Raw genomic sequence first — 143,361 nt, forward strand, 5'->3', positions numbered from 1 at the left:
GATTTATAATGAATTGAAAAAAATGTTGAAATATACATTTATAAAGAAACCAGAGGCCTTTCTTCTTGGAATAATAGGTTTGGAATTGCCCAAGAAAGGTGTTAAATTATTTTTGTATGCCACAACTGCTGCTCGAATTTTACTAGCTAAGAACTGGAAGACCCAGGAAATACCAACAGTGGAAGAATGGCAGGTGGAAATGATGGATTTTTCGGAGCTAGCCGACCTGACCGGAAGAGTCTGTGACCAGAAGGAGGAGGAGTTCCAGGAGGAATGGATGAAATTTAATGACTATTTAGTTAAACATGTTAAGTTAAATTAGTTGGAAAAACCTTGCAAATACCGGACAGGCTTAGGACTACAATATGTATTATGTGATGGATTAATACGGAATTGGGAAGAAAGAAAGATGTCAAGAGATAAAGTTAATTTTATAAGAACACTGATTTGGAAAACCGTTAAAATGATATATATTGAAATCCAACAAGGGGGATACGAGGAAGTCACTAAACTATGTTAATTAAATCGAGGTTTATAAAGACTATGATCTATGTTTGTTTGTTTGTTTATATGTGTGTATTTGTTTGCTTAAATTTTTGTGAAAAACCCCAAAAAAATTTTTTAAAAAAATATTGCCTTCTCGGCTTGATATGAGCAACGAATTTTATGGACTGTATGCAATCACTCTTAAATTACTAAGTGCTTAAACTGGTGGTAATTAATTCCTGGTGCCTCCCAGCAGAACCCTAGGCATATATTTTCCAAGGGTCCTGCTCTCCAAAGGACAATCCCTGTTTCCTGGTTTCTCCCCCTGGCAAATCAATCTTATCGGACTCTCTTTTGTCTTTTAAATTTCCAAGCTCAAATGTATACATTGGGAGATTAGCTGGTGCCCATTCATTGCAGATTGAATTTCTGCCTCCCCAGGGCATTGTGAAAGGCGCCATTCTCCAATAAAAGGTCTTCAAAAGGAGGTCCGTGGCGAAATTACTGAATGAGAATTAATTAGCAAATATGTTTAGGATTCAGTGGAGATCAAGTGCTTTTTCCCTCTCTTTCCCCCCACTGCAGGCTGCAAATGGGAGCACGGCAACAGCTAAGATTTTTATCACCAATATTTTGTTACCAGTTCCGTGTTTATCTTTTGTATATTTGAACTTTGCAGAAATTGTCTCAGAGGGCCCAACTCTTGTACTTCACGACTTTGAGGCCATGCATTATTTTAATAGACTGATTGATAAAATTTATATAGCATTATATGGTTTACAGAAAGAATCATCCAGTCAATGTATCAGTAACAACAACAAAAAGTTAAAAGCAACTATCTAAAACATTAAGAAAATAATTAAAATTAGCTATAAGCTAAGACCAGATTAAAACACCTGCCATCATTCTACATGTCTGGAGAGGCTTACCTAAACAAAAAATGTTGACAAGCATACAGTGAAGAAGAAGTTTGCCTGGTGTCAAGAGGCAGGGAGTTCCACAGGATGGGTGCTGCCAAGCTAAAAATTTGAATTCTTACAAATACAAACAAGAATTGTGTGGCACCCATTAGAGTGTTAGTTCCACCAATCAAAGCAGCTGATTGGGTGCGTATGGCGTGATAAACAGGTCCCAAGTCGTTGAAGGTTTTCGTGTACTAGTAGGGTAACACTGCTTTCTCCCTTCTTCATGTGAACATAAGAGAGCTAGTGTAGTGGTTAGGGTATCAGAGGGAGACCAGGGTTTGAATCCCCACTCAGCCAGGAAGCTCACCGGGTGACAAAAATCTGCCCCCCCCTTCCCTTATGGGGTATCCAAGAGCCCATATAGAGTCCTTACACAGGTTCCCTATTGGTAGGAGAAAATAACAGAGGCCGACCAGAGAATAATGAGAAGCAAAGCCGCTCGTAAGCCTGATCTTTATTGATCTGTTGCAACAGGGTCCTCACTCACCACAAGCAGGAGGGAGGAGGAACCCAGAACAATGGCGTGCAAGGCCTTATATAGACATTTTAAATTCTCTGCCCTGGAGCTCAAGACCACCTCCCCAGATACATCATATGTACATCACAGAAAGGGCGGTCTACAGCAGAAATCTGAGTGCTTTGTTTACCTCCTGTCTGGCAGGTTACCTGTTTAATTGTCACTTGATTGGATTGCCTGGGGAGCCTGGCCAGTCTTTTGTAGTGATAAATACTTGGTTCCTGAACCAGGTCACAGCCTCACACCCTATTCATATCTTAAATGTGCCCTTAAGACAGGATTTGTGAAGGAAAGAGACAATGGGGAGGCTTTTCCATTTTCCTTTGACCTTGCAGAGAAAACATTTGCTCAGTTTGGGAATCAAAATGGTTTCAGGTCAGTCTTCCTGTGCTGATCTATGTACGTACTTGGTTGGTACACTTATGAACATCTAACATATATCTAAGACCTCGAAATTCCTATCACACCGCCTGACCGACCTCGCAGTGTTGTTGCCCTGGGGATAAAATGTGAGCCTCCTTGAGCTACTTGAAGAGGTGGGATAAGAGGAGGAGGAGGAGGAAGAAGAAGAAGAAGAAGTCTTGAAGCAGAGGTTGGGTAGTCAAAGGGATGCGGGTGGCGCTGTGGCCTAACCACTAATCCTCTTGGGCTTGCCAATCAGAAGGTTGGCGGTTCGAATACTCGTGATGGGGTAAGCGCCCGTTGCTCTGTCCCAGCTTCTGCCAATCTGCCAGTTCAAAAGCACACCAGTGTGAGTAGATAAATAAGTACCACTGCAGCGGGAAGGTAAACAGCATTTCCGTGCGCTCTGTTTTTTGTCATGGTGTCCCGTTGCCCCAGAAGAAGTTTAATCCTGCTGGCCACATGACCTGGAAAGCTGTCTCTGGACAAACACTGGCTCCCTCAGTCTGAAAGCAAGATGAGCGCTGCAACCCCATAGTTGCCTTTGACTGGACTTAACCTGTCCAGGGGTCCTTTATCTTTACCTCAATGGTCACCTGTCAAGGATTTTTACCTGTGATTCCCTTGGGGGTCCCTTCCATCACCGCAATACTTTGTAATAAGGTGGAAACCTCAAAAAAACTATGAAAAATAAAAAGCAGGATGTTGCAAAGCTCACCTCCCCCTTTCTGAAAAACAGCAACAGTGAACTGAAAGAGCATTACAAAAGTAAAATAGATCACCTTGGGCAATATGTTGATATGCACCTCAACCTTGCATCTCAGGCTTGTAAAAACCATTATAGAATCATAGAATCCTAGAGTTGGAAGAGACCACAGGGGCCATCGAGTCCAACCCCCTGCCAAGCAGGAAACCCCATCAGAGCACTCCTGACATATGGTTGTCAAGCCTCTGCTTAAAGACCTCCAAAGCAGGAGACTCCACCACACTCCTTGGCAGCAAATTCCACTGTCAAACAGCTCTGACTGTCAGGAAGTTCTTCCTAATGTTTAGGTGGAATCTTCTTTCTTGTAGTTTGGTTTCATTGCTCCGTGTCCGCTTCTCTGGAGCAGCAGAAAACAACCTTTCTCCCTCCTCTATGTGACATCCTTTTATATATTTGAACATGGCTATCATATCACCCCTTAACCTCCTCTTCTCCAGGCTAAACATGCCCAGCTCCCTTAGCCGTTCCTCATAAGGCATCGTTTCCAGGCCTTTGACCATTTTGGTTGCCCTCCTCTGGACACATTCCAGTTTGTCAGTGTCCTTCTTGAACTGTGGTGCCCAGAACTGGACACAGTACTCCAGGTGAGGTCTGACCAGAGCAGAATTAGCATTATCTGAAGCTGCATTTAATCTTCCTTGAGAAGATGCATATTGTGGTCTTCACGCTCAGGAGAAAGGCTTTTCCAGATGTCCCAGGCCCCGGCCTCATCTGTATGCATGCCCTTCCTGCAAAAGGAATCTTTTTGTTCATCTATATCAGAGACTGGCTTTAGCATCTGGGAGGGAATCCTGTGGAATTTCCCATCATCCCCTCCCCCCCCCTTTATCCTGGGTGCAGCCCAGAATTCCTAATTAGTCTTGGAGAAATATCTTACTTTTGGGAACTGATTTATCCCAGGTCGGAGCAGAGATGGAGAAATAAAAGGGCGTTGGCCCATAATCAGAAAAGAACTGAGCTTTGTTCTACAGTTTCATCAGTCATATGGCTTCCCCCCAAAATATCCAACCCCCTTTTCAGTGTGGTTCTCCCCACCCTCCGCCTTGGCTTCACAACAACCCTAGGCTGAGAGGAAGGGGTTGGGGGGTCCAGGGTCACGAGTGGAGAATTTAAAAGAAAACTGCCGGCATCATAACGCCATTAGACAAATCTATGGTGCAGCCAGGGATGGAGAGCTTTAAAGCGTTAAGATCAGAATGTGGAAAATATGAAAGCAACAAGAAGTGGCAGGAATATTGGAGATATTCTTCAGAGGTCCAGACTATGGGGCGCCCAGAAAAATTGGTAATTAACAATTTGGACTGTAATTTGGTTGTTTTTTTTAAATTTTAGTTTATTGTTTTTAATTGGATTACGAAGTGGATATGTTGATGGGCTGTTTTTATTGGGAAATCAATAAAAATGATTTTTTAAATAAAAGACAAATCTATGGTACAACTGCAGTTTTGGGATATTGTGTGCCGTTCTGGCTGCCTCACCTGAAAAAAGGATATTGTAGATTTGGAAGACGTTCAGAAAAAGGCAACTCAAAAGAGCAAGGAGCAATGAAGAAGAGTTGGAGAGTTGGGGACTTTTTAGAGAAAAGGCAAGGGAGAGACGACACGATAGACGTTTAGAAAGTTATCCATGGCATAGAGAAAGAGGAGAGCAAAAAAAATTTCTCCCTCTCTCCTATACAGTGGTACCTCGGGTTACATTCGCTTCAGGTTACATACGCTTCAGGTTACAGACTCCGCTAACCCAGAAATAGTACCTTGGGTTAAGAACTTTGCTTCAGGATGAGAACAGAAATCGTGCTCTGGCGGCATGGCGGCAGCAGGAGGCCCCATTAGCTAAAGTGGTGCTTCAGGTTAAGAACAGTTTCAGGTTAAGAACGGACCTCCAGAATGAATTAAGTTCTTAACCCGAGGTACCACTGTAATGCTAGAACTAGTGAACATCCAATGAAAGGTTGGAAGGTTTAGGACAGATGAGAGAAAGTATAGGCAACTCCCCGTTCGCACGAGTCTTTTGTTTGGGGTCATTGCATGCATCAGTTGTTGCGCCTGAGCCCCATTCTGCCCTCTTGTGTGGCTGAAATCACCCCGGGCATTGGCAGTGCCACATCAATTGGCAGTTGCGCAACATGGTTGGCGCCTGCACTTCATGCAGCGCACAGTTAGACTGTGGAACTTCCTGCCACAGTGATGGCCACCAAGCTAGACGGCTTTTGAAGAGGATTAGACAAATTTGTGGAGGAGGAGAACGTTATCGATGGTTGCTAGGCAGGATGGCTCTGGCAGCGGCACTTCTGAATCGCAGTTGCTGGAAACCACAGGAGGGGAGGCCGGATCCTGCAACAGGCTCTTCTTCTGTCTGCATGAACGTGGGTCTCTCTCCGCTCGCCCCCTGCCCCATCCTGCTCTGACACTGTTGTAAACAAAAATCTGCCCTTTTCCCCTTATGGGATATCCAAGAGCCCTTATAGAGTCCTTACGTAGGTTCCCTACTGGCAGGAGAAGATAACAGAGGCCAACCAGAGAATATTGAGAAGCAAAGCAACTAGTAAGCCTGATCTTTATATGCTGCTTGTATGTAAAAACAAAACCATCGGCCTTGCAGGGATTTGCAAAAAGAATATAATGAATTAAAACCAGTTTAAAAACTATTCAAAACATAAAACGTGAAAATCAACAATGATGTAAAAACCAGTATAAAATACATTTAAACATTCTAAATGTATGCCTAAACAAAAATGTCTATAGCAGTGAAGGACTCTGCCTGGTGTCAATAGGCAGGGAGTGCTGCCACACTGAAATAATTATTTATTAGAACTCTGGAACACGTATTATTGTGGTTTAAATTGTGGAGGTTTAAGCTGTAATGTTGGGTCATTGGTTTTTATATTTTGTGAGCTGCTTAGAAGCCTTTCTGCATAAAACTCCCCCAGCGGTGCTGAACAGGGAGCAATACAAGAGAATACCACATTCTCAGCAAATATTCTAATGGCGTTTTTGACCCAAAAGATCATCATGTTTGATCATCCCTCTTGCCGAAGAGATCCCAGGTATGTTTTAATTAATTTTATCAAGCTGAATCTCCAGCGGTTTGACCCAGAGAAGCCAACTAAAATAATCCTCTTTCACAAAATGCCACCACCGTAACGCTTGCTTGGTTGCCACTAACCAGACTTCACGCCAGTGGCTCCCAAACTTTTCCGGGTCACCTCCTCCTTTGTTCCACATCCCTAGTGCCCCCTACCTGACCCTATTAAAAGCAGTATTCAGAAGAGCGGAAGATAAAATAAAATTCAAAACTGTAACCAGTAATTGCACATTGGTTCAAAACCCAGTTAAAACCATTTAGTCTCATCAGTTCACCAAAGCTGCTGGACTTGATCTAGGGAAACCAGATTTGTCTGGTAGTCATTGATCCCGCCCAACGCCCCCTTGCTTTTTAGCACCCCCCAGGTCATCCCTAGGGGGTGGCACCACAAACCTTGCAAACCACTTCTTTAGACTTTTAATATTTTTGCTGCAGCTCCGTGTGCCTCTGCCGCTTGCCATTTTGCAAACCATAGCTGTCAAGCGTCCCTTATTTGGCGGGAAACTCCCTTATCCCAGCGCCGTGTCCCACTGCTGTCCCTTATTGATGGATGTCTCTTAAATTTCCCGGGTATCAAAGGAAGCAGCTCCTCTCCCTCCCTCCCTGCCGGCCAGGGAGGAGGGAGGCTCCAGCTGTGTTGCTTGGCCGCCCGGCCTGCCCCCCTCCAGCCTCCTCTCACCAGCCTCTGCCCCTGGGAGCCCCTCCCCACTGGGACTGGCGGGAGGCTCAGGCCCTTCCACTGCCATCCTCCTCGCAGCCGCTGAACTGAGCGTCTCTGCCTGGGGCCTCCCCTCTGCCCGTCGCTGCTGCTCCCGCTCCCACTAGGCTGTACTGCAGCTGTGCCGCCGAAGGACCCGAATGAGATGGGCAGCCTGGCACGCCCTATGAATTGCTGGGGAGCCTTGAGAGGAGCGCGAGGGCAACCAGAGAAAGCAGTTCAGAGAGAGGAGGAAGAGGAGGAGGTGGAGGCGCAGGCAGGTGTTCCAAGGGCTACAAGGGAAGGACCGCAAGCGCTTCTCCCATAGATTTGTAGTGGTAGACTAGCATAGATGGTCTGATCTGCGGGTTTACTTCGGGCGCTCTTTCCCCCCCTCTTCCTCCCGCCCCGCCTGATGGAATTGAGAGCTGCAGATGGAGCACGAGAGAAAAGATACAGAACTGCAGCAGCATCTTCGTAGCGTGGACTTCGTTTTGCGCGAAAAGTGGTTGCTGCTTGTAGTTATTTAACTGCAGTGTTTCATCGGCTGGTGTCTTGAGCAGCAACCTCTGGAAATGAAGGGCTAAAAACTGGCACTGCTCTCCAAAATTATCTGGTCCCTTTTAACTGGTTGACTAAAATCCCTTATTCTGGCTGCTGGTCCCTTATTTTCAAATCTGTAAGTTGACAGCTATGCTGCAAATCATCCTCCACATTCCTCCTCATCTACGAGGGGCTGGGAGTGCTTGGACACCCCCCCCCCAGACCATCTCCTGAAGTAGCTGCATTCAGGACGCAGCTGTCATAAGCTCACAGAGCCTGGAAACCACTAGTACTCGTGGAAAGAATTTCTTAATAAGTGCAGGCCCTTTTATTTTTACTGCAATAGGAAATGATAACCACGATCTTTACTGCACCGCTGGGGCACCAAGTCTCCCGGTCAGCTCTCCTGCTCCCAGAGCCCCGAAAAGCAGCCCTGTCTGCAGATGTTGACAACGCCTCTCTTCCATCAGGAGAGCCCAGCGGATCAGGCCAGGTTCCCATCTAGCGCAGCACCCCCTTCTCACAGTGGAAAACCGGATGCCCATGGGGCACACGCAAAGCGACTGGCATTCCAAAGCGTTGTTGCATCTGTCTGGAGAGGAAGGGCAGAGCCATCAATAGCATTCTCCTCTGTGAATTTGCCTAATCCTGTTCTGAAGCCATCTAGGTTGGTGGCCATTGCATGTCATGTGGCAGTGAGTTCCATAGTTCAACAGTGCACCACGTAAAGAAGTGTTTTTTTTTTACCATTTGAAGTTTATTATCCTTTGTTGTTGTTGTTTAGTCATTTAGTCATGTCTGACTCTTCGTGACCCCCTGGACCAGAGCACACCAGGCACTCCTGTCTTCCGCTGCCTCCCGCAGTTTGGTCAAACTCACGCTGGTAGCTTTGTGAACACTGTCCAACCATCTCGTCCTCTGTCGTCCCCTTCTCCTTGTGCCCTCCATCTTTCCCAACATCAGGGTCTTTTCCAGGGAGTCTTCTCTTCTCATGAGGTGGCCAAAGTCTTGGAGCCTCAGCTTCAGGATCTGTCCTTCCAGTGAGCACTCAGGGCTGATTTCCTTCAGAATGGAGAAGTTGGATCTTCTTGCAGTCCACGGGACTCTCAAGAGTCTCCTCCAGCACCATAATAATTACCAAATACAGACGGCATTCAAAACACACCAGGAAAGAGTTATTTACAGCTATCAAGAAGTCTGGCGTTGTTTTGAAGGAGCCCAGATAGCCAGTTTAAAAGTTAAAGAATGACAACCTGCTTCCATATTTGGACGCCTGCAACTCGCCTTCAGTTGGTGGGTTTGGTTGTGATTTTTGCCTAGAATGATAGGGATTCTCATTCTCACTGGCCGGTCAGTCTTCACTTTAGTGACCTTTGACAGCTGTCCCAGATCAGGTCTCACCCAGCCCAACTTATCCAGGACCCACTCATCCAAGACCTGCTGCTGCTTGCGCCAGTGGCGAAGCTCTAGCAGGTTATTATAGTCAATGCAAGTCCAGTATTGGGTAATTGGCTCCTCACAGTGCAGTTTAAGCTGCCTGAAGAAGTCCATTGCACACTTGTTCACTTCCTTGCCTTCCTTTAAACATTCCTGTGGGATCTTCTCTTCCCAGCGGCAAAGCATGAACTCCTTGTTGGGCTTGTCACACTGTGAGCCATAATGATGAGCTGCTGCTTTCAGAACGGCTGAGGTTCCATTCACCTCTGTGATAGGAATTTTGAGGTCTTAGATATATGGTAATGTTCATAAGTGTACCAACCAAGCACCTACATAGATCAGCACAGGAAGACCGACCTGGAACCATTTTGATTCCTAAACTGAGCAAATGTTTTCTCTGCAAGGTCAAAGTGGGAAACCTCCCCATTGTCTCTTTCCTCACAAATCCTGTCTTAAGGGCACATTTAAGATACAAATAGGGTGTGAGCCTGTGACCTGGCCCAGGAACGAAGTATTTATCATCACAAAAGATTGGCCAGGCTACCCAGGCAATCCAGCCTGGAGAAGAGGAGGTTAAGGGGTGATATGATAGCCATGTTCAAATATATAAAAGGATGTCACATAGAGGAGGGAGAAAGGTTGTTTTCTGCTGCTCCAGAGAAGCGGACACGGAGCAATGGATCCAAACTACAAGAAAGAAGATTCCACCTAAACATTAGGAAGAACTTCCTGACATTAAGAGCTGTTCGACAGTGGAATTTGCTGCCAAGGAGTGTGGTGGAGTCTCCTACTTTGGAGGTCTTTAAGCAGAGGCTTGGCAACCATATGTCAGGAGTGCTCTGATGGTGTTTCCTGCTTGGCAGGGGGTTGGACTCGATGGCCCTTGTGGTCTATTCCAACTTTAGGATTCTATGATTCTATGATTCAATCAAGGTAACCTGGCAGACAGGAGATAAACAACGCACTCAAATTTCTGTTGTAGACCGCCTTTTCTGTGATGTAGCTATGATGTATCTGAGGGTGGTCTTGGGTTACACCCCTTCTGTGATGTATGTATGATGTTTCTGGGGGTGGTCTTGATCTACAGGGTCGCAATTTCAAAAGTCTTTATAAGGCCTTGCACGCCATTGTTCTGGGTCCTCCTCCTTTCCTGCGTGTGAGGGGAGCACCCTGTTGCAACAGATCAATAAAGATCAGGTTTACAAGCTGCTTTGCTTCTCAATATTCTCTGGCTGGCCTCTGTTATTCTCTCCTAACAATAGGGAACCTATGTAAGGACTCTATATGGGCTCTTGGATACCCCATAAGGGAAAAGGGCAATTTTTGTTTACAACAGGGGCCAACTCCAAGTTACCTGGAGCAAAGCAATCTGCTTCAAATGGACCTTGGGCCCTTCTCTGAAATTTCAGGGAAGGTAGAATTGATGCTTTTATTAAAAAATAAATAAATAGTAAAGATCCTCTGTGCTTCCCATTGGCCTCAAAAGCCAACTTTCAAGCCAGGTATGGCACATTCTGCCTGCTAAAGAAAGCAAGGCCTGCTGAGTTTTCACCTTTCACCTTCCTGTTAAAGGCACAGGACATGAGCCTTGCCCGAAAAAAGGTTGGCAGCTCAACTGCTTCCTAGTTTACCATGCACATTTTGAAACTAGGCATGCTTTGAAAGCAATAATCCAGAGTATCTGATTAAAATGACACCCAGCAGCCCCTAACATTCCTCACAGAATTAAGTATTAAGCAAAATGGATTTCTGGTTTGATAAGGATCGTTTCATTTCATGCTGTGCTTTTGTGTTAACTGAGGAGTTTCAGGTCAGTGTTTTCTGCAGAATTTAGGCAGCAGTCCTGCACCCACTTACCTGGGAGCGAGCGGGACTTACTTCTGAGTAACCAGCCATGCAAGCTAAGCCTGCGGAAGTGAAAATCATAAATTACGAACAAATCTGGTCAGCGGTCTAGAATTAAAATGTTGCCCAGTGTGAGAGATTACCCAGTCTAGATGCTTAAGATGCCAGGGCTACAGGAAGGGGTTAAGAGGATAGATACTTAAAAAAACAAATATATATAATGAAATAAAACAGTATGTCTGAGTCGGCTTTCTTTAACAGAAATATATTCAGTAGGTGCTGAGAACAATACAGTAAAAGCAGGGAGTTTGCATAGTACAGGCGCTGTCACACTAAAATACTGATTTTTATCCTGTGTGAAACAAACATTCTACGCATTTTACATTCCACTTGCAAAAGTGGCAGCTTTGCACTTTGCTAAATCTGGTCTCCTGCACAAAATTTGGAATAATCTGGTACTTTAAACAGATTTAATCACTTTGCAATTGCCCTCTGCATTTGTGTGGGGTGGGGATGCACTGGGAAAGAAAGGCACTCTGCACTCCAAGAGGAGCAGGAGGTCTCTCAGAATTATTTATCTGCATATACAAACCACAGAGCCTAGGGCTTGCCGGTCAGAAGGTCGGCGGTTCGAATCCCCGCGATGGGGTGAGCTTCCGTTGCTCAGTCCCTGCTCCTGCCAACCTAGCAGTTCAAAAGCAAGTAGATAAATAGGTACCACTCTGGCGGGAAGGTAAACGGCGTTTCCGGGTGCTGCTCTGGTTCACCAGAAGCGGCTTAGTCATTCTGGCCACATGACCCGGAAGCTGTACGCCAGCTCCCTTGGCCAATAAAGCGAGATGAGTGCCGCAACCCCAGAGTCGGTCACGACTGGATCTAATGGCCAGGGGTCCCTTTACCTTTACCTTTACTGTCTACCCTGGTCCTGAATTAGGCGAACTCTGTAGAACAGAGCTTTCCAAACTTTTCATGCTGGTGACACACTTTTTAGACGCGCATCATTTCACGACACAGTAATTTTGTTTTACTAGTAAGGAGGAGGTTAAACTAACCCTTTTCCGGCCCCGAGAGGAACTCGTGGAGTGTTCACACGACACAACCACACACTATAGCCGACACACTAATGTATTGCAACACACAGTTTGGGAAGCTCTGCTGTGGAAGTTCTATCAGCAATCGGACTGAGGTCTGAGGCTTTAAATACAGGAACCGTTCCAGGGAAAAAAAAACTGAGGTTAATTTATTACAAAAGTCCACAGATAAAGAAAGCTAAATCCCCACCCAAATTTCTGATTCCCAACATAATGTTTGCTCATTGCAAACATGGTCAATCACTAATCTTTAAGCAATGTTTCCTGGTTTGAGTAATAAGACCACAGTTAAAGCTAGATTGATCAGAGACCATTTTAAACAAACTGAGAGACTAGGTTTCTATGCTCTCTTGCTCTTGCTCTCTCATTAAGGATCTCATTAGAACTTTTCCACAGGATCCGGTAATGATCTGGCTGCATGTCAGTCTTTGCTTATTAATTTATATTTTCTTTCTGCCTTTCCACACTGGCCAAGATAGCTAACAAAACGGAAACACAAAACACATATATGCAACACACACACACACACACACACACACACACACACACACACACAATCATCGGCCTGTGAAAACGCAGATCTTTAAACAACAACAACAGGCAAATGAGCCCATCAGGCTAAAGGTCTGTTCAAACCAGTAGTTCCCAAACTTTTTCGTGCCTCTGACCCCATGGTTCCAAAAATTCATCCACAGAGCTCCCTGCCCAACCCTATAAAAAACATTATTCAGAATGGCGGTTTGCATGAAGGAAGATGATAACACCATAAAATTCAAAACAGAAAACAATTAATTGCACATTGATTTGAATTCCAATTGAAACTAGTTAGTTTAATCCAACAAAACGGATGAACTTGATCCAGGTATACCAGCTTCTCAAAGTCTGATGCTCATTTACATCTCCAGGAAATCTCACTGCCGCCCAGGGAGTTGTACCTCTCACTCTGGGAACCAGTGCTTTAAAAGTCCAAGGGCGATCCTAGTTTGGGTAAAATAACAAAGTTATTTTCAGTCATGTATAACTGCTGCATTTCAGTTTTGCCTGATACAGATTTCCGAGGATCAAAAAAATTGTGCACACCAAATTGGACTGGTCCTTTATACATGTATAATTTCAATTTCTGTGTATCCCTGGGACTAAGAAGGTGACGTTGACCTACTGAAGGGCTTGACATTGGCTCTTATCTCTTATCCATGAGACCAGAAAACCCCTGCAGATATCATCTTTATCAGAACGTCTGTTCCATACAATATAGGAATCAAGTCTTTAGTGTGGAACTCCCTTCCATATCTCTCTATTGTCTTTTATATGTGTCTGTTGAAGACCTTCCTTTTTTTCAACAACCCCTTTGAAGCTGGATATTTTATTTGTCCCAATCCATATTTGCATCAGACCAGACCTTGTTTTCACATATGAAATGGCTTCCAATATATGGAATTGTTTTAAGTTGTTTTTACTGTTGACGCTCCATGCAATGCGATTCATAACCAGAACCACTTTTAAAATAATAATAATAATATTTTGTATCTTCAGGAACTAAATTCTACGCAGAAAGTATTCATAGCTCATGCGGCCTCCAAGCTCAAGACTGGAATCCAATTTCTGGTTCCTGCATATTTTGACCTTGGAATATGGCCTTGTTACTGTCTCTCTGTAATTAAATCTATTATGAGGACTCTGGGTGGGAAGAGGGAAGTTTCAAATGCTAATGAGTCAAATGATTTGTTCACAATTCCAACTGTATATGCATATGCTGATTTGACAGCCCGTCAATCACCTCCAAGGAACAAGTCTATTTCTGACAGTACCTTTTAAAAACCGCCCTCTTTTTAGAACTTGCAAATTTTGGCATAATATTGCAGGAAATGCATCCCGTTCACCCAGAGCTTTCGGTGCTGCTCCTTGCTTTCATTAACCTGGAAGAACAGGTTGGGTCATCTGTAAAAATGTTTGCTTGGATACATTGCTGGCTGAATCAGCCCCATCTAGCGCAGCATTCTGTTCTCACAGTGGCCAGCTTTCCCACGCATTAACTATTTTTACACATACGTATTTATTTTAACTGTGAGAGCTGGACCATCAAAAAGGCTGATCGCCGAAGAATGGATGCTTTTGAATTCTGGTGCTGGAGGAGACTCTTGAGAGTCCCATGGACTGCAAGAAGATCCAACCTCTCCATTCTGAAGGAAATCAGCCCTGAGTGCTCACTGGAAGGACAGATCCTGAAGCTGAGGCTCCAAGACTTTGGCCACCTCATGAGAAGAGAAGACTCCCTGGAAAAGACCCTGGTGTTGGGAAAGATGGAGGGCACAAGGAGAAGGGGGCGACAGAGGACGAGATGGTGGGACAGTATTCTTGAAGCTACCAACATGAGGTTGACCAAACTGCGGGAGGCAGTGGAAGACAGGAGTGCCTGGCGTGCTCTGGTCCAGGGGTTCACGAAGAGTTGGACATGACTAAACGACTAAACAACAACAAAAATTTATTTTAACTGACTACAGCTGGCTTTTCCAACACGGAAAGTGGCATTAGATTAGGAAGAGAACCAGGGCTGATGTTCCTGGACTACAAATCCCATAATCCCTGACCACTGACCCCACTTGCTGGGGCTGATGGGAGCTGGAGTTCAACATCAAGCAGTTCTCACCTCCCAGCACCCCCTCCAACAAGACAAAATCTTAAAAGAGCAAGCAATATATGTGTATATTTTTAAAGACCTCCACCTCCTAACGCAGCCTTTGCCCATATATTTCGGAGTACAACTCCCATTGGCCCCAGAGACACACCTGGAGGGAACTGGGTTGCCCAAGTCTGCAGTAACTCAACCCATTTAGCCGTGATTCCTGCACTGCGGGGGCTTGGCCTAGACAACCTTTGGCTTCCATCCCCAATGGAATTCTATGATTGCTTTTTTGAACAACAACAAAAAAGTCTTTTTGCAATTGTAACCGATGGAACTACCCGCCACTGTACACTGACTCCCCTTCCCAGGTCTCACAGTGATGTAAATTCTTTTTTAAAAAATCAATTCCAAAAGCAGGTCATGATTGCCGGCCATGCAATTCTACTCTCTGCCGAAGAATGCTGTGTGAGCTGCAAGCTTGCAGCCTGGAAGCAGGGCCAGATTTAGGTTTGATGAGGCCCTAAGCTACTGAAGGTAACGGGGCCCTTTATATGTCCAGCTGTCCTTTGTCAACAACAAATTGTCGCTATTTTTTGTGTTGTAAAAGGACCCCTGACCTTTAGGACCAGTCGTTGCCGACTCTGGGGGTGTGGCGCTCATCTCACTTTATTGGCCGAGGGAGCCGGCGTACAGCTTCCGGGTCATGTGGCCAGCAGGACTAAGCCGCTTCTGGCAAACCAGAGCAGCGCACGGAAACGCCGTTTACCTTCCCATCTACTTGCACTTTGATGTGCTTTCAAATTCCTAGGTTGGCAGGAGCAGGGACCGAGCAACGGGAGCTCACCCTGTTGTGGGGATTTGAACCGCCGACCTTCTGATCAGCAAGTCCTAGGCTCTGTGGTTTAACCCACAGCACCACCCGCGTCCCGTTTTTTGTGTTGAATATATGCTATATGGCAATTGATGAACCTAATAGGGATCTAAAGCCATTTGCACATAACAAAACATGTATTTTATCAAAGTATCTGTTGAATTGAAATACAGTTAAGAAGAAGTATATTATAGTGAAGTAATTATTAACTTAAAATGATTTTTTATTCATAACAATCCTAATAATGCAAACACGGGTTTTATTTTATTTGTTTTTTGTTTTATCTTTTGGAAACGTACATCCAGTTTTTGTTTCCTTTAAATTTTGGGGGTGCCCCCAAGAGCGTGGGGCCCTAAACGAGAGCTTGTTCAGGGAAGTTTTTAATGTGTGACAATTTAATGTATTTTTTTTAAATAAATATATTTATTAACTTTTCAGAGATTATACAAAAAAAGCAAAATACAAAAATACAAAAATAAAAACACATATAATTTCATTCACTTATTTTCTCTTAACCTACTTCTCAGACCTCCTCATACCTCCCCTTTTTGTATTCCAATTCAAATTATTCATTCAGCAAATCCTCGTCCTTAATTTTCACTTAATTCTACACCTTTCTTTCTCTCTCTCCCCCCAATTATCTTAATCATTACAGCTGATAAATTCTATCCAACATCATTCTAACATTCACATTTTAATGTATTTTTATTCTTTGTTGGAAGCCGCCCAGAGTGCCTGGGGAAACCCAGCCAGATGGGCGGGGTACAAATAATAAAGTATTATTATTATTATTATTATTATTATTATTATTATTATTATTATTATTATTATTATCATCATCATTATCATTATTAATCATCATCATTATTAATCATTATTAATTATTATTATTATTATTATTATTATTATTATTATTATTATTATTATTATACTGTACGTCAATCCGGCACTGCCTGGAAGCTCCTTCCCTGAGATGCGCTCGCTCGCTCGCTCTAGCAGCTGCCGGGTGGGTGGGCGGGCGCGCGCGCGCACATGGAGCCCCGCAGCGGCGGAAGGGTTAAGCACCTGCGGGCGAGAGGCGCGCTCCTTGCTGGCTCCACCTTTCGGCCGAGCGAGAGGAGGGTCCGGCGGCGGCTGCGGCGGCGAGGCGCTTCTCCTCGGGCTCAGAAGCTGGTGCCATCCCCAGCCGCCGCCGCCGCCTGCGCTCCGCGTGGGGACCCCGAGACGCCTCTCTTTGTGCTCCTCCAAGCCAGAGAAACTTCTCCCGGCCCCGAGGCGCCCAGCATGTTCCAGTGGTGAGTGAAGCTCTTTCTCAAAAGAAACCCTTTTGATTTGCATCTTTCCCAGCTGTGCGTTGCTCCAACTCCGAGCGTCCTTTTTTTTGCTCTCCAAGACGCGCGTTTAAAGAATCGCCTCCTTCCTTCCCATCTTTCGCTGGCTAAACTGAGCATCCCAATTCAAGGCTCCATCCTTCTTCTTTTTCAGCGAGAGTTTTTCTCATCCTCCCTCCTTCCTTTGCCTTTCCTGCTAAAACACCATCCTAGGAGTTGTGATTAAAAGCGTGCAAGCAGAGTGGATTTCTTCAACTCCAGCTCTTGTTTTCAGAGTAACCCGCCCCAGTACAGTGGTACCTCGGGTTAAGTACTTAATTCGTTCCGGAGGTCCGTACTTAACCTGAAACTGTTCTTAACCTGAAGCACCACTTTAGCTAATGGGGCCTCCTGCTGCTGCTGTGCCGCCGGAGCACAATTTCTGTTCTCATCCTGAAGCACAGTTCTTAACCCGAGGTACTATTTCTGGGTTATCGGAGTCTGTAACCTGAAGCGTATGTAACCTGAAGCGTATGTAACCCGAGGTACCACTGTATTCATTTTTTCTGTGCTTTGCTTCACTCGCCCCCATCCCATTTCATTTTATTTTTTTATGCCCGGGATTCAGTGTTCTTGTAAAAAAAAAAAAAGGTGACAAGTTAAGTGGGCCTGGGGGTGGCTGGATGAAGATGTTGAAACTCTGCAGGGTGTAAAGTGCAAATTCCATACTAGGGGATTTGTTAAGAGGAGAGAGATCCGAATCAGAACTGGCGATATCTTAAGGCTGCCCTGGTGGCGAGACCCCGCTCGGAATGCTGTGTAAATTTCCGGTTCTTGGACCTCGAAAAGGCTATTGTGGAGTTGGAGAAATGTTCAGAAAAGGGCGACCCCCCCCCCCCGGAAAGGTTGCAGCGTTTGGGAATTCTCAGTTCAGAGAAAAAGTGAATTAAAGGGTTGGGGGGAACAAGGCTAGAGATGTCTGAGATGGTGTCTAGAAAATGGACAGTGAGACTTTTTTCTTCCTCTTTCATAATCCTAGGGCACAGGGTCATCCAGGGAAGATGAAGGATAGGAGATTCAGGACAGAAACAAAGGGAGTTTTCCAGTGGCTTGCTGGCCACAGTGGCTATGTTCTGCCTCCCCTGTCAGGCAGTGCACCTCTGAATGCCGGTTTTGGGAGCCACTTGCAGGTTCCCTGTGCTGTCTGTCTGCTTGGCCACTAGGAGCACAGGCTGCTGGACTCGATGGGCCCATTGCATTGTTCCTGCAAAGTTCATATTTTCTTTTGCTGGCTGACAGTATATCAATGGGTAGGACTTTTAATGCATTTAGGAAGTTAGGAAATGCAGATCTGAGAGTCATATGCATTGCATATGAGTTGCATTGCTCTGGCAAAGTTCTTCATATTAGCTGACAGTATATCTATCTGACAGTACAGTGGTACCTCGGGTTAAGAACTTAATTCCTTCTGGAGGTCTGTTCTTAACCTGAAGCACCACTTTAGCTAATGGGGCTTCCTGCTGCTGCCGCGCTGCTGTAGCACGATTTCTGTTCTCATCCTGAAGCAAAGTTCTTAACCCGAGGTACTATTTCTGGGTTAGTGGAGTCTGTAACCTGAAGCATATGTAAGCTGAAGCGTATGTAACCCGAGGTACCACTGTATATTAATGGGTAGGACTTTTAATGCAGTTAGGGAGTTAGGAAATGCAGATCTGAGAGTCATATGCATTGCATATGAGTTGCATTGCTCCGGCAAAGTTCTTTATATTTTCTCTTATTAGCTGACAGCATATCAATGGGTAGGACTTTTAATGCATTTAGGAAGTTAGGAAATGCAGATCTGCAGCTGAGAGAGAGAGAGAGAGAGAGAGAGAAGTTGGTGGCCAAAATGCTTGCCAACTGTAGTTTCCTGTAACGGATCCTTCTCAGAAACAACCCTATCTTTCCATCCCAGCCTTGCATTTTCTCGGTTTGAGGTTTTCATCCTGAAATCAAAAGATTACTGAGACCTACGGCTTATGGTGTGATCCTGTGTCTGATGATTACGCAGCAGTCTTCCTATATTTAGTGGGGCTTACTCCCAAGTAACTGGATCACAGGTGTAGACTGGGGGCGGGGGGCAGAAAGGCTTGTGTTCAAGCCTTTTTTTACCCATAGGGCTCCGTGGATGACTTGGTGCTGAGCGTCACACACTTTCAACCCAACCTACTTCGCAGAGTCGTCATAAGGCTAGCCCATCCCTTGAGCAACTTGCGAATCAAAATATGATGCTGATTGTTCCAGGGGTGGTTGGAGTGAAGAACAAGTGGCCAAACTCTTATTTATTCCTTCATTATTACTATTTTTTAAAAGAGAGACTAGGATATTAGTCCACTGCTGTGTTACACATCTGCAGAGCCAGGAGTGTGGATCCAGTTTAACAACTCAGCTGCCACTGATTTTCTGCTTGGCAATCCAGAATATGAGAGACTTGCTTCGAAGCATGAGCAATTGCTTGCTGGATCAAATCAAGGTCCATTTATGGGCTCTGCTAGAACACTGGCCAGTGGTCTGTTCATGAACTACAACAGACCTTCTGTTCATCCTGGCTAAAGATAGGAAGAGACCACTGGCACCAACCTTTTTGCAAGCTCCTTTGCACAGGATACGGTTTGGTCCATCAAGTTCAGTATTGTACGTTAGCAATATCAAAAGCAACACAATGGCCAGAAACAACTACAATGTTTTGAATTATTTCATAAAGTTTTTCACATTGCAATTGTTTCTGGCCATTGTGTTGCTTTTGATATTGCTGACTCGTATTTTGCAACACGGGGGTTGGTTTGTTTACTCAGTATTGTACGTTGACTGCTAACTCTCCAGGGTTTCAGTTACAGATAGGTAGCCGTGTTGGTCTGCCATAGTCAAAATAAAAAAAATTCCTTCCAGTAGCACCTTAAAGACCAACTAAGTTAGTTCTTGGTATGAGCTTTCGTGTGCATGCACACTTCTTCAGATACACTGAAACAGAAGTTGCCCGATCCTTCTATATAGTGAGAAGGTGGGGAGGGGTATTACTCAGAAGGGTGGTGGGAATGGGAGATTGGCAGATAGCTGAGATGAGCCTGTTGACAACTCTTAACGACTGCAATAGGTCTTACAGGAAAAGGCAAGGGGTGAGAAGGTGAAAAATGTCTTAGTCATGTATAATGAGATAAGAATCCAATGTCTCTGTTCAGACCAGGTCTCTCCATGGTTTTAAGTTTGGTAACGAACTACTTAGTTGGTTTTTAAGGTGCTACTGGAAGGAATTCTCCAGGGTTTATAGACAGGGGGCATCCCAAGTCCTACCAGGAAATGCCAGGGACTCACCATCTTGTGTTACCTGTTGGGAAATATGGAAGCTGCCCTAGATGTCAGCCTGCTGGTGTATCTTGGCTCCTGGGGGGGGTTAGCTCTAGGTGAATTTGCAGCAAAATCTGCATCTTCCTCATGTAACAAAGGGGTGAGTTGATTTGGGACATGTTCACACAACTTCCAGAAATCGGAAGGATTGAGAGTGGAGCAGAGGAGGATCTCCTTCTCTACACCATCTCTGTATGGCGCTCTGGAGAAGTTGGTGGCTGTTTTTGTGAGGGGTTCGGTCACAAGCCGCCCAGTCAGGTTCCATCACCATCATTACTTTTTATTGAATTTTACAAGAAAAGAAAAGGAAAAAGAAACAAAAAACAATACATAGCACTGTAAACACATTTATACATATTTTCCAAAATGCAAACTAAAAAAGAAAATACTTTTCATAACCAATAATATTACCAAATTCATGCTTCAAACATTACAATATATAAATCTTAGTTAAAATATTATAAAAGACTTCCACCGCATTCACCACACGTCTCTTAGTTATCTTACTCGCCTTTACATCTGTTCTTCAATCATTTCCCTCCCTTAGATTCTTTCTTAATCAGTCAAATATTTATGTTCTCTATATTCTTCACAAGGTTAGTCTAGGCACAACTTTCATATTTGAGCCCTGCTTGTATAAATATTCGTTTAAGCATTCCCATTATTTCAGAATTTTGATTTATGCCTTATTAAATCCGTCAGTTTTGCTAACTCCAGGTACTCACATACTGTAGTTTACTTAGCCATTCCCCTTTCGTTGGGAAATAATTTCCTTTCCAGTGACTGGCTACCAATGTTCTCTCTGCTGTTGCATCATTAAATAGCTGGTTGGGAGGGTCTTGTGCAACAAACCGGCTTCCCCGGAAGATCAGACTTTTTGCGATAAGGAAAGTGAAGATGTGAAAAGGATAAGGGAAAGGGCAGTGTGGAGGGAACGCTTGCCTTTGACACACCATCCCTCTAACCTCCCCGCAAACATGCAAGAATTATTGTTGTTTAGTCATTTAGTCGTGTCCGACTCTTCATGACCCCATGAACCAGAGTACGCCAGGCACTCCTGTCTTCCACTGCCTCCCGCAGTTTGATCAAACTCATGCTGGTAGCTTCGAGAACACTGTCCAACCATCTCGTCCTGTCGTCCCCTTCTCCTTGTGCCCTCCATCTTTCCCAACATCAGGGTATTTTCCAGGGAGTCTTCTCTTCTCATGAGGTGGCCAAAGTCTTGGAGCCTCAGCTTCACGATCTGTCCTTCCAGTGAGCACTCAGGGCTGATTTCCTTCAGAATGGAGAGGTTATATATCTATATCTTATATAGATATAAGAATTAAGGTAAAGGTAAAGGGACCCCTGACCATTAGGTTCAGTCGTGACCAACTCTGGGGTTGTGGTGCTCATCTCGCTTTACTGGCCAAGGGAGCCGGCGTAAAGCTTCCGGGTCATGTCGCCAGCATGACTCTTTGACGTGCTTTCGAACTGCTAGGTTGGGACCAAGCAATGGGAGCTCACACCGTTGCTGGGATTCAAACCGCCGACCTTCTGATCGGCAAGCCCTAGGCTCTGTGGTTTAACCTACAGTGCAGCCGCTCATCAAATAGAACACACAGTCCAATTTCCCTGCAACAAATGAAGATGGGCACTCAATAACTAGGTTGCGTGGATGTGTCTTTTGACACCTCCTGTTCAATTATTTTACTGCATTTTCATCCCACCTTTTCCTCCAAGGGGTTCAGGGTGGTGTAGATGGTTCCCTCCTCATTTAATTCCCACAATAACTCTGTGAGGAAGGTTAGGCTGAGAGGCAGTGACTGGCCCAAGGCGAGACCTTCATGGCCAAGTGGGGAGTTGAACCTTCATGTCCCAGGTCTTCGTCTGATGCTCTAACCACTACACCACACTGTCCCTCCTAAATTCCTCCTCTAAAGATCTGCTGTCACTTAATTCGGACCCCTGCTGCTTCCACGGATGAGAAACCACAGAGCCTGTTTTATAGCTGAAAGCTTCTGAGCGGGTGACTTACGGTTTTCTGTTTTCTTTTGTTCTTTTTGCATAGAGCAACAGGAAATGGCAGATCTGCCACAGGGGAGATTTTGTGCATTGGGATCTAAATTGCTGGCTGAAAGCAGAGGTTGGGTGGCCATCTGCCATGGATGCTTTAGCCGAGATTCCTGCATTTCAGGGGGTTGGACTAGATGACCCCTGGGGTACCCCCCAACTCTACAATTCTATGGTTATGCGAAGGGCTTCTCCTTTTTTATCATAATTTTTATTAAGTTTTCCATATTTCATTACATTTTCGTTACACAAATCCATGACTTAAAGCATTGCTCAAACAGAGCATCGACCTGCTTCCCTCCCTCTTTCTGACTTCCAACTCTTTTACCAATTCTTCGCATTTCCATAGCCACTTTTTTACCTTATATCTTCTTTTGACATTCACCTGCTTATATGTAAATCAGCTCCTTATTTTCACATTACCAAACATTTCAACTCAGACCTACAAACGTTTTCAAACGTTTACAGTTTTCTTTCATATAAGATATAAATTTGCTCCAGTCCTTTTGAAACAGTTCGTCTCGCCGATTCCGAATCTTCCCCGTCAGCTTTGCCAACTCCCCGTTTTCAACCATCTTTATTTGCCAATCTTCCAATGTAGGAAGTTCCTGCTGCTTCCATTTCTGGGCCAGAAGTATTCTTGCAGCCGTTGTGGCACACATGAACAAATTTACACAACGGCTGCAAGAATACTCTTTAAAAAATTTCCTCACCAATTAACCCCAACAGAAAAGCATCTGGATTTTTACTAAAATTATACTTAAATACCTTTTTCAATTCCTTATATATAATATCCCAGAAGGCTTTCACCTTAGCACAAGTCCACCACATATGGAGGAAATTCCCCTTATGAAGGGCTTCTCCTTATCTTCCCCTTGCACAAGATTTAGCCTTTTTAGGTTTCATTTCATCGTTCCAGGCTGAAGTTTCGTTTATTTCGTTCCAAGCACCAGCCGTAACGCATTAGGCCTGAGGGTCTCTATTTCACTTTTGATGGAAAGAAAGTGTTAATTTCACAACTGGGGAGAAAGCCACACACCTGCGGCTGGGTCAGGGCAGCAGCCAGGAACTGTATGAGTAAACTCTAGCTATTTAGCTGCCTGTTCCTCTCGTGTAATTTCCAGGATTGGCAGCATTCAGAAGAGTAATCTAGTAACGTGCTGGAAAGGTGGATTTCCCCACCGAAATAAAAATAAAAATATTTTTTTTTAAATTAATATTTTATTAAGTTTTATCAATAAAGTAATTCAGAAAAAAAGTATAAAAACAGAAAAATACAGAATCACAAAATACAAAAATACAAACATTAAACACAAAAGAAAAAGAAAAAAGAAACCACATAAAAAACAAAACTCCCTCTTTTTCTTTAAATTCTCATCTTTAGTTAACTTATTTTCCTGACTTCCTCACGCCTCCCTTTTTTGTATCCCTTTTTCAAAATTTGGTTCAGCAAATTCATATCCAAATTAACTTATCTATTATCAATCCCATCTTACATTTTACCTTGTTGCTAGAACCCCTTCAGTTCATTTCAACGTCATCAGCATACAAAAATTTTACAATGTTTCTGTAAATAAATTTTAAATTTCCTCCAATCTTCTTCCACGAGCTCTTCTCCCTGGTCTCAGATTCTGCCAGTCATTTCCGCCATTTCCATGTAGCCTATTAGTTGCATCTGCCATTCTTCCAGGGTGGCTAGATCTTGTGTCTTCCAGTGCTTTGCAATGAGAATTCTTGCTGCTGCTGTAAAAATAAAAATAATTTATCCTTTGTGTCATCAGAGCCTGCTTGGTGTTGTGGTTAGAGCATTGGACTAGGATCTGGGAGACCAGGGTTCAAATGACCACTCAGCCTGTGGGAATAGCTCAGTCGGCAGAGCATGAGACACTTAATCCCAGGGTTGTGGGTTCGAATCCTACATTGGGATTGCAGGAAGTTGGGAGCCTTGTTCCAACTGTGATTCTATGAAGCTGGGGTCACATGGGATGCCCTTGGGTTGCCTCTGTCAGCCTAAGTACCTCACAGGATTGTTGTGGGGATTAAATGAAGAGGGGGAGAACCTGGAAATGAAGGAGAGAGATAGACGCAGCATATAAAAGTACAGTATTTTTCGCTGTATAGGACGTACCAGACCATAAGACACACCTAATTTTTGGAGGAGGAAAACAAGAAAAAAAATATTCTGAACCTCAGAAGCCAGAACAACAAGAGGGATCGCTGCGCAGCGATCCCTCTTGCTGTTCTGGCTTCTGGGATAGCTGTGCAGCCTGCATTTGCTCCATAAGACGCACACACATTTCCCCTTACTTTTTAGAAGGGAAAAAGTGAGTCTTATAGAGCAAAAAATTTGGGACAGTCACTTTTGTTTAAGAAGGCGACCCCCGAAGGATGGCCCAGGGCGCTTCCAGACTGTCGCTATTCCCATATCGGCAAATCCAGGCTGCACAATTGCGGGTGACAGAGAGGTCTTGCGCAAGGAACCCGCTTCCCCGACAAGATAATACGTTTTTGCGATAAGGGAAGTGGTCGGGGAAATTGCCAGTGTGGGAAGAATCAGAGTGACACTTGACCTGACGCGACGCCCATCGAATCTCCCCAGAAGCAACTACCAGAAAAATTCACTGGAAAGTGTAATATAACATTTGCTTAACGCAACACTGTCTTATCTTCCCTTGAAGCAGAGCAGGATGAATGCCAAGCAAACAGGTCATCTGGTTACAGCCACAGACATTTTAAGTAATATTGTACAACTGTAGATACGGCTTTATTGCATTTCATTTCCTGAGTGCATCACCTTTTGCAGTTTATCTTATTTTTATTGTTTTGCACATCTTATTGTTTGCACATTATAAATCTTCAAAGTGTGTGTGGGGGGGTGTGTGAAACATTGGATAGTACCTCCCTTACGCTTTAGGGCAGATTTTCCTGGGCTTGTAGTTTTCCTTTCCCATTCCTTCTCATTTTGCCAGGCTGCAGCCTAACGTAACGCAGGGCGATGGCCTGATCCAGCCACAGTGAAGCCCCAAGTCTTGCTGAAAAACAACTGTGCTTGACTTTGGCTGCATCACAGACCGTGTCTCTGCAACCTCTGTAATTTTCTTCAGTGGATGAAACATAGTGGTATGTTGTTGTTTTTTTCAAAAAAATATTTTTTTTAAAAAAATGTTGGCACAAAGCTTGCTAGTCTAAAGTTGTGCCTTCCATATTCATCTTGTATTTGACGTGCTGCAGTGTACAAGAGTCCTTCTGTTTTAAACTCTTGCATCTAGCTCACAGAGTCTTCTCCCAAGCAGGGATTGCTCACTCAATGAGAAAAAGTTCAGATTGTGTGAATAGCCCTCCTGCTGAATCAAGGGCCCCTTCAGGCCAGTAGGGTGGGTTTTCCTTTTTTTACAAGCGCATTCTGCATTGCGTCATTGATGCAGTGGTTGTGCATTGTTGTTGCTGTTTAGTCGTGTCTGCCTCTTCGTGACCCCCTGGACCAGAGCACACCAGGCACTTCTGTCTTCCACTGCCTCCCACAGTTTGGTCAGACTCATGCTGGTAGCTTCGAGAACACTGTCCCACCATCTCGTCCTCTGTCGTCCCCTTCTCCTTGTGCCCTCCATCTTTCCCAACATCAGGGTCTTTCCCAGGGAGTCTTCTCTTCTCACGAGGTGGCCAAAGTATTGGAGCCTCAGCTTCAGGATCTGTCCTTCCAGTGAGCACTCAGGGCTGATTTCCTTCCGAATGGAGAGGTTTGATCTTCTTGCAGTCCATGGGACTCTCAAGAGTCTCCTCCAGCACCATAATTCAAAAGCATCAATTTTTCGGCGATCAGCAGCGGATTAGCGGTGGATTTATGCTGGACCGTCCACAAGTCAATCTGCTTTATCAGTTGTTCTGTGATGCTGCTGCAATGCTGTTGCACGATTGCCGTCTTGGGGGGGGGGAGCTCTCGCACGATAGAGCAACAGAAGCAGGACAAACATTAAGAATAATCCCAGAACGTTAGCTGTAAGGAAAGTTACAGGATTTCAGCAGGAAGTTGCTGTATGTCTGCCCTGAAACTTCTGCAAGTGTAAAAAAATTTGAAAACGGAGGCAGAATAAAATTGCAGAGCTTTGAAAAATTGAAAAACAAAGTGCGAGATTGGCTCCATTATTATCAAATAATGGAGGCATACAAATTGGACAAAAAGTTGGTTTCCAGGTGGAAAAATCAAAATTGGAAACAGAATTGTTAGATCCAAAAACCAAGAATTTGCCAAGAATGTATAACTTGCTGTTGAAATGGAACACTCAGGATGAAACGGTGAAATCAGCTATTATTAAATGGGCACAAGATGTTGGACATAACATAATGATGGCTGACTGGGAACAGTTATGGACCACAGGTATGAAATTTACGGCATGTAATGTCCTAAGAGAAAATTTAATGAAAATGATTTATAGGTGGTACATGACACCAGTTAAGCTTGAAAAAAAATACCATTTGCCCAATAATAAATGCTGGAAATGTAAGGAGACTGAAGGTACATTCTTTCACCTTTGGTGGACGTGCCCAAGGATTAAGACATTCTGGGAGATGATTTATAATGAAATGAAAAAGGTATTTAAATATACCTTCCTTAAGAAACCAGAGGCCTTTGTCCTGGGCATGGCCGGCCAATTGGTGCTAAAGAAGGATAGAACTTTTTTTATGTATGCAACAACAGCAGCAAGAATACTCATCGTGAAGTATTGGAAGACACAAAAATAATATTTATTGCTTTTACAACAATTTAAACACTACCAAAAAAAAAAACAAAGAAAAAACAATACATTACAATACAAAGACACTACCTTACACTAAAACATTATACTAACAAGACAAAACAAAAACAATTTAAAAACACATCAACAAAGAAAAGAAAAAATAAATAAATTTCAATATCTTATTTTTCTTTCACATATTTCCACGACCTCCTCACACCTCCCTTTTTGTATTCCACTTCTATTAATTATTTCAGCAATTCCTTTCCATCTTCCCCTGTTTCCTATCCTATAATTATCTTAACACATTTCAACCTTATTTTTCCTTTAATACTCTATTAATCTATTTGTACTTAATTCCTTATAACCTTTCTACTAAAGCCATTATCACTTCGTTCCAACATTCTTCTAGCATTCCTTAATTTTACAATATTTCTGTAAATATCTTTAAACTTTTTTCCAGTCTTCTTCCACCGACTCTTCTCCCTGGTCTCGGTTTCTGCCAGTCATTTCCGCCAATTCCATGTAGTCCATCAACTTCATCTGCCATTCTTCCCTGGTGATCTGGACACTTGACTTCTGTCGAAGCAGCCTAGAATAGTATTAGGTTTTTTTGCTGCTGCATCACACTGTGGACTCAATTTTTGTGGTCTGCTATGACCCCCTAGAAGATAAATGACTTATGCTCAGATGATTGCTGCTGCTATCCCTGACCTCTTCTTGTTTCTTCCTTTAGTCATCTAAATGGAACCTCCATGTTCAGACATGGTGTATCTCCAGATACCGATTTCTGAAGGACAAATCAGCGGGGAGGGTCATTGCTTTCCTGCTTTGCTTGTGGGCCTTTTTGGGAACACCTCGTTGGCCACTGTTGGAAACAGGATGCTAGAGTAGGTGTTCTCAGGCTCACATTCTAAAAAGCACAGCACAAGACGAAAAGAGGTTGGGAGGGAGGAGGAAAAAAGCAAACTCAGACATTAGTTTTTGGATTCAAGGTTCTTAGAAATAACCAGCTGGAATTGAAACAGACCAAGGAGAGGAGAAATCAGAAGCTGCTGATGGAGCGACTCTGCTTCTCTCCGTCTGCCGTGTCCAGTTTTATCTTTCTCATTCCAGCTGTGCCTCTTTTCTGATTGTTGAATTCTCAGTTTGCAGGAGCTCTTGAAAAGGGGAGCCTTGCTGGTTCAGAACAAGGGTCCAGTTAGCCCAGTGCAGACAAGCAGAAGACCTACCACAGCAATGGAGACCTGACACGCAGGCTGAAAATGTTCCGTTTTGAGTTTGCAAATGTTACCTTTAGGGGTGTGGGGAGAGTGGCGAGATAAAATGTCAAGCATGTCCCAAAATGAAGGGGTTGTGATAGCCCAGCGTAATTTTGATTTCCCCCTCCCTTTTTCTGCGATTCAAATATTGATGAGGAAAAGGACAGCAGTCGGGGAGCCACCACAGAAAAGGCCACCCTCAAAATCTCTCTGGGATGGGGGAAATAAGAGAAGGGTCTCAGATGGCAAGCACAGGGTCCAGGTCGGTTTATATGGGGAGACGCGGTCCTGAAGATATTGAGGTCCTGAGCCATATAAGCCTTTTTTTCCACATGTTTAGAGATATCTCTTCAACCCTGAAAAAACCTAGCTGTAGTCCTACATCTGGATTTTGGAATTTCAAAGGTAGAATTGATGGGGGGGGGTTCCCCAAAAGGTGGGGCTTTGTCCTAGATCTTAAAGAAGTCAACTGGATAATCACTTTTCTTGGGTGTTTTTGTAAAAAGTAAAAAAAAAAAAGCTCAACAAAAATAAACCTGGTCTATATTGCTCCAAGTTTGAGTAAGAGCCAAACCTGATCTTTGCATTTAGGTATTTGCAGTGCTTTTGTTCTAAAAAAAATATATGTTATGGGGTACTCTCATTTTCCTACTCATATTGAAATACTGCCTCTCAATGAGGTCAAACTGTGATTCACAAAATGTTTAGGGGTAGCTTCCCCCCCCCCAGAAAAAAGCACTGGGTACTGTATTTGAAACCTGCAGGTATTTGAGAAATGCAAATTGCACCAGCTGTGTGGGGAATCCTTGAATCAGAGCAGGTGATAAATTTAACCCTTTTCTCTCCTGCTGAAGTCCTGGGGAATTATCTCTTCCCTGAAGCTGCCAGTGGAGGAATCCCACACACCCCCAGCAAATACTCTACTAGCGCACCTAGCAGAGGAGAAAAGGGTTATATGTCCCTTGACTCTCCATCTACAGATCTGTGAGGCGGCTGGCCTTGTGAAGGTTTACAAAGTCTGATTAGGCCATCAGCTCTTGTTTCAGCCCCACATCATATCGAGGAGGAGAACGATAGGGACGCACCTTTATTTATTTCCTGCCCTACCTTCCAAAGGAGCCCAGGGTGGAAAAGGCTTCAGTAATCAAAAAATAAAATTGTTTAAATACAATTAAGCGCCATAAAATGTCTGAAGCATGTGGTTGTTTGCCAGGATTAGTAGCAGAATGCACGTCAAGTGCTGAATTACGTATTAAATTTGTTTGCTAAGACTAAACCTTCCCCTTGAACGCATGCTGTAGAAGTTTCACTGAGCGCAGTGGCCCAGGTCAAATGCAATGGTTTCTTGGCCTGATATGCTCTTCTTCTTCCTCCTTTTTCCCCCCCAGGTCTATCAAACCATAGTTTACTTCATATGGAGGTCACACTAAACTCTGGTTCCCTCAAACTGTGGAAGGAAGGAATCTGAAGAGGTTTGCACACAAGCCCAAAGCCCATTCACAATGCCCAACAGTTTTGTTACAGCACAGGTGGGGAATCTGTGGCTCTCCAGATGTTGCAGGATTGTACCCCCCCCCCACTCCTGACTATTATTGGCCATGTTCAATGGGGCTGTTGAGAGTCAGAGTCTAGCAATACCTGAAAATAGCAGAGCATATTCAGAAACATGTTAGAGAGGATGTAATTAGATAAGACGGAACCTTAACATGCAATTGTATGTAATTTGGGTTATAAACACCAGTGTTGGGTGAGCAGAAAGTCAATAGTTTTGTTGAATTGGAATAGAGTTGTTGAGTAACAAATGTAACTTTCTGTCTGGAAAAAAGAATAAAGCATTATTATAAAAAAGGTGACTCTTGGGAACGTGCAACTATTCTTGTAGTTCCCAGGCCCAAGGGATGGAAACTGCCCTTCTGAATTGCACCAGCCACTGGGCAGGAGTGATTTCAGTTCTTGATCAGATCTGACACAAGGCTGATGCCCTCTGGGCACTTGAAAAGATCAGCTTTTGAAACCTAGAAGAGAAATCCTTCGCCTTTGCTCTACCTGGGAATTTGAATCGAGCCAAACTGGTCTGTCCCGTCCCAACCAGGAGAGCCAGCCTGATAAAATGATCCCCCTTCTTCTACTGCAAACATTTGCACATTTAATGTGTTTCTGAGTGTGAACAGCTTTGCCTAAAGGATCCTGGGAAATGTGGCTTTCAGAGAGGCTGGCGGCTGCTATCCCACACGAACAATAAAAGAACAACGTTAGAGCAGCTTGCTGTATCTGTCCAGCATCCCAAACATCTTACCCAGGGGTCAGCAAACTTTTTCAGCAGGGGGCCGGTCCAGCAGGGGGGATACAAAAAATGGGGGCTTGAGGAGGGTCTGAGGAGTGTTGGAGGGTATCCTATTACGGTGGGAACTGACAGGTCACCCAAACACCAGCTATGGCTTATGTAACCTCAACAGTGTTTTTTGCTCTGGTAGGGATGGCCCCAGCTGTGATTTCCAGAGTATACAGGTCCAAAGAAATCCTGAATTCTTTGAAGTTCAGCATGAGCTATCTGGAAAGTGTTGTACACCAGCTACAGCTGGAGTCACCCCCATTGCTGACCAAGTTCCCAGCTGCGATCCCTGCATCACAGAGAGTTGGACTAGATGACACTTCGGGTCCCTTCTAATGCTAGAATTATATGATTCTATGAGAGGGAGAGATGGAGAAGGCATAAAACAGGGATCAGCAACCTTTTCCAGCTGTGAACCAGTCCACTTTCCCTCAGAACTTGTGGGGGGGCTGGACTATATTTTTTGGGGGGGAATGAACAAATTCCTGTGCCCCACAAATAACCCACAGATGCATTTTAAATAAAAGGACACATTCTACTCATGTAAAAACACACTGATTCCTGGACCATCCGCGGGTCAGATTGAGAAGGTGATTGGGCCACATGCAGCCCACGGGCCTTAGGTTGACTACCCATGGTCTCACCTTTCAAATGATGGACTGATTGTGATTGATCCTTAGTTAAACATTCGACTAATTCAGATGACAACCTTGAGCACGGTTAATAACTTTGAGAACTTTTGAGAACGTGTCCAGAGGAGGGCAACCAAAATGGTCAAAGGCCTGGAAACGATGCCTTATGAGGAACGGCTAAGGGAGCTGGGCATGTTTAGCCTGGAGAAGAGGAGGTTAAGGGGTGATATGATAGCCATGTTCAAATATATAAAAGGATGTCACATAGAGGAGGGAGAAAGGTTGTTTTCTGCTGCTCCAGAGAAGCGGACACGGAGCAATGGATCCAAATTACAAGAAAGAAGATTCCACCTAAACATTAGGAAGAACTTCCTGACAGTAAGAGCTGTTCGACAGTGGAATTTGCTGCCAAGGAGTGTGGTGGAGTCTCCTCCCTTGGAGGTCTTTAAGCAGAGGCTTGACAACCATATGTCAGGAGTGCTCTGATGGTGTTTCCTGCTTGACAGGGGGTTGGACTCGATGGCCCTTGTGGTCTATTCCAACTCTATGATTCTATGAACTAAAAGAAAAGTCCCTTGATCCAGGGACAGCCCATGTATTTACTGGATTATTCCTACCTCTTTTTCTTAAGGTACCATTCATAATGTAACAATATTCTTCATAACTGTGAGCAGGGCAGTGTGGGGGGGAGAAGTGGACACAAGCGATAACAACATTGTTCACTTCTCCTGCTGAGGTTGCACAGAAAAAGCATTTCGGTTCCTGAAATTGGTTCCGATCGTACTGATAAAATATAATGGATAGAATTCTACAGGATGTGGCATTAGTGTGCGAAAACAGTCCAGATCCAATGATCCCCAGATGGTGGAGATGTCAGGTGCTATCCTGACACCTGGGCATCTTCACTTGGTCGCAAGTGGCTGGAAGCCAGGGGCCAAATACAACTAGTAGTTGTTTAGTCGTCGCCCGCCTCTTCATGACCCCGTGGACCAGAGCACACCAGGCCCTCCTGTCTTCCACTGCCTCCTGCAGTTTGATCAAACTCATGTTTGTAGCTTCGAGAACACTCGTCCTCCGTCGTCCCCTTCTCCTTGTGCCCTCCATCTTTCCCAACATCAGGGTCTTTTCCAGGGAGTCTTCTCTTCTCATGAGGTGGCCAAAGTATTGGAGCCTCAGCTTCAGGATCTGTCCTTCCCGTGAGCACTCAGGGCTGATTTCCTTAAGAATGGAGAGGTTGGATCTTCTTGCAGTCCATGGGACTCTCAAGAGTCTCCTCCAGCACCAGAATTCAAAACCAAATGCAACTGGTGCCTGGCTAATTCCAAACACTGCTGGGATACCATTGCTCCAAGAAATTAGGGAGTCCTCCCCACTTCCCTTTGGCCCTGTGCTCCCCCCTTTTTTCTATTTGAACAATTTATTAGTTTGCCTGTTTTTACAAGTTTAGAAAAAGAATCCCAGGATTTTTCCTCCTGTGTGTTTTCGCCTAGCTTCCTCGTGGTTCGTGATGCCAGCTGAAGTTGTCAGCACAATGTACCCAAACTGGCGTGAAGGTAGCAGGTTGTTCTGCCACTTTTCCAATTCCTTCAGTTGGACATCAGATCTGGGGCTGATCACGCCACGCTTGTTGAGTCTGCCTGTGAGATTAACGACAATGTTCCCAGTTCTGTGATCATCAATGATCTCAAATTCACCTATGTAACCATGATTCATCATCAGTTAAGAACCGGATGATAACTTTGGAGCACGGTATGACGATAACTTGACGTTTTCCATGCTTCTCAACATTGTTGATGCTTTTAAGAGCATCTGCCAGAACGTTCATGCGCACCATGATGCCAGTGCAGCAATATGGAGGAAAAAGGCTTGAGCTGTGCTTTCTAAGGCACAGAGACCCATGCTGTCCCGGCCTAGGCTGGGCACTCCCCCTACCCCCTGCCCCTTTCCCCAGGAAAACCTGCTCTTTAATGCTGAATCGGAAAAAACAGCAATTCGGGTTTTCTGCAAATTGCCCTGTTCGGCGGGAAAGAGCGGGTTTTCACGTAGAAAGTGCCAGGCAGAACCGAAATAAGAAGAAAAGTGCTCTAACCCAGACCTGGAAAGCCTGGACCACTGTCTAGAAATGCAGAGCGAAGGTGGGTGTGCATGAGCCCCAGATTCGAATCTTCCCTTTCTTTGTGTGTGTTCTGCTAGCAATTGCAGGCGTTCCCGTTTAAGCCAGCTTTTGACTCTGTTGCTGCTTAGGGTGCTGTTATGGGTGCCGCCCTTCCTGGTGTTGTCGTTTTCTTGCTGGTGTTTTTAGTTTGGTATTTTTGTGTCCTCTTGGTTGTGTTTTTGTGTTGTCATTGACATCTGCGAGTTGCTTTGAGTGACGCATTGTGGAGGGAGGATATTGTGCAGGAGAGGAGCCGGGATGTCTGGCAGTGAATGAAGAATCATAATACAGTGGTACCTCGGGTTAAGAACTTAATTCGTTCCGGAGGTCCGTTCTTAATCTGAAACTGTTCTTAACCTAAAGCACCACTTTAGCTAATGGGGCCTCCTGCTGCTGCTGCAGAACGATTTCTGTTCTCATCCTGAAGCAGAGTTCTTAACCCGAGGTACCATTTCTGGGTTAGAGGAGTCTGTAACCTGAAGTGTATGTAACCTGAAGCGTATGTAACCCGAGGTACCACTGTACCGTTATACGGAGCTATGGTATGACCGCATTTGAAAGACCGTTGCGCAGTTCTGGTCACCACACCCAAAAAAGGATATTGCAGAGTCGGATAAGGTTCAGAAAAGGGCCACCAAAATTATTGAGGGGATGGAGTGACCCTCTGCATGAGGAAATATTTGCAGGGCTGGGGACTCTTAAGTTCAGAGAAAATGCAAGTGGTGATGTGATAGAAGAAGGATATGAAATAATCCATAGCATGGTAAAAGTGGAAAGAGAAAACATTTTCTCCCTTTATTATAACACTCGAATTGCTGGAACTGCCTGTTCTCGAGGTAGCCACTCAGATGACTGTGAGAAATCAGCAAGCAGGATTCGAACACAAGAGCAGGATTCGAACTCCCCTCCTGCAACACAGAAGCATTGCTGACTCCCGACTGTGGAGGCAGAGCAATAGCCATCCTGGGTAGTAGCCGTTGATAGCCCTCTCCTCCTCCATGAATTTGTCTAATCCTCTTTTCAAGCCACCCAAGTTGGTGATCATCCCTGCCTCATGTGGCAGGCAGTTCCGCAGTTTAAACTGTGCCCTGCAAGAACAACTCTCTTTTACAAGAAAGGAGGTTCTGACTAACCACCAGGAAGAACTTTCTGACAGCAAGAGCTGTTTGACAGTGGAATAGACTTCCTCAGAAGGTGGTGGACTCTTCTTCCATGCTTTAGTTGTGATTCCTGCATTGCGGGGGCTGGACTAGATGACCCTCTGGGTCCCAACTCTACAATTCTAGGATTGGATGTCCATGGGAGAGGCAGAAAAGCTTACACACACACACCCCGTATTTTTCCGTGTATAAGATGTCCCCATGTATAAGGCGCCCCCTATTTGGAAAATGAAGGGAGATGGCCCAAAGTTGTTGGGCTTTTTTTAAAGGGGGAATTGCACGCATGCCATCACCTCAGCAGGGCTGTTGCTGGGGGTTGGCAAAGTGGGCAGCCGCCCCCCCTCACCACTGCGGACTGGAAGCTCCCTAGACTGTGGGCAGCCAACCAGCTGGCTGGTGGCGCGCAGCTTCCCCCCCTCCATGCCACTATCCGTGTATACCCCAGTTTTTTGACATGATTTTTGAGTCAAAAAAACTTTGTCTAATACACAGAAAAATATGGGTGTGTGGGTTTGGGTGTGGGTGTGTGTATATTATAATACAGTGGTACCTCGGGTTAAGTACAGTGTGCCCCGCAAGACGAATGCCTCGCAAGACGGAAAACTCGCTAGACGAAAGAGTTTTCCGTTTTGGAGGTGCTTCGCAAAACGAATTTCCTATGGGCTTGCTTCGCAAGACGACAATGTCTTGCGAGTTCCTGCTGGTTCCCCCCCCCTTTTCTAAGCCGCTAAGCCGCTTATGAGCTGATCCGATCAGCAGATAAGCTGCTAAAAGCCGCTAATAGCGCTAATAGCGCTAATCCGTCAATGGGCTTGCTTTGCAAGACGGAAAAAACCACTAGACGAAGAGAATCACAGAACGGATTCTTTTCGTCTTGCGAGGCACCACTGTACTTAATTCGTTCCGGAGGTCTGTTCTTAACCTGAAACTGTTCTTAACCTGAAGCACCACTTTAGCTAATGGGGCCTCCCGCTGCCACCGTGCCGTCGGAGCACGATTTCTGTTCTCATCCTGAAGCAAAGTTCTTAACTCAAGGTACTATTTCTGGGTTATTGGAGTCTGTAACCTGAAGCGTATGTAACCTGAAGCGTATGTAACCCGAGGTACCACAGTATAGTGGTACCTTTAGTTGCGAACGGGATCCGTTCCAGAGACCCATTTGCAACATGAGCAGAACGCAACCCATGTCTGCGCATGCGTGCGACGTCATTTTGAGCGTCTGTGCGAGCGGCAAAACCTGGAAGTAACCCTTTTAAGTACTTCTGGGTCGCCACTGGACACAACCTGAAAAGACGTAACCTGAACCGAACGTAACAAGAGGTATGACTGTATATTAAAGATTTTTTGGTTTACAAAAGTATGTGCAATGTCTCTTTTTTCAAGTTACATTTTCTACAGATCACTTTCGTTTGTTGAGAGGTTAGTGTCACATTAGGAAGAAAAGGGGGAAAGAGGTGGAGGGGGAATGGTGAGTGGGGTGGGGTCAGGGGACAATGCTTCTATTTTCTATCAGTTTGACTCTTGTAATAAAAAATTTAAGGTTTTATATATACAGTGGTACCTCGGGTTAAGTACTTAATTCGTTCCGGAGGTCCGTTCTTAACCTGAAACTGTTCTTAACCTGAGGTACAACTCTAGCTAATGGGGCTCCTGCTGCCACCATGCCGCCAGAGCACGATTTCTGTTCTCATCCTGAAGCAAAGTTCTTAACCTGAAGCACTATTTCTGGGTTAGCAGAGTCTGTAACCTGAAGCGTATGTAACCTGAGGTACCACTGTATAACAAATGTTCATAAATGTACCAACCAAGCACATACATAGATGTGTGGACCACAGGTCTGGAGCAGCACAGGAAGACCGACCTGAAACCCTTTTGACTCCCAAACTGACCAAATGTTTTCTCGGCAAGGAGGGAGGGGGTGAGGGAACCTTCCCATTATCTCAGGAATTGGGAAATCACCATCTCAAAGGAATGGGCAGATTGCCAGGAAAGACAATCAGATAAGGCATTATCAGATAACCTGGCAGACAGGAAAAACAACAATGTTCAAATTTCTGTTGTAGACCACCTTTTCTGTGATGTAGGTATGATGTTTGTGGGGGGTGGTCTTGGGTTACACCCCTTCTGTGATGTATGTATGATGTATGGAGGGGTGAGCTCCAGGGAATTTAAAATGTCTATATAAGGGCGGACACACCTTGGTTCTGGGTCCTCCTCCTTTCCTGCGTGAGAGGGGAGCACCCTATTGCAGCAGTTCAATCAAAATCAGGCTTACTAGCTGCTTTGCTTCTCAATATTCTCTGGTTGGCCTCTGTTATTTTTGCCTACCAATAGGGAACCCACTTAAGGACTCTATACAAGCGTTTGTATAGGGCGCTTGTACAGTGGTGCCCCGCAAGACGAATGCCTCGCAAGACGGAAAACCCGCTAGACGAAAGAGCTTTCCGTTTTGGAGGTGCTTCGCAAAATGAATCTCCTATGGGCTTGCTTCGCAAGACGACAAATGTCTTGCGAGTTCCTGCGGTTTTTTTCCCCTTTCCCCCCTTTTTCTAAGCCGCTAAGCCGCTTATCAGCTGATCCGATCAGCAGATAAGCCGCTAAAAGCCGCTAATAGCGCTAATCCGTCAATGGGCTTGCTTCGCAAGACCAAAAAACCGCTAGACGAAGAGAATCACAGAACGGATTCTTTTCGTCTTGCGAGGCACCACTGTATAAGGAAAGAAGGGCAGATTTTGTTCACAACACTCTGCAGCAGCCAGCCTTCTCCTCCTTGGTTTAACCTTGGCAGGCGATGCTTTGATTGAGATAGTGGGCAGACGAGAGAGGAGCAGGGGAGCGTATGGCAGTTGCAGAGGGAAAACCTCCAGTTCCTGTCTGGCCAATGTGATGGGAGGCGTGTGCCTCTCTGAACATTGCACACTTATTCGATGCAACAAGCATCAAAGAACCCTAATGATGAACTCTGAGTTTCTCCCCAGCCCTTCCCCGCTTCGGTCTTGCTTTGAGGGCGAAGAATGTCCTCTGTAGACCCTGAGGCCGGCAAACAGACCTCCTTCTATTCAGGGAAGGCCCCATTCCGCAAACAGAAACTTGACTGCTGCCTTTCCCCCTCTCCCTTTGCCATAGCAAACTGAAGGAGAGAGCCCAGGTGACTGGAATGCGAGGGATTTGGAAACACAGGGAGGGGGGTGTGTGTGTAAGCCTGCGGAAATTGGACACTGCCCTGGGTAGAAGTTCAGTTTTTTGCTAATGGAATAAATTTTGGCTGCTGACGTCTCTGGTGGGATGTCTTAGGTCGGGTGGAAAGTACTGAAAACTTGCAACGATTCCCCAGCACTTTGGGACCGTTTTATTCCATCGGCAAAATCGCACTTAGGTTGTTGGTCCTTTCCTGTTATTTTCTCATGCTTGGTTTTCATAGCTAAACTTAAATTTCTTCAAGCCTGTGTGGAAATGACTGATCAAACCTATCTGTGGCTCCTCTTGGCTTTTCACTCCTGATCTCTGCAAGCCTTTTTGGCTAACTGTGGGTTAAACCACAGAGCCTTGAACTTGCCGATCAGATGGTCGGCAGTTTGAATCCCCGTGATGGGATGAGCTCCCATTGTTCGGTCCCTGCTCCTGCCAACCTAGCAGTTCGAAAGGACGTCAAAGTGCAAGTAGATAAATAGGTACTGCTCCGGCGGGAAGGTAAACAGCGTTTCTGTGTGCTGCTCTGGTTTGCCAGAAGTGGCTTAGTCATGCTGGCCACATGACCCGGAAGCTGTATGCCGGCTCCCTTGGCCAATAAAGCGAGATGAGCGCCGCAACCCCAGAGTCGGTCATGACTGGACCTAATGGTCAGAGGTCCCTTTACCTTTACCTAGGGTTTTGCCAGACATTACCGGGATTTCAAAGGCAGAATCGACGTCCGGGGGATTTCTGAAATGTGTTGCTTTGTCCTGGATCTCAATCGAAAATTCATGTTTTTGTAAAAAGAAGCTCAATAACTTTGGGGGTTGTCTAAGAAAAGCGCAACAATTTTGGGGTCTTCCTAAAAAACTTTGCAACATTTGGGATTTTTCCCCTCTCATTTTGAGCCGTGTTTCCCAAACTTGGGTCTTCAGTTGTTTTTGGACTACAACTCCCATCATCCCTAGCTAGCAGGACCAGTGGTCAGGGATGATGGGAAGTGTAGTGCAGAAAAAATAAAATCTGGAGACTCAACTTTGGGAAACACTGGTTTAGAGAAAAGGTAAGTGAGAAATGACATGACAGAAGTTTATGAGAAAAGCTTTCCTCCCTCTCTCATAACGCCTAGAACTCAGGCACATCCCCTGAAGCTGAATGTTGGAAGATTCAGAACAGATAAAATAAAAGTCCTATACTTGGGGCAGCAGGTTAGTTTAGGAGGTCCAGGATAAGCAAGGTGGCAAACAGAACTCTTGTCTTCTAGTTGAAGGGATTGGCTTGGGAGAAACAGCCAGGAGTGGGTGGGTGTTGTGTCTGCTCTCAGCACCTGCTGCCTGAAGCAAACTCCTCACTTTGCCCAACAGTAGGGCCGGCACATCCCTTCCTACTTAATGTAGCCCACACATGTCTGCCCAGAACACCTGGAGAAGGATCTCAATGTACATCAGTGTGAGCAGGGCTCGTAAATAATTAGACCGATACGACGTCACCATTTTCTTATTTCAAGGATTTTTATAGCCTGCTTCCCAGCCGTAAGCAACTTCACAAAGAGATTTAGGGTAAGATTAAATCAAAGCACTCATCAGGAGGTCACAGCATAAAGATCAGCAGTACAGAGTTGTGGAAACTCTTATAAGAGCAGATAAAACCATAGTTATAAGGAACAAATAGGATAATTTTGATGCAACACTAAACAAGTGATAGTTTTTGGAAACCTGTCTGGGCTATCTAATCTCCATTAATATCTTTTCTGAGTAAAGTTTTTAACTTGCCCCCCCCCCGTTTTTGAAAGCTGTCATTCAAATGGATGTACCTGTGAGATTGTTAAAAAGACAGAACAAATCTGACACCAACGCTATGTACAGAATAGCCAAAGTTTGCCATCTATATGTATTCAGCAGTCAGTTACAGTATTTTAATATTTTTTGGGAAGCCACCCAGAGTGGGCGGGGTATAAATAATAAACAATAAAATTATTATTATTATTATTATTATTATTATTATTATTATTTAATTATATCCTTTCTCCAAGAAGATGACTAGAGTGTGTTATTATTGTTAGTGCCAAGTGCCTTCTGGCAGCTCCCTCCCTGCGAGAAGTGAGGTTACAGGGAGCCAGGCAGAGGGCCTTCTCAGTGGTGGCACCCACCCTGTGGAATGCCCTCCCATCAGATGTCAAGGAAATTAACAACTATCTGACTTTTAGAAGACATCTGAAGGCAGCCCTGTTTGGGGAAGTTTTTAATGTTTGGTGTTTTTAATATTCTGTTGGGGGCCACCAAGAGTGACTGGGGAAACCCAGCCAGATGGGCGGGGTATAAATAATAAATTATTATTATTATTATTGTGTTGCCCCCAGCTTTGACCCCCTGCTTTGTTTTTACCATAGGAAGAAAACCCTCTACAGAAGCGTCTTCCTCTCCTTCCTGCTGGTGGTGACGGTGACGGTTTTGCAGCGGGGCATGGCACCCAGCCAGTTGCTCCAGGGCCAGCCGCAAAAAGAACTTGCGGCCCAGGAGTCCGTGAAAGCTCAGAAGCGGGACGGCGTGCTCCCCGTCGCCAGCGACTTCTGGAAGAAGCAGGGCCCGGCTCTCAAGGCCGCAGAAGCGACGGAGAAGGCGGTGCGGTCTTGGGACGTCACCTCTGTCAACTGCTCTGCCAACCAGAACTTCAGCAAGGAGGACTGGTTCAAAGGTCTGGAGCCCAACTTCCGGCAGTTCATGCTGTACCGCCACTGCCGCTATTTCCCCATGCTGATCAACCACGCAGAGAAGTGCCGCGGAGACATCCACCTGCTGATTGTGGTGAAGTCCATCATCACCCAGCACGACCGGCGAGAGGCCATCCGCAGGACGTGGGGCCAGGAGAGAGAGATGGAGGGCAGGAAGGTGCGAACCCTCTTCCTCCTGGGCGTGGCCTCCAAGGAAGAGGAGCGGGCCAATTACCAGAAGCTCCTTGACTACGAGGACCGCATCTATGGGGACATCTTGCAGTGGGACTTCCTGGACAGCTTCTTCAACCTCACCCTCAAGGAAGTCCACTTCCTCAAATGGTTTAGCATCTACTGTGACCACGTGCGGTACATCTTCAAGGGCGACGACGACGTCTACGTCAGCCCCAGCAACATCCTGGAGTTCCTGCAGGACCAGAAGGCGGACAACCTGTTCGTGGGGGATGTCCTCTTCAAGGCCCGGCCCATTCGCAAGAAGGAGAACAAATACTACATCCCCAACGCCTTGTACAACAAGAACACCTACCCGCCTTATGCAGGCGGTGGTGGTTTCGTCATGGATGGCCCCCTGGCGAAGAAGCTACACAGAGTCTCGGAGAGCCTGGAGCTCTACCCCATCGATGACGTCTTCTTGGGCATGTGCTTGGAGGTCCTCAAGGTGACGCCCGTGGCCCACGCCGGCTTCAAGACGTTTGGCATCGTGAAAAACAAGAACAGCAAGATGAACAAGGAGCCTTGCTTCTACCAGAGCATGCTGGTGGTCCATAAACTCCTCCCCTCAGAGCTGCTGGCCATGTGGGATCTGGTCCACAGTAACTTGACATGCTCCAGAAAGCTCCAGATCCTTTAGCTCTCCCTGCTATCTCTGTCTGAGGGGGAAACACTTAAGGGGAAGACATTTGTTGCTCAGAGCCGTGAGCCAACACCCAGCGCTGTCTTTTCCAATGGTGTTGAAGGAGGAACCATATATTTTTGGGAAGGGGGTGTTTGAAGGGGGACGAAGCTCTGAAATGTTGATTTTGGGGGGTATTTTATTCCCCTTTTGGTGGTTTTTTTTTTGGATGCTGCGAAAGAGTTTGACAAAGATGGGCTGCCCTGGAGGTTCTTCTACTAGCTTTCTTGCGGAGATACCGGAAGGTTATCCGTGGTGAGCAGACCAAAGTTCAGCAGAGATGCCCCTGTTGTTGCTGTTTGTTTTGCAGCATACATTTCAGCTGAGGGCTGGTCCCGAAGCTAAGACACAACTCTGTGTGTGCATTTGTGTATGTGCGAAAGAGCGGACCGTTCAAAAGAGAGCGGAACGAGTTTTCGAAACGACACTTGAAGTTTAAACGCTTCCTCTCCCTTCCTTGCTGTTTGCCGCGCGGAATTTCAGAGAAAGAACAGTTTGGCAATTGCTCAGCTTGGGGTGGGAGGTGATGTTGCTAACGGGCAAGCGTGCATCTCCTTCGGGCATGGCTGGCTACAGAAGTGCCTGTGCGTCTTTCTCACAGAAATTCCTTTCCGAGGGAAAGACCAGCCCTCTCTAAGCTGTATAACACTCGACTGCCATCTTTGCCAACCTGGTGCCCTGATGTGTTGGCACTACAACTCCCAGCGGCACTGGCTGCGGCTGACAGAAATTGTAGTCCAAAACACCAATCGAAACGACATCATCTATAAACCGAGGCCAGTTTTGGTTTTTTTTAAGGAAAAAAAAAGTGTCACCATGAGGGGAGAGGGATTTTTGTGTGTTTTTTTTCTCTCTGTGTGGTAACGTAAAACAAGAAACGCATCCAAAGTTGAAAGGAAGAAAACCCATCCAACAATTGTCTTCCAGTTGGGGGGGAAGCAAATCCCCCCCCCCGGCTGGCTGTATCACATGGGGGTATATTTAACTTTTAAAAGATAAGTTATGGTTGAAGAAGAATGCATTTCTTACCTAGAGTTTTCCCTGTAAAGCAGGGATCTGTCAGTGTGTTCCAGATGCCTTTTTATCCTTGTGACCTGTCTGGGCAGCAGCTGATCCCAGGACCTTGAGCCGGCTCTATTATTGGGCAGAACGTACATCGGGCACTATGTGCCTCTTTCATAGAAGTTACGAGGTGAGAAACTGCTTCCTCCCAACGCCCTGGTGTGAAACCAGGCAAGTTTTGCACATACAGGTACGTTTGTACGCTGTTCCAGCCCCTGGCCACGCACCCATCCTTTAGTCCTATCCCAATTCCATATTTTAAATCCATACTTAAAAAAGAAAAGGCAGAATCCAAAGTAATAAAATAAGATTGATCCAACGATAGGCAGGGGACAAACGCTTCTGACAAATTATAAGGAACTCCAAAATTCAACAAAGGAAGATTATTTGGATAAGGGAAAAGCCATGAGGTGTTTTTGATTGCCTGCCAATTGTAACTTATCCGTTGCCATTTCTCGCCCAGTATTGACTAGGCCCTAATCAGCCAACTTCTTGCTGTTGAAACTACAATCTCCAATTAAACGCTACCTCGGATTTTGCTGTAATTGACTCTCACCTACTTCACTCCCCTTGATGTCGGGCAGGGGAGGCCCATTCTGTTTTGCCACCTGAGGCGAAATGGGAATTGGCAGCTCCTGCCCTGCTCCCTTTTGCATCCCACCACTTCTGTTGCCACCGCCGCACCCTGGTTCTTGCCGAAATCAGTGGGAGCCCCAGCGCTGCTCAAACTGTCGCCACTTGGCTTCTCCCCCGGGGACAGAAAAGACGAGTGGCACTGCCATGCGCCAGAACAGCTCCCTCGCCGGCAGAGGGCCGCCTCTTGCACTTGTACCGCCTGAGGCAGCCGCTTCCTCCCGGCCCTGGTGTTGGGCGACCACCTCATCTTGCTTGGTCCCCTACAAGTGGTAAATTGGGCAAAAGATGCCTCCTCTCTCGTCCTGTCCCATCTCACCCCAGCTGTACCAGATGTTTTGTTCCTGCTGTGGCAGAGTTGGCTGTCTTCGTTTTAAGCATGTCCTTATCCAATAAGTAAATAATATACATTTGGCAAGCCGGTCCTTAAGACATCTTCAATTTCACTTGATTTTAATTAAAAGTGCCCCTCCAATGTTGCTGAAATTCAGGAATCTTTGTTTTATTTGGAAGGAGTGCAAAGAGATCCTTTGGGCGCGATTTGCTGCATTGCAAAGGGGGCTTGGATGAGTTGGGAGAGGCATGGGGCAATTCTGACCCACATTCCTTCCTGTTGATGGGAGAAGAATTTAGGATGTGGCCAGTTGCTTGAACAGGTGGAAGGCAGAATGTTTCAAAGAGGAGCTCGTACATGTGCCAACCAGCCCGCAGTGTGATTGGGGACTTAATATTGAGCAATGCCACAGCCAGGAACAAAACATCTGGCACAGCTGGGGTGAGATGAGCATTGCTCATTGGCTGTCCTCCGTAGCCACCTGAATGATGTTTCCCTCTTCCCTTAGTGTAGCAGTTGCATAGAAAAGTTGTTCACGCTCCCCAACGACAGAGCCGGCTCCAGGAAATGGCTTCTTGTGCTGTGGGTCGTTCCAACGGCAAAGACTCCGGTCAGACTTTTGAGTGACGTTTATTACTGTGAAACTTTTAATTTATGATGATTATTTTTTTCCCAAGGGGGAGGGGAGAAGGGATACCTGCCCCCCCCCAAGAAGCAACTGATTTTTTTATTCCTGCTCAGTTTCACTTCCAGTGGGAACGGCTGGCACGGTATCTCATCCCGGGCTGCGCCTGACGACCATCGCCTGCGGTGGAAATCCTTCTGCGATCTCTATTTATGAGAAGACACACGTGCTATAATTTATATGTGTCTGCAGTGTCTCTGAATGTCTATTATTTATAGCAGGTTCCGTTGCACACTCAGAAACAGTGTGGATGCTTGCAGATCTCTCTCTCTCTCTCTGTGTGTTGCTTCGACATAGTGGAGTTGTACATATGATTGCCATAAGATTTATGGATATTTTTGGGGTTTCTAAATAAAGGTTTGTGCTAAAAAGAAGAAAGGAGATTGGTTGCAAATGTGGGAGCGCCGGCGTGGAAATGCAAAGCAAGCATGATTCTGCTGGGTGTTTGGAAAGGGGGGTTGTTTATTCATACCCAAAAGTTCCCTGAAAGTTTTACACCACAATTCTGTGTTCGTGTAACAAGAAAACCCATTGGATCTCATAAGACGCATGTAGCAGGATGAGGCAAATAAAACCACACACAGCACTTAGGACTGCAGTCAGTCAGTCAGTAGACCTAGTTGAATGTTCCCCCAGTATCAAGTAAATGGACACCCCCCCTGTCCTTCCCCGCAAGTAGAAAACTAGTGCATCAGTGTGAGAGAGTCTATATAATTATGATCTGCCAGAACTTTCTGACGGTAAGAGCTGTTTGACTGTGGAACGGACCCCCTTCAGAAAGTGCTGGACTCCCCATTCTTGCAGGTTTTAAGCAGAGATTTTGTGGCCACCTGTCAGGGATTATTTAGTTGTGATTCCTGCATTGCAAGGAGTTGGGCTAGAGGAACTTTGGAGTTATTTCTAACTTTGCAATTCTATTATAATTATTATTATTATTATTATTATTATTATTATTATTATTATTATTAACTAAAATTGTATACTGGATCTCAGTGTGGTTCGCAACACGAAACCACAACATAAAAAACACAAAATATATAATCAAAATAAAAACAACCCAATAATTCCTTGTTCCGCAACACAAAGGGCATTGGATGTCAATCAGCCAAAGGCCTGGTTAAAGAGGAACATTTTCACCTGGTGTATAATGATGTATTCAGTTTGTATATCAAATACAAAGGAGCCCGGGCTAGCAAACATCAAAAGGCTAAAGCAATGCAACTGAAAATACAGTGGTACCTCAGGTTAAGTACTTAATTCATTCCAGAGGTCCATTCTTAACCTGAAACTGTTCTTAACCTGAAGCGCCATTTAGCTAATGGGGCCTCCTGCTGCCGCCGGAGCACGATTTCTGTTCTCATCCTGAAGCAACGTTCTTAACCCAAGGTACTATTTCTGGGTTAGCGGAGTCTGTAACCTGAAGCGTATGTAACACGAGGTACCACTGTAAAACAAAACCTATTTAAGGGCATGGAAACCATCTAAAATATTTTTTTTAATAAAAAAACACACGCCTTCCTTCCCAGTTGCTAATTTCAAGGTTGCGGTGGGCAGCTGTCAAATGCTTGGTATGAACAGGAAGCTGTTGAAATTTATCCCAAAAATCAGTAGAGAGAGAGAGAAGAATGTGCCGCACCAGAGAGGGCATCCCACAAATGGGGAGCTACCACCGAGAAGGCCCTGCCAGGGGGTCAATGGCAGCCAGGCCGCAGTTTGAGGAGATACCACCAACAGGGCATAGTTATTTAGCTGGGAGGGGGGGCAGTTCAAAGTGGCAACATCTCCTTCGACTTCATCTACAGGAACATGAGATGTTGCCTTCTATGGAGCCAGCCCATTCGTCTATCGCAGGGCGGGCTCAGACCAAGTGGACTGCAATAGGACTTTGGCACAGAAGCCACAGACCACCCCCTGAATTAAATTTCCATGTCATAAAGTGTTCACAGTACATTTAATATACACAGCATATTTAATTTTTTTTTACAGGTAAAATTTTATTAGTTTTTCATACATATACAGTGGTGCCTCGCAAGACGAAAAGAATCCGTTCTGTGATTCTCTTCGTCTAGCGGTTTTTTCGTCTTTCGAAGCAAGCCCATTGACGGATTGACGGATTAGCGGATTAGCGGTATTAGCGGCTTTTCATTTTCGTCTTGTGAAGCAAGCCCATAGGAGATTCGTTTTGCGAAGCACCTCCAAAACGGAAAACTCTTTCGTCTAGCGAGCTTTCCATCTTGCGAGGCATTTGTCTTGCGGGGCACCACTGTAAACATATACAAAATCTATTACATAAATTACATATATCATATCCAGTCCACAAATCATATGTATATTACAAAGTTGTTTTAGGCTCTGCCAAGCCTTGGACTTCCCTCCACTCCTTTGGTAAGTATCAAATAAATTCTGAAATCGCGTATTTTATCTCCTTTACTTATTAGCCATTCGCTGTTAGAGTTATTCCAACCACGCCAGTGTCATCGAAGTTCTACATTTAGTTCTTATATACATCAAGTATTTATTCCAGTTATCATGAAATTTCTGTTCGTCCTGGTCCCTTAATCTTCCTGTTATTCTACCTAATTCAGCATAGTTTATCATCTTGACCTGCCAATCACTTATAGTAGGTATTACCTCCATTTTCCAGTTTTGTGCTAACATAATTCTTGCGGCCGTTGTGGCGTATAAAAACAGATTTTTATCTTCTTTTTTAATTTCTTTGCCAGTCATTCCTAGCAGGAAAGCTTCGGGCTTTTTTTTGGAAAAGTGTATTTTTTTTAAAGCTCATTATAAATCAGTTCCCAAAAGCCTTTCGCTTTGCTGCATACACAGTATATTTAATTAAATACAAGGTGTGACCAGAAAGTTTGGTGAATGGTCACAGAAACAGGACAGCGAGAAATATTCGAACATACAATTGGCGTCGGAAACCCACAAAACGTAACTCGAAAGACAGTGTGTGAATGGTTTAAACATTTCCGTTAAGGGCGGCAAATCATTGAAGATGACCCTCAGTGTGGCAGACAAGCGGAACGGCGGCAAATGTCGACAGAGTCCGTGAGTTTGCGGATCAGCGTTTGTCCATCAGAACGATGGTGGAAGAATTGCATATTCCGCGTGGAATCGTTACTGAGGTGACTGAGTTGTCCCACCCTCCATATTCACCTGATCTGTTCCAATCGGATTTTTTTCTTTTTCCGAAACGGAAATCTGCACTGAAAGGGCACAGATTTTCCAACATTTCACATGTCCAAGCTGCTGTGACCAGGGAACTGAAAGCAGTACAAAAAGAGGACTTCAGAAGTTTCCAACAGTTCTACGAACGTTGTCAACAGTGCATTGTATCAAAGGGGCCCCACCTTGAAGGCCTGCAAGGTATGTATGTTTGAATATTTCTCGCTGTCCGATTTCTGTGGTCATTCACCAAACTTTCCAGTCACACTTGTATATGGTGATATACACATTTAAGAGATTTAATTATTAAACTAAGGCACAAACTGGGGACACGAGTGGCGCTGTGGGTTAAACCACAGAGCCTAGGGCTTGTCGATCAGAAGTTTGGAGGTTCGAATCCCCGCGACGGGGTGAGCTCCTGTTGCTCGGTCCCTGCTCCTGCCAACCTAGCAGTTCGAAAGCACAAAAAGTGCAAGTAGATAAATAGGTACCACTCCGGCAGGAAGGTAAACGGTGTTTCCATGTGCTGCTCTGGTTCGCCAGAAGCGGTTTAGTCATGCTGGCCACATGACCCAGAAGCTGTACGCCGGCTCCCTCGGCCAATAAAGCGAGATGAGCACCGCAACCCCAGAGTCGACCACGACTGGACCTAATGGTCAGGGGTCACTTTACCTTTAAGGCACAAACAGATGTGTGCTTGTTAAACGCAGGACACAAAACTTGATTTTAAAAGGCTGTTTTTAAACTCGATTTTTCAAAACTTGATTTCAAAAGGATGTTTATACTTTAAAAACTTTAATAAATATCTTTTAAAAGAATAAAAAATAAAAGGATGTTTTTTCTTGAATGCTGCTGAGGGCCTCCAAAATAGGATTGGACCACCCTGATCTTGTCTGCCCTGACTGGGCGTAGCTCTCAAAGACTTCAGAATGGGTCTCTTCTGCATGCAAAAGAGATTCTCCACCTCTGAGCTGAGTCAGGACTGGCAGCTTCACAGCCTTTTAACAGTCTTGCTCGACACTTACATGAAACGGGTAAGACTAGAAACTGAACAGGGAAGAAGGGCAACTGAAAAAGGGCAGGTAAAGTAACTGACTAGACCACACCTGTTCCGGGCTCATGATCTGTTGATGATGCTGATCAAATAACTTCAGGTGGAAGACGGAGGCAGGGAGCAAGCTTGTTTTCTGCTGCTCCAAAGGGCAGGCCCCGACCGAACCAATGGATTCGGATTTTGAGAAAGGAGATTCCCACTGAACCTTAGGGAGGGCTTTCTGACAGAGCTGTCTGACAGTGGAATGGGCTCCCTTGGGAAGTGGGAGGTTTTTCCTTAGAGGTTTTTAAGCTAAGGTGGGATGGCCATCTCTCAGGGATGCTTTAGCTGAGATTCCTGCATTGCAGGGGGCTGGACTATAATAATAATAATAATAATAATAATAATAATAATAATAATAATATAATAATAATAATAATAATAATAATAATAATAATAATAATATAATAATAATAATAATAAAGGTAAAGGAACCGAACCCCTGACCATTAGGTCCAGTCGCAGACTACTCTGGGGTTACGGTGCTCATCTCGCTTTACTGGCTGAGGGAGCCGGCGTACAGCTTCCGGGTCATGTGGCCAGCATGACTAAGCCGTTTCTGGCGAACCAAAGCAGCGCACAGAAATGCCGTTTACCTTCCCGCCGGAGTGGTACCTATTTATCTACTTGCACTTTGACGCGCTTTCGAACTGCTAGGTTGGCAGAAGCAGGGACCCAACAATGGGAGCTCACCCTGTTGTGGGGATTCGAACCGCCGACCTTCTGATCGACAAGTCCTAGGCTCTGTGGTTTAACCCACAGCGCCACCCGTGTCCCTATTATAATAATAATTTATTATTTATACCCCGTCCATCTGGCTGGGTTTCCCCAGCCACTCTGGGCGGCTCCCAACCGAATATCAAAAACAATACAGCACCAGACATTAAAAACTTCCCTAAACAGGGCCGCCTTCAGTTGTCTTTTAAAAGTAAAATAGTTGTTTATTGCCTTGACATCTGCTGGGAGGGCTGTCAGCATCGCCCTTTGAGCCGGTGCCACCAACTGGACTCGTCCACTCAGCCCCGACTGGGCTAGGCGAGCTGAGTAGCACTTCCAGAGACCACCTTCTGCACAGGAACAGGTCAAAGTGCTGTGGACTCACAGCTTAGAGATGTGAGCACCGGATTCACTCCCACAAGAAGACAGTCGTCGCACAGCAGAGTCTAGCAGAGTATATAAACAACTCGGAGAGCAGCTCTGTAGAATATCTTCTTTATTCTATCTACAACTATTATGCAACTATATGCAGAGCTAAATAGGTCTAAGCATAAATGAATGGTGAACCGCACTGAGTGTCTGCAGCTGCTCTTAGCAGCAACCGTATCTAAACACACAATCTCTCTCTAACACTCAGTCTCTCTCTCTCTCTCTCTCTCCGACACACTGACGGACTGACTCTTTGATGTGGTGCTGGAGCTGAATAAGTAGAGAGCAGAACACGCCTCCTCCTCTCTGGAGAATCAGCAGACTCCTCAGGAAATTCTTGGATATGGGAGGGGTGAAAACTCCTCACCAACTCCCAATAGACTGCAATCCACTCACAGTATAAAAAAAACTGCCATTGTCGTAAAAAGACTAGCAGTGATCTACCCAAAGTTGTGGAGCTTTTTTTAGGAAGCCAAAGTTTTTTTTGGGGGGTGTTTGGCTCTTTTGTAAGGAGATTACTGAAGGGCCCCAGATCGACCAGGATCTACCAGGAACACCCTGTGATCTACCAGTTGGACATGCCTGGCTGTAACCCAACAGTCCTAGGCTGACCGGTGAACAAGGTGCTGCAGGAATCGATTGCTGGACTTGAAAAAGCCACGCGGTCACCAGCAGTGATGTAGGTGTCAAAGTTTTCCCAGATACGTGCCAAGAATACGTTAATCAACTGGAATTTGACCTCCATCCAGGAATAAATATTGAACCACCTGAAAGCTCGAGGGCTTGCGTACACAAACCTACCTCGAAGCAATCCCTCAAACGGTGACTGCATTTTGAGCTCTGCCTTGAATAATTTTGCAGTTGTTCAGCCTAGAAGCTCCTTGGGTGATATTGGGCCAGTCACAGCCTTTCAGCTTAACCCGCCTCGCCCGGTTGTTGTGAAGATGGCATGGAGAGGAGGTGGGTGGGGAAGAAGCATGAGCTCCTTGTAGGATATCTCTTTGGCGAACATTTGTAGCCAAGTAAGACTGTCTTCCATAAACACAGTTTTAACAATGAGTCCGTAAGTGACTGTGGAGGCCAATTCTGGATCCGCCCATCCTTCCACAGTGAGAACATAGGTTTCCGGATGGGAGTTGATCCCAGTGAGGGTTTGCCAAGCGTGCCTCCCTCTTAGCACGTTTCTCCCTTGCGTTCTGAGTTCAAATGTCTTCAAAACTCCTTTGGTAAAGGCTGTTCTCCAACTGGAGCGCTCACAGTCCAGTGTTTCCCAATTGTCGGTGTTTATACTACATTTTTTTTTAGATTTCCCTTGAGTCTTTAAACCTCTTTTGTTGACCACCAGCATTACACTTTCCATTTTTAAGTTCGGAATAGAGTAGCCCCCTACAATGCGGGAATCGCAGGTAAAGAATCCCTGACAGGTGGCTATCCAACCTCTGTTTAGAAAACTCAATGAAGGGGAGTCCACACCTTCTGAGGTTGTCTGTTCCGCTGCCAAATTACTCTTACCATCATAAATTTATTCCTAAATGTTCCTCTCAATGTGATATATTCAGGTCAGAGAACATGACACTTCCCAGTATTTATAGAACTCTATCTCTTGATTAGGGACGCGGGTGGCGCTGTGGGCTAAAGCCTCAACGCCTAGGGCTTGCCGATCGAAAGGTCGGCGGTTCGAATCCCCGCGGCGGGGTGCGCTCCCGCTGCTCGGTCCCAGCGCCTGCCCACCTAGCAGTTCGAAAGCACCCCCGGGGGCAAGTAGATAAATAGGTACCGCTTACCAGCGGGAAGGTAAACGGCGTTCCGTGTGCGGCTCTGGCTCGCCAGAGCAGCGATGTCACGCTGGCCACGTGACCCGGAAGTGTCTCCGGACAGCGCTGGCCCCCGGCCAATAAATGTGAGATGGGCGCACAAACCCCACAGTCTGTCAAGACTGGCCCGTTCGGGCAGGGGTACCTTTACCTTTACCTTTATCTCTTGATTGCTTAAATGTTTAGGATCTGATCTGATTTTCAACGGCGTGTTCGTTAGCCGCCCTGTGCTCTGTATAAGGCAGGATGCAATTATTAACAACAACAATAAATAGCCACGGCAAATCATCAGGAGGGAAAGTGGGCGAGCTAGATCCCTGTGGTCAAAGGGATATAATTGCAGTGGACACGTGTGTAGATATTTAAAGAAGCACAAATATTAGGAAATTCTAACCTTCATCCAACGACTGCCAAACTCAGGGAAGTCCTTGCTTCTCAGGACCGTGGGGTTTGCGAGGTGCAAGACTTCATTTTCCTCACTGGAGCCAGAATTCCTTTTTGTTGCTTTAGAGCAGGGGCCCACAACCTTTTTCAGCCATAGACTGGTCCACTGTCCCTCAGACAGTGTGGTGGGCTGGACTAGATTCCTTTTTTATTTTAAATAAAAGCACATTCTACTCATGTAAAAACATGCTGTTTCCTGGATTGCCCACGGGCCGGATTTAGAAGGCGATTGGGCTGGATACGGCCCTTAGGTTGCCTACCTGAGGCTACCAGCAAACCAGTTCCTTTGGGCACTGCTGCCACCTAGTGCTCAGCCTATAGAACAACACCTTTTCTACCATTTCAAGAGGGTCTCTGCCAACAGCTTCCAAAATGGCTGAGTCTCGCTGCCAGCGCTCTTTGAGTCCGTCCACCAACGTGCGGTGTGGATCAGAGCTAGGAGTTGGGTCATTTGCTTCCACAACTCTCATTCATACTAATAATGGGTTGGCAGCTGCTCTTTTTCATGAGGCGGTAGAGGCGCTTCCCCCCCCCCAAGGCATTGCATTTTGCATGCAGGTCACGTTTAATCCCTGGCATCTCCAGGGAAGGGCTGGGAACATCCTGCCCGAAACCCCGGAGAGCCATTCAGCAGCTGGTTTAGACCAGGGAACCTTTGACCGTCCAGGTGTTGCTGAATTACAGCTCCAACCGGCCTCAGCAAGCCTGGCCAAGAAGCAGGTCTGGTGGGACTTGAAGACATACAGTGGTGCAAGACGATTTTCCCTATGGGCTTGCTTTGCAAGATGAAAACGTCTTGCAAGTGTTCCGATTTTTTTTCGCTTCCCCCCGCTTTTTCGAAGCCGCTAAGCCGACAATAGCCTTTTAGCCGCTAATCTGCTAAGCCTTTAATAGCTGCTAAACCACTAATAGGGTTGCTTCGCAAGACAAAAAAACCGCTAGACGAAGAGACTCGCGGAACGGATTAATTTCGTCTTGCGAGGCACCACTGTATATGCTCTGGGCTTTCCTAATTTGGACTCAACTTGGTCTCTTTCAATCCCTCCTCCTTTATTGCATCCCTTATTGTTTTAAAGACATTAGCCCCTTCTCTTTCTGGAGAAAAACCAGCAGCAGCCCAGACTTCCTCCCTGCTTCCTGTTCCCTCTTCCCCCACATGCAAAAAGGTCACAAGAACCATTTTGTTTCTGCATGCTAAAGCCTTCCTTGTTGCTTTGTATCAGGCCATCCGAAGGGCAGAGACGGCCTGCTGCATTGAGGCCAACTAGCAGCATTTAATGTGGTAAAAGCCTAAAGCACATTTCTTTAGCTGCTACTAATGCAAAGAGCCCAAGGAGATACCTGCACAAAGCAACCAGTCCCATTACTATTTTGACTCTGAAGAAATTGGGAATATAGATTCTCCACTTTGCAGGGCAACCACAGCATCACTGAATACATAGTCCTCAATAGGTCTTTGTTTGCGCAGGAGTCCACAAGCTTTCAACGTACACTGGAGTTCAATTTATTATTTAACTGTGACTTCTATCCTGCCTTTTGCAGCTGCACTTGAAGCTCACCCCGCTCCAAACAATCCTGGGAAAATGGGACTAGCCCAAGGTCATATTATACTTTCTTCACACTCACAAGAGACAAAAAAAATGCCCACAGTATTAGGTTTTAATAGGAGCAGCCAATCAATATTTATAAGCCCCATCTTAGCAAACTCCTACTTGAAAGGCACATGGCTACATCACTACAGGGCAACACTTTGGTTTTGGAGAAATATAGTTAGGCAAAGAGCAAGGTAGAAATTCATAGCAGGAATTTTCCCACCTCAGTTCAGACGAAACAATTATGTCTCACTTCGAAGCAACCAAACTTACAACAGAACATTCGACCTTGTCCTGCTTAAAGCTGGTTTCCACCCATTTGTGTATGTTGCACCATGTTTGAGAAAAAAGCGAGTAAATTTTCACTTTTGAGAATATTTCTGCTACCTCTGCCACCTGAGAAAGTCACAGCATAAAATTATGTGCCCGCCTTGACAAATGAATTAGGTGCACTGATGGCATCTCTGCCTGTGATGGCAGCTTAAGCACAATTTCAGGTGTTGGGGACACAAAAGTATGGACACCTCCTTTCTCTCCCCGTTTCCAGCAATCCTTCAAAGCTTTGCGTAAAACCCCACTTGCCTGGCTAGTTTGTGGATTCCCCTGGAACTTTGCTGAGAAACACACAATAAATCTGTTTAGGCCCTTTAATCTGTCCAAGACAGTGTGCCAAGACACAAATGATAAAACATTTTTGCATTTTTACAGCAAATAAACAAAAAAACAAAAAAGGAAAAACCCTACAGAAATGTATAAGGAAGTTAATTTTGTACATGGGGTAAAACGTTATAAATTCAGGACAAATGCACTGACACAGGTCAACTCCCACATTTCTTGTTGCTTTTTAAAAGTTCATATGCGTGGCCAGGCAGTCAGATGGCTGTTTCTTCATTGAAAGGAATTTTTCCAAGTAGCTCTTAAGAGGGACTGCAACGCATCTTGGAATGTCCTCAGAAGGCTCTGTCATATTGGTAGTGACAGAATTAAAAACCCCAGAGTCCTTTCAGATATAGGGACAAGCCACTCAGTCATCAAATTTTATCTTTTTCCCTTGTGGTTTGTGGTCGCCGCCACCTCCTCTGCCTCCCCTGAAGCCGCCGCCTCTGCCTAAAAGAGATAAAGAGGGTGGAGGGAAAAAGAGTAATTTTTAAAATCCCAGCTCTTCACACACTGCCATTATTCAAATATGGAAGGACCAACATTATCAGCACAAATACCTCCAAATCCTCTGCCACCACCCCGTCCGCCAAAGCCTCCTCTGCCACCCCGGCCTCCTCTGCCGCCACGACCGAAGCCGCCGCCACCGCGTGGCCCATCGCCCTTGGGCTTGGCAAAGTCGAGGGTCACTTTGTTCCCATCAATCTCTCCATCCTCCATGGCTTCCTTTGCTGCTTTGGCTTCTTCTGGGGAGCTGAAGTCCACAAAGCCAAATCTAGGAAAGAGCAGGGGACGGTTTGAACATTTTGCCTGGGAGCAATACAAGCACAGACACAACAGGTGCCCTTCTGGGTAGGAAGAGGACAGACTCAGACTGTCCCAAGTTATCTGCAATACACCCCTGAGGCATCTAATTTCCTAGCCCACCTTCCTGCCAAAGGGACTCAAGGGATGTTAAACTCAGTTTGCTGACAGAACATGCCTGCTGAAACAGGATTTTCAACCCTAGACTTTAACTAAGTTTCAACAGAACAGCTGATCTGCACTCCTGAAGTATTTAGCCTGAAAGAAGCCAGGTATCAGCTAACTTTCAGCTGTCTAGGAAATACATACAAAAGGCAGGTCTCCCCTATAGAGGATGGCCAGATTAGTTTGTTTTTAAATGCAGGTAAGCACCAGCTAATAGGGACGCGGGTGGCGCTGTGAGTTAAACCACAGAGCCTAGGACTTGCTGATCAGGTCGGCGGTTAGAATCCCCGCGACGGGGCGAGCCCCCATTGCTTGGTTCCAGCTCCTGGCAACCTAGCAGTTTGAAAGCAGATAAATAGGTACTGTGCGCTGCTCGGGTTCGCCAGAAGCATCTTAGTCATGCTGGCCACATGACCTGGAAGCTGTCTGTGGACAAATGCCAGCTCCCTTAGCCTATAGAGCAAGATGAGTGCTGCAACACCAGAGTCGGTCACGACTGGACCTAATGGTCAGGGGTCCCTTTACCTTTAAGCGCCAGTTAAGGTTATGCTCAAAGTCAATTGAACTACAATGAATATTACACTTAATGCTGGTGTAGTTTCTGCATGGCTACAAACAATGCTGCTCAAATGCCCTGGCCCTGAAATGAAGGAATATTTCCCCCCTAAAGTGGGGCCTGAACCTACAACCTTGAGACTAAGAGTCTCCTGCTCTACCCTCTAAGCTTCTGACATCAATAGTCTATACTTGTGAAAGCCGCACAGATGGGGATTTTGCCCGTCCTAGACGTAGATATCCACAAACTTAACTGCAGGCTGCACTGCATGCTAAGAATCTGCAGGCAGGCAAGTTGCAGTGTTGTCCCACAGCAATGACAGTAGCTCATCTGAAGCAGACAAGGCACCCAAGGTCAGGGCTGCAGTTTTACTCTTCTTCTCGTGCGAATCCATAGCCTGCCACTGGATTATCAGCAGGAAGGAGCTCATTGAGAAGGCAGGAAGGCTCCTGAGTTTACACAGAGAAGCTCAAAGCAGAGGCCTAGTGGAGGGTGGGATCAAGGGGAGGTCGGCAGCAGTGGGACTTTTGTGCTTGCCATCATGTCAAAAACTCTGGGACAGAGGCAGCTTTACACCTACCCTTTGGATGAGCCAGTATCTCTGTCAGTGACTATTCTTGCAGTAACGGAGCCTTCAAACGACTCTTTCAAGGTTTCTTCTGTTGTTTCCTCAGACAAGCCTTTGACAAACAATGTTTTGCTTTGCTCTAAATAAAAAAACAAACATTAAATTTTAGCCCTGTTGATACAGCAAGGGCTAATTAAAACACCACCCCCACCCTTAAATGATTTTAAGTTAGGGCACGGAGAAAGACTTACGTCCAAATCCTCCTCTAGCATTGAAACTCCTGTTTTGTCCCCCTGGTGTGCTGAATTCCAGCCTGATTGTCCGGCCTTCAATTTCTGTGTTGTTGAAGGAATTCATTGCTTCTTTCGCATCCTCGGCTGTGGGGAAGTCTATAAATGCGTACCTGCAGAAAGAGAAGCCAGAGTCAAGTTAAGAAAATGAGTCACAGGGGTAGATGGGGAAACAGCTTCAGCCTAAGCCAGTGGTGGGTGCAGCCAGAGGCAAAAGCGAGCCCAACCATGCATGTTATTTCCTTCGTTTAGCAGCCTAGCATGTAACCCACCCTCCAGCTAAACAAGCACCAATCATTATCTGAGTCCAAAGACACACTTCAGCCAGGCAAGTCTTAAGGAGGTCTAACTTCCTAGGGCAATGACATTTAACATTCTGAGGGGTTGCCTAGTCAAGAGAGAGGATTTAATCATCAAGTCGCCACACGCCTGCTCCTACATACCCTTTTGGCCTCCCCTGGTTGTTCTGTGGGATCCTGATTGCTGCCGCTTTCTCAAAGACTTCCTGGAGAGATTCTTCTGTCGCATCATATGAGAGGTTGTTCACAACAAGGGTCTTTGACTCTCCACCTACAGAAAATAAAGTTTCATTCTAGGGTCACTCCAATATTTTCCACTGATTCTTATTATCATTCTCCTCCATCTATTAACAAGAAACAGAACTGCCTTTGACAAACTGTCAAAGAAGAGAATATTTTGGTTAGACTAGTTGCAGATGGGGTGCAGGTGTTTGTTGTTAGCTTTCCTGGTTGCCCCATGCTAAGATGCAACGGTTCCCGTGGAAGTTTGGTCCAGAAAGCGCTGGCAGCTGCAGAAGGCTAAAGAAATGTTTCTAGGAAAGGAAAACACAAACACCCACCCACACTGACAATAAGGTAAGCTGAAGCCCCACAGCAATCAAAATTCTAAAGGGTCATCAGAAGGAAGCAGAAACCAACTAAGCCTTTTGAGAATTGGGAGTGCAGTGGTACCTTGGGTTACATACTCCGCTAACCCAGAAATAGTACCTTGGGTTAAGAACTTTGCTTCAGGATGAGAACAGAAATTGTGCTCTGGCAGCGCAGCGGCAGCCCCCATTAGTTAAAGTGCTGCTTCAGATTAATAACAGACCTCCGGAACAACTTAAGTTCTTAACCTGAAGTACCACTGTATGTCACTGTAATGACCGCAGCTTCTCTGCAGTCACCTTTCAGTGTTTTGTCATGCCAAGCCAATTCCAACACCAGATACCACCTGAATGCACCAAAGCAGATTACCTGGCTGTCCTCCTTTACTGAATTTTCTGCCATCCTGCTGGCTCTTCTCACCGGTGTAGTCAAGCATGATGGCGCGGCCCTCAATCTCCATCCCTTGCTTTTCCTCCATCGCTTTCTCTGCGTCTGCCTCTGATTTAAACTCAATGTAGGCAATCCTGAGGGATGGGGAGAACACAAAAACGGCAAGTTTGTTCTGAAGGTCTTGGGGAGATAATTCTCTAGAAGAAAATAGCTAGCAATGATATTAAACACCATCCCAAAGGTACGCTCATTACAATGAACCTTGCAGGGGAGTGAAAAAACTCCTACAGACAGATACAGCCCTGTTGTAGTACAACAAATTTGAAATCATGTTGGGTAGAAGGAGGGTCAGAACTTTTAGGATTTCCTGGATAGAAAAGCATATGCAGAGTAACTGGGGAATTCTGCTGCTGACTGGCAGGGTCCCCAATAATGCAGACCACAACCTCGTGCTAATGGAGCTACATACCCTTTGCTATTTCCATCCTTGGACACCAGCCTGACTTCCAGGGCATTGTCAAAGACTTCTTGCAGGTCTTCTTGGGTTATACTGTAAGAAAGGTTCTTCACAAAGATAGTCCTTGCATCTCTCTCTAAAAAGCAAACACCACAAGAGGTTACAGACCCAGAGAAAAGCACTTTGAACACTCACACTCTGTGGCATCTATTTGGAAACTTCGCTCTATCAGGAGAGCCGCAGGAACATGTGCAGGCAAAGGCTGCTTTAAAGTCCTTTGTCCACGAGCAACAATAAGAGGGTCCAAGAATACCAAGCTTGTTCTAAAAAGAGAGCTTACCTTTCTTGTTCTCTTGGATGCACTCCCTGGTCTTTGCTTTTTCCAGTTTTATTTCCAAGCCCAATAATTTCTTTCCATTTAGCTTAAGTGCCTTATCCACATCAGCTTCCGATGAGAAATCCACATAGCCAAACCTCCTGCAGAACAGAAGGTTTATTTTCAGTCTTCAGCCCAAATATCCACAAGGTAACCAAAGTAAACAGCAGCCTTAATGTGGCATCTAAAAACTAGCAAGTCTACCCAATGGATACACTAGGCTGAACATGCGTAGTATTTGCAAGGGGACACAGAAACTCTGTCACATTTTAGGCGATGACTGCTTGCAGAGCTTTAAAAGTTAACATGTTTTACAGCAGTCTCATTCAAAATCCAGTTAAAGTATTATCCTTCTGCTACCCACTCTTCTCCTGGAATAACCACTGTAAGATGCAGCAGTCTCCTTATCTCCGGAACAAATACTACTTTTTGAACAAGTGTCTAATTCAGGGATGGAGAACATGTGTCCCCCTCCAGTTGCTGTCAGGCCTCCTAAGTCCCACTGGCCCCAACCAGCATGGCCAGAGATGATAGGGGTTGCTGTCCAACAAAATATGCTCTTCATCCCTAGACCGAAGCAGCATTCACTTCCTCCTTGCCACAACAGAAAGATGTTTTAAAGTGAAGTTTTTACTTTTAAAGAATTCTCAAGATTTCGTAATATACACAAGTAAACTTAGTTCTTACTTTGAGTTTCCAATTCTGACTTCTTGCACTTCAAGATCCTTTTTGGCAAAGAAATCCTTGACGGCAACTTTCAGTTCCTCAAAGTCTTTGTTTCCATTCAGGTTGCCCATGAAGATGGAGAAGGCAGCTTCTAAAAAGTTAATGGAAGATTACATGAGTTATGCAAACACTTCTAGGAAATGACTACAGTAAGGGATGGAGCCACCTGCGCAAAACTCCTAGGGCACCAAGCCTGGGAATCTCCCAACATTAGCTGTCATTTCCACTGGTAACTATGCTACATTAAGAGTATACTGCACACTCACTGGAGCAGTGCAACAAGGACCTTCCACTCTCCCCAACACATGCCAAAAGAACTAGCCCTTATCCTTCTTTTACCCACCTCTTCTAGTCTCTTTTCCTCTAATTCTCATGCTCCATAGCACCCTTTTAAAGCCTCACAGATGTCCATTTTAACAGGCAGCGTGCTAATAAGTAAAAGAATCCTTGAAAAAAGGCCACTATGGGATCCCTGAGATGGGATAGGTTACCATGCTTTTTGAAGGGTGGATTTCTCACCTTCCGTTTTCTTTTTCTTGGCATCTGGGGCGCCTTTCTGCTTGGCCATTTCCTTCTTTCTTTTTCCAGACATTTCTTGCACGTTCTCTGTAGTGGGAAGAGAAGCAGAGGAGGTGTCAGAAAGATCCCAGGGGGTGCACGGAGCACACCAGAAGGGGGCAGCTGGATCAGGACTTGACTATCTTCAGGATGTGTTCATATGTGATTGGCACCACATCAGCTCAGCGAGAATTCATCATTTCCAGCTCTAGGACCAAAGCAGAAGGCAAGGCAACTGCAATGTTTTGAGGGCTCTGAGGGACTTCAGAGATGGCCAACTCACCTTCCTCCTCTTCATCGTCCTCTTCGTCATCGTCCTCCTCCTCGTCGTCATCATCTTCCTCATCCTCAGAATCTTCTTTGGCGGCTTTAGCAGGTGTGACTTTTACTGGTGCAGTTTTTGCCAGCACAGCTTTTTTCCCTTTTGCTGGGGTGATCTCCATGGGCTCATCTTCAGATTCTAGAACCACAGGGAGCTCTTTTAGGTAACACTCACAGTGCAGAGCCACTGTGTCAAAGAGATGCACTCAAGAACAACTCCTCTTGCTCACTTTAGACTCCTTAAAAAAATTATGCTTGTTACTACAAAAGTATGCTTATGAACATGAGAGTCACGAGCCTCAGTGATGCCACTGCGCAACGTCACAGAATCAGACAACTCAAAAAGCAAGAACTGTGCAAACCACAGTTTGGAACGCGAGTCAAGCCTGCGTAATACTACCTGGGCCTCCATTTTGATGTGCCAGTGTGTCCAGATTAAAGTTTATTGTGAATTGATTCAGCTGGGAATCAGGATTAGTATGCCCCCACTATGGGCACTGTTTATACATCCAACACATCAGCTCATAGTAGAGACATCACAAGATCAGTATTAAGTCCCAATAATCATCATCTGTGCTGGTATCTAGACTCAAACAAGGCAGCAAGTTATCTCGACCTATTCTGCTTTTTCCAACCCAACTATTTATTCTGAAACTGGATGACTCAGAATAATCCCTACAAGTGCTTCTCATAAATGAAAGAGCCTTACCATCATCCTCCTCCTCATCTTCGTCGTCTTCATCATCCTCAGACTCTTGTTTGGCTGATATAGCAGCTACAGCAGCTACAGGCTTTTTTCCTGCTGCCTGCACGGCTTTCCTTACTGGCACTGCAGGCTCCTCCTCAGATTCATCTGCATGAAGCAATTTATCAGCAGTTGTTGAAAGATCAATACTGGAACATTTATAAAGGCCTACTGAACATCTAACTGTATGATGAGAACCATAAACCATGATTTAAGACATAACTACCTAAAGGATTGAAATGAATCATATGGTTCATGCATGGCACCACTGACTCCAAATGGTGACCATCTTGTACTACAAAACTTAGTAGCACACACACGTTATATGTATGTATATGTATAATGCAAGAAATAGCATGCTGTTCTCGTGTATTTTTGCTTGCTTTGAATAATTTGCTGCTTTGCTGTAAAAGCCAGAAACTTTTCTGAATCTGGCAATAGCAATTTCAGTTTACTAAAGTAATTTACCCCACCAAATTCACCTTCATCCTCCTCGCTATCCTCCTCCTCATCTTCCTCCTCTTCACTCTCTTCTTTCTTGGCGTTCTTCCCGTTTTTTGCTCCTTTGGCAGGAACCGGTGTCTTCTTCAGTGGAGTAGCGGCTTTCTTTGCTGGGGTAGCCGCAGCTTTTTTGGCTGGGGTAGCCACTATCTTCTTACCAGGAGTTGCTGCTTTTTTGTTGGGTGTAGCTACGGCTGCTGCTTTTGCTGGGGTAACTGCTTTCTTCTGGGGAACCATCTGCAGGAAGAGAAATATTCCAGTCAACAAGGCACCATGCAATCTAAGATGGATGCAAAACTGAGAATATTGTTAAGATTCATGCTCCCTTACCTGGGAGCAAGCCCATCTGAACACAGCAAGGTTTGTTTCCAAGTCAACATGCATAGGATTGCATGGTACAACAATCTCTAACCACTAGTTTGCTCCACAAATTAACACAGTTGGGTCTCCTTAGAAGCTATCACTAAGGACTACTATGAGGTAGCATATATAGATGGGACTTAGGAAGAGAAATTAACTTAAGACCTTGACCTCCGCCCCTAGGAGTGCCATTTTCATGCAATCTTTTTTTTTCTCCCCAAAACTTGATTTTTCAGCTAATGAGCTACCTTAACCCTAGTAATAATATAATATATAAAATATATATTATTTATACCCTGGCCATCTGGCACGGTTTCCCCAGCCACCTTAAGCACCTTAAGAAATTAGATTTAAGGTTACACTGACTGGCTGCCAAATTCTTACCTCTTCCTCACTGCTCTCTTCCTCTTCTGATGATTCCTCCTCTTCACTGTCGTCCACATCCTTTGGAGGAGGAGCCATTTTCTTCTGTTTAGGCTGGCTTTTAACGTTCTGGTGGGAGACAGAGTAAGAGTTAGAAGCCTGTTTTTCCCAATGCTCAAAATTGCTGCTACCAGGATACACTTATAAGTCTCCTTACTTACTGAAAAGTGTGCTACTCCTTTTAATAGTTCGCAGTGAAGCGCAATTACTTAAACACCCATACCTTATACCTTCCTCTTTTTCATACAGGAGATCTTCCCATCTGAATGGGAATGCTTAACTAATTAACATTAAACATTCCAGCCTTGCTTCCCTCTTACTACTACTGCCACAATCCAACCACAGGCAGGCAATGCAAAGCCCCACTGATCTCACTGATAACTAGCACATGGCAGTTAAGTCCCACTGATCTCACTGCAACTTAGCGCCATGTGCTTAGTTATATTACGAACATCAGCAGGCCTCTGAACTATACTCCATTAATACAGACACATTCTGCCCAACCATATGCAAGCTCACTGTGCTACAGGAGCAAATTCCCCCCCACCACTGAAGCATCACGTACAAGCACTTCAGGCGGCGTGTGGGATTCACTCTCTATGTTATTAAGCAATTATAAAATGTTATTTGCTCCCGCCCGCTTTACAGCAGCCTCCCTCGAGAGAGGACGTGTTTTTGCGCCTGGCGGAGGATCAATCTGGTTCTGCATAGAGATACCCAATATCCCTACGAGACGGAGCTCAGGATTCCCGTGAGGAGCCCTCCGAGCCTGCCTGAGATACGAGGGCCGGCGGAAAACCCCCTCAGTGGCTGCTTCCCCCGGGGAGCCTCGTGGGCAGCAAGCGCAGTCCCAGCTCCGCTTTCCCCGCCACCAGTCATCGGCTGACCCGTTGCTCGGCTCCTTTCCTAAAGATAGCTAGTGTGTGCTTTAAACTAGCGATGTTTCCCACGAAGCCGCGTGGCCGGAGGGACCAGACCCAGGCGGCGGCGGCGAAGGCCGCAAGGCCCGCGACGCTGCACCACGTGGAACCCCCCCTGGAGAGCGGCTTCCTTCCCCCTCCCACGTGCTCCGCTACGCACGGCCGGGATCACGTGGCCACGGCGCGGCGACGCCGAAGCGCGCGCGGCGCCCGCTCCCAACGCCCCCTCCCTCCCTCCCCTCGAAAACCGCTCGCTCGCGCGCCCGCCAAGCTAGGCTACGCTAAGCTAAGCTCGGTTGACCCGCGTATGCGCGGCCCCCCCCGCCCCGCCCGCGAGACGTCGAGCGCCTTTGAAATATTCCGGCTGAGGCGGAGTAGAGGGCGCCTAGAAACTCCTCGTGCGGCGCGCGCGCGCCCTCTCGATCCCGTTGGAAGAGAGAGGGCGATGGGCCTCTGGAAACCGCCCGACGTTCTACTCCCGTGGCGCGCGCGCGCCGCTTTGAGAGGCCGTTGGTTGGTGGGGGGGCCTTGAAACCGCAGCCTCTTCCAATTCCCTTTCTTCCCCCGCTTAATTCCCCCTCAGTGGAACCTGCGGGAGGCCTGGAAACCGGCGCGCGCGCGCCAGGCCGCTGTCACGCCGCCCTCGTTTTCCCCCTCCCTCAGAATTCCGCGCGGGCCAAAGAAAGGGGCCTCCATGTTGTGGGCCTTTCTCTCCCTTCCCGCCATATAGGCCGCGGCGCTCACCTTGGCGAGCTTCACCATAATGGCGGCGGGGTTGTCCGGATGTGTAGAGCGTCGAAAGAAGCCTCCGCTCGCTCCTGGCGCCTCGCTCGAGTCTCGGCCCGAACCGAAAAGAGTGAGGTCGAGGACTAGCTTAACTCTTTCTCCCGCCCCGCGGCGCTGCCTTAGCCAATCGGCGGTCGCGGAGCCCACCGCCCGCCCCCTCGCCGAGATGAGGAGCCACTCCTCGGGCTTTTTCGGAGTAGGCTGGGGGAGCCAATAGCAGAAAGGCCCGCCCCACCCAATCAGAAACCGCGCCTAATTCGAAGGCGGGTCGAAGGGCCGCGGCCAATAGGGCGGCAGCGCTGGTAAGTGCGAGAGCTGCGATAGGCCCGCGGTGACGGGCGGAAGTGGCGGAGTGAAGGAAGAGGAGCACGTGGCGCTGGTCTGTCTTCAACCATGTGGAGCTGCCCATTTTGTGTGATGGTTTCTCGGCGGGGGGTGGGGGGAGTTTGGGAAACTGCCTAGCGAGGTGGGAGACAAGGATCCAGCACTCTGCAGACTTACCTGGCAGTAAGCCCCCTAGATCACAGCGCTGTAAAGACGTGTTGGTGGAGAAGCGGGTGCTTTAGGAATTGGGCTTCATCTATGCATGACTATTAACTGGGTTCAGTGGGGTTTACTTCCCGGAAAGTACGCGCGTGCTTGCAAGCATCTAGGTGAAGCAGAGATTTGGAGAGGCTGGAGGGGGATTAGGGACCCGCTGGGTTGAGGGACGCGTGTGCGTTCCTCATCTTCGGTCGGGGAGCCAAAACCGAAGGAGAAGTTAGGTCAAGCCCGGAGACAGGCCATCAGTATTTATTCTGTAGCTATCTGCTTCATGGTTCTAGTATGGTTATAGCATACAGTGTTTCGGACTGAAGAGGCTGATCTGGGGTAGTTGGCCTGGGGCATGAATAAACGGTTTGTGTGTGTGCATGTGTAGTAGATACCTTGCCCTAAGCCTTAGGGGATCAGAAGGAATTGTATTGTATCCTAGGCAAAGCAGTCAGGCACATTTTTCTTCCAGAAGTGGGACAAAAAATATGCCTTCTCCAAAATGGGTGATCCTTTCTTTGAAAGGAGGCAGCTTTGGGGGAAGACCATGTGGTAGGCCATGTGCTTTGCATGCAAAAAGTTCCAGGTTTGATGCCAAGCGCTTCCAGGTAGGGCTGGAGAAATCCCCTGTTTGAAATACTGCCAGTCAGCATAGATGGCACTGAGTTAGATACGTAGACCATGATCTGACTTTTCATAAGACTGCTTCCTTTATTCCAACATGATGGGGAAATATTGTGTAGTTAAGGCTGTGTACACGCCATACATTTAAAGCACATCCCCCCCTCCCCAAAGAGTCATTGGAATGGTAGTTTGTTAAGGGTGCTGGGAATTGTAGTGCAGTGAGGGGTAAACTATAGTTCCTGGGAGCCTTTGGGGGTGGTGGGTGCAGCTTAGGCAATGTGAATTTATTTGGAGATTGTATTAACATACAGGATTTGGGAATTCAGTTTCAATCTCCTTTTTCCTCTTTGAGTCATTAGATGGCATATGGAGTTCTGGGCACCTTTAATTTGATCTGTGCTGAAAATATTCCAAAGCCATCAGCTCATCGGAAATATATAGGGTGAATGTATTCTGTGTGCTTCTGCTGCTAAAGAATGCTGGGTAGAAAACAAGCAGAATCCGCCTGCTGGAAATTCTACGCAGTTTAGCGGACCACACTGTGAAATCTATTTGTCAATGCAAACATTTCGCTTTGCTAACAGATGGTGTACCTTTTCCTCCCTCCTCCCAGCAAGTAAAATAATACCACTTCAGAATTGTTTTAAATGTTTCAACAAGTTTCATTTTCAGTCTTCTTTTAATTGCAACTCTTCTCTCGTCATCTGAAGCTTGCAAAATTGAGATGGTTACTGTTCACTTTTAAAAATGAACCTGAAGTTGCTTCCCTGCCCTTCCCCCCCTCCTCCATCCACATGGAGAATCCTCAGCAAGGCAAAGAAGTTGTTGGGTGGTTTTAATAGAATCATATAATTGGAAGGGACCATCAAGTCCAGCCCCTGTCAGCGCAGGAATATTTTGCACAATGTGGGGCTTGAACACACGACCCTGAAATTATTATTTCAGTATCCTATTCAGTGCCGGATTTACGTACTATATAAGCTAAAGCTTAGAGCCCCACTCCAAAAAAACCACAAAACCTGGATGTACATTTCCAAAATATAAGATAAAAAGCAAATAAAACCTACATACAGCAACAGTGTTTTGTGTGGTGTAGGCTCCTATGATGTAAGTAATGGGCCTCGCCTGCTAGCCTGCTCCCTAAAACATCACTGGTTTGCTCATTTCTATATACAGTTGTACCTCGGGTTACAGACGCTTCAGGTTACAGACTCTGCTAACCCAGAAATAGTACCTCGGGTTAAGAACTTTGCTTCAGGATGAGAACAGAAATCATGTGGTGGGTTAAGAACAGACCTCTGGAACGAATTAAGTTCTTAACCAGAGGTACCGCTGTTTAGGGTGCCTACATTCTGCATGAAGGTTGGCGGTTTGAATCCCCGCAACGGGGTGAGTTCCCGTTGCTCGGTCCCTGCTCCTGCCAACCTAGCAGTTCGAAAGCATGTCATGTGCAAGTAGATAAATAGGTACCGCTCCAGCGGGAAGGTAAACGGTGTTTCCCGTGTGCTGCTCTGGTTCACCAGAAGCGGCTTAGTCATGCTGGCCACATGACCCGGAAGCTGTACGCCAGTAAAGCGAGATGAGCGCCTGAACCCCAGAGTTGTCTGCAACTGGACCTAATGATCAGGGGCCCCTTTACTTTACATTCTGCATGGACTTTGCATTCTGCATGGACTTTTCAACAATTACTTTGATAAAATACATATTTTGTTATGTGCAAATGGCTTGAGATACCTATTAGGTCCATCAATTACTATATAGCATATATTCCACACACAGAACAGCGACAATTTGTTGTTGACAAAGGACAGCTGCACATATAAAGGGCCCCGTTATCACCGGTAGCTTAGGGCCTCATCAAACCTAAATCCGGCCCTGATCCTATAATTGGAGAGTTCAAAGGATTGCATGTGTAAAGTTGTAATTCATGTTCTTAAGAACAGGCAAGGCTTGGCCATTTGATGCTTCCTTAAAAGTGGATCGTTTCCAGGCAGGCACACATGTATATGTATATGTTTATCTTTACCTGCTACCTGTTCCTTTTAGCTGTAGATGCCAGGTATTGAACCTAGAACCTTCTGTACACAGAGCACATTATTTATTTATGGTGTGGGCAGAAGGCAGGTGAGAATTGACTGTCAACTCTGGGCGATTGGAAGCAGACTGGTGAGGGCTTCTGGCTCACAGCCACCCACCGCCACAAACTGGGTAGGTAACAATGGAGAAGTATTCCCAGTCTGTGAAGGGGTCAAGCCAGTAACTTGCCTTGGGCTGCAAGCAGAATGATGTGATGTGCCCGTATAACCCAGTCTCAGTTGACTAGCAGCCATTGACTGCAATACATGAGGTTTCTATAATGTTTTTTGAAGGGCAGCCCCATGAACAAAGCACTGCAGTATTCAAAAAGGGAGTTTACTATACCAGGGATGGAGAACCAAGGCAAAGCTAGCTCTCCTTGCCCAGGTAGGGGCTAATAGCCATGATGACTAAACCTATGTCCCCACTGGGGAAGTAATAGTGCCACTGTATTCTGCTCTGGTCAGACCTCACCTGGAGTACTGTGTCCAGTTCTGGGCACCACAGTTCAAGAAGGACACTGTCAAGCTGGAACGTGTCCAGAGGAGGGCAACCAAAATGGTCAAAGGCCTGGAAACGATGCCTTATGAGGAACAGCTAAGGGAGCTGGGCATGTTTAGCCTGGAGAAGAGGAGGTTAAGGGGTGATATGATAGCCATGTTCAAATATATAAAAGGATGTCACATAGAGGAGGGAGAAAGGTTGTTTTCTGCTGCTCCAGAGAAGCGGACACGGAGCAATGGATCCAAACTACAAGAAAGAAGATTCCACCTAAACATTCGGAAGAACTTCCTGACAGTAAGAGCTGTTCGACAGTGGAATTTGCTGCCAAGGAGTGTGGTGGAGTCTCCTACTTTGGAGGTCTTTAAGCAGAGGCTTGACAACCATATGTCAGGAGTGCTCTGATGGTGTTTCCTGCTTGGCAGGGGGTTGGACTCGATGGCCCTTGTGGTCTCTTCCAACTCTTATGATTCTAGGACGTGTGGATCCAGAATAGGCCTCCACTGTCACTTACGGACTCGCTGTTAAGACCCTATTCATGGAAGACCATCTTTCTTGAGCTAGAGTAATAATCCACCAACAAATTTGGGATGTGGAACTTCAATGCCACGTGAGCTTGATGAATAAACACCCAGCAATAAAAGATAACGGGAGAGGATTTACCCCAGCAAATTATCTGTCAAAATTACAAATACCCAAATACAGACGGTCATTTACCCTCGCTAGATTCAACGTGCTGCCATCTGCCTTATTGCAGGGCAGATTCGAGGGTAAATCATAAGCGGAATGAGTCTGCCGCTGTGAATTGATGGAGGTAGAAACTCTCTCTCATGCCTTGTTATGCTGCTGTTTATACAGGGATATACGCTCGGTATTTATTACCCCTGCTATGCAAAAATCTCCAAATGAATCCAAACTTCTAAAATCCCTGGTAGAGGACAAGGATCCTGAGATCACGTTAAGGTAGCCAAATTCTGTGCATTTGCCGTAAAACTTAGGGAACAAGCTGCTATCATAATGATTAAGGCCTTAAATGATAATTTTAGGTTATATGTTAGTTTTAATTTATATATTTTTAAACTGTTGCTATATCTGTATTATCTCTGTTATACCTAATTGCAATTTTAAATGTATTCTTATCCTGTTTTATTACTTCTTTGATATTGGATGTGGGCTGGAACTGGTCTGTGACCGAAATAATAAATTAATTCACAATCTTTCTTGGCTATGAGTGATCACCGAGGAAGAAGAAAAGAAGAAGGTCTGCCTCCACGGTGGGAGGCAAAAAAGAAGAAGAAGAAGCCTCCAGATACCAGTTGCTGGAAGCCACAGGAGCAGAGAGGGTTCTTGTTCTTGGATTCTGTGTGTGATTTCCCCACAGGCTTCTGGATGGTCACTGTGAGAACAGGATGCTAGACTAGAGAGGCCATTCTTCTTAGGTTCTTATAAGCTGCAGAGCAGGACACAAGACCTACCCACCTTGGAAGAATGGCAGATGCAAGTAATAGACTACATGGAGATGGTGGAAATGACTGGCAGAATCCGAGACCAGGGAGAAGAGTCAGTGGAAGAAGAAATTTAAAATTTATTTGCAGAAACATTGTAAAATTTTTGAATGTTGATGACATTGAAATGAATTGAAGGGGCTCTAGTAACAAGGTAAAAAAATATGAGGGGATTAATAACAGATAAATTAATAGAATATGAATTTGCTGAACTAAATTTAAAAAGGGATACAAAAATGGGAGAAGTGAGGAAGTCAGGAAAATAAGTTAACTAAAGTGGAGATAAGAAAGAGAGAATTTTTGTTTTTCTTTTATATGTGTTTTTTCTCTTTTTTTCTTTTTTGTGTTTAATGTTTGTAATTTTGTATTTTTGTATTTTGTATTTGTTTTGTATTTGTTTTCTTTTGTTTTTTCCAACTTTTCTATTGATAAAAGCTAATAAAATATTACTAAAAATAAATAAATTATAAGCTGCAGAGCAGGAAAGAACATATTGGATCAGGAAAATTGAGCTGGGGGCAGGATAGAATTGTAGAACACGGGGCTGTAGAGCTGGAAAGCCCCTGGGGTCATCTAGTCCAACCCCCTGCAATGCATATCCATTTAAATTAAGCAGCCAGGTGCTAGAATCTGAAATTGGACCAGACCTTATGCAGCTTAGGTTTGGCAAGAGGCAAGGCGTATATGGGAAAGAACAAATCCTTAGGTACATGCAGTGCTTTTTTTTCTGGGGGTACACAGGGGTACGCATAGCCCTCAACATTTTGTGAATCTATGTTTAGCCTAATTGAGGGGCAGTGTTTCAATGCGAGTAGGAAAATGAGAGTACCCCATAACGTTTTTTTGAGAGCACTTGGTATTTGTACTTAATTTCAATTTTTAATTGTTTTTCTTAAAAGTTTTTCCGTAGTTGCAAAAGTACATAGGGCATCTCTGCTTTCAGTTCATAGAGTTCTTTCTACAGATCATTCATATTCAATGTGAGGCACTAATGTTATAGACAGCATAAAGATAGGGGAGAAAAGAGAAGGGGAGAGAGAGTGGGGGGAGTAAACTTTCATTCTATTCCTCAATTTCATTTGTTGAGGACTTGGATTGCAAACCAGACGTCTGGTCAGGAGGGTGACCAAGGATTACGGAGAGAAACACTTGCTCAGTGAAGACTCAGCTGGGTCACTGCATATGGGGCTGTGCAGATCAAGTAGTGCCCATCATCAGGGCGGTACTGAGAAAAAACCCTCCACTAGCTCCACCAAGGCTTCCTCTTCATCAAAGGTCACTTGGGAGTTGTTGTTGTCATTTAGTCGTTTAGTCGTGTCCGCCTCTTCCTGACCCCCTGGACCAGAGCACACCAGGCACTCCTGTCTTCCACTGCCTCCCGCAGTTTGGTCAAACTCATGCTGGTAGCTTCCAGAACACTGTCCCACCATCTCGTCCTCTGTCGTCCCCTTCTCCTTGCACCCTCCATCTTTCCCAGCATCAGGGTCTTTCCAGGGAGTCTTCTCTTCTCATGAGGTGGCCAAAATATTGGAGCCTCAGCTTCAGGACTTGTCCTTCCAGTGAGCACTCAGGGATGATTTCCTTCCGAATGGATGAAATCCTTCATAATGTTCCATTTAAATCTCACACCAGGAGTTTCATCAGGCCTGCCACTTTGGGGCACAATAAAGCCAGAACTGGGATGGATGCTTGGTCAGACACCGGAAGGCCTTTGATTCTTCGCTTCCTTTGGTTAGATTTCCAGGTGCTCATTCTTCTTTTCCGCTAGGTGGCAACAGGCGGCTGCATTAAGACCATTAGCTCAGAGCCTCTGCTGAAGAGGATGTTGGAAGTTGTATTGTGAAAGCGACAGGTGATTTGAGAAGAAGGAGGAGTGCTGAAAACAAAAGCAAATCAACTGAATAAACTTAAAAACAAAAGCAAATCAATTGAATAAGCTTTTCAACAGGAGCAGATAGGCAGGTGGGCTTTGTGGAGCAGAGGAGGGGGGCATGTGAGTCAAGCAGATAATGGAATCCTGATTAGTTTACCTGTCAAACATATTGGGAAACTGGCGGTGGGAAAAAAGGCCAACTGATTTAAAAGGATGTTTATATGCACCTATGCAAAACTGTCTTATCTCTGAATTGGTGGCTTTCAGATTTCTTAGCTTCAGGGATCCCCTCTGCCCAGGAACTCACTGATATGGGAAGTCTTTTGTGGCCTCATTTTAGAGCAGGGCTCCTTGGATCTTCTTCGCTTTCTCTTAGGAGAATCCACCCAGCTCCTCCGCCCAGAAAGACAGAGCGAAAGGGCAAGGCTGCCTCTGAGCACATGCTGAGCCTATGAATTGCTTCCCAGATGCGTACAAAATCAAAGCAAGTATTAATCAGCCTTTTGCTAGTTTATATTTCTAAAAGTCTTAAATAGTTATTAATTCTTCTTATTGAAAATTTAATTGCTTTGTCTTTTTGGTAAATCACTTCTGAGGTTTTTTTTTTTAAAAAAAATAACAAGTGATGTATAAATTGTATGAAATAAATTAATGGAGGCCCACTCCTGACTCACGTTCTTCGTGAACAGCCCTTGGCGGGCAGAGAGGAGCAATTAGACCAGACCACGCAGGGGGCGCTTGCATAAGTGCGCCTGGTTCACGCGCCCTCAAAAATTGTGAGCCTGGGGCCACAGTCTCCCTGGCACCCCTAACGCTATGCTCCTGGTCAGAACTTCTGGTCCATCCCACTCAGTACTGCCTACACGGACTGGTAGCAGCTCTCCAGGGTTTCAGACCAGGGACTGTACCTGTCAGTTTGCACTTCTTAGTGCAGAAAGTATTGATCTGATGTGTGATTGATCTTTCCTATTCTAATTAATTCAAGAGGGTTCTGGAAGCTTCTCTGTGTGAAAGAAACAAGCAGAAGGTTCATGATGTTTGGGCTATTCCTTCGGAGAAGCTGAGCGCAGCTGGTTTCAACTGGCTCTGTTATCACTTTCTGTCAAGGTCATGCTGACTATAATAAGAGGCCAGAAGGAGCCTGGGTTTCACACTTTCTCTATCTCTCTTCCTGCTGGTGTAGTGTTCTGTATGTAGATAGTGTTAAGGTTTAGACTTATTGTAAGTTATTGTAAGTTTAAGTTAAGTCTGCTGCAACTGGATTTCCTGAATGCATTGGATTTGTGACCGTTAATGCTCATTTGCCTTCAGTAGCAGTAAAGCTCTGCCAGATGAAATATCAAATGCCTCTGGTCTATTTTGGGGGAATCCTGTTTAAGCTTTTACTCTGCTGACTATACGTTGGAATCTGCTCTGGATCAGTATTGAGTAGAATTCCATGACGGTACCATGCAGCTATGGTCTGTCAAGGAAAATAATTCGTTTGTGTTTGACTCAGAGCAGACAGACTGAAATGAATCAGTGAGGTCCAATAATTTCTGAGAAAAACGTGGTTGACTACTACCCTCTATCAGTACTGTTTCCTCAAACACCCTTAGTTTTGAGAACACCCCACTAGTCTGAGGTTCAGCAACTACTTGGGTGAGTTTTCCCATGTCCTCCAAGCTTTGCACAAATGCGAAAAGGCGGGGCTGAGATCCAAAGGGAGCCAGCACCACACCCCTCCCATCGCTGCAGGCAGAATAAACTCTCAGGTTAACCTTAGCCAACCCCCTTTGTGCGTGGATCTCAGAGGTAAAGTAGCTGCAATTGGGTGCTTGGCCTTTGCACCTGCCCTCTGCTTTCTGCGAGGACCTGGAGACCTCTCCAAATGGATCGGGAGCCAGAAACATGTCTCAACCAGGACGTGAAGCTGTTTTCTTATTCCATCCCAAGTTTCGAAAGTCTTGACGACAGAGAATAAGCGGCGTCTGCTAGGAATGCACAAGCAGCAAGTGAATTAACCGTCCTTTGTTCCCATAGCACCTGCCAAAGTTGGATTTAAGAATTCCCCTGCTGGATCTGAGACTCTTGAGAGTCCCATGGACTGCAAGAAGATCAAACCTCTCCATTCTGAAGGAAATCAGACCTGAGTGCTCACTGGAAGGACAGATCCTGAAGCTGAGGCTCCAATATTTTGGCCACCTCATGAGAATAGAAGACTCCCTGGAAAAGACCCTGATGTTGGGAAAGATGGAGGGCACAAGGAGAAGGGGACGACAGAGGACGAGATGGTGGGACAGTGTTCTGGAAGCTACCAGCATGAGTTTGACCTGAGGGAGGCAGTGGAAGACAGGAGTGCCTGGCGTGCTCTGGTCCAGGGGGTCATGAAGAGTCGGACACGACTAAATGACTAAACAACAACAACCTGGCATCTTCTGGGGTGGGGTGGGTACCAGATGCCTCTGGGAGGCTTGCCAGCAGCACCTGAGCAGGGCAGCAGCTCTCCCCAGATTCCTTGCAACTGGTGTTTGGAAGCGAAGTGCCTTATGCTCAGAAGTTTGCAGGTGTGCATGTGGATTGCTGCTGCTGCTGCCTAAATTGCTTAGGCAATTTAAATGCTAAATTAGCCAGAATGCACATTTGCATTACAAATCCTCTACTTTCCCTTTCCATTCCTCGTGAAGGGCGGCACAGCATTCTCAAATAGAGGTTTGCCTGCGATTTGAAATTGTGAATGTGTCCTTAGGCTGCTGAGCTGGTGCCACCGCTCATCTTTATTTTAGTTCAGTTTGCCTCTCTTTCACCCAGCATGGCTTCTCCGTGCTTGGTTGTTTTTCCTCAAATTTACATGGCTGGCCCCTGCCCACAGCTCCTTTCAGGTTTTCTAGCAAGGCTCCTGGTCTGCAGGTGAAAACGTTGATGCGAAGAGCTTTGCATGTTCATTTATGCAGACCGAGCTGCTCTTAGAGGAGCACATCAGGCATGTGTTTTTCTGAACACTTGGCAACCTGAATTATGCATAGCATCGCGGGGCGCTTCCAGATCACCTGCTTTTTGAGCATTCATCCTGATTTGTTTGCAGGGAGAAAATGTTGGCTATTCTATGAACATTCACTCTGATCTGTTTGCCAGAAAGTTAGAAAATTGTGCCATAGCAAGTGGTACCGCACATTTTGCAGTGTATCTTCTCACCATTTTCCTTATCACAAAACGTCTGATCTTTCGGGAAAGGTTGTTTGCTGCACAATACCTCCCAATCAGGGACACGGGTGGCGCTGTGGGTTGAACCACAGAGCTTAGGACTTGCCGATCAGAAGGTCGGCGGTTCGAATCCCCACGACAGGGTGAGCTCCCGTTGTTCGGTCCCTGCTCCTGCCAACCTAGCAGTTCGAAAGCACGTCAAAGTGCAAGTAGATAAATAGGGACCGCTCCAGCAGGAAGGTAAACGGCGTTTCCGTGCGCTGCTCTGGTTCGCCAGAAGCGGCTTACTCATTACTCCACATGACCTGGAAGCTGTACGCGAGATGAGCGCCGCAACCCCAGAGTTGGTCGCGATTGGACCGAATGGTCAGGGGTCCCTTTACCTTTACCTACCTCCCAATCAAATGTAGTAGCATAAAATGAATTTTCCAAGATGGGATTGAATACCTCCCGAACACAGAGACAGTCCAGCAGTGATCCAAGAGAAAGGTGCATATTTGAAAGCAGAGTCCAGCCTTAAAAACCACTGCTGGGAAATCAGACTTTGGGGTGAATTAGGAGGTGCACGCTTAAGTTATTGTACATTAACTGTATCACAAGTGGCGTGGCATTTGCTTGCGCCCCATAAAACCGAAATGCTCCCCTCCCTTTTTAAAACCACATTTAAAGTAAGACAGATATTATTCACTGATTCCTAGATTAAGTAGCAATATGTTCAGAGGCTGAAAGAAAAAGCATCAGAGACGTTAAAAATATTTAGCCTTTAGGCGTTCATCATATTTCACAATTAAGTAAGCGGTCCAATCTGATATCTCAATATAATTATATATGTTCTCTATTGTATTTTTCACAAGAGTGAAGAAATTTATCAAGACGCCTCTCAATTGCCCATATTTCCTATCATGCACTTTCTTTATCAAATCATGTATCCTTTTCTGGAAGAGACTCCTAAACGTCTTGCAATAAATCTGGTCAGATTTGATTCAAATAAATTGGTATTTTGATACTCTCAATATTCTTCTGCTGGTGCTCCACACATTCCCCTCCCCCCCCTTCTATAGCTCCACTTCTTGTTTCCTTTGCCGCCATCAGAGAGAGATTCAGTTTCCAGATGTTATCGATTTCATCAGGATGGTTGATGGCTCAGAACTCTGGTGGGAAGTGTCAGGACCCAGGACACAAATGCAGACCTCTCTCTCTGGCCCTCAGGAGTCTCTACAGGCAACACCTGCCATTGGACTACTCCACGGCGGTGGAACAGAACGGTGATCGTGCCTCTTGCTTGCTTGGTGAAGGATGGAGAGGTGTGTGAGGACAGAAACCTCTGATTTTTGTAAAGGTAAAGGGACCCCTGACCATTAGGTCCAGTCGTGACCGACTCTAGGGTTGCGGCGCTCATCTCACTTTATTGGCTGAGGGAGCCAGCGTACAGCTTCCGGATCATGTGGCCAACATGACTAAGCCGCTTCTGGCGAACCAGAGCAGCGCATGGAAACGCCGTTTACCTTCCCGCCAGAGCGGTATCTATTTATCTACTTGTACCTTGACGTGCTTTCGAACTGCTAGGTGGGCAGGAGCAGAGACCGAGCAACGGGAGCTCACCCCGTCATGGGGATTCAAACCGCCGACCTTCTGATCGGCAAGTCCTAGGCTCAGTGGTTTATACCAAAGTGCCACCCGCGTCCCCTAATTTTTGTAGGATGTCCCTATTTTCATTAGAGAAATGTTGGAGGGTATGGGGTTATACAACCTCCAAGCCATGAAGATGAGTAACTCTACAACCTTTAGAAGACATCTGAAGGCAATCCCATATAGGGAAGTTTTTTAATGTTTAATGTTTTATTATGTTTATATAAGGTAAAAAGGTAAAAGACCCCTGGATGGTTAAGTCCAGTCAAAGGGGTGTGGCACTCATCTTGCTTCAGGCCGAGGGAGCCGGCGTTTGTCCACTGACAGCTTTCTGGGTCATGTGGCCAGCAGGACTAAACCACTTCTGGCACAATGGGACACTGTGACGGAAACCAGAGTGCACAGAAACGCCGTTTACCTTCCTGCTGCAGTGGTACCTATTTATCTACTTGTGCTGATGTGCTTTCAAACTGCTAGTTTGGCAGAAGCTGGGACAGAGCAATGGGAACTCACCCTGTTGCACGGATTTGAACTGCCAACTTTCCGATCAGGGAGCTCAAGCGGCTCAAGTAGTTTAGACCGGAAAATGGTTGAAGGGTATACAAGATTTCAGCCTTCCAGAACTGAAATCAAATGTTTCTGAAGCCTTATTGAAAGGAACTGCAGTCACTGAACATAAATAATCTGCATGTAGTCAAAATAAAAAAATTCCTTCCAGCACCTTAAAGACCAACTAAGTTAGTTCTAGGTATAAGCTTTCGTGTACATGCACACTTCTTCAGATACACACGAAAGCTTATACCTAGAACTAACTTAGTTGGTCTTTAAGGTGCTACTGGAAGGAATTTTTTTATTTTGACTATGGCAGACCAACACGGCTACCCATCTGTAATCTGCATGTATGTGTGTTTGTTGAAATAATTCCCGCACTAATTTATGCAAAAGCCCTCTAACATAAAATGCTGGTTATTTAGCAGGGAGCAGAAGAGTTTATGCACTAGAAATATTAATAGTATCACGGCACATGGCCTGCGGTTCGAGATCCACCCTCTTGCTTTATTAATACCATAGATCATTTCCCAGCCCTTTCCTCTCCCTGATTGCCTTTGCTCATTAGCCCTGTGAAAGAGCATCCCAGCGGCAGGCTGTGTGTGCTCACGCCTCCATTTCTGAAGACATAACCGCACGTGGAAATGAGATGATGAGTTGTTTTTCATGGAAGTGGCCAGATTTGGGGCGGATTCATTTTCAGGCACCGGGTTGGCGCAGCGGCAGGTGACCCTGATGGCAGGCACCACGGCGACACAGTCACGTACGGTTTCGATTTCCTTGCCCTGGCTGGCGAGAAGTCCTCAGCCAGCCTTCTCAGCTGCTTTGGGGAGGAGAGAACGCAGAGGCTTCTATAACGCAGCTTGCAAATTCACAAGCTGGGGATGAACGACACGGACACAGAGACGCAGGAGGCAGCAGAGGTGGCCACCAATTTGGATGGCTTCCCTTCATTTATTTATTTTACAATTTGTTGTTTATTCTTCTCTTCAACAGCAAGAAATGACAAAAACAACTTTGGTAAAATGGAGTATGACAGAATTACATAAAATATTAAGTCTAATAATGATGATAATAATAATAATAATAATAATAATAATAATAATAATAATAATAATAATAATAATTTATTTATACCCTGCCCATCTGGCTGGGCTTCCCCAGCCACTCTGAGCAGCTTCCAACAAAATATCAAAATACCGTAATACATCAAACTTTAAAAGCTGCCTTCAGATGTCTCTTAAAAGTCTGGTAGTTGTCGTTCGCTTTGACATCTGGTGGGAGGGTGTTCCACAGGGCGGGCGCCACCACTGAGAAGGCCCTCTGCTTGGTTACCTGTAACTTGGCTTCTCGCAGCAAGGGAACTGCCAGAAGGCCCTTGGCACTGGACCTCAGTGTCCGAGCGGAACAATGGGGGTGGAGACACTCCTTCAGGTATACTGGACTGATGCCATTTAGGGCTTTAAAGGTCAGCACCAACACTTTGAATTTTGCTCAGAAACGTACTGGGAGCCAATGTAGGTCTTTCAGGACTGGTGTTATATGGTCTTGGCGGCCGCTCCCAGTCACCAGTCTAGCTGCTGCATTCTGGATTAATTGCAGTTTTTGAGTCACCTTCAAAGGTAGCCCCACGTAGAGCGCATTGCAGTAGCCCAAGCGGGAGATAACCAGAGCATGCACCACTCTGGCGAGACAGTCCGCAGGCAGGGAGGGTCTCAGCCTGCGTACCAGATGGAGCTGGTAAACAGCTGCCCTGGACACAGATTTGACCTGTGCCTCCATGGACAGCTGTGAGTCCAAAATGACTTGCAGGCTGCATGCCTGGTCCTTCAGGGGCACAGTTACCCCATTCAGGACCAGGGAGTCCTCCACACCCGCCTGCCTCCTGTCCCCCCAAAAACAGTACCTCTGTCTTGTCAGGATTCAACCTCAATATATACGTCCAAAAGCCCAAACTCCATCAAATAACCCTGCCATGAAGATGACTGAATCACTGGAGGCTGTCTAAATCCACACCCATCCTTAATAAACTTTAAAAAGGAGTTGAGTTTAGTCTCCCTTGAATTACTTGGAGGTGGTAAGTTTGGGGTTCCAAGAGAGCTATACTCCCTTATTGAGTTATGCCACATCTCTTTGTAATATAGTAGTTTCTAACACACTTGTGTATACAAAAGGGTTAACCTGAGCCCTGAGCTCAAGTTGCAGGTGGGTGTGGCTTAGCAGGACTCAGTAGCCTCTGCTCCCCCTCCCTCCTCACTTTTTTTCTCTTCATGCTTCCTGGAACTAGCAAGGAGCCATGCAGCTATTGGCTCCCAGCTGGAAGAAAAACCAAGTGAACTGAATCTCTCCAAAAGGGAGATTTTAAAGCCTGCATCTTTGCTAGCCTGCATATTGCACGATCCTTTTGTAAGGAACCTACTTCATCTTTATTTTCATGTTGACGGATGGAGACTTGTTTGCTGTAACTTCTGGAAGCCCTGTGAATAAAGCATTCACTTCTTTGCAAAGACGAGTGTCTGTGATTTGTTCTTGCCTAAGTAAGAAACGATTGTTTAAACGTGGATGAGGGCAGGTGCAAATCTAACCAAGTTTTAACGTGTTTGAAGCAATCACCATTGTGCCGCTGGAGAGTAGCAATCTCTGTCCCTCAGTTCTCCCTCCAACAATCTCTTGTGGCATTGACTCTCAAGATTTCGGTGGGAGGCTATTTCTTGTCTTGTGGTAGCCAATAGCAAGAAGACCAAAGTCTTAAGTTATGCTATGAGATTGGGTGTAGAACACAACAAAGATAATTATAAAATTGTATTATTTGTGGATGATATCCTTTAATTTATTACAAAACCAGAAGATACAATTCCAAAAAATATGGAGAAAATAAATTATTCTTTTGGCAGAATATCAGGATATTCTATAAATTGGACAAAATCAGAGATTTTACCAATTGGGCCAAGGGCTACATTGTATAAAAACCATCAATTTAGGATGTGCAAAGACTTTATTAAATACCTGGGTATAATGATTTCATCAGATATAGACCAAACTCTAAAATTAAATTTGAATCAAATTATAAATGAGATTTCTTTTGATGTTGAAAGGTGAGGATCTCTCAACCTCTCCCTTTGGGGAAAGGTTAATGTCCTCAAAATGAATGTCATTCCAAAGCTTTTATACATTCTTAGTGGATTACCAATACATATTCCCAAATTTTACTTCCAAAAAATAAAACAACTATTTAGATCTTGCCTGTGGGGTACAAAGCCACCAAAAATATCACTACATAAAATGCAATTTCCAACTAAGGAAGGTGGCTTTGGTCTCCCAAATCTGGAACTATATCACCTGCTGAGTAAGACTAATTATTGGAGAGTTAACAGGAATCCCAATTGGGCTACTCTCGAATATAGTTTCTTTGAACCTCTTGTAGGGTGGATTAAACTAGGCTCCAATTTTATGAAATATCCTATTGTCCCGGAGACTATTAAAGCACCTATAAAAATTTGGATGAATATATAAATAAAAATAATAAGGATGACCCCCTATCAAGCACGAGAAATTAACAATATGGGCCAACCCAAAATTAAAAATTGGAAATCAAGTAATAATTTGGCAAAATTGGATGAAGAAAGGTATTTTGACATTAAATCACTTAACTGATGAAAATTACAAATTTGTGGAATAGAAGACTTTGCAAGTAAAGTATGGATTAACTAGTGAAACACAATGGCAAGACATCCAAATTGAAAAATATGTTGGTCTGCCTCTGCAGTCAAATGTTGCGTGTTTCTGAATGCGCTCAGATCCTGGCTGCAGGTTTCTTGTAAGCATCTAGTTGGCCACTTTGAAAACAGGATCTTGGACTAATGTTCTCATCTGACCTGGGGGGTGGGGAGTATTTTCTAACCTCCCTTTAGAAAATGCTCTTTTTCATCTGCTTCACACAGACAGACCCCTTCACCGTGTTATGAATTCCATTCCCCATTCATTACATGTGTCTATCTCTGCTTCCACAAAGGTAAAGTCAGGCATGAATAATGCTAAACTTTATGAGTGTTGCTGTCATTGGGTTCTATCAATTTTCTGCTTACACCGTGGGTGAATGGATCTGCCCATTCTGCACTCTTTCTCTCTCTCGGTTCAGTTTGCAACATCTGTTTGCAATTTGAAAAGGAAAGAAGATAATTAACCAGCATTTTAGAGCAAATTTATCTTTGCATACTCATTCTCTCAAGGAAATTTCCCTAATTTACTGCATTTTGGTGTGCTATTTTTGCCACTCTGAAGGGGGTACCCTGGATTCATGAGCCGTGGGACAGTGTGGAAGGCTGGGCTTTGTCAGCATAGAACACCTGTGGCTCAGAAATCTGTACTGGTTGCAAATTTGCTACTGCGCTGAGTTCACGGTGTTACTATTAGTATATAAAGCCCTTAACAACTTGGGACCAGTTTACCTACGAGACCGTCTTACCCCACATATGCCAACACAACTGCTTTGATTGGCAGAATTGCCATATCGCAGGTGCCATGTAATACCCATTCCACCTTTGTAGGATCTTTACTGTTTAGTGTGACAGCAGCTACACTTTGGAACTCACTGCCACTTGATAGCAATCAGTGTATTCTTTTCTGCAACATTCTGGTTTACACAAGCCTACCCAGAGAGCTGGTGGGAGTTTTAATTTCTTTCCGTCTATTGTGGCTTTAACGTTTTGTCCATTTTAAATTATTGCTGTAAAAATGAAATAAAATTCAGTGAGTATTTTTTTTGGTTTCATTCATTTTGGAAACTGCTCTAAGGTTCTTTCTACAATCAATTATAAATTTTATCAACCAAACCAACCAGACAGACAGACAGACTGGATCCTAGCCCCAGCCCTGAGTCACTTGGATGGAAGCTCTTCCTCAGTTCTTCTGCACATGAAATGGGTACAGAATGATACAAGGTTGAAGAATGATAAAAGGAGAATTGCCAGTTTGCACCTATAAAGTATCATTGGGACTGGGAATTTGACCACAAACTCAAGGTGGTTTCTGAAAGTTAAGGGACCAGGCTGAAAAATGATATGAGTTGGTCTCGTAGGTCTTCAAGACGTCCGAGTCAGATTCTGTTCCACTTTTCACTTTTTAATAGGCTGTTACAGGCCATTACCAAATGAGAAGATTTCCCATTAACCTCGGGGAGATTAAAGGGCTGTCGGCTAAGATTTATTCTCTTCTGTTGGAAAAAGGACCAAGGGAAGGCAAATTGATAGCTTTGTGAGGTGAAACATTCTCGGCAGAATGAAGACCAGGGATTTAAAGGGAGAGGCGCAAAAAGTAACAGCAATTCTCATGGGCCCTTCCTCCATTATTACTATTTTTTAAAAGCTCATTGAATCATTATACAGAGCGTATCGCATTTGCCTGCCTTTGAAAAAGTTCCAGATTAATTGAATTCTGGAAGTCAGGGGACTGGAGATGTATTTGTTGGACTTACAAAATCAACAGCTAGTCTCTGGCAAAGGATAATGAAGATTAATTATAAACCACTGGAAGTAGATGATCACCTAGTCATCCCCCGTGCTTGATACCCATGCCTCTCCCTCCTCGGCCCAATCTCTGCCTTCTTTTGATTGTATGCGCCCTGAGGCAGGGACCTAACTTTTGCCCGACTACATTGTTGGCAGTAGTACTGTTAAATACAGTAATTAATTTTCCCAGTAGCGATGTATGGAAGTGAGAGCTGGACCATAAAGAAGGCTGATCGCCGAAGAATTGATGCTTTTGAATTCTGGTGCTGGAGGAGACTCTTGAGAGTCCCATGGACTGCAAGAAGATCCAACCTCTCCATTCTGAAGGAAATCAGCCCTGAGTGCTCACTGGAAGGACAGATCCTGAAGCTGAGGCTCCAAGACTTTGGCCACCTCGTGAGAAGAGAAGACTCCCTGGAAAAGACCCTGATGTTAGGAAAGATGGAGGGCACAAGGAGAAGGGGACGACAGAGGACGAGATGGTGGGACAGTGTTCTCGAAGCTACGAACATGAGTTTGACCAAACTGCGGGAGGCAGTGGAAGACAGGAGTGCCTGGCGTGCTCTGGTCCAGGGGGTCACGAAGAGGCAGACACGACTAAATGAGTAAACAACAGCACAGTAATTAATAGCCTTGCCGTGGCTTTCCTGGAGGGCTGTGGAAGGCAGTGTTGGAGTAGGGCCTGGGAGACCCGAGTTCACATCACCACCCAGGAATGAAGTTCACGAGGTGACCTTGGGCTAGTCAGTGTCTCACAGCCCAAGCTACTTCTCAGGGTTGTTGTTTGGATGAGATGGGGAGGGATGAAACATACGTTGAGCTGTTTGCAGGAAGGGTGGGAGAGAAATGTAATTAAGAAGGAAGGAAGGAAGGAAGGAAGGAAGGAAGGAAGGAAGGAAGGAAGGAAGGAGAAAAACTTTCTGCACCCACTTTTCCCACTTGCATAATTTTTATAAACACTGATCGTGCCCCCTCTTGCCCCCAATTAAATAACCCCCCAAAGTCGCAAACATTTCTTATAGAGGAGATGCTTTAGCCCATTAATCTATTTGAAGAGCAACTGTAATCAACAAATTACGCTAGCAGGACTACAAGAAGTTTTGTAAGGAGAAATATATGAAATATTGCAAAGAAGATGTTATGTACTGAGTTGAATAGGATGCAGAATGCAGCAGTCTGATTGGTCCTAGAACAATGCAGCAGTATGATTGGTCTGCAGGAGCCACCCAATCCAGCTCCAGATGGAAGTCAATCCACAACCTGATTGGCCTACAAGAGAATTCCAGAATTAGCCAATCACGTGCAGCCCATTGTGTAAAGCAGATACTTTGGGGAAACTTTCATTCCTCCTCACCACTATGAGCTGAATAAAGAGCATGAAATCCACTCTCGACTCCGAGTATATTTCAGAAAAGAAAGAAGAGAGACATTAGTTAAGAGATTTAAATACAATAGTGAAAGTAAGAAATGTTAAGTGAAAAGATGGGGAAATTTTCAGATGTGATTGATGGAAGTCAAAAAATTGTACAAGGTATAAAAGTGTGTTTAATAATTGTTGAAAATGATATGATAAAAAAAATACAAAGATGCTGGGGGGGGGGATCTTTTTAGCTGCTGTTACTCCAGCTCTCCGATATGTTCTTGGGACTGGCTCCAAATATGGCTGCACTGTAGATCTTTATAAGGTTATCAAAAGTGTCTGTTAATTGTTTAGGTCCCAAGAGCAGAGAGCTGTGGAGAAATTCTGATAGGAACACAGAAATCTGGCTTATTGTCATGCCATCAGTCCATCAACTTCTATATTGTCTACACTGGCTGGCAGCAGTCCCCCAGAGTTTCAGGCAGGGGACTGAACCTTCTGCATACTTCAACCCATACTTTTTAATAATCACACACTGGCTGGAGAAATCCTCGGTTAACGCTGCTGGACCAAGAAATTGTTGTTCTGTCGTATGTTTAGAATACACAAATAGAAGACAAGAAGAGCCTTGCTGGATCCTGCGGTCGGAATCCGGATGCAAGGGGGACATGAGCACAATAGCAATTTCCTGCTCGTGATTCTCAGCGACTCTGACCCTGCAGGCATCATTAGTAATTGTCCTTTCTCTGTGACATTTCCCAATCCTCTTTCAAAGCCCAGGATGTTGGTGGCCATCCCTGCGTCTTGAAGTGATGATTCCAGGGCGCTGCTGCGTGAAGAAGTTGTAAGAAAGGGAGATAGCCTGAGCTCCTTACGTGGTTGATTTCTGTGGGTCGCGGCATCTGGGTTTTGAAGGGCAGAGCTTAACTCTTTCCGAAGACACAGGGCTCTGATCCCTGACTTTGCCTTCCGCTTGCTCCTGTTGTTGTTGTTGTTGTTGTTGTTTAGTCGTTTAGTCGTGTCCGACTCTTCGTGACCCCATGGACCAGAGCACGCCAGGCACTTCTGTCCTCCACTGCCTTCTTTATGGTCCAGCTCTCACTTCCATACATCACTACTGGGAAAACCATGGCTTTTACTATACGGACCTTTGTTGGCAAGGTGATGTCTCTGCTTTTTAAGATGTTGCCATCGTCTTTCTCCCAAGGAGCAGGCGTCTTTTAATTTCGTGACTGCTGTCACCATCTGCACTGATCATGGAGCCCAAGAAAGTAAAATCTCTCACTGCCTCCATTTCTTCCCCATCTATTTGCCAGGAGGTGATGGGCCCAGTGGCCATGATCTTCGTTTTTTTGATGTTGAGCTTCAGACCATATTTTGCGCTCTCCTCTTTCACCCTCATTAAGAGGTTCTTTAATTCCTCCTCACTTTCTGCCATCGATGTTGTGTCATCTGCATATCTGAGGTTGTTGATATTTCTTCCGGCAATCTTAATTCCGGCTTGGGATTCATCCAGCCCAGCCTTTCACATGATGAATTCTGCATATAAGTTAAATAAGCAGGGAGACAATATACAGCCTTGCCGTACTCCTTTCCCAATTTGGAACCAATCAGTTGTTCCATATCCAGTTCTAACTGTAGCTTCTTGTCCCACATAGAGATTTCGCAGGAGACAGATGAGGTGATCAGGCACTCCCATTTCTTTAAGAACTTGCCATAGTTTGCTGTGGTCAACACAGTCAAATGCTTTTGCATAGTCAATGAAGCAGAAGTAGATGTCTTTCTGGAACTCTCTAGCTTTCTCCATAATCCAGCGCATGTTTGCAATTTGGTCTCTGGTTCCTCTGCCTCTTCTAAATCCAGCTTGCACTTCTGGGAGTTCTCGGCCCACATACTGCTTGAGCCTTCCTTGTAGAATTTTAAGCATAATCTTGCTTGCTAGATCTGGTATAAAAAGGACCCTAACCATTAGGTCCAGTCGCGGCCGACTCTGGGGTTGTGGTGCTCATCTCGCTTTATTGGCCGAGGGAGCCGATGTACAGCTTCCAGGTCATGTGGCCAGCATGACTAAGCCGCTTCTGGCGAACCAGAGCAGCGCACGGAAACGCCGTTTACCTTCCCACTGGAGTGGTACCTATTTATCTACTTGCACTTTGACGTGCTTCCGAACTGCTAGATTGGCAGGAGCAGGGACTGAGCAATGGGAGCTCACCCCGTCACAGGGATTCGAACCACCGACCTTCCGATTGGCAAGTCCTAGGCTCTGTGGTTTAACCCACACCACCACCCGCATCCCATTAGATCAGGTATACCCCTCCCTTGTTCTCCTCCTTTCCCTGGGAGTCCGCAAATGGCAGCACCCGCTCTCGAGGCTTATGGGATTAACATTAAGGTGTGCATGCTTAATGATGGTTCACTGCCCGCATATGCATAACTTTGCCGTCTGAAGCACTGCACATACGCTCTGCCTTCTTTCATTTCTGTGTAATAAACCAATCTTTTTATGCTTTCATAGAATTGTGGAGTTGGGTGGGACCCTGAGGATCATTTAGCCCAACCCCCTGCAATCCAAGAATATCTCTTTTTTTAAAAAAAAATATTATTGAGAATTTCAACATAACAGGTTATCAAAACATATCATCTTCATCATTTTCCCCCTTTCCCCCCTCCCAAAAATCCTCCCCCCAAGACTTCCCTCAGCTCCTCTCTCTGATTTCTCAAGACATGTTATTCTCTGCATATTGTAAAATTGCATAGATCCTTAAATTATCTGTCTATTATGTTAACAACAAATTTGTGTATGCTTGTTCGAAACCTGCCAAGGAGTCCAATTCGTTGTTGTTGTTTTTTTAAATAATTTGTAAAAAGTTCCCATTCTTCTTTGAAGTCACAATTGTCCTTATCTTGCAATTTGTATGTCAGTTTCGCCAGTTCTGCGTAATTCATCAATTTCTCTTGCCACTGTTCTTTGGAATGAGTTTCCTCATTCTTCCATCCTTGCGCTATTAAGACTCTTGCCGCTGTTGTAGCATACATAAATAATTTTTTTATTTTCCTTGGCAGGTCTTTTCCTACAATCCCTAACAAAATTGCTTCTGGATTTTTTTACAAATGTTTATTTAAACATTTTATTCAACTCATTGCATATCATTTCCCTTTTTTAAAAAAAAATTCTCTGCATTCCCACAACATATGGTAAAAGGTCCCTTCTTTTTCTTTACATTTCCAACATATGTTTGATCCAGTTTTATACATTCTTGCTATCTGTACTGGTGTTATATACCATCTGTACATCATTTTCATGTAAATTTCTTTCAGAAGAGAACAATCTGTAAATTTGCAATCCAAGAATTTCAGCTAAAGCATCCATGACAGACAGCCATCCAACCTCCACTTAAAAACCTCCAGGAAAGGAGAGTCCACAACCTCCAGAGAGAGACCTTTCCACTGTCTAACAGCTCTTACTGTCAGAACGTTCTTCCTGGGGTTGAAGGCAGCTATCATATCACCTGTCAGTCTCCTCTTCTCCAGGCTAAACATCCCCAACTGCCTCAACTCTTCCTCATCAGGCTTGGTTTCCAGACCCTTGATCACCTTGGTCACTCTCCTCTGCACATGTTCCTAAAATTCTGACGTCCAGAACTGGACACAGTATTCCAGGTATGGTCTGACCAAGGCAGAAGAGAGGGGTTCTATTATTTCCCTTGATCTGCACAGTATGCTTCTGTTGAGGCAGCCTAGAATAGCATTTGCTTTCTTTGCTGCTGCATCGCACTGTGGACTCATGTTTAAAGGTAAAGGGACCCCTGACCATTAGGTCCAGTTGTGACCGACTCTGGGGTTGCAGCGTTCATCTTGCTTTACTGGCTGATGGAGCCGGTGTACAGCTTCCGGGTCATATGGCCAGCAGGACCAAGCCGCTTCTGGCGAACCAGAGCAGTGCATGGAAACGCCGTTCGTTTACCTTCCTGTCGGAGTGGTACCTATTTATCTACTTGCACTTTGACGTGCTTTCAAACTGCTAGGTTGGCAGGAGCAGGGACTGAACAATGGGAGCTCACCCCGTTGCGGGGATTCGAACCGCCGACCTTCTGATCAGCAAGTCCTAGGCTCTGTGGTTTAACCCACAGCGCCACCCACATCCCTCGGACTCATGTTTAGCTTTTGGTCTACTAAGACCCTAAGTCCTGTTCTTAATCAGCTGATTGCCTAGCCCCGCTGTACATCAGGGAGCGCTGTGTGGAGAGAGTCTCTTCCTTTAAATTCCTAGGAGTTTATCTCACTGAAGACCTTACTTGGAAAATCAATACATCCCAGGTGGTTAAGAAAGTCCAACAGAGACTCCATCTCCTCAGAGTATTACGAAAGAACGATGTCAATCAACATTTGATGATCTCCTTCTACCGGTCCACAATAGAAGGTGTCCTTTCATAGTGCATCACGGTGTGGGACGCTGGTTTGACATCAGCTAATAGGAAGTGCCTACAGAGGGTGGGGAATACAGCACAAGATATTATGGGCTGTCCCGTGAATCCGCTGGATGACAGAACGTTGCCTCAGGAGAGGGAGGAAAATTCTCAGGGATGATTCACACCCTGGCCGGCACTTGGCACTTTCTTGATCTCTTGCCCTTGGGCAGAAGATATAGAAGCATGCTTAGTCGCACCAACAGGGTAAGGAACAGCTTCTATCTGTGGGCTGTCAGGCTGCTGAATGAAAAGACAGGGCAACTGAATGAAACTGAATGAAACTGAATGAAATGAATGAAACTGAATGAAAAAGACAGGGCAACTGACTTTTGGGTTTGGTGGGTGTGCGTCAGTAAACGAGGGGAATTAAGACAAAGAGAGCTGAGTGGCGGGTGCTCATGTAATCTCACTGTATACAAGTTGTGCAAGGGACAATAAAGTATTTCAATTGTCCCTGCAGCTGGAGCTCTGAGGTAGAGTGCGTCTGAACAGGGAGGCTCCTTTCAACAATCCTGGTTCAGAGCTCTTATTAAGGCAATTTGCCTCTACAAATTTGTCCGCTCCTTTTTTTGAAAAAGAAAAAGCCATATCAAGTAGGGGTCATCACCTCCACATCTCATCGTCCTTCAACTACAACCCATAATATATGCAGCTTTACCACATCTCTAATCATCATTTCAGTTCTTTTGGCTTTACAAAAGGCTCTCTTTTATCCTACAGTTGAAGCCACGATTAATCTGCCAGAGCTTGCCTGCTCCTTGCTCCCCCGCCCCCTGGATAAAAAAATATCTCTTCAAACTTCATATTAATTGCCATCCCTGGGGTGGGCCAGGGAAGCATTTTAATATTCTACCAAACTTCCCTCTTCTGCTTACATGAAGTCAGAGAGGAGAGACGCTGTTCTGTTCTTCTCCGAAAGTGCTCCCGGAGGATCTGCCTTATGATAATTTCCAGCCCTGCAGAACTGGGGGGCACATTTTGACAGAGAATGCCATCTCCTGGAAGGCGACCCTATTTCAGAGCCAGCGGCTGCTAGCAAACACCCCTCAGCCTGCATTTGTTACCCTCCTGATTTCCATGTTCATTTGCTGAAACCGAACAAGCACTTTGCATTTAAATGTGCCAATGGGTGCAGAGTAAGCCAAAGTGGAGGGGGAAATGGGATGGGAAAATGACTATTAATGCACTATATCCAGTGGTTTTGTTTTTTTTGAAAAACATTTTGTTCAGTGCAACAGCACCTGTGCCTTCATGGTGCCACCATACTTCTCCCTGTGTTCAGGGTCCAAACTCTCCCGTGTTTGCTTAAGGGGTTCATGCATACAGTAATATAGTTCGTGCCTTTTTACTGCAAGTCTTGTGCTTTTTGACTTTTGCTGTGGCATTTATTCTACGTATGCTGTGAAATGTGCTTAAAAAACCCAAAACCTTGACATAGTAAAAGGTAAAGGGACCCCTGACCATTAGGTCCAGTCGTGACCGACTCTGGGGTTGCGGCGCTCATCTCGCTTTACTGGCCAAGGGAGCCGGCGTACAGCTTCTGGGTCATGTGGCCAGCATGACAAAGCCGCTTCTGGCAAACCAGAGCAGCGCACGGAAACGCTGTTTACCTTCCCGCCAGAGCGGTACCTATTTATCTACTTGACTTTGATGTGCTTTCAAACTGTTAGGTTGGCAGGAGCAGGGACCGAGCAACGGGAGCTCATTCTGTTGCGGGGATTCGAACTGCCGACCTTCTGATCAGCAAGTCCTAGGCTCTGTGGTTTAACCCACAGCGCCACCCACGTCCCTATGCTGTGTGTCCCTATGTGCTTAAAAACCCCAAAACCTTGGCATAGTAATCATCGCAATTAGAGAGACTTTATTTAAAAATTATTTCTTAAAGATATTAATAAGAGCCTGTGTGTGTGTGTGTGTGTGTGTTTATTACATCCACAGAGCACCTTTTCTTCGAAGGAGCCTGAGGTGGTCACATGGTTTTCCTCTTCTCCATTTTCTCCTCACAACAACCCTGTGTTGATAGGTTGATAGATGGTGACTGGCCCAAGGTCACCCAGTGAGTTTTATGACTGAGTGGGGATTCGAACCCTGCTCTCCCAGGTCCAAATCCAACACTCTGAACCACTACACCACACTGGCTCTTATTTAAAAATCTTGTCTTTTGAATGTTTCAAAGAGTTGGTTTTTGTTTTTTTTTACTATAATTTTATTGTTTTATTCTCTTTGTAAATCGCTTGGAGGGCTGTGTGTGTGTGTGTGTGTGTGTGTGTGTGTCTCTGTGTGTGTTGCAATCAAGCGATGTGTGAATTTTATGAAATAAATAAAATAAAATACCTCTTGGGTGGCTTGCAAAGCTGGAGCTTTTGACTTCCCAAAATCAGCCCCCTGCAGCTGCCCATTGGGGAGCGGAGAAGGGGAGACTTGCACCAGTGAGTAGACTCTGCTCTTCCCCCTTGGAGGGTGTTGATGTGAAGCACTCTGTGCATGCTTATGCGCTATGGCAGGCAGAGTTTTAAAGAAAGGCAAGGGCATATCATCCCCCCCTTGCTTTTCATATTCCCAGTTTTGCACTCTCGGGTTTGTAGGCATGGTCTGTTTTGGTTTTCTTCCTAGTCAATTTCACAGCCCACTTCTTCAGCAGAAGCTTAAAGGGGCTGTGACATCCTTGAGACACAATAGCAGGGTGGCAAAGGGAGAGAGAGAATTGTTGGGCTGTGAGCAGAGAAAATTGCTTTTTCATAGTTAAAAAGCCAGGGGAAAAAACCCCATATATTATTTTCCTCTCTCTTTACTATCAGTTTTTGGCCTTTTAAATAAATAAACACCAAAAAGAGAGGAAAAAGTCTGGTTTTATAAAACCGGAACATGATTTACCCTGAAACTGCTCCGTAGCACTTCATCCGTTAGAGGGCAACAAGTTAATAAGCATGGGGGTGATGCAAATTGGAGTGGGGTGGGGGAATAATCTCACAGATGAGTTGTGAATTGTGGGGAAGGAAGTCTTGAAATCAAAGCAGGAAAATGAAAGCACTGCAGCGCCATAGAACTGTAGAGTTGTAGATATGATAGCTAAGCAGTTGGCTCCTTATCTCTCTCGCCCTGACCTAGCCACTGTGATCCATGCGACAGTCACCTCCAGACTGGATTACTGTAACTCACTCTACGTGGGGCTGCCCTTGAGACTGACCCAGAAACTCCAGCGGGTGCAGAATGCCATAGTGCAGTGTTTCCCAAACTTTTTTGGGCAACGGCACACCTGTTTACTGAAAAAAAATCTCGCGGCACACCACCATTAAAGCCCCGCCCCGTGATGTCAGCGCGCAGCGTCACGCCGGGAGGGACGCACGAAAGTGAAAGTTTTTTCCCTCCCCCTTGCCGGGGAACCTCCAAGCTTTGGGGGTGGGAGGAGGCAGCAGAGCGAGGGACTGAGGGACGGCGGCAACTGAGGCGGCGGCGGCTGTTGTGGTGGCGGCGGGCGGAGGAGGGGGCGGCGGCGGGGCTTGAGGAGCCGTCGCCGGGAGTTGCTGCTGCTGTTGTTGCTGCTGCTGCCCGGACATGCCGGCCTCCTCCTCCTCCGCTGTCTCGCGCTCCTCCCTTTTGCACGCGCTGCCCCGCCGCTCGGCACCACCACCGCGGAGCCGCCCCCGGCTCGACGCGGATCCTCGCCGCCGCCGCCTCTCACCGCCCGACTCGCCCGCCTCCCTCCCACGGCACACCAGCCAATGTCTCACGGCACAGTAGTGTGCTGCGGAACACCGGTTGGGAAACACTGCCATAGTGAGACTCCTTATGGGGTCCTCGCTGCGAGATCACATTCACCCGGTGCTATACCAGCTGCACTGGCTCCTGGTGGAGTACAGGATCAGGTTTAAGGTGCTGTTTTTAACCATTAAAGCCCTATATTGCCTAGGACCCTCGTATCTACGGGACTGCTTCTCCTGGTATGTCCCATGGAGGACCTTACAGTCTTCAAACAAAAACATCTTGGAGATCCCGGGCCACAGGGAGGTTAGGCTGGCCTCAACCAGAGCCAGGGCTTTTTCGGCCGTGGCCCTGATCTGATGGAGTTTTGACCAAGCGTCATCCACCTGGAGGAGGAACCGGCAAGCCACTCCAGTATCCCTGCCAAGAAAACTCCATGGACAAAGACAACAGTTTTCCCCTCACAGGGCTACAATTCCCAGCCTCTGACCAAGCTCCAGTTGCCTGGTTTCTTTGGGTGGAAAGACGTGTGCGGAAAATGTAGGGTGTGTACGCAGCCATATAGCATCAAGGCAGTAAGTCCAGAACCAGCATCTGGGAAGCTGGGGGAAAAGACTCAGCGCCACCATTATCCTCCCCAGCCTTTTGATTTCAATCAGGAAGAAATGAGGGGACCCAGCTGTGAAGCATCTACCCTGCTGAGAAGACCCTTTACCCCCTCTCTGAACTACATTCATTAATTTATTGCTTGTTAACTTTCATTTTACTCTGCCCTTTAGCTCTAGCTTATTTCCTTGCAAGACTGAATTTATTCTATGTCCCTCTAAATTGTTGGTTTTGTCCCATTTATTGACACGTTTTGCAGACTGGGTTTCTAACCCCCACACCCGATGTCTTATATTTTGATAATTAGTGGGTGTTTTACTGTCCTGTTTCTCATGGGCTTTTGGCTAGCCTTGTCGGCTGGCACCCGTTGCTTTTGCTGCTGTTGTCGAAAGGGTAGCAGAGGCTGCCTGCGGAATTAATAACAGAGAAACCCGCTTTGCTAATGCAGCTGTAAGTGGGTGCATGTGTCTGTGAATGGGGTCATCCTAGGGAAAGCGAGAGATTTCCAGCTGCAATCCGCCGGCCCTCGAACCATGACCCTCCCACAGGTGCGCCTCGCCCACCTGCTCCTCTTGATTGCAAGAGACTGCGGCACATTGAATGTTGGTTAATGTTTTCAGGGTGTATAGAGACACACTTTCATGGAAGGCAATCTTACTCAGCTATGAGTGATTGCCACAGAAAGAAGAGATAATAAAAGCTCCAGTGAAATGGCATAGAAGAGCCTGTCTGCCTGTTTCAGAGACTGCTTGGTTGTGGTGCAGAATGTTCTTGTCATGCTCTGCCAAAGAGATGGGGAACCTGTGGCCAGGGGCATACCTAGGGGTTGGATAGGTTGGCTCCTGCCAAGGGTGCAGGCCTAGGTGTTGTTGTTTAATCGTTTAGTCGTGTCCGCCTCTTCGTGACCCCCTGGACCAGAGCACGCCAGGCACTCCTGTCTTCCACTGCCTCCCGCAGTTTGGTCAAACTCATGCTGGTAGCTTCGAGAACACTGTCCCACCATCTCGTCCTCTGTCGTCCCCTTCTCCTTGTGCCCTCCATCTTTCCTAACATCAGGGTCTTTTCCAGGGAGTCTTCTCTTCTCACGAGGTGGCCAAAGTCTTGGAGCCTTAGCTTCAGGATCTGTCCTTCCAGTGAGCACTCAGGGCTGATTTCCTCCAGAATGGATAGGTTTGAACTTCTTGCAGTCCATGGGACTCTCAAGAGTCTCCTCCAGCACCATAACTCAAAAGCATCTATTCTTCGGTGATCAGCTTTCTTTATGGTTCAGCTTTCACTTCCATACATCACAACTGGGAAAACCATAGCTTTTACTCTATGGACCTTTGTTAGCAAGGTGATGTCTCTGCTTTTTAAGATGCTGTCTAGGTTTGTCATTGCTTTTCTCCCAAGAAGCAGGTGTCTTTTAATTTCGTAACTGCTGTCACCATCTGCAGTGATCATGGAGCCCAGGAAAGTAAAATCTCTCACTGCCTCAATTTCTTCTATTTGCCAAGAGGTGATGGGCCCAGTGGCCATGATCTTCGTTTTTTTGATGTTGAGCTTCAGACCATATTTTGCGCTCTCCTCTTTTACCCTCATTAAAAGATTCTTTAATTCCTCCTCACTCTCTGCCATGAAGGTTGTGTCATCTGCATATCTGAGGTTGTTGATATTTCTTTCGGCAGGCCTAGGTAGGGGGTGCAAAAATCCTGACTCTCCACTCTGGCACCAAGTGTCTAGGAACCTGCCCGGGTCACCCCTCTGCTGCTCTGGGTGCAGGCTCCTCTGAGCACCTCGGTAGAGGAATCTGGTAGCTGGCATGGGTCGTCGCAGCAGCGCTGTGGGGCCCCCTCCCCAGTTGGTCAGTGGCGCTATTAGAAATGTGAGTTGGGTACCTAGGGGGGCTTGGAGGGAAGAAACATGGAGAGCGTGGGTGAGAGTTGCAGGAGGAAAAACGAAGGGAGGCAGGAGGCCAGTGGCGTAGCGTGGGGGGGTGCAGGGGGGGCCGGCTGCACCGGGCGCAACATCTGGGGTTAGGGTTAGGGGGCGCAAATCCATGGGTTAGGGGGCCCAAATTACTCGCCTTGCCCCGGGTGCTGACAACCCACACTACGCCACTGCAGGAGGCAAAGCAGTTAGCAGAGGGAGGGAAGCAGGCAGGCAGACAGGCAGATGGACCAACAGGAGGAGGAGGAGGCTGTTAAGTTGTGGGTGAACATATCAGACAACCCAGCGATTCTTCAAACAGCTCTTGTTTATTCACAGACCCAGAACAGAACTGAACTGAAGGGTTCAGCCGGCCTGCTTATATAGAGCTCCAACGCAACAGTAACAACTTTCTGTAACTATCCAATCACTGAACGTCACTTTCAATTCCTTATTTGCATATGTGGACCTGAGTGAAAATCTACAGTATCCCCCCTGCTGGCCCAGGGTGAAAACTTCAGTATATAACAGAGGCGGGAGTGCAGCAGAGCAGACCCAACTCTGATGGCCACAGAGGAAGTCACTGGCAGAGCGCAAAAGCTCCAGGGCAGGGAATTTAAAATGTCTATATAAGGACAGGCACACCTTGGTTCTGGGTCCTCCTCCGTCCCCCTGCGTGTGAGGGGAGCACCCTGTTGCAACAGATCAATAAAGATCAGGCTTACTAGCTGCTTTGCTTCTCAATATTCTCTGGTTGGCCTGTTATTTTCTCCTACCAATAGGGAACCTTCGTAAGGACTCTATATGGGCTCTTGGATACCCCATAAGGGGAAAAGGGCAGATTTTGTTCACAACATTCCCCATCCCTGCTGTGCACGACTAACAGCCACAAATGGCTCTGCTCTGCCTCCACGACCGGAGGCAGCATGGCTTCTGAATACCAGTTGTTGGAAATCGCAGCAAGAGAGAGCTCTGCTCTTGTGCTCGAATCCTGCTTGCAGGTTTCCCACTGGGGCACCCGGTTGGTCAGTGTGAGAACAGGATCCTGAACCAGATGGGTGCCGAATGGCCTGATCCAGCAGCCTCCTCTTACGATCTCATCCATTGTCTAGGGTGGAGAGCGTGCCATGCTTTAGATTTCCCTGGAAAAGTGAATGGCAGTGAAATAAAAAAATTAAGGTCATATATATATAAATGCTTATAAATGTACCAACCAAGCGCATACATAGATGTGTGGACCACAGGTCTGGAGCAGCACAGGAGGACTGCCCTGAAACCATTTTCATTCCCAAACTGACCAAATGTTTTCTCTGCAAGGAGGGAAAGGTGGGGCAGCCTCCCCATTGTCTTTTTGTTCACAAATCCTGTCCTAATGGTATGTCTGTGTATGAATAGGGTGAGCCTGTGACCTGGCTCAGGAACTAAGTATTTGTCATTACAAAAGACTGGCCAGGCTCCCCAGGGTATCCAATCAAGTAAGCATTAACAGGTAACCTGCCAGACAGGAGGTAAACAACGCACTCAGATTTCTGTTGTAGACCGCCCTTTCTGTGATGTAGGTGTGATGTATCTGGGGGTGGTCTTGGACTCCAGGGCAGGCAATTTAAAATGTCTATATAAGGGCAGACACACCTTTGTTCTATATAAGGGCAGACACACCTTTCCTGCGTGTGAGGGGAGCACCCTGTTGCAAAAGTTCAATAAAGATCAGGCTTACTAGCTGCTTTGCTTCTCAATCTTCTCTGGTTGGCCTCTGTTATTTTCTCCAACCGATGGAGAACCTGCAAAGGACTCTATAAGGGCTCTTGTGTCCCCCATAAGGGAATAAGGGCAGATTTACGTTTATTACAGAAGGGAAATGTTAGGGTGGGGTGCAGATCTGAAGGGTGAATGCAGCCCAGGAAAGTGCACTCAGAAATTCAGCCCCCTCAAGCTGCTCCACTAAGCCGTGTGCAGTTATTCACTCTGTGTTACCGAAAGTTCATCTGCTTATCCCACCAGGCCAATTCAGTGGCGCGTTATAGGTAACCCATTAGGAACAATTGCAAAAGTGCCACAGAAGTAATCGGGGAGGAAGAGGAGCCCAATAAAGATAATGAAGGGGTTTATTAGCACATCCAAACCTTGCCTCTGTAGAGCTACTCGGGGAGGCACCGTTACGCTCAATGCATGTTATGGGAATAACAAGTGAGCAAGCAAGCGAGTAAGACGAGAAATGCTTATTAAAGACAAGGCTGTCAGCTGGGCCCAGTGGGTTCCCCTGGCCACCTCCAGTCGCCTCAGGTTGCAGCTTCCCAGTGGAGGATTTGCACGGCTGCAGTGGTCCCCAGCGTCATTCGCACCCAGAGCTGGACAAGGGGCTGGCCTGCCACTGCTGCTGCTCGATGCTGGTGGGACTGCAGGGAAAGGGAAGAGAAGTGATTGCTCCCTGTGTTTTGCATATACTGTATTTTTTGCTCTATGAGACTCACTTTTTCCCTCCTAAAAAGTAAGGGGAAATGTGTGTGCGTCTTATGGAGCGAATGCAGGCTGCGCAGCTATCCCAGAAGCCAGAACCGCAAGAGGGATTGCTGCTTTCACTGCACAGTGATCTCTCTTGCTGCTCTGGCTTCTGAGGTTCAGAATATTTTTTTTCTTGTTTTCCTCCTCCAAAAACTAGGTGCGTCTTGTGGTCTGGTGTGCCTTATAGAGCGAAAAATACGGTATTAAAAAAGCCCCCTTAGCAAATTTCGGTTCCCGGAAGGGGCGCCATTTTCTGATTCGCCTCATGCGGCAAAACATCTTGGCCTGGCTGTGGCCGGCATTCAAGTCAGGACTGGGCTGGAGGGGGGGTGGGCAGCTGAGCCCCCCTGCCATGACTCAGTCTAAACCCCAAAGAACTTGCAAGCCTGCCGGCTCTCTCTTTTTCACCGCCAATTCATCTCTCCGTTCTTACGCACCACCGATCGGCTTTTAATTGCGCTTAAGCAATCCGCACAGAATTAGAGCAGCTTTGGGGGAAATGAAAAGAGCAAAAAAAAACCTAAGTAAGCCCCCAGACGGAAATGAGTAAGAGGAACCAAAGAGCAGAGGAATATCAAGGTGCTAATTTAGCCCATAAAGCCAGGGCCAGGGGAGGCTCCGTCATACCGTTGAAAACGATCTCTCTGAGACTTGGCAATTCTCTGCCAGCCCCCCTCAGCTGGGAGAAACACATCAGTGGTAATTATGCACAACAGATGTCTCTCCTGCCAGTGCTTTTGTAATCTTAGTGAAGACATTCAACACTCAACCCTTGGCGCTGTGGATCTCTTTCCAATTTCGAAGTTACAAAATGAACAGGACAAGCTGGCAGCTCCCCAGGTAGGAAAGTGAAAGAGAGAGAGAGAGAGAGCAATTCCTGTGGCCTCAGGGTACCAAGGAGGAGACAGCCACATGACTGAGGCGTAGGGTGAACAGGACAGGAGCATCCCAGACCCCGAGATTTCAGGGTCCGAATCTGAGACCTAGAGGCAGCACCTGGCGATGTTCTGTGGCAGCCTCCAGTGATCACAGAATCAATAATAATAATAATAATAATAATAATAAGAATAACAACAACAACAATTTATTGTTTGTACCCTCCCCATCTGGCTGGGTTTCCCCAGCCACTCTGGGCGGCTTCCAACAAAGATTAAAAATACATTAAAATGTCACACATTAAAAACTTCCCTGAACAGGGCTGCCTTCAGATGTCTTCTAAATGTCAGGTAGTTGTTTTTCTCTTTGACATCTGATGGGAGGGCGTTCCACAGAGCGGGCGCCACTACCGAGAAGGCCCTCTGCCTGGTTCCCTGTAGCTTTGCTTCTCACAGGGAGGGAACTGCCAGAAGGCCCTCAGAGCTGGACCTCAGTGTCCGGGCAGAACGATGGAGGTGGAGACGCTCCTTCAGGTATACTGGGCCGAGGCCGTTTAGGGCTTTAAAGGTCAACACCAACACTTTGAATTGTGCTCAGAAACGTACCCAATGTATGGAAATGATTCAGGTTCCCCTAGCGCTTCCCCTATGAAGAAATGTTTGGGGACTTTTTAGTTTAGAGAAAAGTCAAGGAAGAGGTGGCATGATAGAAATTCATAAAAGTATGCACGCCTTGGGGGGAAATGGAAAGGTGGAGACTTGAATTTAGGATTGGAAAAATGAATTAGTCCAAACTCTAGTCCAAACTCTGCCATGCAGGAATTGCAGCTAAAGAATTCCTGTCAGATGGCCATCTGAGTGGCATCTGTCTATCTCAGGAGACTGTTGTGGGCGAACATATCAGGCGACACAGCGATTCTTCAAATAGCTCTTGTCTATTCAAAGGCCAGAACAGAACTGAACTGAGGAGCTCAGTCAGCCTGCTTATATAGAGCTCCAGAACAACCTAACTGTAGCAACTTTCTAAAACTATCCAATCATTGAACGTCACTTTCGGTCCTTCATTTGCATAACTATCTACAGTATCCCCCTGCTGGCCCAGGGTGAGAACCTCAGTACAGTGGTACCTCGCAAGACGAACGCCTCGCAAGACGGAAAACCCGCTAGACGAAAGGGTTTTCCGTTTTGGAGGCGCTTCGCAAGACGAATTTCCCTATGGGCTTGCTTCGCAAGACGACAGCCCATAGGGAAATATCCGGGACAGCGGGGAAGCGCAGCGCGTCTTCCCCACTGTCCTCGGACCTCCTCCGAAGCCGGGCGGTGGGGCGGGAACACCTCCTTCCGCCGCCGCCGGGCTTCGGAACGATGCTCCGAAGCCGGGTGGCGGGGAGGGAACACCTTCTGAAGGCGGGCGGGGGGCGAAAGTCTTTGCTCCCCCCTGCCTGCCTGTCCCGGAGGGCTTTTGAAGGCAGGCGGGGGGGGGAGCAAAGACTTTCGCCCCCCGCCCGCCTTCAGAAGAGGTCCAGGACCTCTTCTGAAGGCTGGCGGGGGGCAAAAGTCTTTGTCCCCCCTGCCTGCCTTCCCAGGGGCTTTTAAATCGCCCCGGACAGCGGAGAAGTCCTCCGCTGTCCCGGGGTGATTTTAAAATGCCGCCCCCCAGCATTTTAAGATGGCCCCGGACAGCGGAGAAGTCCTCCGCTGTCCCGGGGTTTTTTAAAATGCTGGGGGTGGGAAGAAAAGCCCTTGTCCCCCCCCCAGCCTTCAGAAGAGGTCCGGGGACAGACTGTCCCCGGACCTGGTCTGAAGGCGGTTTCCCTAGGAACGCATTAATTGATTTTCAATGCATTCCTATGGGAAACCGTGCATCGCAAGACGAAAAACTCGCAAGACGAAGAGACTTGCGGAACGAATTAATTTCGTCTTGCGAGGCACCACTGTACATAACGGAGACAATGGAGGGTGCGTCTTTGGGGGTGAAGTCAAGTGGTTGGAAGGATGCAGCCCTGTTGTGACTGTCGAGACTGATATGGGAGAGACATGTTTTGTTGCAGCTGGGGCAGATGAAGACGTCCAGTTGTGCTGCTGCAGATGTACATGGCGTTTCTTCTCTCAGCGCTCCACTCAGTGGTCATTCCTCTTCTGGTCACTGCTGTGCACACCTGACCTTTTGAGGGAGTTCTGCTGTTGAACAGCTTCTACTGACAGAAAGTTCTTCCTAATGTAAAGTCAGAATCTCCTTTATGGTAATTTGGATCAAGTCCCAACCTTCTGGAACAGCAGAAAGCAAGCTTGCTCCATCTTTCAAGTGGCAACCCTTCAGATATTTGAATCAATCGTGCACACGCCACCTCTCAGTGTCTGAATAAGCTGTGGTTCAGCTACGTAACAACTTCTCTAAACAGCATTCTCACTTAGGAAATAACTACATTATTTAGAAGAAGCATTCTCATAAATTGCCAGGCTGTTCTCCTCCATAATGCGTCTTTTAATGAGCCTCTTGCTTTGGTTTAATCGTTCTTTTAATTGAAAAAAATAATTCCATGGCTCCTGAAAGCTGTTCTGTTTGCCCCTAAACTGCCCATCTGAGTCTCCTCACCAGCACCTCCTTCCAAGTCTTCTGGACTGGCTGGACTTCAAGTCCTGTAACAGGCTCATAAATGTACAATTAAGTGCTAACTGAAGCTCCATGCAGATAAGCAAAAGACTCTGTTAGTTGGTGGTTTTTCCATCCAGATATGTATAGGTGCAGCCAATGAGGAGGTGTCCCACTCCCCAACTTGGGGGTACATCAAGACCCACCACTCTCGTTGGAGGCACAAGTGGTCTCTGTGGCCATCGCCCCTGCCCAGTCCATGGAATGCTTTCCCCAGAGAAGCTGACCTGGTGCCAACACTGTCATCTGCTGCCAGGTGGAGACATGTTTATTCTTCCAGCCCCCCGGGCATTTGGGCAATGACATGGCTTGGGTGGAGCAGGCTAGCTTCTGCACATGCCCTCCCTGTCCTCCGTCCAAGCAAGCAGAAGGCATTGACCAACATTCAAGGATGCATTCCAACCAGGCAGAAGAAGAGAGCTTCAGGGGTCAGGTCGAGAAAACGGAAGGGTCACATTCTGTGCTGGGACCCAAGGTTCTCCTCTCCTGCCATAGACAATTATATTTATTTTATTTTATTCTTATTTTTTCTTATTCTTATTCTTATCTTATATCTTATCTTTTATCTTCTCATCTCATCTCATCTCATCTCATCTCATCTCATCTCATCTCATCTTGTCTTGTCTTATCTTATCCCTGGCAAAGATAGCTAACCTCAGGTATAAAAACAATTGATTAAAATACAACTTAAAAACCAGAATAAAATACTACTTAAAATGCAGCCTCATTTCAGTGAGAGCCCAGAGCAAAAACTGTTTGGGGGGGAGAAAACGTCAAATCTTCACCAAGGCCAACTATCCAGACTGGTCCTACGTGGGCCAGAAAAGCCAGGGAAGTTCCCAAGTAGTAGTTCCATCACAGAAGGAAAAAGGAAAGAGGGGGAGGGGATCAGGCTGGTTCCAAGCCAAGGGCCAGGTGGAACAACTCTGTCTTACAGGCGCTGCGGAAAGAAATCAGATCCTGCCGGGCTCTGGTCTCATGTGTGGTGTAGTGGTTAAGAGCGGTGGACTCGTAATCTGGGGAACCGGGTTCGCGTCTCCGCTCCTCCACCTGCAGCTGCTGGGTGACCTTGGGCCAGTCACACTTCTCTGAAGTCTCTCAGCCCCACTCACCTCACAGAGTGTTTGCTGTAGGGGAGGAAGGGAAAGGAGATTGTGAGCCACTTTGAGACTCCTTAGGGTAGTGATAAAGCGGGATATCAAATCCAAACTCCTCCTCCTCCTCCACCACCTCCTCCTCCTCCTCCTCCTCCTCCTCTTCTTCTTCTTCTTCTTCTTCTTCTTCTTCTTCTTCATGAGACAGAGCATCCCACCAGGTCGAAGCCATCACTGAGAAGGTCCTGGTCCTGGAGGAGGATAACCTGACTTCCTTAGAGCCCAGGACCTCTAGGGTGTTGCTATTTATGGACCTTAAGGTCCTCCGTGGGGCATACCAGGCAAAGCTCCAACTTTTCTTATTTTTCTTTAAAGTGGGATGGTTAGCAGGGGTAGCCAACATGGTGTAGGTGGCCCCTAGCTGTTTCGGGCTGCGATTCCCATCAGCCCAAACCACACAACCTCATAGAATCATAGAGTTGGAAGAGACCACCAGGGCCATCGAGTCCAACCCCCTGCCAAGCAGGAAACACCATCAGAGCACGCCTGACATATGGTTGTCAAGCCTCTGCTTAAAGACCTCCAAAGTAGGAGACTCCACCACACTCCTTGGCAGCAAATTCCACTGTCGAACAGCTCTTACTGTCAGGAAGTTCTTCCTAATGTTTAGGTGGAATCTTCTTTCTTGTAGTTTGGATCCATTGCTCCATGTCCGCTTCTCTGGAGCAGCAGAAAACAACCTTTCTCCCTCCTCTATGTGACATCCTTTTATATATTTGAACATGGCTATCATATCACCCCTTAACCTCCTCTTCTCCAGGCTAAACATGCCCAGCTCCCTTAACCGTTCCTCATAAGGCATCGTTTCCAGGCCTTGGACCATTTTGGTTGCCCTCCTCTGGACACGTTCCAGTTTGTCAGTGTCCTTCTTGAATTGTGGTGCCCAGAACTGGACACAGTACTCCAGGTGAGGTCAGACCAGAGCAGAATACAGTGGCACTATTACTTCCCTTGACCTAGATGCTATACTCCTATTGATGCAGCCCAGAATTGCATTGGCTTTTTTAGCTGCCGCGTCACACGGTTGGCTCATGTCAAGTTTGTGGTCAACCAAGACTCCTAGATTCTTTTCACATGTACTGCTCTCAAGCCAGGTGTCCCCCATCTTGTATTTGTGCCTCTCATTTTTTTTGCCCAAGTGCAATACTTTACATTTCTCCCTGTTAAAATTCATCTTGTTTGTTTTGGCCCAGTTCTCTAATCTGTCAAGGTCGTTTTGAAGTGTGATCCTGTCCTCTGGGGTGTTAGCCACCCCTCCCAGTTTGGTGTAAACTGCAAATTTGATCAGGATGCCCTTGAGACCTGGTAATGTCAAGCTGGGGCTGGTGGGAATTGCAGCCCAAAACATCAGTGGGGTGGAATGGGGGGTTCACCAGGGTGGGGGAAAGCGTACCTCCAAGCTAAGAACTTTTCAAGGAAGACAAAAGAACAACTCCTTTGAAAATGAAACAGAAAATGCCACTGTTTTTACAGTAGTTTGAAAATCTTCAACAGGCTTCTTCAGTTTGAATTGGTTTCTTGCAATTTCTTAGGTTGATCAGCACAAATTCATCAGTAATTGATGCATCTTTATTCTTCTCCAAGCATATTTCCCTGGGGGTGTTGGATTGGGGGCGATTAGGAACAGAGGAAATGAGAAGAATGTCATCCAGTCCCCTTTTCTGCTTTCTGCTACATGTTCTGAATCTGAATACCAGTTAGCAAAGCTACCGAAAACCCAGCAGGATTCTCCGTCTTCACCTGAAATAATGACTGTTTCTCAGATAATGGCCTTCCTTTTCCTACTACAGACAAATTTATTTGTGGTGGAATAATTATATAGTACGTGAAAGGGGAAGGGCTTTGCTATCCTCATTCCGCTATTACGGTAATTATATGGGCACAACAAGATGAACTAAAATAGTTTTTAAAGAGGGTTTTTTTTGGGGGGTGAAGATTAAGTGAAAATCAGCAAAGTTCTGTTGAATATTCTTCAGTTTTGATTTTCAAGTTGAAACAAACAGCAGGAGGAAACATGATAGAAGTTTATGAAACTACTCATGGCAAGAAGAAAGAGGATAGAAAAATGGTTATCTCCCCCTCTACAAGCACTGGGATTTGCGGACACCCTATTAAACAGAAGGCTGGAAGATTCAGGAAAGATAAAACACAGCACTTTTTTCACGCAGGGTATAGTTAAACTGTGGAACTCACTTAGATGGCTTTAGAAGAGCATTAGGGGGAAAAAACCCTCATATGAATTATATTGGCGCAGTAAGATTGAAAAAAATAGTTTTTAAAATGCGGTGGTTTTTTGTGGGAGTCAGAGAAAATCAGTGAAGCTCTCCTGAATATTCTTCGGTTTTGATCTTCAAGCTGAAAATAACAGCAAGAGGAGACATGATAGAAGTTTATAAAACTACGCACGGCAAAAGAGAAAGTGGATAGAAAAAGGGTTTCTCCCTCTACTAGAACTTGCGGACTTCCAGTTAAGCCGAAGGTTGGAAGATTCAGGAAAGATAAAGGAAAGTTCTTCTTCATGCCGTGCAGAGTTAACCTAGAATCATAGAATCATAGAATCATAGAGTTGGAAGAGACCACAAGGGCCATCGAGTCCAACCCCCTGCCAAGCAGGAAACACCATCAGAACACTCCTGACATATGGTTGTCAAGCCTCTGCTTAAAGACCTCCAAAGTAGGAGACTCCACCACACTCCTTGGCAGCAAATTCCACTGTCAAACAGCTCTTACTGTCAGGAAGTTCTTCCTAATGTTTAGGTGGAATCTTCTTTCTTGTAGTTTGGATCCATTGCTCCGTGTCCGCTTCTCCGGAGCAGCAGAAAACAACCTTTCTCCCTCCTCTATGTGACATCCTTTTATATATTTGAACATGGCTATCATATCACCCCTTAACCTCCTCTTCTCCAGGCTAAACGTGCCCAGCTCCCTTAGCCGTTCCTCATAAGGCATCGTTTCCAGGCCTTTGACCATTTTGGTTGCCCTCCTCTGGACACGTTCCAGTTTGTCAGTGTCCTTCTTGAATTGTGGTGCCCAGAACTGGACACAGTACTCCAGGTGAGATCTGACCAGAGCAGAATACAGTGGCACTATTACTTCCCTTGATCTAGATGCTATACTCCTATTGATGCAGCCCAGAATTGCATTGGCTTTTTTAGCTGCTGCGTCACACTGTTGGCTCATGTCAAGTTTGTGGTCAACCAAGACTCCTAGATCCTTTTCACATGTACTGCTCTCAAGCCAGGTGTCACCCATCTTGTATTTGTGCCTCTCATTATTATTTTTTCCCCCAAGTGCAATACTTTACATTTCTCCCTGTTAAAATTCATCTTGTTTGTTTTTGCCCAGTTCTCTAATCTGTCAAGGTCGTTTTGAAGTGTGATCCTGTCCTCTGGGGTGTTAGCCACCCCTCCCAGTTTGGTGTCATCTGCAAATTTGATCAGGATGCCCTTGAGTCCATCATCCAAGTCGTTGATAAAGATGTTGAATAAGACCGGGCCCAAGACAGAACCCTGTGGCACCCCACTAGTCACTCTTCTCCAGGATGAAGAGGAACCATTGATGAGCACCTTTTGGGTTCGGTCAGTCAGCCAGTTACAAATCCACTGAGTGGTAGCATAGTCAAGACCACATTTTAACAGCTTCTTTACAAGAATATCATGGGGCACCTTGTCAAATGCCTTGCTGAAATCAACTTGGGGAACTCCCTGCCACAGGAGGCAGTGATGGCCACCAATGCCTGTGCTGAGCCCGGGGGTAACCCATGAAACGCGGTCCAGGACTGGTCCAGAATCTGAAGGTTCCGCCAGGAGTCAGTCCGACGGGGCCAAGGCAGGACACGAGGCAGGAAACCAGGCAAGGACAGGTACATCCCTAACCCCTCCCTTCCTCTTGGGAATTATAACATACCCCTTGCTTTAATCCTCTTATCTTGAATATGCTTCGGCCCCATATTGAAGCATTTAATTAATCAGAGTATTTCCTTTGTTGTGGAGATCTCAGTGTCGTGCATAACAGAGCAGGTGCCTCGTTCTTTTAATATCCTTTAGCGTATCAGCAAATCACGGTTCGTCCAATGAACCTCTTGGCCATCTTCCGACTTGGAAGGTGGTTCGCCTTTCCAATTTGTTTTTAATATTGGGCTAGTAGACATTCTGTAAGAAGGATTCCAAAGCCTGAGGCAAGGTTTGAGAATTTATTAGTTGACTGTATTAATACCCCAACTTTTCCTCCAAGATGCTCAAGGTGACTTGCATAGTCCCACTCCTCCTCATTTAATCCCCACAACACCCCTGTGGGGCAGGTTAGGAGTGACCGACCCAGTGGGCTTCTTCATGGCTGAGTGGCAATTCAAACCCAAGTCTCTCAGGTCCTAGTCCAACACTCTAACCACTAAACCGCATGATGTACCCTCCATCTCCTAACTGAATTCTAGAGAGTTCTCTAGTTGACCTTATGTGATTGGCTAACATTGGTCACAGGAGGTATCTAGTGAAGGAGAGACTCCATTTTATGTGTAGCAAGATGGCTGTGTTTTAGAATCCACTGTGAACACTGCTAAGTTGAATAGAGCGTTGGAGCGCTTCTTCTCCACTTGAAAGCTGCATTTTCGTTCCTCTTACTTCAACAAAGGAAACGTGGAGATGACAAGCCCTTCCTTGAGTGATGTTTGACGCTGGAAGATCTGCTTCCGCAGTTTAATCTTTATTTGATTCTGCTCTCCGTACGGCCATGCACCGCTTGCCTTCACGACAGCTTTCCACGTCCCCCAGTACAGTCAATAACGCGACTAATGTCTAATAAAAAGGGCCATTAATATGATTCATGGGTAGTCGTCACCCGCCGTGAAGGGCTGGGAACAGCAGCCTCACGTGGCACAGAGTTCTCATCTGAGAAGACAAATATTGCCCACATTATACTCCCTGTCAGGGAGGAAGATCCCTACCCTTTTTGTATGATCATCTTTTGCTCCAAACAATGGATTCATCCACAGCCCGAAACTTGAGGTGCTCTGGGAGGAAAAGTCCCTTTGGGACATCTGGTTGGCCAGTGTGAGAACAGGACACGGCAGTAGACGGACCATTGGCCACTGGGATCTTTTTATGTTCTTGTTTCGGCCAGAGATATTCCCTATTTCTGCAAAGAGTCATGGGTGATTGTCCCTGAGTCTTGACCCGCAGAGGGGTTGCGTTGGGAACATTAGAGGTGACCTTGCCCCCTCCAATTTCCAATCTACCGTATTTTTCGCCCCATAGGACGCACCGGCCCATAGGACGCATCAAGTTTTTTTGGGGGGAAATAAAGGGAAAAATGTTTATTCCCCCCCCCAGGTGCTTGTGGGGCCGGCAGCGGGGAGAAGCGCTCTTCTCCCCACCGCCCGCCTTCAGATCAGGTCCGGGGACAGCGGGGAGACGCGCTGCGCCTCCCAGCTGTCCCCGGAGCTTGCGCGGCTGGCGGCGGGGTCTCCCTGCCGTCAGCCTCCAAACCACTTCGGGAGACAGCGGGATGGCGGCGTTCCACCTCCCTCTGTCCCCCGACCTTGTGGGGCTGGCGCTGGGGCTCTCCAGGCTTCAGCGAAAGCCTGCATTCGCCCCATAGGACGCACACACATTTCCCCTTCATTTTTGGAGGGGAAAAAGTGTGTCCTATAGGGCGAAAAATATGGTATTCTGTTTATATTTATTGTCTATTTGTTCATGCTGCTTTTCAATGTAAATACGCTCAAAGCAGCTCACCACAGAACTACGCAACTGCAAATCTATGCATCATCCTAAGATGCAAATGATTTGGGGGGAAAACAGAGCAATCCAACAAATAACTCAATTTGATTACAGTACGTGAACATGACAACATTTAAAGTCATCATATATTAGATATTGCTTCACATTGCCAGGAGGAGTCTTGAAGTGACTGTAAAGCGACTTTACAGGGGCAATTATGTGCAAAACGCATTAAAATGGAACAAATATGCTAAAAATGTTCACGAACGAAAAATTCCCAACAACGCAAAACACTGGCGATGAACATGACAGGAACGTAGGAAGATGCCTTGCAACAAGACAGACCAACAGTCCATCTATCTGAGTATTGAATATTGTTTATCATCTATTGATTAAAGCTGATGTTTTCACTGTTAAATCGCATTGAGACATTGGAAGCGATTAAACAAATGGAAATAAATCAGTAAATTACAAGCCTTGCAGCCAGTACTGGGAGAAGCTCCCTGCTTGCCTGCTGGTGCCTTGATCTTCTTTTTAAAAGAGTCGATTTCCCCTTGCCAGACTTTTCTGGTTCTTTGCAGTGATTCCACCACACCTTGCAGGAATAATGAGTGAAGAAGCCAAACCCTTTGCGAGTGCGGAAGAGGGAGGCAGGGCCGCTCAGCCGTGCTGGGACTTGTTCCTGGAACCTCAGGGATCCACTTTAATAGGGGGAACCTGCGCCAAAGGCCACTCGCTCATCAGAGACGCTACTGAAGGCAGATTTTGCAGGCACATTTCATGCCGGTTCCCCAGCAAACTCACAGCTTGTTGCAAGTTTCAAAGGCTGCCTTTGGATGCTGCAACTGCACAGACGCTGGCGAATCACCTGGGTGGGCGATGTCTCGCAGAGAGACACCAAGCACAGGAGCTGTGATCTGGGCTGGGGCGATAGGCAGAGGGAGCTTTAAGAAAGAACCAGGATCTCTGGGACGCGATGAAGGAAAGCAGACGGGCAGCTGGGTTTTAAGGGCATTCAGTCCAGGTGTGAGAAGCAAAAGGCCACTGAAACAGCAAGCGAGGTTTGTTCCTATTGACTCATTTTATCTAAGAAGACTTCTACACTGCCTCTAAGCAGTTGGCATGAAACAATGGGAAATGTACCTAAAACAATACTGATAAAATCCAGCATTAGAAAGAAGTAAACATGGAACAAAATTAAAATTAAACTAGCCGTGTTAAAACAGAGATACATTATAAAATCAAATGCCTGGATAGTCTGGCCTTAAATAAAGTTTTTTTTAGCAGGGACCGAAAACATTCGGTACGACTGCGCCATACTGTAACCACGCTTGGAACGTAGTGTGTCGTTCTGGTCGCCTCGACTCAAAAAGGGTACTGAAAAAGGTTCAGGATAGGGCAATCAAAATGAGCAAAGGGATGGAGCGACTCTCCTGTGAGGAAAGCATATGGGGGTCTTTAGTTTGGAGCAGGGGTTCCCCAAGGAGCAGGACTGCTCCAGAGGGTGGGATCACCGGGGGGGGGGGTGTTGTGTGTGTGTGCTAAGTGTCAAGCAGATAGCAGAAGGGGGAGGTGGGCTGGAGATGTAGCTGACTATCGGGCTTTGTAAAACTGATGCCACTGGATCAAATTCACCAGATTTGTTGAATTAATTTAATTGGATAGTTTAAATTGGATTTTGAATGAATATGAGTTTTATTGTGGTATGATCTTTCTTAGTGGGTCCTGCAAACCGCTATTCTGAATAATGCTTTTTGCCGAGTAGGGTAGGGGGCACTGGGGGTGAGTTTTTGGAGCCAAGGGGCTGGTGGCCCAAAATAGTATGGAAACCACTGGTCTAGAGAACAGGCAAGCCAAGAGCTGACGCGATAGAAGTGTATGAAATTATTCATGGCAGGAAGAAAGCAGAATAAGGGAGGAAAGAGTTACAGGGGGCTTTCAGGGACATTTATTCCTGGTCGCTCTCACTGATCTTCTCATTGCGGAGCCTCTGACAAGCTTCCAAGGGACGCCCCAGGGCTTCCCAGAACAGAGTTTGAAATTCACTGAACTCATAACACAGCAGAACCAAACAAGCTTTGGAAAGGAAATGTATTCAGGCTATTTGCCCAAACCAAGGATAAATTATAATCTCAATGCATTTAGATCCTATGATGTTGGACTTTCATTATGCACACCCCCCTGCGCCAAAACAGCTTCATTAATGGGGAATATTGGGAATCAAATCAGGAGAATGTTTGTGAGCAAATTCCACCAGGAGATGGACTCGGGGGGGGGGGAATCTTGCCCATATTCTTCTCAACAAAAACATCAGCCACATCCTGCTCATCAGCTCCGTAAAGACCCAGAGAAAACCCTGCTCTCATTTTCCACGGCCCCACAGGCCAAAGGCCAACCACATGCGGATGGAAAGCCCCAAGAGCAAAAATCCAAAGCTGTCAGTGTCCACAGTCGGCAGTTTAGTACAGGGGTCAGCAAACTTTTCCAGCAGGGGGCCGGTCCACTGTCCCTCAGACCTTGTGGGGGGCCGGACTATATTTTTTTGAGGGGGGAATGAACAAATTCCTGTGCCCCACAAATAACCCAGAGATGCATTTTAAATAAAAGAACACATTCTACTCATGTAAAAACACACTGGTTTAGAAGGCGATTGGGCCTCATCCGGCCCCTGGGTCTTAGTTTGGCTACCCATGGTTTAGTGTGAAATGCTTTGAAAGTGGCTGCTCTGATCTTCCAGCCAGCTGAGCTTCAGTCTGTTATTGTAAATAAATAAATGCAGAAATTTGCCAGGCCCATGTGAAGTTCCATCTGTGCTTGGCTTTTCCATTCAATCAGAGACAACAGCAGACTGTCTTTGTGGCCAAGGAAAGGGTAGGAGGAGCCTAGAGGCAACTGCTTCCAGATTATCTGTTTATTGAAAACAGGCTTGCCCATATATACTAGTCACTTCCTGCTGTACACAACAGCCCTGCTCTTGTTGTTTAGTCATTTAGTCGTGTCCGACTCTTCGTGACCCCCTGGACCAGAGCACGCCAGGCACTCCTGTCTTCCACTGCCTCCCACAGTCTGGTCAAACTCATGCTGGTAGCTTCGAGAACACTGTCCAACCATCTCATCCTCTGTCGTCCCCTTCTCCTTGTGCCCTCCATCTTTCCCAACATCAGGGTCTTTTCCAGGGAGTCTTCTCTTCTCATGAGGTGGCCAAAGTATTGGAGCCTCAGCTTCAGGATCTGTCCTTCCAGTGAGCACTCAGGGCTGGTTTCCTTCAGAATGGAGAGGTTGGATCTTCTTGCAGTCCATGGGACTCTCAAGAGTCTCCTCCAGCACCAGAATTCAAAAGCATCAATTCTTCGGTGATCAGCCTTCTTGATGATCCAGTGCTCGCTTCCATACATCACTACTGGGAAAACCATAGCTTGAACTATACGGACCTTTGTTGGCAAGGTGATGTCTCTGCTTTTTAAGATGCTGTCTAGGTTTGTCATTGCTTTTCTCCCAAGAAGCAGGCGTCTTTTAATTTCGTGGCTGCTGTCACCACCTGCAGTGATCAAGGAGCCCAAGAAAGTAAAATCTCTCACTGCCTCCATTTCTTCCCCTTCTGTTTACCAGGAGGTGATGGGACCAGTGACCATGATCATAGTTTTTTTGATTTTGAGCGTCAGACCATATTTTGCGCTCTCCTCTTTCATCCTCATTAAGAGGTTCTTTAATTCCTCCTCACTTTCTGCCGTCAAGGTTGTGTCATCTGCATATCTGAGGTTGTGGATATTTCTTCCGGCAATCTTAATTCTGGCCCTGCTCAGTCACCTTCATTTCCCCAATGTGCATGCTGGTCAGAGCTAGAGTTGCCAACTGACCAAGTAAAACCCTTCATGGTTTGCTCCTGTGCTCTTTGGCAACCGCTGTCTGCAAAAATGACCAAGTGTTATCATCTGCTAAGGCCTACGGATACCGCAGCTTGTAACAGCACAGGAGCAGGGGTCGATATATTGCTTTGGCAACCAGAGCCAGAGCCTGGTGGCCTGAGGAACCTTCTGGAAGTTTGTTCCAGCAAGAAACATTAATTAAAGCAGCCAAAGGAGCAGGAGCTTCTGGCGGAATCCAAATCTTGGCGAAGCGTATTGAGGTTTTTCCTTTCGTTGCTGCGGCTGGTTCACCACGGCGAGTTGAACCGAGAGGTCTGTTGAGATTGCAGAGCAAAATGAAAGTAATTGCTTGATGACAGGGAAGAGTTCAGCTAAACCTTCTCAGGGGGAACCTCTCCTCCATTCTGAATTTGATCAGACAAGAGGCTCCAGAGAAACGTTCTGGGTTTGCACTTGCCTCTCTCGAGCCTCTTCACGCAACTAATCGCTTCTGCCAGAACTGCTGAGAGAGGAGCAGCAACAGATTGCAGTCTCTGTTCTGGCTGGTGGACCATTAGAACGGAACAGCTGGCCTGGGGGTAACATCGCAGCCAAGAGAGAGGGCTGAGCTGGAATCTGGGATAAGTGGCCTTTTGTTCAACGGCTGGAAGAAGCTGCTATCATTTGAACGGCAAGAGTGGGTAATCTACGCCGGATATTGTAGCCCCTGCAGTATCAGATCTGTCTGCAAAAGCAGAAAGCAGTAAAAAACAAAACAAAACAAAAACCTCTCTCCCTGTCTCTCTCTTTTTAATGATATCCCTGTAGTTTGTCATTGGTATTGTTACACAGCCCCAAAAGAGATGGCAAACCACCTGTTGTTGTTGTTGTTAACGTTTATATACTGCCCTTCATAGGGTGGTTTAAAGCATAAAAACACAAAATACATAGCAACAAGTATTGTATTGTGTTTTTAATATTTTTTGTTGAGAGCTGCCCAGAGTGGCTGGGGCAATCCAGTGAGATGGGCGGTGTCAGGGGTTCAGAAGCAGAGACGCAGAGAAGGGTGGAAACAGAGAGCGAGGGGGAGGAAGCCGAAGGGAGAATGAGTGATGATGACGACCCGAGATCTCCAAGCCTAAGCAGTGAGTCAGAGGACTCCCAAAAGGGAGCCCCAGTGAGCAGAGCAAGGGGGGGATCCGGGGGGACACCCCAGGAGGAAGGGAACAGAGGAGATTCAGAGAGCAGCAGCTGGAAGTCGGGACCCACGCTCATAACTGAGGGCGGCAGCAGCTGGAAGTCGGGACCCACGCTCAAGACTGAGAGCAGCAGGGAGGAAGGTAGCCAGGCATCGGGTTCCGGAGGCTGTCAACAGGAGGGAGGGCACGAGTCAGGGGTGGTCACGCCCTCCTCAGAGAGCGAGGCAACGGTTAAGAGGAAAGTAGAGAGTTGGGCGCGCGCGCCAAGTTCAAATGCAGCGGAAGCTGGAGCAGTAAGCAGCCCGGAGAGTGAGCCAGGTCCTAAAGCCCGCCGCAAGGAGGCAGAAGGATCAGGGGGGTCAGCGTCAGAGGAGAGTAGAAGGGAGGAGGCCCAGGGGGGCAGAAGGACCCAGAGACGTAGGGAGAGGCGAAGGAGGTGGAGCAAGGCTAGGGTATTAAGCTGGTGTGCAAGAGGCGGGGACTCAGACGGGTCTTCGCCGACCTAGAGCAGAAGGTGTAGAGCTGCACGCTGCAGTTCGGAAATGAAACCTGTAACTCAATAAAGACTCTTTTAAAGTGGACGCTGTGTGGCGTGGTCCTATGTGAGCTGGGACCTGGTAGCAGCTCTGACAGTAAGACCCGTCTCCTCAAAGCTTCAGAAACCTGAAACCTCGCAGCGGGAGCAGAAGCCGCTAGGGGAGGAAGAGAGGTGTCTGTAAGCGAGCTCACAAAGGTTAGCAAGATGACGGAAGAACAGAGGATCTCCGCGCTGCAAGAGGCAGTGACCCAGTTGTCCTCAGAGGTATTGGCTTCCAAGAAACGGGAGGAGGAGACTACAGCCGCCTACAGAGACCTACACGCCAGGTTTGAAATGCTTGTTAAGCAAGGGCAACCGGGACCCAGACCGGAGGGCGTGGGATTGGCACGGAGAGCAGGAGGGCTTGTGGCTCACTTCGATGGGACTTTGCAACAGTACCCTAATTTTAGAGCAGACGTAATGTGCGCACTGCAACTGCTGGCAAAAGACTTTAGAGATGAGGAAGAGAAGGTGGGGTTCATATTGTCCCATTTGCATGGGGATGCCAAAGCCTGGCTGCGCAATTTGTGGAGGGATAAAGATCCGGCGCTTCAGAATGCAGATGCCTTTATCAAAGCGATGGATGCGTGTTTTTTGTCTACTATTGATGTGGATCTTGCCAGACGGGAGATTCATGGACTAAAACAAGGGAGGGCGAGCGTCCGGCAGTATCACGCCCGATTTTTTGCGCTGGTCAGTGCTTTAGAATGGGATCGGGATTCGCCCCCTGTCAGAGACCTCTTCTGGGAGGGTCTAAGTTCTGCGGTTAAGGATGAAATTGCAAGGGGGGAGAGGCCCCGAAGCACGCAGGAGGTGGTCCAAAGGGCGCTGACTGTGGGGGTGAGGCTGGAAGAACGTCCATGGTGCAGAGATGAAGGACGTGGAGGGCGCGAAGCAGCGAGAAGTTTCTCTTTCGTTCCGAGGGAAGCAGCGCGTGCGCAATCCACACCTCCGCCAGGAGGGGGAGGGGAACCGATGGAGGTTGGAGGTGCAAGGGCTCAGTCAGCAGCCAGAGCCCTAGCACCGGCAGCAGTGAAAGCGAAGCCTCCTAGAGGGAACAGGAAGTGTTACATCTGCGAGGATCCAGGCCATTTGGCGAAGGAGTGTCCCCGGAGGCTCCACAAGCACACTGCAGCCTCAGCAATGGTGACTGCAGCAACGCAGCAAGGAGAACCACAGCAGGGAAACGACGATGTCTGGCTGGAGACGGAGGCACTGGGGCCCAGCCAGACGCATCTGTGAAGCAGTCCCCAGCAATCTTGCAACCCACGGATCCCCTCCCACCCAAACCAGTAGTGCAGCTCACAGCATCTCTCCAGCTACCCGACGGCGTCACTATCGAAGTGCCGCTTTCTGTGGATTCTGGAAGCAACGCAGACTTTATAGCGCAGAGCTTTGTGGAGCAGCACGCTATACAGCTATTGCCTGCCACTCTGCCCCTGCAAGTCGTCACAGTGGATGGCAGAGAGTTGCTAGGGGGGCAGGTGGTGAAGCAGACGCCACCGATGGTGATGCGCCTTGGCAACCACAGGGAAGTCATCAGTTTTAATGTCACCCAACTGTCGGACACGCCCATTGTGTTGGGCATGAGTTGGCTGGACAGGCACAGTCCGACACTGGCTTGGTACCAGAGACAACTGATCTTCGGCTCCTCTTATTGCGCAGAACACTGCATCCTGCCCCGACGGGAGGGAGAGGAGGAGGAATCACAACTGCAGTTGGGAACGTTGCAAGCGGTCCCCCACAAATACGCGAGCTTTTTGGAGGTCTTCTGCGAGAAGGAGGCGGACAAGCTACCCCCTCACCGGCCATATGACTGCAAGATTGACCTCCTACCGGGGGCGACGCTGCCGAAGGGGCGGCTATACTCCATGTCTGAAGATGAAATGCAGGAACTCAAACAGTTCATCGAGCATAATCTGGAGCGTGGCTTCATCAGAGAGTCCAAGGCAGTGGGGGGCAGTCCCGTTTTCTTCGTGAAAAAGAAAGACACGCCCCAAAAAAGACTAGTTGTGGACTACCGCCTTTTGAACCAGATGACCAAACCGTCTGATTACCCCATGCCCAGGATTGACGACCTCCTCGCGACGGTGCGCAAGGGACGCGTGTTCACCAAGTTGGACCTGCGAGGGGCGTACAATCTCATCCGCATGCGGGAGGGCGATGAGTGGAAGACGGCCATGTTCACACCGCTGGGCACCTACGAATACAGAGTTATGCCCTTTGGATTACAAAATGGCTCTCACTGTTTTCAAGCTTTTATGCATCACGTGTTGGAGGGACTCCTCTACAAGACATGCGTCTGCTTCCTGGATGACATCCTGATTTTCTCTGACTCGCAGCAAGCTCACGACCGAGACGTGAGGGAGGTGCTCAGCAGGTTGCAACAACATAGACTGTACGCCAAGCTGGAGAAGTGCCAGTTCGACACGACGGAGGTGGATTTCCTGGGATACAAGTTGTCGGACAAGGGGATAGCCATGGACAGCACCAAGGTTCGTGCGGTATTGGATTGGAAAAGCCCGCGCAACCGGAAGGAGGTCCAGCGGTTTGTCGGCTTCGCCAACTTCTATCGCAAGTTTATCAAGGGGTTCGCGATGCAGACGGCAGCAATTACGGACACGCTCAGCTCCAAAAAAAAGAAATTCATCTGGACGGAGCAGGCGGAACAGTCCTTTCAAGCGCTCAAGCATCTCTTCGCATCGGAGAAGCAACTGCTGCATATCGACCCCAGTAAACCGTTGAGGGTAGAGACAGACGCGTCAGACAGAGCCGTGGGAGCTGTCCTGCTGCAGCGAGACCCGCAGGGGGTGTGGCGGCCGGGAGCGTTCTACTCCAGAAAGCTCAGCAAGTCGGAGCAGAACTACACCATCTGGGACAGGGAGTTGCTGGCCATTCATGCAGCTTTCAAGGCGTGGAGGCACTTCCTAATCGGCGCCAAGCACACGGTGCAGGTCTGCACGGACCTCAAGAATCTGGAGCACTGGCGCACGGCTCAGTTCCTGAACCAGAGGCAGATACGTTGGGCGGAGTTCTTTGCTGACTTCAATTTCCGAATAGAGTACGTCCCAGGCGACACCAACATCATGGCGGATGCACTGTCCCGAAAACCGCAATACCTAGAAGAGGTGACGCCAGCGGCGGCCATGCACATCTTCGCACCGACGGCGTGGGCGTGTGCCTCAGCTACAGTAGACCTGGATGCGGTGCGACGTGCATTGCGGGACGACTCATTCGCGCAAGACAAGATGGCGGAACTGCTCAGAGGCACGGCTACCACGGACGAGTTCCAGGTGCGGGACGGCTTGCTCCTACGCAAAGGGGCGGTCTATGTACCAGGAGACGACCTTCGCGCCAAGGTACTGCAACAGTTGCACGACGCACCCACGGCCGGTCACTTTGGCACAGAGAAAACGATGGAATTAGTCGCGAGAGACTTCTGGTGGCCCAGGCTGAGAGGAGAGGTCGCGGACTACGTCGCGAGGTGCGACACCTGCCAGAGGGCCAAGCCGGTACACAGACCACCGGCGGGACTGTTAGAACCGCTGCAAACACCGTTTGAACCGTGGGAGAGGGTGGCCCTGGACTTTGTGACGGATTTACCCAGCTCGAGAGGCAAGACAGCTGTGCTAGTGGTGGTGGACTTGTTCACCAAGATGGCACATTTCATTCCGTGTGCGAAGGTGGCCACGGCGGAACAAACCGCCAAACTGTTCATAGATCACGTGTTCAAAGTGCATGGCCTGCCACGGTCTATCCTGTCCGACCGCGGACGCCAGTTCATCTCGTCTTTCTGGCAGAAGCTGATGGGTTTTCTAAATGTCAAGGTCAATCTGGCATCAGCAAGACACCCGCAGACCAACGGGCAAGCAGAGAGGGTCAATGCCATCATGCAGCAGTACCTGAGATGCTATGCCAATCAACAGCCTGCGACGTGGGTGGATTACCTGCCGCTAGCCGAGTTCGCTTACAACAACACGAAGCACGTGTCCACAGGAGTGACGCCGTTCTTTGCCAACAATGGGAGGAATCCCAGAACCTTCCCGGGACTGGAGAGAGTGGGGGAAGGAGAACCACAGACGGCGGACGCGTTCGCGTCAGAGCTGCAGGCGGTCCACGATCAACTCAGACGGCAGCTGGAGCTAGCTAAGCACGCCTACAAGGTGCAAGCTGACAAGCACAGGCGGGTTGGCGAAGTGATCCAAGTGGGAGACTGGGTCTGGTTGGCAGCCCACGCAGTGCCGACCAGGTCGCTTGCCAAGAAGAAGTTGGGGCACAAGCAGATCGGTCCGTACCAAGTCGAAGCGCAGATCAACCCGGTAGCCTTCCGACTGGCGCTGCCGGAGGGTTCCAGAATGCATCCGGTGTTCCACAGGTCGGTGCTCAATCCCTACAAGGCACCTCACAGGTTCCAGGAGCCAGGGACGGCGCCAAGTCCGCTCCGGGAACGGACGGAGACGCGGGAGGTGAAGCACCAGGACCACATCAACGAGGTCACGGAGATTTTGGACTCCAGATGGGGGGAAGAGGGAGTCGAATACCTCTTAGCCAGAGAGGGCACCCGGGCCAGCGCCAATAGCTGGGTACCAGACTACGCTTTGGAGGAACCCCTGCTCAAGGACGAGTTTCATGCCCTCTTCCCACACAAACCCATGCCAGCGAGCTTCTTCGACGACTGGTTGTTCACACCCACACTTTCTTCCAGCACGTTCCATGGATTCGACTCAGAAGGGGAACCTGCACGGAGCACCCGTTCCCCAGAAGGTTCACCGGCAGGTTCGGAATCAGGCAACTCGTATTGGTGGGACGATCGACCAGAGGAGCGATGGCGCAGGAAGTGGCTGGAGATGCCAGGTCGAGCGACCGACGCAGAGACTGACATGGACGTGTTCGGGGAGGACCTCGGGTTCGAGCACGGCGGTACAGAGATGGAAGAGCAACAAGTCAACGTCGACGACCGCGAGGGGGAAGACTCGGAGGTCTTCAGTTGGCGGCCACCCACGGGGAGCGACCTGTATCCAGCATTCCCTCCCATGATGATGGAGCGCCCAGCACCCACACCTGACAGCGGGGAGGGGGGAAGGGGGGGCTTCGAGGGGGGGATGGATGTCAGGGGTTCAGAAGCAGAGACGCAGAGAAGGGTGGAAACAGAGAGCGAGGGGGAGGAAGCCGAAGGGAGAATGAGTGATGATGACGACCCGAGATCTCCAAGCCTAAGCAGTGAGTCAGAGGACTCCCAAAAGGGAGCCCCAGTGAGCAGAGCAAGGGGGGGATCCGGGGGGACACCCCAGGAGGAAGGGAACAGAGGAGATTCAGAGAGCAGCAGCTGGAAGTCGGGACCCACGCTCATAACTGAGGGCGGCAGCAGCTGGAAGTCGGGACCCACGCTCAAGACTGAGAGCAGCAGGGAGGAAGGTAGCCAGGCATCGGGTTCCGGAGGCTGTCAACAGGAGGGAGGGCACGAGTCAGGGGTGGTCACGCCCTCCTCAGAGAGCGAGGCAACGGTTAAGAGGAAAGTAGAGAGTTGGGCGCGCGCGCCAAGTTCAAATGCAGCGGAAGCTGGAGCAGTAAGCAGCCCGGAGAGTGAGCCAGGTCCTAAAGCCCGCCGCAAGGAGGCAGAAGGATCAGGGGGGTCAGCGTCAGAGGAGAGTAGAAGGGAGGAGGCCCAGGGGGGCAGAAGGACCCAGAGACGTAGGGAGAGGCGAAGGAGGTGGAGCAAGGCTAGGGTATTAAGCTGGTGTGCAAGAGGCGGGGACTCAGACGGGTCTTCGCCGACCTAGAGCAGAAGGTGTAGAGCTGCACGCTGCAGTTCGGAAATGAAACCTGTAACTCAATAAAGACTCTTTTAAAGTGGACGCTGTGTGGCGTGGTCCTATGTGAGCTGGGACCTGGTAGCAGCTCTGACAGGCGGTATATAAATAATCAATTCCTATTACTATATATAAGTCCAAATGTCCCCCCCAACACATTTAACCCTGGGGGAAAGTGGCAAGGGGGGTGCCGCAGGGTTCTCTCCTGGGCCCGTTGTTGTTCAACGACTTTATAAACAACTTGGATGAAGGAATGGAGGGGAGGCTCATCAAATCTGCAGATGGAACCAAACTGGAAGGGGTAGCCAGTGCTGCAGAAGACAGAATCAGGATTCAAGATATCCTTAACAGATTGGAGAACTGGGCTGAAATGAACAGATTGCGTTTCAATAGGGACAAATGAAAGGATCTGTACAGTGGTGCCCCGCAAGACGAATGCCTCGCAAGACGGAAAACTCGCTAGACGAAAGAGTTTTCCGTTTTGGAGGTGCTTCGCAAAATGAATCTCCTATGGGCTTGCTTCGCAAGACGAAAATGTCTTGCGAGTTCCTGCTGGTTTTTTCCCTTCCCCCCTCTTTTTCTAAACCGCTAAGCCGCTTATCAGCTGATCCGATCAGCAGATAAGCCGCTAAAAGCCGCTAATAGCGCTAATCCGCTAATCCTTCAATGGGCTTGCTTCGCAAGACGAAAAAACTGCTAGACGAAGAGAATCACAGAACGGATTCTTTTCGTCTTGCGAGGCACCACTGTACTTAGGCAGTAAGAATCAGCTGCACAAGTATAAGATGGGGGACCCCTGGCTTACTAGCAGTACACGTGAAAAGGATGTAGGGTAGGGTTACCAGACGTCCCCAGATTTGCAAATCTGTCCCCGGAAAACGTGGCAGTGGCAGCCTCAGCAGCCCGGAACCAGCCTGGTAGCGCAGTTGGCTCTGGCTGGCTTCAGAAGCTGCTTGCTGCTCGCTGCCGTAGCGTCCACTATTTTTCCTCGCCAGAAGTCCCCATATGATGTGTTGTGCACAAGACACGTCATATGGGGACTTCCAGGAGGAAAACTGGCGGGCGCCGGAGCCAACTGCGCTACCAGGCTGGCTCTGGAGTGCTGACTGCTGCCGCTGCTGCCACTGCTGAAGGGGAACTGGGGACGTCCGGCGGTACAGATCTCCTGCCCCCTTCCCCCTTTGTTTTGACTGATCAGGGGAAGCTCGGGAGTTGCGGGTGGGTGGCCATTGCCCAGTTTTTTTAAAAACTGCGCATTTATGTTTCACAGGGTGCAAAAGAAGGGCTTTACACCTTTGTATAATATGCATGTGTGCTTGGGCCCAGGATCTTTTGCCTCACCATTCCCACTACAGTGGTACCTCTGGTTACGTACTTAATTCATTCTGGAGGTCCGTTCTTAACCTGAAACTGTTCTTAACCTGAAGCACCACTTTAGCTAATGGAGCCTCCCGCTGCTGCCGCACAATTTCTGTTCTCATCCTGAAGTAAAGTTCTTAAGCCGAGGTACTATTTCTGGGTTAGCGGAGTCTGTAACCTGAAGCGTATGTAACCCGAGGTACCACTGTACTGACTCCCTGTTGCTACTCAGCTTCAAAAAAAAAGGGGGGGAAGTGTCCCCGGATTCATTGAAAAAAATCTGGTAACCATAATCTAGGGGTCTTGGTGGACCACAATCTGAACATGAGTCAACAGTGTGATGAAGCAGCAAAAAAGGCTAACGTGATTCTGCCTTGGTCAGACCACACCTGGAAACTGTGTCCAGTTCTGGGCACCACAATTTAAGAAGGATATTGACAAGCTGGAAGGTGTGCAGAGGAGGGACACTAAGACGATCAGGGGTCTGGAAAGCAATCCTGATGAGGAACAGGTGAAGGAGTTTAGCCGGGGGGAAAGGAGACTGAGAGGAGGCTGGGGATTGAACTTGCAACTTTCTGCATGCAGAGCAGATGTTGCAACCATGACAGCACTGGGCCTTCATTCACCTGCTTGTCTTCCAGTGTGGTTTGTGCTGTCTGCTGCCAGCAATGCCCTTCTGCGTTCTACACGGGACAGAATAAAATAGACCCAAATCTGACATCAGAAAGTGGGAGAATATTTCGACCTCCCAGGACACTCTGTAACTGGTTTTCAGCTGGCTGTTCTGGAACAAGGAACTTCAAAGGAAGAATAGGAGGGGAGACAGTTGAATTTCCATTCATGGACAAGTTAAATGTCATCACCTGAGGATTAAATCAGGAGAAAGCATTTTTATCACTCTGCAATGGGTTGATTAGCTCACCAGTGCCTTGGTGTCTGTGCTATCTGTGACTGATTCTTGTGAATGGTTCCCTGACACCCAGAGGCATTGAGGTGTGACTATTTCATTTACATTTAAACTCTAAATCACCATTAGGTGGAATTTTTACATCTCTCTGCCATTCAGCTGCCAACTTCCGCTTTTTCCCTTTGTCATTTCATGCACCTGAATAGGTGGGTTTGAGTCTTGGAAAGCATATAAGGTTTTTGTTAGTTTTAATTTTATTGGTCGTAAAAAAAAGCTTTCAAAAGTAGCACATAAAACCATATAACAAAAACCCTATGAAAAAGTTTAAATCAGACAACAATTCACTATTGTGGAAATATGTGTTCTTGATTTCCTGCACAGGCCTGGCGGAAGAGAAAAGTTTTCAGCAGGTGGTTAAAAGTTGAAAAAGTTAATTATTGAAGAAGCAGTTGAAGAAGGAGCAAAAAAGGTTTTCTTGTGTGTTTCTTTGTGGCTGATTAGCTGTTCTCCCGGTGCAAAGGTCAGAGGGGGCAGGGTTTCTGTTGAGGCAGGGGATTAGCTGTGGGAGGAGCTTATCAGACTTAGCAGGGCAGCAGTTGAAGAAGGAGCAAAAAAGGTTTTCTTGTGTGTTTCTTTGTGGCTGATTAGCTGTTCTCCCGGTGCAAAGGTCAGAGGGGGCAGGGTTTCTGTTGAGGCAGGGGATTAGCTGTGGGAGGAGCTTATCAGAGCTAGCAGGGCAGCAGCTGAAGAAGGAGCAAAAAAGGTTTTCTTGTGTGTTTCTTTGTGGCTGATTAGCTGTTCCCCCTGTGCAAAGGTCAGAGGGGGCAGGGTTTCTGTTGAGGCAGGGGACTAGCTGTGGGAGGAGCTTATCAGACCTAGCAGGGCAGCAGTTGAAGAAGGAGCAAAAAAGGTTTTCTTGTGTGTTTCTTTGTGGCTGTTTAGCTGTTCTCCCGGTGCAAAGGTCAGAGGGGGCAGGGTTTCTGTTGAGGCAGGGGATTAGCTGTGGGAGGAGCTTATCAGACCTAGCAGGGCAGCAGCACACGCGCAGTTTGACCCATCTTTTAGATTTAGGGGAGCTAGTCTCAAACGTTTGTTGGGGGAGACCTAGGTTTTTTTTATTGTGGGGGTAGTTATTTGTCCTGTCTTCACACTTTTTATGATGGAGGACCACTGTAGCCACCCCCAACGACACGTTCTCAGGATGGAGGGGGAGGGAACAGCTGCAGTCGCCTGCGATTCCTGCGCAATGTTTGCCATCTTGCCAAAGGTTGCAGGCAGCTTTACCTGCAGCAATTGCATGTTGATTGCCCTTTTAAAAGACAAAGTCCAGCAACTGGAGGAACGTGTAGCTACGCTCCAAAGAATTAGAGAGCTGGAGCTCTTCTTGGAAGCAACAGAGCACATCGTCTCCACCAAGGAGGAGACAGGGGACTCCCCTGAGAAGGAGGCTAGTTCACCAACACAGGAGCCAGATATATGGAGAAACGTGACTCAAAGAAGTAGGAGGCCCAGGGTTCACTCTGATTGCTTAGAAATACACAATCGCTTTGAGGTCCTCTCCCCTAGCATGGAAGACGAAGAGCAGACTCCATTTGAGGATCTCTCCCTCATTACAGTCGATCAGGTATATGAAGACGAGCAGCAAAGTCAGTCCTCAGGGAATGTGCAGGCGACCTTGGAACGGACAGCTCACGGAAGAACCCCGACCAAACCCATGAGGAGGCGTGTAGTGGTGATAGGGGATTCCCTACTGAGAGGAACAGAAGCAGTGATCTGTGGGCCTGACAAGATGTCTCGGGAAGTGTGCTGTCTCCCCGGGGCTAAGATCCAAGATGTAACTGAACGACTGCAAGGAATCATAAAACCCACTGACAAATACCCCTTCCTCTTGGTTCATGTGGGAACCAATGACACTGCAAGCAATAGCCTCCAGAAGATCAAAAGAGACTACGAGGCTCTCGGCAGGAAATTGAAGCAACTAAATGCACAAATTGTCATCTCATCTGTCCTCCCAGTTGAACGACGTGGCCCAGGGAGAGAGGGAAAAATAGTGGAAGTGAACAGCTGGCTTCACAAATGGTGTAAACAGGAACGGTTTGGATTCTTAGATCACGGACTGCAGTTTCTTGAAGATGGACTTCTGGCAAGTGATGGGCTGCACCTCACAACAGTTGGGAGAAATGTTTTCGCCAAAAATCTCAGAAACCTCATCAGGAGGGCTATAAACTGACTAATGTGGGGGAGGGAGACAGTGCTCCTGAAGGTAGGAGTCTATCAATTGATGAAGATGATCATCCAAATGTCATAGACCAAATGGAGCAAACAGCACGCAGACCTAGTGGTGGGAGGAAAAAATCCTTAAATAAGAGACACGGGGGAATGATTAATGGACTTCAATGTCTGTACACTAATGCGCAAAGCATGGGAAATAAACAAGATGAGCTTGAGCTCTTGGTACAGCAAACTAAATATGACATAATAGGCATCACTGAAACCTGGTGGGATAAGTCCCACGATTGGAATGTAATAATGGAGGGATATAATTTATTTCAGAGAAAAAGAGCAGACAAGAAAGGAAGAGGAGTGACGTTATATGTCAGGGATGTGTATACCTGTGAAGAGATCCAAGATTTAGAACCTCAAAGCCAAAGTGAGAGCATTTGGGTCAAAATTAAGGGAGAGAAGAATAACAGAGATCTCATTGTGGGAGTTTACTATAGATCCCCAAACCAAACGGAGGACATAGATGATGCCTTCCTGGAACAGATGGCCAAGCATGCAAAAGGAAGGGAGATAGTAGTAATGGGGGACTTCAATTACCCGGATATTTATTGGATGTCAAACTCAGCCAAGAGCTTAAGGTCAAACAGATTCCTCACTGGCATTGCTGCATGGAAGGAGAGCATAGGATCAGGGTTAGCAGCCATGGATGGCCCTTGTGGTCTCTTCCAACTCTAGGATTCTATGATTCTATGATTCTATGATCTTTCTTTGTTATTAAAGTCATCCAACTTCATAGAATCCTAGAATCATAGAGTTGGAAGAGACCACAAGGGCCATCGAGTCCAACCCCCTGCCAAGCAGGAAACACCATCAGAACACTCCTGACATATGGTTGTCAAGCCTCTGCTTAAAGACCTCCAAAGTAGGAGACTCCACCACACTCCTTGGCAGCAAATTCCACTGTCAAACAGCTCTTACTGTCAGGAAGTTCTTCCTAATGTTTAGGTGGAATCTTCTTTCTTGTAGTTTGGATCCATTGCTCCGTGTCCGCTTCTCTGGAGCAGCAGAAAACAACCTTTCTCCCTCCTCTATGTGACATCCTTTTACATATTTGAACATGGCTGTCATATCACCCCTTAACCTCCTCTTCTCCAGGCTAAACATGCCCAGCTCCATTAGCCGTTCCTCATAAGGCATCGTTTCCAGGCCCTTGACCATTTTGGTTGCCCTCCTCTGGACACGTTCCAGTTTGTCAGTGTCCTTCTTGAATTGTGGTGCCCAGAACTGGACACAGTACTCCAGGTGAGGTCTGACCAGAGCAGAATACAGTGGCACTATTGCTTCCCTTGATCTAGATGCTATACTCCTATTGATGACTTTAAAAGAGGATTTGACAAATGAATGGAGAATAAGGCCATCCATGGCTGCTAACCCTGATCCTATGCTCTCCTTCCATGCTGCAATGCTTCTGGATGCCAGTTGCTGGAAACCATTAGATGGGCCCCCTACAAAGCGGCCCACGGGGGTCTTTTAAGTGGCCCCCGAGCCGCCCCTGAACCGAGACATCCGCTCGGCGAGTCCCTGCGCACTGCGCTAAACCGGTGCAGCGCAGCGTGGGGACTCGCCTCTGCAGTGCCGGAAATTGTGTCTGTTCAGACGCCGGTGTTGCAGGAACGCCCCCCCAATCATTCAGTTTGTACAAACTTCACACACACTCACACCCTACATACGCTACGCCAGTGTTTCCCAACCACTGTTCCGCGGCACACTAGTGTGCCGCGAGATGTTGCCTGGTGTGCCGCGGGAAAAATTAAAAAATTCGAAAGATATTTTTTTTTAAGTCAAATTTTCGATTGGGGCGCCGTCACTAGATGACCACTGGGGTTCCCTCCCCCCCTCCCGCTCTGCGCCTCCCTCCTCCTCCTGTTTGAAGCGCTCTTCTCCCGGCCATGGAATGAGCGCAGCGGCGGCGGCCGGGTGGGCAGGGGCTCTTCCGCGCAGACCCCGCGCAGCCTGCCTGTGCCCCCGCGGAGATCGGGCGGCAGGATGCAGCCCGGGGATCCCCGCGGAGGCGGAGCGGCGGAGGCGGAGGCTGCCCCCCAGGTAGGGCTGCGTCGGGGGTGTGTGTTTATTTTTGCAATGCTGCATCCGCGCCGGAGGGGACGCATCGGACCGCGGGGAGACCCCTTGGCGGGTGTGCAAGGCAATGCATGCGTGCAGGCGTTGCATGGAGTGCAGTGCAATGCAATGGCAATGCGGCGCCCTGCATGCATGCATGCAACTTCCACCGGCGCTCCGGACTTGGCAGGTGAGGGGGGTCCCCAGTGGGCGGCAGAGAGAGCCGGGAGGGCGAAGGGGAGCCGGGGGGAGCAGCGCTGCTCCCCGAGCCGAGCCCGGGGGAAAACTTCGGCGTCGTTGCGCCGGGTGTTGGAAGCGGAGGCTGGCGGGGGCCCCTCACCTGCAAAACCTGGTCGCCTCTCATATATTTCGTGCATTGCATTCATCGCCCGCTTTCTCCTCCAAGGAGCTCCCGGGGGCGCGTGTGGTTCTCCCCGTGTTATCCTCGCAACAACAGCCCTGCGAGATGGGTCAGGCGAGTGGCCCAAGGGAGCACCCAGGGATTGTCCTGGCCAGGTGGGGTGATTTGAACCCTGCTCTCTGCCCGGTCTTCGTCCTCATTTAGCCCCCACATGTGCATGACTGTACATGACTGAGGTTTTCCCCCCTCGTCTTGGCTATGGTGTGAGTCTGTGCTGTTAATTAATGGGGTTCTGCCTTCGGAGAAGATGAGCCAGCTCTCAAGGAGGTGATTATGTAATTTGCTAGCAATTCATGTCCCTCCCGGCGTGACGCTGCGTGCTGACGTCACGGGGCTGTAATGGTGGTGTGCCTCGAGATTTTTTCCATGAAACAAGTGTGCCTTTGCCCACAAAAGGTTGGGAAACACTGCGCTACGCTTCTGTTATAAATTCATAGAAAATCAACCATACATCGGATTTGCACTGTTCCACTTTTATTTTACTCCATGAAGGAAAGACTACAAAATGGGGAAGGTTTGATATAGGCCAGCCATAATCCCTTGAGCACACCAGCACATACACAGGAGCCCTGCCCAGTTGCTATGCCAACCCTGGTGGTCCTAGACAGAAGACCATCAAGGTCACAAAGAACATGCATATGGGAGTGGATTCAGCATGGACTGGAACAAAGGACAATGATCAGATCTTCCTTCTGGGGGCAGGAAACTGGAAACTCCCCTCTGTCACCTGGAAAGTACTCATGGGGAGGGGGAAAGGGGGAACCAGCCAGGTGACAGGACACTCAGGTTACCACCACAACTCCTCCCTCAACCCCTCCTTTTTGTGATGTAGTTGTGATGTAGTCTCAGGGGTGTAGTTTGGGGGATTAGTAACTAATAAAAGTTGGGGTCTTCTTTTGTTCTGGGCTTCCATTTTGCTTCATCTTGTTGTGGGTGGGAGTCCTGTCACGACAGTTTCCAATAAAGGCCAAGCCTACAGGCTGCTGTTTTGCTCCGAATTGTCCTGGTTGGTGTCTTTGTTTTTTGCCCAAGGGAGCCCTCGAATTCCTCCGTTAACACCGGAAATCACAGGAGTGTGTGCGATACAGCCCTCGGAGGGATCTCTGCTGGAGTGAACCAGCCCAGGCAAGGTAAACCTTGCCCACCCCTGCTCACTGAAGACAGCTTCCCCCAGTTTCCTCCCATGGCATCTGCCTTCCTCCTTTGCAACGCCTTGCATGCCTGCAGGGGATCAGGAAAATGATTTTTCCCCCAGCCCATCTAAATTTCGTGGCTCAGCAACAGACTTCAAAGGACAAAGGGAAGCACAATAAATGATGGTTGAGAGACCAGTGTGTACAAAAAGATAAAGGTACTAGCAAAAGAGAGCCAATTTACCTCCCCCCCCTCCACCAGCCCCACGCACCAGGGTGAAATCTGGCTACCAAACCAATTGCTGTTTGTTTAGGGAAGTTTGGGAGAGCCTTGTGCAATCTGCAGGTGGCCCTTTCAGCATTTGCGGGGACCGTATCCAGACAGCGCTGGAGAACAACCTGTCCCAATGTTTTCCTCTTCTGGCTCCTGCCATTGCCAGGTGCTGCAAGGCAGGGAAAGGAGAAAGTCAGCCATTCAAGTGCAGTTGTGGCAATAATTATGCAAACTAGGTGTTAAGTTGTGGGCGGACTTATCAGACGACACAGCGATTCTTCCAAAGCAGCTCTTTATTTTGTAAGCTGGAACAGAACAAACTGAGGAGCTCAGTCAGCCTGCTTATATAGAGCTCCAGAACAATGTACCGTATTTTTCGCTCTATAGGACACACTTTTCCCCCTTCAAAAATGAAGGGGAAATGTGTGTGCATCCTATGGAGCAAAGACGCCATAGCCCCGCGACCCTATCCCGGCTGGAGAGGTGACGCGCGGCTATGGCAGGAGCCTCTCCGCTGCGCCTTTCCGCTGCTCCCTGACCTGCTCTTTGGGGCTGGTGGTGGGCTTCCCCCCACCAGCCCCAAAGAGCAGGTCGAAAGGAACCTGAAGCCTGGAGAGCAAGAGGGGTCAGTGCACACCGACCCCTCTCGCTCTCCAGGCTTCCAAGGTAGCCGCACCTTAAACGGCACCATGTTTTAGAGCGGGAAAACAAGAGGGGGAAAGTTCTCCCCCTCTCTGTGCAGCGCCTCCTGCCGCTTCACTGAAGGGGCGCTGGGCAGAGAGGGGGAGATTTTTTTTTTCTTGTTCTCCCCCCTCTAAAACAAAGTGCGTCCTATTGTCCGGTGCATCCTATGGTGCGAAAAATACGGTAACTGTTGCCATTTTCTAAAACTATCCAATCACTGAATGTCACTTTCGGTCCTTCATTTGCATAACTATCTACAGTATCCCCCTGCTGGCCCAGGGTCAGAACTTCAGTGCATAACACTAGGCTATTGCCTGAGTCCCGACGTTGCGTCTTTTGGTGTTGCCACAGAGCCAGCTGAAGTCTGAGAAGAATCAAACAGGCGTATCTAAGCATATTTTTAAGTTTTGGGGGCAGGTGGGCTGGGCCCCCTTCTAATTCCTGGAACAGCCAGGCTAGCTTTCCGGTGAGGTAGTGGGCCATTAAGGAAACAAAGGAAGTAGCCCTGTGCCCAGAAACCAAATGGGTGGGTCTTGTTATGTACTGAAGTTCTTAACCTGGGCCAGCAGGGGGATACTGTAGATAGTTTTCACTCAGGTCCACATAAGCAAATAAGGAATTGAAAGTGACGTTCAGTGATTGGATAGTTACAGAAAGTTGTTACTGTTGCTTTGTAGTTGAGCTCTATATACGTAAGCGGGCTGACTGAGCCCTTCAGTTCAGTTCTGTCCTGACCTGTGAATAAACAAAAGCTGTTTGAAGAATCGCTGTGTCGTCTGATATGTTCACCCACAACTTAACAGGTCTCTCTCCCTCAACTCACTGGTAGAAAGGCTAAGGTCACAGCTGAATCATGTGAGCTTGAAGGTGGAAGCAAGGGAACGCATCCTGACAGAGCTTGTGTCAGGCTTGGGATGGGAGTCTTGTTAGGAAAAAGTTATAAACTAGTTGTAAACAAAATCTTCCCTTCTGGGGTATCCAAGAGCCCGTATAGAGTCTTTAAGTGGGTTTCCCATTAGTCGGAGAAAATAACAGAGGCCAACCAGAGAATACTGAGAAGCAAAGCGGCTAGTAAGCCAGATCTTTATTGATCTGTTGCAACAGGGTGCTCCCCTCACCCGCAGGAGAAGGAGGAGGACCCAGAACCAAGGTGTGCCCGCCCTTATATAGACATTTTAAATTCCCTGCCCTGGAGCTCCAGACCACCCCTCCATACATCATACATACATCACAGAAGGGGTGTAAGCCAAGACCATCCCCCCCAAACATCATGCCTACATCACAGAAAAGGTGGTCTACAACAGAAATTTGAATTACAGATAGGTAGCCGTGTTGGTCTGCCGTAGTCAAAACAAAATAAAAAAATTCCTTCCAGTAGCACCTTAGAGACCAACTAAGTTTGTTGTTGGTATGAGCTTTCATGTGCATGCACACTTATGCACACGTATCTGAAGAAGTGTGCATGCACACGAAAGCTCATACCAATAACAAACTTAGTTGGTCTCTAAGGTGCTACTGGAAGGAATTTTTTTATTAAGATATTTGAATGTTGTTGTTTTTCCTGTCTGCCAGGTTACCTGATAATGCCTTATCTGATTGTCTTTCCTGGCAGTCTGCCCATTCCTTTGAGATGGTGATTACCCAATTCCCGAGACAATGGGAAGGTTCCCTCACCCCCTCCCTCCTTGCAGAGAAAACATTTGGTCAGTTTGAGAGTCAAAATGGTTTCAGGGCGGTCTTCCTGTGCTGCTCCAGACTTGTGGTCCACATATCTATGTGCGTGCTTGGTTGGTACATATATGAACATTTATTATATATATAAGACCTTAATTTTTTTATTACAAACTCAAACAAACAAACAAACAAACAAACAAACAAAAAGCAGCCAGTCCCTGGCAGGTCCCCCACCCTGGCTGGCTTAGCTCTCCGAGACCGGGGCAAAAGAATCCTGGGAACTGTAGTTTGTTTGTTTGTTTTTTTAAATGATATTTATTAAAATTTCACAAACAATAAAAACAAATTCCAACATTTAAAATACAAAAGCAAAACAAAATAGAAAATACACAGTAGAAAAACAGTTGATAGAAGAAAGAAAGAAAAATAAAGAATAAAGAATAAAGACAAAGAGTAAAGACAAAGAAAAATACCAAAGTTCAAAGCTAAAAACAAAAAAGATTAATATTTTCAAATCTTATGTTTTCTTCACTAGTTTCCTGACCTCCTCACACCTCCTATTTTGTATTCCAATTCAAATGTTAAATTCAGCAAATCCTTACCCTCTAACATTTATCCTTACTCCATATATTAACCTATTATCATAAATATCCATTTCCGATTATCATTCCCTATTTACATTTTCTTAAGCATCTCTTTACCAATACCACTTATTTTCAATCAAACGTCATTTCAACATTCCTTAATTTTACAGTGCTTCTGCAGGTAATCCCAGAATTTCTTCCAGTCTTCCTGGGAACTGTAGTTTGTGAAAGGTGCTAAGACTTGTTGGGAGGCCCCTAGTCCCCTCGCAGAACTACGGTTCCCAGAGTTAAACCAGTCTGGGAATTGTAGCTCTGAGAAGGGGATAAGGGTTCTCCTGAACAGGCTACAGCTCCCAGAATTCCTTGGGGGAAGCCATGACGGTTTATAAAGCGGTATCGTAGCGCTTTAAACGCATTGCGTGAATGTGAATTACGCAAGGCGCTCAAATTCTTCTTGCAAAATATTGTCTGTCTGGAGGCCTCCCCTCCTGGCCCTGGATTTTGTCGAGGAGAATATATATATATATATATATATATATATATATATATATATATATATATATATACATACCAAAAATGCACATGCATTTTTCAAGACGTTAGCACTCGCCGCATTGGGACCGTGAGGGGAAAAGTCTAGAATGTTCCGGAAGGAATAGTTACCTGTTCTGTTTTCCCTGCTCATCCATCACTGGCCCAAAAGCCGTGAGACAATGCAGCTGTACTTCTGTCCACCCAAAAGGGGAACGAAAAATAAATAAAATAAAACGTCACTTTCACAGAAAACAGCTCTGAAGAGAGCCTTACAAGGCTGGCGAAGTCTTCTCAGATGGATGGGTTTTTAATCCGAAAGCCGAGGTGATAAATCGGCCGGCTGGAAGGGCCCAAATAACACAGGCATGCATACAGTCTGCTGATGCATCTAGACGGCATGAGACTCGGCCAAATATCCTAGGAAAGTCGTGGAAGGAAAGAAAAGAGAATTTAGGAGTTCCTCACCCAAAAAACGGGGATGCAGTTGTCTTGTGATGATCCATTTCAGCCCTCAGCACCCCACACGTACAGTTTCAGGGGGGGGGGAGGGAACATAATAAATTCTGATTTCTCTCCTAGCACAAACTGTTCACGCTACTTTTTTTCCACGTTGCCCTGGCCAAGCATTGCGTCCGCCTTTGGCAGGAGGTCTTGATGGCCTTTCTGGGATGAATTGCTTAAAAAAAAAGAAAAAGATAAATACTGTTTAGAAGACAATAGATGCTGTCCAACATTTGTCATATTCAGAGAAGATCCACTGGAATTAATGAGTGTGACTCACTCGGGCCCCTTTGTTTTCCACTCAGATCCAATTCCTGGGTTGTATTCCTATGCGCAGTTACACCAGAGAAAGGCTCTGTGGGGCTTACTCATGAGTAAAGCTGCTGCTGAACAGCCCACTCCTGTAATGCCTACTCTGAAGTATGCCGCATTATGTTCAACGGGGATTGTAGCCTTAGCAATTCATTGCATACGTGAATTAGCCTATGAGTAAATTAAATATTCCTTGAGGAAAACACACACATACACACTTAGGGTTTTCCCTAGCTTTGGTTTTACTCAGAGTAAACCCAATGGAATTAATAGACATGACTAACTTAGGTCCATTATTGTCTCTGGATCTGCTTAGTTTTTATTTTTAGGTGATATTGTGTGTCACTTAAACAGATGGGTCTGTAATGCTTGTTTATGCATGCATAAAATAGCTCTTTTGGACCCTGTTTTTTTTTTAAAAAAAAACAAAAATAAAAATACAAGAACATTACTAACAATCTCGTATTTTCTGTGTTGATTTACCTGCCAAGGTTATTGGTGCAAGAAAAAAGAGAGAACAAGCCCTTTTCCTTTAAACATCATCATTAGACACTGCAATGTGATATTATGTGTCAAAAATGTTCATTTCAGATTGCAGGATGTTATCAGATTTGCAAACATCTATTCAGTTAGCGATGTGGAACCTGTGCCCCCCCCCCCAAATGCATGTTTATTCTGGATAAGAGGAGATATGATCTCCGACTTCAAATATCTAAAGGGCTGTCACATGGAAGATGGAGCAAACTTGTTTTCTCCTGCTCTGGCAGGTAGGACATGAACCAATGGATTCAAATTAGCTGAGATTCCCGCATGGCAGGGGGTTGGACTAGATGACCCCCAGGAGCCCTTCCAACCCTACAATTCTGTGATTCTATATTGCTGGACTCCCAAATCCCATTAGCCCTAGCTAGCCTGACCAAAAGTCAGGGATGATGGAAGTAACACCTGTTGTGCATTGCATTATCTGTAGCTGATGTTCTGGAAGGTCCTTCGAGACTTCCTTGGCAGTAGAAAGCAATGCATAAATTACTAACTTATAACTAACTGATCCGCTGAACCGTTTTAAGCCCGATATGAACTTCTGGAGGAAAGGATGCTCATTTTGTAGCACAGCCAAGCATCACACACTGATAGCTAAATGGAGTGATTATGAAATTCGGCAACATTGGTAATTAGGATTCAAACTTATTATCGTGGCAGGGAAGGAAATCTGCTGCTCACTTGTAAAATGGGCAATGTGAGTGTCAGTTTTATCCCTCTTCACACTCATCAAGCAGTCTCACTATGACCGCTGCAAATGTGAGAATCCTACACAGAGCCACAGACAGGGAGTTACAGGGCGTATGCATGCTCTGGTTCCTGGTTTTCCTAGCTTTTTTAAAAAAATAAAATAAAGGTAAGTCCATTGGGCATGTGTAAATAAAGTTAGAAAGTAGCCCATGAAGACAATGTTCTAAGGCAAATCTGAAGATGCTGTTGTTGCTAAGATCTGATGTAACAACAACAACAACAACAACAACAACAACAACAACAACAACATATTATTTATACCCCACCCATTTGGCTGGGTTTCCCCAAGCACTCTAGGCAGCTCACAACCGAATATTCAAAACACAATATAGCATTAAACATTAAAAACTTCCCTAAACAGGGCTGCCTTCAGATGTCTTTTAAAAGTAAGATAGTTGCTTATTTCCTCGATGTCTGATGGGAGGGTGTTCCACAGGGCAGGTGCCACTACTGAGAAAGCCCTCTGCTTGATTCCCTGTAACCTCACTTCTTGCAGGGAGGGAACCGCCAGAAGGCCCTCGGCGCTGGACCTCAGTGTCTGGGCAGAACGATGGGCGTGGAGATGCTCCTTCAGGTCTATTGAGCCAAGGCTGTTTAGGGCTTTATAGGTCAGCAGCAGCACTTTGAATTGTGCTCGGAAACGTACTGGGAGCCAATGTAGGTCTTTCAAGACTGGTGTTATATGGTCTCGGCAGCCACTCCCAGTCACCAGTCTAGCTGCCGCATTCTGGATTAATTGCAGTTTTTGAGTCACCTTCAAAGGTAGCCCCACGTAGAGACCATTGCAGTAGTCCAAGCGGAAGATAACTAGAGCATGCACCACTCTGGTGAGACAGTCCGCGGGCAGGAAGGGTCTCATCCTGCGTACCAGATGGGGCTGGTAGACAGCTGCCCTGGACACAGAATTGACCTGTGCCTCCATGGACAGCTGTGAGTCCAAAATGACTCCCAGGCTGCGCACCTGGTCCTTCAGGGGCACAGTTACCCCATTCAGGAGCAGGGAGTCCTCCCCACCAGCCCACCCCCTTGTCAGGATTCAACCTCAATCTGTTAGCCACCATCCATCCTCCAGCCACCTCCAGACACTCAAACAGGACCTTCACTGCCATAGTCAAACCATTGTTGTTGAGCCAATAGAGGAAAGGATGCTGAGCACCCGTGCCTGGGTCTTGGAATGATGACCTCCCACAACAACAGAAAAAACCAGGAACATGCTTGTGTTGGCTGGGGCTGGTGGGAGTTGTAGTCCTATCAGGGCACTAGGTTGGGAAAGATAGCGTTAAGGATTTTCTTGTTTATTTTGTCTATTGAATGTTGCCTGTTGATTCACGTTCTGCACAAGCATTGGTAATTTGCAGTTCATTAAAGGAGGTTTCAGGACGCGGGTGGCGCTGTGGGTTAAACCACAGAGCCTAGGACTTGCCAATCAGAAGGTTGGCGGTTCGAATCCCTGCAACGGGGTGAGCTCCCGTTGCTCGGTCCCTGCTCCTGCCAACCTAGCAGTTTGAAAGCACCTCAAAGTGCAAGTAGATAAATAGGTCCCGCTCCGGCACGAAGGTAAGCAGTGTTTCCGTGCGCTGCTCTGGTTCGCCCGAAGCGGCTTAGTCATGCTGGCCACATGACCCAGAAGCTGTACGCCGGCTCCCTCAGCCAATAAAGCGAGATGAGCACCGCAACCCTAGAGTCGGTCACGACTGGACCTAATAGTCAGGGGTCCCTTTAAAAGGTAAATGTAAAGGTACCCCTGCCTGTACGGGCCAGTCGTGTCTGACTCTGGGGTTGCGCGCCCATCTCGCTTAAGAGGCCGGGGGCCAGCGCTGTCCGAAGACACTTCCGGGTCACGTGGCTAGCATGACAAGCTGCATCTGGCGAGCCAGCGCAGCACACGGAAACACCATTTATCTTCCCGCTGGTAAGCGGTCCCTATTTATCTACTTGCACCCGGGGGTGCTTTCGAACTGCTAGGTTGGCAGGCGCTGGGACCGAGCAACAGGAGCGCACCCCGCTGCAGGGATTCGAACCGCCGACCTGATGATCGGCAAGTCCTAGGTGCTGAGGTTTTACCCACAGCACCACCCGTGTCCCTAGGGGTCCCTTTACTTTGGTTCCTACCCTTGCCCCAGGGAAGAGGAGGGGAATCGTAGAGGCTGGCTGGGTTGCGCTTAAGGGGGCAGCACACAGTTAATACGCAGTGCCTGAAGACAACAAATTGTTAATGTTATTTCATAAACAGCCTGCAGTGGATCTCGTTCTCAGCAGGAGAGCCTCTGCCAGGTTGTTGTGATGAATCTTCTTTCAGAAATCTCTGTTTTCCACAAAACGGCAGCCAGGAAAAGGCATCATTAGCTGCACTAATGTGACGGCTTGTGTGCGCACTCAAATTTTGCATGGTGCATAACATTTCACTCCTATGGATTTTCTGTATCAAGAAGAAGGCAACCAGTCCTATATACACTGACCACTGGGACTAGAGGCTCAATGGGGCTTACTTCTGAGTAAGCATACATTGTGTAGCACTATATTTACTTTGCAAGAAAAATGCAAAGGGGAATAGCATATGTTCCTATTGGACGGTCGTTAAGTCCAGTCAAAGGTGTGCTTTCGAATTGCTAGGTTGGCAGGAGCTGGGATAGAGAAACGGAAGCATACTCCATTGTGGGGATTCAATTATCTCTATTCCTGTGGGGTTTTGGGGGGAAGGCGTTAGTGTCAGGGTGAGAATCTAATAAAAGAACCTACTGCTGAAATAGTTAGATAGGGCTGCCGTACGCCTGGACTTTCCCAGACATTACTGAGATTTCAAAGGCGGAAATGATGTGTGGTAGGGAATTTTCAGAAGGCCGTGGTTTGTCCAGGATCTTCGGCAAGTAACATCCCAAATCCTGTTTTTTCGGCGTTTTTGTAAAAAAAAAAAAAAAAAAAGTGACCTGCTTGCTCTGTGCTGGGTCAAAGCTGTGACTAACGGCAAAGCAAGATTTGTGGGGGTGTTAATGCCATTAGCCCCTCCCTCTGATGTTTAGGTTGTATATGTGTGTAAATAAAACCATATATCCTAAAGCAGTGGTGAAGCTGCATGCTCCGGCACCGGAGGCGGACAGCAGCCATGGGCTTGGCTGGTGCATGTCCCAGTGGCACGCTGCCCTGCAGGGTGTGGTGTGCGTCCCGGGGGCATGGTGCGCTGCCCATGGGGGTGTGGCACCCGGCACGGTGGTGGGGGTGCGCAGTGCATGGCGCGTATCCGGGGGGCGGCCACAATGGTAACCCCCTCCCCGATGGTGCCGGGGGCAGTGCACTCCCCCCCGCTCTTCTGCCAGTGTCCTAAAGACGCCATGGTCTCTGCTGACGTTCATTGCAAGGAAACTGAACCCTGGGTAAACTTTGTAACTCCTGAGATATTAAGTAGTGGGTGGACATAGCAGATGGCACAGAGATTTCTCCAAGTACAGTGGTGCCTCGGGTTACATATGCTTCAGGTTACAGACTCCGCTGACCCAGAAATAGTACCTCGGGTTAAGAACTTTTCTTCAGGATGAGAATAGAAATCATGCTCTGGCGGCGCAGCAGCAGCAAGAGGCCCCATTGGCTAAAGTGGTGCTTCAGGTTAAGAACAGTTTCAGGTTATGTACGGACCTCCGGAATGAATTAAGTACTTAACCCGAGGTACTACTGTAGTTCTTTATAAGTAAGCTGGAACTAAACTGAACTGAACAGCTCAGCCGGCCTGCTTTTATAGGCAGCTGGCTGTCAACACTGTAACAACAACAACCCATAGCTGTCAGCGTTTTCCTTTTTTTAAAGGGAAATTCCCCTATTCCGAATAGTATTCCTCGCCAAAAAAAAAAAAAAAGGGAAAAGTTGACAGCTATGCAACAACCCAGGGTTTCCCGCCTAAATTAACTGACGTGGACCTGAGTGAAAACTATACAGTGGTGCCTCGCAAGATGAAAAGAATCCGTTCTGTGATTCTCTTCGTCTAGCGGTTTTTTTCGTCTTGCGAAGCAAGCCCATTGACGGATTAGCGGATTAGCGCTATTAGTGGCTTTTAGAGGCTTTTAGCGGCTTATCTGCTGATCGGATCAGCTGATAAGCGGCTTAGCGGCTTAGAAAAAGGGGGGGAGGAAAAAAAACCTGCAGGAACTCGCAAGACATTGTTGTCTTGCGAAGCAAGCCCATAGGAGATTCGTTTTGCGAAGCACCTCCAAAACGGAAAACTCTTTCGTCTAGCGAGTTTTCCGTCTTGCGAGGCATTCGTCTTGCGGGGCACCACTGTATACCGGTACACAACACCCCTGGTGGCCAGGGTGAGAACTTCAATACATAACATGAGATATCTCACCGTTTGGAGATTTGTGTGGCGTGCAACACTGTTTTACTTAAGAAGCGACCCTGTGTTCGGCTAAGCTGCTCCTATTTCTCCTCTTTTTCCATTTAAATGAATAATTCTTGACCACTTTAATGACCGTGCTATAAATACAGACCGCCTGCCTGCTTTGATGATCACTAGATGATCACTGCTTTTCATGCAGAAGGTCTCAGGTTCAATCTCTCCCCGTCTCTGGCTAGAGCTGGCCCAGGCTCCCTGCCTGCGGCCCAATCAATACAGGCGTTTTTAATCAAGCTAAAGCTGATTCTTGTTGGTAAGAAGGGTAAAAGCGTTTCTATAGTTAAGCATCGCATTGCCACGATTTCCCCCTCTTTCCCCGCTCCCACAAACCTCCAAGGATTAGGGAGCACTGTAGAAATGAACTAGCGAGGGGACGAAGAGCTCCTTTCCCAACCTGAAGTAAAGTGAAGTCAGCTTCACGGAGTCACTCTTAGGACCCCTTAGATATATCCGTCAACATTTCATTGGCGCAATAAGAGGGTGTTGCTGCTGGCTTTGTACTGAACCACCCACACACCATTTCACTTTATTAGTTGCTCCGTGGTGCTTTCTCAATATTACAGCATTCTTGCCATCTATAGCACAACAGAAGTGGGATAGGGGGAGGAAAAAACCCCTCTGGAACCTTTGCAGTATGAAAAGTTACTGTACAGGTTTTCAGCCTTCAGATTGAGGTTGAATCCTGACAAGCCAGAAGTACTGTTCTTGGGGGATGGGGGGGATGGTGTGGAAGACTCCCTGGTCCTGAATGGGGCAACTGTGCCCCTGAAGGACCAGGTGCGCAGCCTGGGAGTCATTTTGGACTCACAGCTGTCCATGGAGGCACAGGTCAATTCTGTGTCCAGGGCAGCTGTCTACCAGCTCTATCTGGTACACAGGATGAGACCCTACCTGCCCACGGACTGTCTCACCAGAGTGATGCTTGCTCTGGTTATCTCCCGCTTGGACTACTGCAATGCACTCTACGTGGGGCTACCTTTGAAAGTGACTCAGAAACTGCAATTAATCTAGAATGCAGCAGCTAGACTGGTGACTGGGAGAGGCCACCAAGACCATATAACACCGGTCTTGAAAGACCTACATTGGCTCCCAGTACGTTTCTGAGCACAATTCAAAGTGTTGATGCTGACCTTTAAAGCCCTAAACGGCCTCGGCCCAGTATACCTGAAGGAGCGTCTCCACCCCCATCATTCTACCCGGACACTGAGGTCCAGCGCCGAGGGCCTTCTGGCGGTTCCCTCCCTGCGAGAAGCCATGTTACAGGGAACCAGGCAGAGGGCCTTCTCGGTAGTGGCACCCACCCTGTGGAACGCCCTCCCACCAGATGTCAAAGAGAAAAACAACTGCCAGACTTTTAGAAGACATCTGAAGGCAGCCCTGTTTAGGGAAGCTTTTAATGTTTAATAGGTTATTGTATTTTAATATTGTTTTGGAAGCTGCCCAGAGTGGCTGGGGAAACCCAGCCAGATGGGCCGGGATATAAGTTATCATCATCATCATCATCATCATCATCATCATCATCAATAGCACAACAGAAGTGGGATAGGGGAAAGAAAAAACCCCTCTGGAACCTTTGCAGTATGAAAAGTCACAGGTTTTCAGCCGGAAATGCCAGAACATGTGCCGAGAGGAAATGAAACAGTATGTCTGCCCTGAAACTTTTGCAGTTTTGCAGAAGTATTTAAAGTGGGCTGGCGGATAAACCCTCCGATACAAATGCAAGCACAGAGCATCGTGATTGCACAGTGAAAAGGATGTCTCTGGAGGGGCCCTGAGTGGACCGCCTGATTGGAAGGACGTCAGGCTGGAGCAAGAATTAACCCAGAGGTGCAACGGGCAGCCTCACCTATTGCCTCTTTGCATTCATTACAGCCCTGCACTGCAATATTATCACCCAGTACCTGAAATATACTCGGAGTCGAGAGTGGATTTCATGATCTTTATTCAGCTCATAGTGGTGAGGAGGAATGGAAGTTCCCCCAGAATGTCTGCTTTATATACATTATTTACACAATGGGCCTCACGTGATTGGCTAATTCCGGGATTCTCCTGCAGGCCAATCAGGTTGCGGAGTCACTTCCACCTGGAGTTGGATTGGGTGGCTCTTGTGGACCAATCAGACTGCTGCATTCTGAATCCTATTGTTCTAGGACCAATCAGACTGCTGCATTCTGAATCCTATTGTTCTAGGACCAATCAGACTGCTGCATTCTGGATCCTATTGTTCTAGGACCAATCAGACTGCTGCATTCTGAATCCTATTGTTCTAGGACCAATCAGACTGCTGCCTTTTGGATCCTATTCAACTCAGTACGTAACAGTACCCCTTCCAATTCTGCCTCCATCAGATACACCAACTCCAGGGGTTTGGGGGAAAGAAAAATATTAGTGGCTGCTGGGATCTGCCAGGGGGAGCTCTGTGGCAGTGGCAACTTAATGCCCCTTGAATTTCATCCCATCTCCAAACACGTTTTTTAGCTGGTCAGGGTGATTGCCCCCCCATCCTTTTGCATTTCCAAAATTACTTGTGACTCAGCGTTACCTAAGAGAACTTGCTTCAAATGCTATCAATCCAGCTTGAGCCCTGGTACATTTCTTTTTACAAAATAAAGCACTGACCACCACACTGCTTTGCAATCAGGAAGGAGCACCTAATTAATCTGCCTTCTGGGGTGACATGAGCTCTCCCTTTCTGTCAAATAAACTCTTTTGCCGAGCAAACTTTGCATCGGTCTGGTGAGTCATTGTTGATTTATGATGTAGTGGATGCAAGCTTAACATAATAACCCAAACACGACCCAGAATGGTTTCATTTGCTGGTTTATCTGCAATTATGCAGGCAATAATTAATAGCTCACAGGTACAGCAGATATTCAACGCACAAGGCAGTAAATAATGATGGCAGTTGTCTGTTCTGAATTGAAATAAACTCTCAGGAGGAATGAAGGCTGCAAGATCTGGAGATCAGAGGGGAGCAATCTGAGTGGGTCCAGACACAGTATTGGAACTGAAAGTTTCCTAGATTGTGAATCGAGAGACACTTCCTAGGACTAAGTCCCGTTAAAGAGAATAAGAATTACTGCCATGTAAACAGGCATAGGATGTATGCTGTTAAAACTTCTTTAAACAATATGCTATTGCAAAAGAATAATAGACATTTAGCCTGTTGTAATATAGAGTTACTGACTCACTTGTATTCATGAAAGGGTTAACCTGAGCTCAGGTTGCAAGTGGGTGTGGCAATGTCTCTCAGCAGTCTCTGCCCCCATTTCTTCTTTGGGCTTCCTGGAATAAGCAAGAAGCCATGCAGTCATGGCTCCCTGCAAGTGAATTGCATCTCTCTAAAAGGAGTTTTTAAAGCCTGCATCTTTGCTAAACAAAGTTGCATGATCCTTTTTGTAAGGAAACCAAGTCTTTTCCTTTTCAAGTTGTTTGGAGACTTGTTTGCTGTAACTTCTGAAAGCTCTGCGAGTAAACCATTCACTTATTTGCAAAGCTAAGTGTCTCTGATTTATTCGAGCCTAAATGTTTTTATGGGGAGCATTTGTTTAAAGGTGGGTGACAGCAGGTTTACCAAAGTTCTAATGTGCTTGGGGGATGCGGGTGGTGCTGTGGATTAAACCACAGCGCCTAGGACTTGCCGATCAGAAGTTCGGAGGTTCGAATCCCCGCGACGGGGTGCAAGCTCCCATTGCTCAGTCCCTGCTCCTGCCAACCTAGCAGTTTGAAAGCACAAAGTGCAAGTAGATAAATAGGTACCGCTCCGGCGGGAAGATAAACGGCGTTTCCATGCGCTGCTCTGGTACCTGCGCCAAACCACAAAATGGCACCTCCCTGCCGGTTGAGTTGGGGGAGAAAAGATCACATACCCTCCAACATGTCCCAGAGGGAAACTGGGACACTCATCTTTCAATGCCACGCTCCCGCACGAGTCTCATGACCTGCGCAAGAGCACGGTGCCCAAAATGGCGCATTGTTTGGGGCTGTGATCCCAAGGGAGTCAGGTGACTCATGCAAGAGCACATCCCCCCAACGGGATGTCCTGATTAAATCGGTACAGTTCTTTCTCAGCTTCTGACACCTTCTCTTCCCAGTCTTCTCCCTCATTGTTGTCGCACCACCACTGTCGGGGGTCTGAACCTTCTTCCCCTGGTGGTTCCCTGGCTGGTTTTCCCCACCATTCTTCTGCGTCCAACCAGTCCCTGAAAAGTCGCTTGTGCACCGGTCAGAACACATTTACATGGAAAAAGCCGCTCAGGTGGCCAAGGGAAGGGGAACCCGATTGAAATATACTCAGAGTTGAGAGTGGATTTCATGCTCTTTATTCAGCTCATAGTGGTGAGGAGGAATGGAAGTTCCCCCAGAATGTCTGCCTTATATACATTATTTACACAATGGGCCCGACGTGATTGGCTAATTCCAGGATTCTCCTGTAGGCCAATCGGGTTGCGGATTCACTTCCACCTGGAGCTGGATTGGGTGGCTCCTGTGGACCAGTCACACTGCTGCATTCTAGATCCTATTGTTCTAGGACCAATCAGACTGCTGCATTCTGAATCCTATTTTTCTAGGACCAAATCAGTACATAACACTGATTATCATTCCTGCCAGGTGGAGAAGAGGTTTAAAGAGCCCGGTGCTTCTGCCTTGGTTCGAGAAGCCATTTTATTTAAAAAAAGGAATTGCATCACTAGTGAATCACCTCTTCCCCTCAGTCTTCTTGGATGTAGCCAGGAGAGGGATTATGTCTCTTCCATTTGGGTTTTCCAGATTGCGCCTTCTTTCCCTTGTTCCATGCAACATGATGGAGTGCAGGAAGGAACTGATGAACCCCAAGGAAGGAATTTGTACTCTGTTTACTTGTACTGACCCAAGGGAAAAGGCTGCAATCGGGGGCAAATTGCACTTGTCCACATCCGACTGTGCTGTCCCAAGAGTCTGTGGAGCAAGGCTTGTGCTCGTATTTATTTTAGGAAATTTTTATCCTGCGCGCCCACAATTTTTTAAATAAAAGAATATCATTCAGGACACCAGTGGCCTGTAAGCTTCGCTCAAGTCACCCACAGTGTGTCTGCGTTAGATATCCATAATGATTTCTAATTGTATTTTAATTTCTCCTTTTTATATTGCATTACAAATTGAATTCTACAGAGCAGGGTACAGCTAGCCTGAGCCTGGCCGAGGGAAAACAAGCCTTTTAGGGAAAGTTTGAGTGATACCACCCTTTTCGCCAGCTTGATTCAGGATGGGTTGACAGATCATGTGAGCATTATGAACGAGTTTAGGATCCAGCCTAAGGCCCCCTCTCTCCTACTCCACCCCTTCCCCAAAACATACTCTTTATTCAGCTCATAGTAGCAATAAATGAAACTTTCCCAAAAAGTCTAGCTATATATACATTATTTACACAATGGGCCCCGCGTAATTGGCTAATTCCGGGCTGCTCCTTTAAGCCAATCAGGTTGCGGATTCACCTCCTCCAGAAGCCTGATTGGCTGGTCCTGCAGGCCAATCAGATCGGAGATTCACTTCCACCTGGAGCTGGATTGGGTGGCTCCTGCGGACCAGACTGTTGCATTCTGGACCCTATTCTAGGATTCAGCTCAGTACATAACAACACCCTTTTCAGGACTTGCACTGGGTTAACATCCAACAGGGTCAGCTGGCTGAGGCTGGTTGAGCCAGAATGAGGGACTTAGTATCAGAATCACAAAGATACCCTAGTTTATCTCCAGCTCAGCCAGGGTTGAGGACGTACAGTGGTGCCCCGCAAGACGAATGCCTCGCAAGACGGAAAACTCGCTAGACGAAAGAGTTTTCCGTTTTGGAGGTGCTTCGCAAAACGAATCTCCTATGGGCTTGCTTTGCAAGACGAAAATGTCTTGCGAGTTCCTGCGGGTTTTTTCCCCCTCCCCCCTTTTTCTAAGCCACTTATCAGCTGATCCGATAAGCCGATAAGCCGCTAAAAGCCGCTAATAGCGCTAATCCGCTAATCCGTCAATGGGCTTGCTTCGCAAGACAAAAAAACCGCTAGACGAAGAGAATCACAGAACGGATTCTTTTCGTCTTGCGAGGCACCACTGTACGCTGGTCATGTGGTTTTTTTGAGGGGGGCGCAATCACCGGCAGCCAGTGTGGAATACTTAGTATACCGTATCTATCTATCTATCTATCTATCTATCTATCTATCTATCTATCTATCTATCTATCTGTGTCAGACTAGGACCTGGGAGACCAGGGTTCAAATCTCCCACAGCCATGAAGCCCATTGGAGAAAAAAGACGACATATAAATGCTTTGCAAACAAGCAAACAAACACATTTTTCTCCCTTGGAAAACTCATTAAGCAGGAGAAAGAAGTTGGAAGAAGGATGTTTTTTCCAAGTTGTTCCTTCAGCTCTATATGCGTTTCAAGGTTCAGATCAATTCTACTGCATCCGCCTTTTGCTCAGAACCCTTCGTTAAATGATGCCCATGTACTTTTCCTTTCTCTCTTGGGGGTTAGAGTAGGGGGCTCATCCAGGGGAAAGAAGTGACCAGAGGAGGCAGTGCTCAAAAACTCACTCAAAAATCCAAATTAAATGGGACACAAAGGCTTGAAATCATGCTTGCAAACAGCTGTTCGCCTGTTCACCTGGGGTGAGGCGAAATCACCTCCAAGCGATCAGGGCTGCTAAACTGCAAGAGAGCGGGGTGAAAAAAGGTGGTGAAACCATCTCTCTGGACTTGGGGGTTTCTGTGGACTGATCTGCAAGTCTGTTTCAAACAAATTAATTAATGTCAAGCTTTATTAGTCAAAACAAGCATCGTTAGGAATAATGTCAAAATGGCTGCAGAACCACCGGCATAGTATTATTCTCCTTGACTCCCAGAGGCTGAAGATAAGGAAGGATAAAGGATAAGTCCCAGCAGTGGCAATCTATGGAAGCATTTATCAAAATCTATTGGGCTGCCTCGGTTCTCTTAATTTGTTGTTCTGCAGTCTTCCTTCCAGGCATGTAGA

The 143,361-nt window shown here is 46.8% G+C and overlaps 2 protein-coding genes and 2 pseudogenes across 6 annotated transcripts; 1 reads left to right on the top strand and 3 right to left on the bottom strand.

The window, feature by feature from the left end:
• Positions 1–8,586: 8,586 nt before the first annotated feature.
• LOC309532936 (NADH dehydrogenase [ubiquinone] 1 alpha subcomplex subunit 8 pseudogene) lies at positions 8,587–16,507 on the bottom strand (annotated as a pseudogene). The gene is made up of 2 exons: positions 16,393–16,507; positions 8,587–9,184 (listed from the first exon to the last, which is right to left on the bottom strand). The product of its transcript is annotated as an NADH dehydrogenase [ubiquinone] 1 alpha subcomplex subunit 8 pseudogene (transcript).
• Positions 16,481–44,233, top strand: B3GNT7 (UDP-GlcNAc:betaGal beta-1,3-N-acetylglucosaminyltransferase 7). Of its 3 annotated transcripts, none has more exons than XR_014220106.1 (3): positions 16,481–16,622; positions 39,908–43,780; positions 43,912–44,233. XR_014220106.1 is itself a non-coding variant. In XM_082224514.1 (2 exons), exons 1-2 carry the CDS (start codon positions 16,612–16,614, stop codon positions 41,097–41,099), a joined length of 1,203 nt encoding a protein of 400 aa, XP_082080640.1. In that variant the 5' UTR covers positions 16,481–16,611; the 3' UTR covers positions 41,100–44,233. The 3 variants fall into 3 exon arrangements, 1 of the variants encoding a protein (XP_082080640.1); XR_014220107.1 differs by having other exon boundaries at positions 39,908–42,333; positions 43,684–44,233; XM_082224514.1 differs by having other exon boundaries at positions 39,908–44,233.
• Positions 32,431–32,891, bottom strand: LOC309532793 (small ribosomal subunit protein uS8 pseudogene; annotated as a pseudogene). Its single transcript has one exon. The product of its transcript is annotated as a small ribosomal subunit protein uS8 pseudogene (transcript).
• A 9,515-nt stretch (positions 44,234–53,748) lies between the features above and the next one.
• On the bottom strand, positions 53,749–63,724 carry NCL (nucleolin). Its single transcript, XM_082224189.1, has 15 exons — positions 63,564–63,724; positions 61,861–61,968; positions 61,098–61,353; positions 60,580–60,723; positions 59,833–60,009; positions 59,511–59,597; positions 58,953–59,082; positions 58,230–58,366; positions 57,902–58,025; positions 57,412–57,566; positions 56,599–56,725; positions 56,117–56,268; positions 55,878–56,004; positions 54,333–54,547; positions 53,749–54,222 (listed from the first exon to the last, which is right to left on the bottom strand). The coding sequence occupies exons 1-15, from the start codon at positions 63,579–63,581 to the stop codon at positions 54,140–54,142; spliced, it is 2,040 nt and encodes a 679-aa protein (XP_082080315.1). The 5' UTR covers positions 63,582–63,724; the 3' UTR covers positions 53,749–54,139.
• Positions 63,725–143,361: the final 79,637 nt, after the last annotated feature.

The sequence above is a fragment of the Podarcis vaucheri genome (assembly GCF_965113315.1).
Source record: "Podarcis vaucheri genome assembly, chromosome: 5".
Classification (NCBI taxonomy): domain Eukaryota; kingdom Metazoa; phylum Chordata; class Lepidosauria; order Squamata; family Lacertidae; genus Podarcis; species Podarcis vaucheri.

What these genes read in the sequence shown, in the direction of transcription:
- NCL (XM_082224189.1), bottom strand. An exon ending in AAGAGAGCAGTGAGGAAGAG is followed by an intron (nt 61,354 to 61,860) that starts GTAAGAATTTGG and finishes CTCTTCCTGCAG; the next exon opens with ATGGTTCCCCAGAAGAAAGC. An exon ending in AACCAGGGGAGGCCAAAAGG is followed by an intron (nt 56,269 to 56,598) that starts GTATGTAGGAGC and finishes CTCTTTCTGCAG; the next exon opens with GTACGCATTTATAGACTTCC.